The 144,179-nt window shown below is 40.6% G+C and overlaps 4 protein-coding genes across 8 annotated transcripts in view; 2 read left to right on the top strand and 2 right to left on the bottom strand.

Annotated features, from left to right (window-relative positions):
• Positions 1–1,343, bottom strand: part of AAAS (aladin WD repeat nucleoporin) — an 8,515-nt gene extending 7,172 nt beyond the window's left edge. Inside the window, exon 1 of one of the 2 annotated variants that reach the window (XM_074225801.1) lies at positions 1,101–1,343. In XM_074225801.1, the coding sequence (XP_074081902.1) occupies positions 1,101–1,223 (123 nt within the window). In that variant the 5' untranslated portion in view covers positions 1,224–1,343. The remainder of the gene's footprint in view (positions 1–1,100) is intronic. The other variant, XM_074225802.1, reaches the window with a different exon arrangement.
• An 8,137-nt stretch (positions 1,344–9,480) lies between these two features.
• On the bottom strand, positions 9,481–16,568 carry SP7 (Sp7 transcription factor). The gene is made up of 2 exons (XM_074220733.1): positions 16,548–16,568; positions 9,481–10,755 (listed from the first exon to the last, which is right to left on the bottom strand). Exons 1-2 carry the CDS (start codon positions 16,566–16,568, stop codon positions 9,481–9,483), a joined length of 1,296 nt encoding a protein of 431 aa, XP_074076834.1.
• Positions 16,569–81,560: 64,992 nt separating this feature from the next.
• SP1 (Sp1 transcription factor) lies at positions 81,561–117,302 on the top strand. Its single transcript, XM_074225798.1, has 6 exons — positions 81,561–81,641; positions 82,330–82,475; positions 82,747–84,262; positions 109,913–110,081; positions 110,680–110,879; positions 111,647–117,302. The coding sequence occupies exons 1-6, from the start codon at positions 81,635–81,637 to the stop codon at positions 111,958–111,960; spliced, it is 2,352 nt and encodes a 783-aa protein (XP_074081899.1). The 5' UTR covers positions 81,561–81,634; the 3' UTR covers positions 111,961–117,302.
• A 13,772-nt stretch (positions 117,303–131,074) lies between these two features.
• AMHR2 (anti-Mullerian hormone receptor type 2) lies at positions 131,075–143,840 on the top strand. Of its 4 annotated transcripts, none has more exons than XM_074225794.1 (11): positions 131,075–131,264; positions 133,474–133,536; positions 133,853–134,035; positions 134,249–134,440; positions 134,784–134,855; positions 135,238–135,350; positions 135,549–135,779; positions 136,794–136,908; positions 137,385–137,555; positions 138,236–138,372; positions 139,773–143,840. In XM_074225794.1, exons 2-11 carry the CDS (start codon positions 133,488–133,490, stop codon positions 139,992–139,994), a joined length of 1,485 nt encoding a protein of 494 aa, XP_074081895.1. In that variant the 5' UTR covers positions 131,075–131,264; positions 133,474–133,487; the 3' UTR covers positions 139,995–143,840. The 4 variants fall into 4 exon arrangements, with proteins under 4 accessions (XP_074081895.1, XP_074081896.1, XP_074081898.1 ...); XM_074225797.1 differs by lacking the exon at positions 131,075–131,264 and adding an exon at positions 137,029–137,201 and having other exon boundaries at positions 133,283–133,536; positions 137,408–137,555; XM_074225796.1 differs by lacking the exon at positions 131,075–131,264 and having other exon boundaries at positions 133,283–133,536.
• The last annotated feature ends 339 nt before the right edge of the window (positions 143,841–144,179 follow it).

The following is a 144,179-nucleotide window of genomic DNA, read 5'->3' as shown; positions in this document are numbered from 1 at the left end:
CATGAACTTCCAAACTCCGGTAAAATACCCACCCCTTCTTCCTTAACCTCCCTCAAAAAAGGTATAGCACAGGAGAGTGGAAAGGGACTCTTCACACAAATAAAGACAGATCTAAATAACTGGAGAAATATTAATTGCCCATAAAAAGACCAAATCAATATGATAAAATACCTAAATTAATCTAATCAGTGCCACAATGAATCAAACAACCACAGAATTCCTTTATAAAGCAAGAAAAAGTCTTAATAAAAATGAGTTGAAGGGTGGAAATATCAAGTGCCTTGTTAAAATATATGTGGTGGGAGGCTAGGTGACACAGTAGATAGAGCACCGGCCCTGGAGTCAGGAGTATCTGAGTTCAAATCCAGCCTCAGACACTTAATAACTTAACCCCACTGCCTTGTAAAAAAATAAATAAAATAAAATATATGTGGTGAAGTGGGGAGTTTCCTAACTTTGGAGTAAAACTTGATTTACTTTCTATTTACTCTTATCTCTGGACCTCAGTTTCCTCATTTGTAAAATGCAAGGATCAGAATAGATCAAAGGTTTCTTAACCTGGCATCTGTGAACTTGGGTGTGTTTTAATATTTTGATAAAATTTCTATATAATCCATTTATTTTATAATGCTATGTAATTTATTCTTTGCATTTAAGAACATGCCTGAGGGGTCCGTGGGCTTCACCAGGCTGTGACACAAGGGTCCAGGGCGCAGAAGAGGTTAGAAAGCTCAGGATTTAATAAATCAATAAGCATAAATGAAGCACCTGGCCAGGTAGATAACCCCTTAACTCAGGAGTCTGGGCTTGTTATCATTAACCTGATGTAACTTGTCCGCAGAGTTGGTTTTAGTTGGGTGTGCCTATGGTGCTACACTTCTTTGAGTCATAGGTGAGAGCTGGCCAGGTAGTTCTGGCCAAGTCTGAAGAGTCACAGCCATCAAATGCTTAGCCCCGCCCTCTTGGTCTAACCCCGCCCACGCCCAGCCCTTATCCTCCAATCCCGACTCTTCCCTCTCATTTGGTCTCCGCTTCGCTCCGCCCCCTGGCTAGCCCCACCCCCTCGCTTCTCTCCAGGCCCAGGGTACCGGGAGAGTTACCTGACCCCGGAAGTCGGGGGGCGGGCTTTCGTAGCTATCACCAGTCACCAACTCGTTGTTGTATTCGTAAAGCGTCACTTGGTTCCAGGGCGGTGACGGGGGGAACAATGAAAGGGAGCACATCCTCCCAGGCGGTCCGCGGCTCCCACCTCCTCGAGGCCCCACGCGCGCGCGGTCGGCGGCCGAGGCGCGGACGGGAAGCCGCGCGGGACAAACTCCGTCGCCTCCGGGCCGGACGGAAGCAGAGGGCCCTGAGCGCGAAGTGGCGAGGCGGGATTTCCGGTTACTTAGCGCCCTCCGCTTCCTGCGGAGGAAGCTGCGTGAACACGTCAGCAGGGAGGGGCCGCTTGGCCTTCAGAGCCTCCTTGCAGGCTGGGGCTTTAAATGAGGCCTATTCAGGTATGGATGGAGCACTGCCCTCAGACACTTAAAAATTGCCTAGCTGTGTGGCCTTGGGCAAGCCACTTAACCCCATTGCCTTAAATAAATTTTTAAAATTTTTTTAAAAATTTAAAAAGAAGCTATTCCTAATGAAGGACACCCAGCAATCAAGAAGGGACTTCAGAGAAGGCCCAGGGCTTGCAGACACCCTTCCCACCTCTTACCAAACCCCATTCCTAGTGATTTCAGCCCTCAGTTGTCTCCTCTTACCCTCACCACTCTTCTCTCCAACGACCAAAGGTTAAAACCTCATTATTTGACAAAAACCGCTAGTAGGAAAACTAGAAAGCAGTTTGGCAGGTTTAGGTTTTTGTTCAGCATCTCATAACATAGATCAAGCTGAACTACAAATGGTCATTTGATTTTGGAATGTATGAAGAGTTCAGGGAGAACTAACTCTCCCCCCCACCCCAAGAGAGGAGCCCTTGTCAGAGCTGCTGGGTTTACCTTTGGAGTCCACCTATCACCCAGCTCTCACCTATGGCTCCATAGCCACACCCAACTAAAACCAACTCTGCAGACAAGTTACATCAGGTTAATGATAACAAGCCCAGACTCCTGAGTTAAGGGGTTATCTACCCCAAGCAGGTGGAGGGCCTCCTCCAGATAGATGAGAACAATTTGTTCCAACAGCCCTGAAGGCGGCTGAAATTTGGTCAGACATGGACTATGTCAAGATCATCCACTTCATCCCAGGGCATCACTGGTCCTCTTGATTTTTGTTTTGCCAGTGACTGAAAGAGAGAGTGAGGCTGAAGACTGTGCAAAATCTGCCTCACTTAAATCCAATTCAAGACCAAGTAAAGATATCATGATGTTAGGGGCGGCTAGGCGGTGCTGTGGTAGAGCACTAGCCCTGGGTTCAAATCCAGTCTCAGACACTTAATAATTACCTAGCTGTGTGGCCTTGGGCAAGTCACTTAACCCCATTTGCCTTGCAAAATCCTAAAAAAAAAAGGATATCAAGATGTCATTGGTCTTCTAAAAGAAAGAACAATAATAACAACAAAAAATATCATATCATATGCAAATTAGAATAACAAGGAAGAAATATCCTTTTGGATCTACAAAGAGACAGTCCATGACCAAACACAGGATAAGAGAGGCTCACAGAAATAAAATGGACAACTTTCATTCCATAAAATTGAAGTTTTTACACAAAGCCTATGCAGTTAAAATTGAAAGATAATAAGATAACTGGGGAGAATCTTTTCAGTAATTTTTTCTGATGAAGGTTTAATTTTGAAAATATAAGAGTCAGATTTTTGTAAGAACATTCCCGAATAGAAAAAATATTCCCTTACACCCTCAATCCAATCAGTTGACAAGTCTTGTCAATTCTGTGTAATATTTCTTCAATCTGTTCTCTTCTCAACACTCACAACCAATACTACAGTTCAAGATCTTGTCAGTAAGTGCTCTTACGGATTAATGTAATGGTCTCATTTTAAATTTTTCTTATTTAAAAGTTTATTTATTAATATCTTTATTTTCAAATGATCTAAATGCAATTCAGCAAAAAATATCCAATACCTTAAAAAAAATTTGAAAAGCAAAGTTCCACACCTACAAATGCTCACTTGAAAATAAAATAGTGGGGAAGTTTCTTCACCTATCTCTTCTTTGGGGCCATGCTTTTTTCTTCTTTATTTGGCAATTTTCATTTTCAGTTGTTTTGGGGTGCTTGTACTTTCCATTTACATTTCTGTAGTTATTATATATTTTTTCTTGACTTTTCTTACTTTACTTTGCATTTAATCATATAATTCCTTCAATGCTTCTCTTATTCCTCATATTATTGCAATAATAGTCTTCTAATCCATCTCCATAACACCACACTCTTCCCTCTCCAATCCATCCCCCATACAACTATCCCAAAGTATTGTTCTGATTTTGACCCATCACTAATGCCCTTCCCCTAAAAAACTTTAACATATTTTGTATTCACTTATTGTTCTCATGCACACTATGAACACAGTGGTGTAGTATCTAGTGTCTTTAAAAGAAAACAAACCAAACCCTATTATTTATGTATTTGATACTTATAAGTGTTCATGTATTCTGGATGACAGGGTGGCACATTGGAAGAAGCAGTGGATTTGGAGACAGAACTTGCTTCCCATACCTCCTTTGAGATTATCTGGGATATTGGGCAAATCAGATGCTTCTGAAGGATTCTCTAAAATGAGGAGATTAGACTAGACAAGAGGATCTCTGGGGTCCTCTCCAACTTTAGATCTGTGATCCTTTGTTGTTCCTTCATCTCCAGACCTATAAGGCAGGGCCTGTTTCCTTTTTGTCTAAGAACTCACTGGCATCTAATAGCAACTTCATAAATGCTTCTAATGGACAAAGGAATGAATGACAGGGTACTGAGGAAGCTGAACTACCAGGGGTCTAATCTGAGGGACTTTCTGCTTCAAAAATGTCACCTTCCTCTTAGGGCATCACGTACTCTGACACTTTAAATTAGATAACCCAAGGGAAGAGTGAGGTTCTGGATGTGACCAGAAGGCAGACCAGTGTTAATGGGAAAAGAACCAGATTAGATATTAATAGAGGATAAAACACCGGCCTTGGAATCAGAAGTACCTGGGTTCAAATCCGCCCTCAGACACTTAATAATTGTCTAGCTGTGTGGCCTTGGGCAAGCTACTTAACCCCATTTGCCTTGAAAAAAAAACCAAAAAAAAAACAAAAAAAGAAATTAATAGAGTCAGGTGCCTACTCTAACACCAATGAGTTTTGTGACCTTGTGCTAATCACTTGACCTTCACAGGATTTAGGGCTCAAAGGAATTTTGGAGCTAATCTAATTCAATGCATTCATTTTATAATCTAGAATAAATAATCTTAGAGAGGTAAATTGACTTAAGTACCCTTACCTACCAATCCAGTGTTCTTTTCCAGTGGCCAGTTTCTTTGCATAAAATGAGGGGGATTAGAAGATTTTAAGATACCCCTTCAGGTTAGGCTCTGGGATTTTCCTCTAGATTTCTACAAATAGCATGATTGGTTTATTACCATAAACTGAAATCATTACTTTGTCCACTGTAAGCAGGACATTGACAAGCTGGAGCCCTTTAAGGAAAGGACAATTAGAGTGGTGACAGGACATCATACTGCACCACAAAAACTAGGGATGTTTGGTCTGGAGAAGGAAGAGATCATGAAAATAGCTTCAATTATCTGAAAAACTGTTATGTGAGAGACTAACTTTGTTTTACTTAGCCACTTCAAGAAGAAATAAGGAGCAATGAATGCAACACACAGAGAGGCCATTTCTCTTTCAAAAAGGGAAAAAACCCTTAATAGTAGAGCTGTCTCCAGAGATCTGCTCACCTCACTTCCCAACACTTCCCTCATGGATAGAGGTATTCATACATTGACAAGATGACCATTTCAGGGGCAGCTAGGTGGTGCAGTGGATAGAGCACCTGCCCTGGAGTCAGGAATATCTGAATTCAAATCCGCATCAGACACATAATAATTACCTAGCTGTGTGGCCTTGGGCAAGCCACTTAACCCCATTTGCCTTGCAAAATCCTAAAAAAAAAAAAAAAAAAAAATGACCATTTCAGATAGGAGTTTGAGTAGCTGTCACCTAAGGTCATTTCCTACTAAGATTCTATGAAGACACATCATGTTAAGTGATGATACCCAGAACAAGAAATTCCAGGAAAACCTAGCCAAGAGCAAGTCCTAATGAGAGTATGGGCCATTCTGAGCCCTTTTAACACCAATCTCAATTTCAGTTTTCAAAGGAAGAAACCCAGTCTATCAATAGTCACATAAAAAAAATACTCCAAATCACAAATAATGTGAGGAAATGAAAACTAAAACAATTGAACTTTATTAAAGCACTATACACTCTTCAGGTTGGCAAACTGACAAAAAAAAAGAAAAAATGACAAATACTGGAGGGACCATGGGAAAACAGGTTACATTAATGCACTGTTGGGTCAAAATGTAAATTTTCACTTTGGAATTGTTTGATAAAAACTATTAAACTATGGATACCATTTGATTTAGTGATAACTCTACTAGGCCTATCCATATGTTCAAAAATATTTACCAATTGTGGAAAGGAACTAAAGAGATACTCATCAATTGAGGAATGATAATAAATTATGGTATATAAATGGAAGGGAACTCTAGTGTGCCATAAGAAATGGTGAATAGTTTCAGAGAAACCTGAGAAGATTACATGAATTAGTAATATAACAACACTATAACGACAACAATTTTGAAAGACTTAAGAATATTGATCCATGAAGTGACTAACCACAGGGACTTGGGCTTGAAGAGTTCACCTCCTGACAGAGGTCAGTTTAGAGGTGAACAGACCTTGAGGCAGAGTGAGACAGATTTCTGGACATGATCAATGTAGGAATTTGTTTTGTTTGACTATGCCTATTTGTTTAGTCAAACCTTTCAAGAGTTTTGTCTTCCTTTTTTGGGGGGATGGTAAGGAAAGGAAACAAGTTAATTGAAAAAAAAATATTTTTTTAATTTGCCTAGGCCCAGGGAGGCCTAATGCTTTGCCCAGTCCATTCCACGAGGGGGCGAGGTTGTCCAGGCTAAATCGCTGGACTACTAGATAAAAACACAAAGCGTCCAATGCTATCTCCACTCCAGCCTCCCTGGGGAATTCAAGGGGAAACTGAGGCAGCGAGGGGGGACATCTTTCCAAAGGGTGTTGGGGTGTGTATAGGAAACCCCACGCGCCCTGGGTCTGTTCCATGAGTCAGTCCACGGCCGCAGGCTGCAGGCTCCTGGCCCCGGACCATCCCCCCCACCCCACCCTGGTCCGATTTGTCCTTGCTTGGCGTCCTCTATTTTTGATGAGGCTTTCTATCCCCAAGAAACCAGAAACAAAAGCCCAAACAGAATCGTGGACGAAGGCTGGGCTAGGGAGGCAAGGGAAGGAAAACCTGCGACCAGCGGGGCCGGGCACTGAAGAAATCGGGGGTCTCGGCAACCTGCCCGGTCGGGGGGGGAAGCAGTGGGGGGCTGGGAACCTTACCAGACCCTTACCTCGACTTGAGGGCTGGTAGCGCCGCTCAGATCACTGCGCCATGGTCCCCCAAGTCCCCTGGACGGAGGACGCCCGGGCCCGGGTTCGGGTTCGGGAGGCGCAGGGCCTGGGATGCCCGGAGGGAGAGTGACCCAGGGGGGGTGGGAGAGGCGCCCGATCCGGACCTCCTCCTCCCCCAGCAAGGGGACCCCAAGCTGCCGACCTGGAGAGCTGCGCGCCGAAGCGGGGGGGGTGGGGGGCTCACAAAGCCCCTTTGCTGCTCGGGAACCGCTGGGCCGCAGGCCGGCTTTTGTTCTGGGTCCGGGTGGCCTGAGGCCGGCCTGGGCGGACCGGGCCCGCGCAGCCCCGCACCCCAAGCTCCCTACCTCTCTCGGCTTCTCTCCGGGGGCCTAGTCACAAAGGCAGGCCCCGGCTAGAGTCTCGGAAAACAGAGAAAGCACCCAGTGCCTCAGATCCACGGACTAGAAAAGCAAGGCAAAATTAAAAGAAAAATCTGATCCCCCAGGACCTGCTGCTGGATGGCGTATTTGTGATGCAAATAAATGCAGAGTAGGATGCAATTATAGGTGTTTCTGTGAGGAGAGTATCTGTAGTCGCCTTTCCTTACCCCTTCTCCTTTGTTCCACACTTTACCTCCCCCCCACCCCACCCCCTTTCTGCCAGCCCAGATCTTCCCCTTTTCAACTGGACACCGTATCAAATCAGATATTTATTAAATTAGAAAAAAAAACACGAGACAAAAAAAAACAACCCAACTTCACTAGGGCATGACCCTTTCCTCCTATATTCCCTTTCCCTGTCCCTAGGTGAGGTCACCCTCATTTCACCGGGAACTCACAAGAAGCTGGAGGGTGGGGTAAGGAGAAGAGAAGGGGTCCAAAGGCACTGATTGGCATCGAAAGTCATTGAAGGTGTAAGTCCCAGGGTGGGATGGGGTTGACCACAAAAGTCAGGTTAATTAGAGGCATCTAATGTCAAATTTGGGACTTTACCTTTCTATATTTCCCCCCCATATCCTCTCTCCTTGGTATTTCCCTTTTCCCTGTTTTCCAAATGCCTTAAATATATAGGATTTGTTTATTCATTTCTTGGATTTTATTCTAGTCCTAGAGAAAACCTCTCATTCACATAAACAGCTCCCAGCCCCCATCTACCCTCTGGATTTATCAGATTAGGCTGCCTCAAGGAAATATCTCTCAAATGACCTATGAGGTTTCCTAGGTTGAGACCACAGAGCCTAGGATGGGAGGAGTGGGGAGTGAAAGGGAGCAGCGAGACCCTTGATCTGGGATTTAAAGGAGCTGGAGGATAAGCATTGGTGAATTCACACAAATACTTCCACCTCCCCCCCTACACACACACATACACACACACACACACACACACACACACACACACATGCGCACACACACACACACACACACACACACACACACACACACACAGACACCCAGAGGACTTGATGTTTCACAGTTTCTGGCTGGGGCTAGGAAAACTCTGGTGTTGGGAAAAACCCCTTTAACCAGTGAAACCCCAATAACATCGTCCCTGATATCAGAGAAACCCCAATTGACAAAGACCCCATCAAACTCTTTTGAATATGAAGATTCAGCTAACTTACCCACCCTGTTAGCACAAATCCCATAAAAAGAGAAATCCCACTCATTAAAAAGAGACCACAATTACAGAGAAACCTCATAAATTGAGACTAAGGGAGATGTCATTAGCAAAATCCCCACTGATTGAGACTTTGTTAGTAGAAAGATCTAGCTAACCCATCTGAAAGCAAGGACTTGCTACTGGGACCTCCCTTAGCAGAGACAGACCCCTACTTATCCCTATTCTAGCTCTGCCTGACCCGTCATCATAACTTAGATAAATAGAATTATTATTAATTATCACTATTCATTATTCTCCATTCACAGGGTGGGTTTAATATGCAAAGGCCTGGCAGCAGCCTTCCTCATCTTAGAGGTCACCCCACCACTGGGATTGGTCCCCATCTTACTCCCTTATTAGATCATTAACCCCACCTCTCTCAGGTTCTGGCTCCTGAAGAGGGGCACCCAGGGGACAATAAATTATCGTTACTATTATTATTGTGTTTATAAAAGGGGGAAAAACTGTGAAAACGAAGAAACAGAGCAAAAGGTTGAGAGAAAACAGAGAATGGAAGATGGAGCTAGGGAGAAATAAGAAAAAGAGGAGGAACTTGATTTGATTAAGGTCAAGGGGTTTTGGAGAAGGAAAGACTTTAGAAATCTAGGCAAATCAAAGGTTACAGGGCCAAGTGGAAGCACTTAACACAATACCACACTCATAGTAGAGGCTCAATAGACATTAGCTGAATGAATAAATGAGAGGTGAGATGAATGAATGACTGAATGAATCCCTGATCAACCCCCTAGGAAACTCCATTGATCATAGGTCCCCTGATCAGTCTCCCACTATAAAGGAATGTATGAAAATTCAGGCTGGAAACTAAAGGAAATTAGGGTTAGAAAAATTAGAAAATTAGAGTTTGGGAAGCTAGGATGAAGAAAATGGTGGAGATGATGTAGGGGAAAGAATGGAGCAATACTGGAAGGGAGGATTAGAGAGAGAACAGTGGACAGTCAGAATGATCTAAGATAGTGAGTTTAGAGAAATAATAGAAAATCAGGGTTAAAATGAGAAGAGGAAGAATAGGAAGACTACTTAGGGAGTATGTCAAAACTTAGATGGGCTAGAATGAGAATAAGTGTAGGGCAAATCAAGGATTTGGGAACAAGGAGCAGTGAGACTGGGGTTGAGGTTGAGGAGTGTGGTGAACAAATAAACAGAAAAGGTGGCAAGGGAAGTTATAAGGAAAGGGACTAAGGCAAGCTACAGAGAATGGGCAGCTGGTGATAGCCCTCTTGATTCAAATCTCCAATAGGCTGCTTTGCTCTGGGCTGCCTCCTGGGGCTTTCTCAGGTGGAATGGGTGAAGCTGTTGATCTGGGGGCTTGGCTACCCTCCTCCTCTGCTCCCCGAACCTCCCCCAGTTCCTTGGGGCCAGAAGAAGGAGGCCCAGGGCCAGGCTCTCCATGAGTGCGCTGATGCTTGCTCAGGTGATCGCTTCGGGTAAATCTCTTTGAGCAAAGCAGGCAGGTGAATTTCTTCTCTCGGGTGTGAGTGCGGACATGCCGTTCTAACTCATCTGAGCGGGTGAACCTTTTGCCACAAAAAAGCCAGTTGCAGACAAAGGGCCTCTCTCCTGTGTGCCAGCGAAGGTGGGCCTTCAGATGCGAAGCTTTCCCATACACTTTGCCGCAGCCAGGGATGTGGCAGCTATGGATGGGTTTCTTCCTCAGCCCAGCAGCTGCTGCCCCCAGTCGCTCTAGCTCTTGGCAGTTAGGACAATCACAGGTGGAACGCCCAGCCCCTCCGCCCCCATAGGCACCATTGCCTCCTGTGCCTGCACCCCGAGGAGGCTTGTTCCCACCACCTCCCTCAATCTGGCTCCCATTACCCATAGCCTTGGGTTTGTAGACATCCTGGGGCAGGACATGCTGGGGCCCAGGAGGGAGAAGGTGGGGAGCTGGGTAAGGGGCAGGGTTGAGTGGAGCAAATTCAGAAGGGTAGGTGGGTAACTGGGGGTTGAGTGGAGTTTGAGTTGGGCCAGTGGACAAGGTCCCTTGTAACCCATCACTCTGGCTTTGCCCACCACCTAGCCAGTTGCCCCCTGCTGGATGCATGTCCCACCATGGGGCAGGAGTGTTGCCAGGGCCAGGGGAGATGCCTGCATGAATTCCTGCCTTATACCATGAGCCATAGGGGTGTGTCATGTCCAAAGAAGTATAAACACTTGGCAGGCAGTCAGGAGAGCCATGCCCCTTGGGCACCAGGAGCCCAGGATCCTGGGTGCTTGTGGGTCCAGGGAAAGAGTGAGAGAAAGGGGTATAGTCATTGGTATAACCTGAAGCTGGCGCTGGAGGGCTGGCTGTAGAGGAAAGGAGGCCATTGGTGCCTGCAAATGGAGCTGGGTAGGTATCACCCATGGCTTTGGGGGCAGAGAATTCACTGCCTAGAGGGTACAGTTTCTTTGCACTTGCTTTGCTTGCAGTAGCAGAGTCTGGGAGAGGACTGGAGCTGCCAAACTTGCTACAGGCTGCAGTCAGCATTGCCAGTGGGCTGGAGCCATAGTGTGCTTCCTCCTGTAGAGAGGGAAAATGGCCATGAGTCAATGGGCAAAAGATGGAGTCAAGAGCAATGGAATGTACTTGAGTTGAAAGGGACAAAGCACACAGGCTTCACCCTGACTCTTCTCTTTCTACTCAAATCTATCCTCCACTCAGTTGCCAAAAGTGCCAGTCAAACTATGTCACCCCCCCATCAATTTTATTGCCTCCCCATGTACCTCCAGGCTAAAATACAAATTCTTTTGGCTTCTAAAGACCTTCCCAAAGTGTCCTTTTCTAGTCTTTTTCCGATTTACTACTTTCCACAAGTAATCCAACCACCCTGGCCTTCTTGCCTCACACATAGCATTCCTCTGCTCACTCTGTGTCTTTTCCCTAGCTGTGCCCATGTAGGGTCTGGTCTCCTTCTCTAGGCTTCTCTGGCCCTTTTCCAGAATCAACTCAAAACCCACCTGCTTCAGGAGGTCTTTCCTAATCATTTCTCTTCTCCAAAGTGCTAGTGCTTTCTCCCTTTTACTGTGTATATCTTGAATATGTAGAGTTATTTGCATGTTTTTCCCTGATTTGAAAAGTGAAACCCTTTCAGGTAAAGACATTTTTGCCTTTTTGTATCTGCAGCATTTAACATAGTATCTACTACATAGACACTTAATAAACTCTGTTTTCCCAGAGTTCAATATACCATTGTTGTTACTATTTTTCACACATTGCCTCCAAGAAAACACCTTACTTTCCTGGGGTTAGAACCATGCATGAGCTATCTCTTGGCAGAGTGTTAGGCCAAAGAATAAGGAGGAAAAAAAAGAGGGGAGAGTGGAGACACTGAGACATTGAGAGTGAACAGAGGTTACCATTGAGCCAAGGCTGTGGCTGGAGCAAGAATTTCTTTGTAGTGAACGCCCCCAGCTCCACAATACTAGTTTAAAAAACTGGTGCTCCAACTTTGAATGGCTAAAAGGAGTAAGGCAGACTGGGATGGCCATCTCAGAGGCCCTCTCTAAGTTCAGAGAAAGCTTTACTTTGTCTCAGTGCTCCCCCACTCATATGTGGCTCCCTGGTTATGGGCCCCAGAAACCCCCCAGTCCATCTCAGTATCTAGCCTGGCAGAATTTGAGTTGCAAGGTTATGCTTCCTTTACTGAAGATCTTTAAGTATCCAGTGACCATTTGGGAACCACAAAGAGAAATTTTTGAAGCATGCTTCTCTAAGATCCCCCCCCCAACACCCAGAAGGCAGTTATTACTATTCTCCCATCTTTAGCATTCCACCAAGAAAGAGATTCTCAAATGTTATTATCTTTGACCCTTGTGTCCTGGGGAGATGTCATCTAAGCTCCCTCCTTATTAGATTGGGAGGTCCAGCAGTCCTGTGTATGCATAATGCACTCTGAGTGAAGTTCCCCAGGAACCCAGTTCAGCACTCCTAAGCCCCTTACCAGTTAGCTTATAGTAGTAGGTGTATATGGGCAAGGGAATGTGGAAGAGGCAGCCCTAGAGACAGCCCTAGGATCCTAGAATTTAGAGTAGTACAAGGGGTTAGTCACCTGCTCCCTTCTACTGGTCCCCCTTCAGCCCACTCTATTTGAAAGACAAAACTGACCACCTCCTTTTAGCCTGGCTGAAGGTTCTGCTGACCCTTCAGGAAGCTTCATTACAAAAACCCTCATCTCCCCTCTCAGCCTGGCTGCAATAGTAACTCAAACCCCACCCCCATCGCCTCAAACCTACTAACTTTCTAAAGCTAGGGAGAGTATTTTAAATCAGGGCAGGGCAGACTCTGGAAAGGGAAAAAGAAAGGAAAGGTATTGAATACTGGAGCAAGCCTGGAGGAAAAGGGAGGAAAAGAACAGAGTAAACCTTGAGGCAGAAACGAAGAAAGATAGAGACACTACAAGAAATAGGGAGAGACTCCAGGGACCAGGAGAATACAAGCTTAAGGAAGTGAGAAAAAGAAGTAAAGAGAAAAGAGAAGAGGCAGAAAGAAAAAAGATCACTAGAGAGAGAGGAAAGAGAGTTCAGGGTGGAAGAAGAGGAAGAGATAAGGAAATACAGACAGGCAATGATATATATATATATATATATATATATATATATATATATATATATCAGACAGGTAAAAAGACAAAGAAAGAGATTGAAGGAATAAAGAAGACAGTTAAGAAAAGGGCTGAAAAGAGAAAAAATAAGAAAGAGGAAAGAAGGAAAAAAGGTGGAGTGGGTTCCCAGAAAACGAGAGAAGGAAAAGTGGAAGGCAAACTTCCCACCTAAGAGAAAACTAACCCTGGTTCTGGGCCCCAGAAACCCCCCAGACCAGCCTCCCCCCCCAAACCCTGCCCGGCTCCGTTGGTTTCTCTGCGGTCGGTTTATTTTTAAAAACGCCGACGCCGTCCCCCCCGCCCGGCCCTCTCACTGTGGCCACAGGGGCCTCAGCCAAGCCCTGGGACCCCACCCAGCTGTGGGGAGAGAGGGAGGAAACAGGGAGAGGGGGGATGATCTAGGGCTTCTCATGGACCCCAGACTCAGAGAGAGATGATCCCTAAGGAGACAGTGGAATGGGGAGGTAAAGACAGGCAAGACCCTGGGGTCCATTCCAGAGTCTATCTGGAGGCTGGAAAATTGGGGGGAAGGCGGGGCAGGATGCCTAAGTTTCCATCCCTTTGTACCTGAGTTTCCGTCTACAAAAATAGGCAATTTCTTCTCTCATTCATTTTATGTCCTAAGCTTTGTTAAAACTTAGAAGAGCTCCTTAACTCAGATATACTGTGCTCAACTCCAATGTCTCCTCTTACCTCTTCCTAGGACTGTCCAAATCCCAAATCAAATGTGATTTCTTCCTGGGACCCAGGAGTACAATCTTCTCCATTTAATTCCTCACCCCCCCCCAAGTAGTTCCCCGGCCCCCAAAGCCTTTAATGGATCATCCAGAAGTCTGAGAGGGGAGTTGGGGGGGAGGAGAAGATTTATCAAAAATTGCTTCCTTTCCCTTTCCATTTCCCTTTCTTTTCCTTTCCTTTTCCTTTTCCTATTCTTTTCTCTTTCCTTTCTTTTGCTTTCCTTCCTTTCCCTTTTCTTTGCTTCCTTCATAACTTGCTTTATTTTGACTTATGTTAGTTGAATTTGGGGATTTCATAAGATCTCTAGATTTAGAAATGGAAGGCACCTTAGAGATTATCTGGTTCAAACTTCTCATTTTACAGATGAGGAAACTAAGACCTAGAGCATTGTACATGGAGTCAGGAGGACCTGGGTTCAATCCTGCCTCTAATACTTATCAGTTTAATGAACCTAGGCAAATCATTTAACTTCTTCCACTCTCAGTTTCTTCCTCTCCAAAATAGAAGAGGAAAGAGAGATTTGTGTTCAGTAGTTCTGTGATTCTAAGTTGTGTAACTGGGCCCAACACAGAATGTGTGCCAGAGCTGAGATTCAAACCCAGATCCTCTGATTCCAAATATAGCAGTCTTTGACCTTTTGACGAGAGAGAAGTAAAAAGAGTGTGTCATATGATCTATTTCTCCAGATCCTCACCTCCCTGTCTCTAACCTACTTTATACATGATACCTTAATAAATATTGACTGGATAGATTACTAATTACTAATATCCAGCTTTCAGTTCCAAGCTCCTCATTTTTTCTAAGCCTCCCCTAGCTCTAGTTCCAGTTTCTTCCAGTTCCCAATTTTTCAAAGCCCCATTTCTTTCTTTTTTCTGCCCATCTTTTAGATGGTATAAGTATTAGAAGTAGGATTAGAAAGAATGAGGATCAATATCCATTCTTTGGGTCTCAGTTTTCTTCTGCTACCCTGGGCATCTGAAGAGCTAGTCCAGCCAAAAGTTGCCATGGGGAGTTCACAACTTCCTTCAACTTTACTCCCCCAACCCAAAATAAACAAACAAACAAACAAATAAATAAATCAGTTCCTTAGGCAAAAGAAATAAAGAAGATATTTGGGAAATATTCCAACTTATAAAAAAATAAAGAGATAGAAAAGAGGGTCAGTTTTTCATACATGTAACTCTATTTGCATCTCTGCTCATAATGGTCCACAGGGCCCTTCCCTATGGGGGCCCTTCCTTCAGGCACCTCCGCCACGTCAACAGCCCTGATACCCAATGGTACTATCATATCTTGGGCAAAGACATCTGAGCATCTTCCTCCTCTATATACAAACCCTTCCATAGCCCATGTGGTGGAAGACCAGAAGATGAAGAGAGGATCTGATCATCTTTTTCCTTTTTTCAGACTGGAATAAGAGTATAAAGACCTAGGTCCCATATGAGGAAATCAGATATATCTGTGTTCTGTGGCACAGTACCCCCTCTACAACAAATAGACCTATGTGCAATGATAATCCCCATCTTTGCTCCCCAGACTCACAAACCATCATATAGCCACAGATGATATTCTTATACACCTACATACCAAACTTGTGCACATTTATCCTTTTACACTCCAACATACAAGTGAATGAATGAGCAGTTGTACATCCATTCGTATGGACACACAGACATACAGACACACAGACACAAATACACACACACACACACACACAGGCAAAGTCTGTCATTTAGCATGCAAAATGACTATGGTGCTTATTTAGGCTTTTCCACCCCTGTGTCTAGAGAGCAGGGAGGAGTGTTTGAAACTGGCCCAGATCCAAGAGACCAATGAGAACTGAAGACCCAGGAAATCAGGCCAGGTGATCCCTAAAGTACCTTCCAGTTCTAAATGCTAGGATTCTCTGATTCTCAAAATGGAGAAAGATATGTGGAAATAGAAAGACAGAGAAAATGAGACACAGTGGAACAAGGAACTAGGCCCTGAATCTGAACTCTGGTATCTCACTGCCCCTCCCCACTCCCAGCCTTTTTCTGCATCATCTCTAGTTTGGGATTTCAGTCCTACCCCCACCCCATCCTCTGGTCCTAAACCCAGACTTCAGAATGCCCTTGCTGCCTTCAGTTACAGAAGCTAGGGATGCTGGGGTCTTAGCCCAGAGGGGAAGTGGCAACCCATTCAGGAGCCACCCACTCCCAAAATAGAGCTAAGTTTGTCTTTGGCTGAAAGCTAAATATTTGCAAGCCGGGCAGGCAGCCCTAGACCCCATCCCTCCCCTTGAGTTCCCTCTCTGCCCTGGGCTCAGGGTCCCTTCTACAACAACACCCCCAACTCTCACCCCCCCATCACTTCTGAAACACACATGGGCTAGGACTGTCCCCATCCCTCTTAAACTCTTTACGCTCTCCCAACCCCCCCACCCCCAGGCTACTATCTCAATATTCCAGCCCCCTCCCAGTCAGCCCCCTCCCCAACACAAACCAGACCCAGATGACGCTTGGGGCCAGGAGTCCCTGGAGATGGCGTCTCTTCAGCCCCATCCCCAGCTGTCCACTCCCTGCCTCCTTGGGCTACTATTTTTTTTTATTCCTTGTAACTCACCTCCTGTAACCATAAGCATGTCATCCTCTCTGCCTGTCCTTTCCTTTGCTCATCTGCATCCTTGTTCTCTGACCCTTCATCTCTTCCTTCCATCTCCTTTGAACTGACCCCTTCCCCTCTCTCTGCTCACAGATCTTGAGCTCTTTTTCTACCCCCTAGTATACCTTTCCTTCTTACATGTTCCTAACTTGCTTTTAGCCTGCCTTATACTCTCTTTTCCTACCCACCCTCTCTATCCATCAGAGGAACTCTTAGCCCTGACTCCAGAACCTTGGTCACTGGATTGTGTACAACATGGGGAGACTGAGGCCCACTAAACCCTAGGACAGCTGTCTCTTCATCTGGAGGGGTGGGAAAAAGAATCAATTACCTCTAACAGGGAAGACGCCATCCTGGGGCCAGGGAGTGGGTCCCAAGGAGTCAGGCAGATAAAGAGACTGAGATGGAGCCGGGGGATAGAGATCCAGAGAGAGAGAGGGAGAGAGAGAGAGAGAGAGAGAGAGAGAGAGAGAGAGAGAGAGAGAGAGAGAGGGAGGGAGAGGGAGGGAGAGAGGTTGACTGGGAGAGAAGAGATCTAAAGTTAGAAGGAACTGGGGGGGGTTGGAGTGGGGGGGGCTGCTCTCTGTCTGTAGGGATCCACCCTCTAATTACAGCTTTCCCTTCGGAGAAGGCTCCCGATCCAATGAGGAGGGCGACAGAGGGAGGCAGAGGGTCCAAATTTCCTGCTCCATTTGCTGAGCTCCCCAAAGAAGGGATCTAGGGGGAGAATGAAAAAGAGGATCCTGGGGGAAAAGGAGCAAAGGAGAGGAGGACTCAGGGACAAAGTGATAATAGGATCTTTTTAGTGGAGGAGAACAGGGGGGTGAAGGGAAGGGACTTAGGTGTCCTACCCTGACCTCCCAACTTCAAAGGTAACAACAGTAGGAATCTTTTCCCAAGGCCCTCTAGTCTAGGTACCTGAGGTATCCTGGGTTGGCTGTCCTGGGTCCCTCCTTTCCAGAGGTCTAGGATTGGGAATGGGTGGGATGGGGTGGCCTGTGGACCTGGGGCAGGTCCCAGCTCTTCCTTGGCTTCCACGCCTGTGCTCACTCTGGATCTAGCCCCCGACCACTCCTGCTCTGATCCCAACTCCAGTGTCCTGCTGCTGCTGCTGCTGCTGCTGCTGCTGCTGCTGCTGCTGCTGCTGCTACTGCTGCTGCTGCTGCTGCTGCTGCTGCTACTGAGAGAAGAAACAGGAGGGAGAAGGAACAAACCCCAAACCACTAATTAGAGATCCAGGGTGGGGGGGGATGGGGAATTGGGGACGACACTCACACAGAGACTGGAACACACTGACACACACTGACAAATACAGGGAGGTCACATCCACACACAGACAGACAGACAGACGCACACACACACACATACGCACATACACACACACACAAACACACACACACAACACACACGCACAGACAAGGCGCACAGTTATACATACCCATACATACATAAAGAAAGACAAATATACACACTGACAAACACAGCCCAAATGTGCTTGGTGACACAATACACAAAACACATACCACCCAAATCTCCACTCTGACCAGTACAATCTATCTCCAGTCACACACAGACTCCCACACACTCTTCAGCCTCTTTTCCCCTAAATGAATCAGGGGAGAGTGTGTGTGAGTCGTCTGTGTGTGAGTGCCCATGGTGTGTTGTGGGGAGGACCTGGAGCGGTGGAGGTTTTTGCTGTCCAGGTTCCAGGAGTCCCTGTCTGGAAAGGGGCCTGAATGGAAGGAAGAGGATGGAATAGAAGGAAGATCAGGGAAGCTTGTCAGACCCCAGTGCTCCTCCCCAAATCTTTATTTCTTTGCTAGGAAAACCATTCATTCAGTTAATCAGTCATTCATTCACTCGTTCAATAAATGTTTACTGAGTATCCAAGAATATGTGTAGGATACTAGTGAGATACAAGATGGAATAAAATACAGCCCCTGCTCTCAAGGACCAGTCTAAAAGACAGTCTAAAAAGAGAGGGAAGATGCATGCACAAAATAAAAATACAAAGGAAACTGTATGAGAGAGTGCAAATACACCACGAATTGAAGCTAGTCATTTCATCTGCTTGGGGCTCAGTTTCTTCATCTGTAAAATGAGGGTGTTGGAGTAGATGAATGGTGAACATGTCTTTCTATTCTAAAATCTATGAGCCTCTAATCTATGGCCATGATATTAGAGTTCAGAGAAGAGAGAGAGAGAGAGAGAGAGAGAGAGAGAGAGAGAGAGAGATAGACAGAGATCAAGGGGGAAAAAGGAGAAATAAATAGAGAGTGGTAGAGACAACTAGAAGAGACAGACAGAGATAGCTAGAAGAGAGACAGAGACAGAAGAGAAATAGAGACAGCTAGAAGAGATAGAGACAGACAGAGACAGCTAGAAGAGAGAGATATAGACACAGAGACAGAGAACGCCTGAAGAGAGATAGATAGTCACAGAGAGAGACAGAAGCAGGAGAGATAGATATAGACAGAGAGATAGATAGCTAGAAGAAACAGATAAATATAGAGAGACAGAGACAGAGGAAGCATTTCTGACTTCAAGGAAACTTCATGGAGGAAACTTCATAGCCTTAGGTCTTTAAGGATAGGTGGAATTTCAAAAGTCAGATATGGGAAAGGAAGGCAGAAGAAGGGTGAAGCAAAGCCCATTCCACTTTGGACAATAATAAAAATAATGTTTGTCCTTCATTTTTTAAGAAGGCCATGACATCAGGGAGGTGATGCCATGGTAAACACATGAATTGGATTTGAGTTGAGTGGATGCTGTGCTAAGGTCAGCACCCTCACTTTCTCCTCTGGAGCCATCTAGATATGAATCAGGATGACCAACCTGGAGACAGCCCTGGATTCTCAAGGCAACCACAGTTAGATAACTTACACAGCTGGTAAATGCCTGAGGTCACATTTGAACTCAGGTCCTCCTGATTACAGGGCTGGCACTCTACCCACTGCACCATCTAGCTGCCCCACTTTGGACAGTGGAACCCAGACAGCTGACCAGCTAGTCTCCAGAGTAGCTTCATCAGTAAGATTTGAAAATTCCTAGGGAGGAGGGACAAGATGGCCAGAGGATCATTCTCATCCACTTTCCAGGTTCCATTCCAACTGTCCATTTTTCCTCTTCATGAAGCCTTCCTAAGAGTCCCCCTAGCAAGGAGTTGAAGTGGACAGAATGAAACACCTGAAATCGAGAAGACCTGAGTTCAAATTCCCACACCACCAATCCCCAGACACTTATTAGCTATGTGACCCTGAGTAAGTCATTTAATGCTATCTCTCTCAGTTTACACATATGTACAATGGGAATAAAAATAGCATCTGCCTCCAGAGGGAGAAAATAAGATATTATTTGTATAGCACTTAGCAAACTTTAAAGCTAGCTGCTGCTGAAGCACAACTTCAATCATCCCTTGATATTCTAGCCCACCCAGACAGAAATGTGATTCTGATTGATCCCTTGCACCATGCATTCTCTATGTGGGACATCGCTGCCCAGAGGGAGTTAACATTTACTTTATCATTGCCATGCCTCAATTCATTCTGTACTGAAAGGATGGAGGGTAGATCTCAGGAAAGGCTTCCAACCAGGAGAGATAGGAAAGTGGGGGAGGGGAGGGAGAGGTCTCAGACAGGTACTGGGAAAGTAAACCCAAAGAGTGTAGGACCTGAAAGCTGGGGCCTGGGGATGCTGGTGGGGCAGGAGGAGTGGGCCTGGTATTTGAGTGGTGGAACCGGCATCTCTCCCACAGAGGGGCCCAGCCGGCTCAGGTTGTTTCGTAAGATATTTCCCCCCCCTCCCACCCCACCCCAGCCCCACCCCTAGGAGGAATGATACCCTGTCCCTTTTCCTTTTCTCTCCTCACATCTCTCCCCTTCCTCATTCCCTTTCCATATCAATGCTCTTTTCTTCTTTGTTCAGTTTCTCTCCAGGGTCCAAAGCGTGAGGAGAAAGGATAAGAAGTTATAGTAATTAGCATTGGGGTTGGGGAGGCAGAGGAAACAAAAGGACTTGAACCTCCATCTCTCAAAATTTTGAGATTCCAAGAAATGCTGAGAAAGCTATTTAGAGCAGGAAAGACAGAAAAAAATGCAAAGACACACTAAAAAATTCCTAGGAAAAGGAGTCAGAAATGCAGAGAGATAGGAGGAGTAAATAAATGACCAGAGGAAATGACCTGGTTTGTTGAGTAGGCAGAGTTAAGTGGGCCTGGGCAGGTGGAGGGGGGGCTGGAATCCTGGTATAAATAGCTTATAATTGTGTCTGGTGATTACATGGGCCTCCTCCACCGTCTACCCAAGAGGAAGTACCCATGATGGGGTGTCCCGATGACCTTTTGACCCCAGAGTCTGAGGTGCTGGACATCAGAGTCCCTGCCTCTCAGTGGGTGGCAAGGAAACATATTATCCCAAATGCAACCTAGGATGCAGGGGTTTAATTCCAAAAAAGTCATAGTGGAAACTGAGGCAAGGAGGTAAAATGAAATAGAGAGAACCATGGAAAAAGAGGAGGATATTAAAAACAAAAAGATATGTGAAAGAAAGGCTGAAAAGGAGAGGTAGAGAAAGAAGGGGGGGGGGGATGACCAAAGAAGGGAAAAAATGAGATAGGACAGTTAGGTAGTATAGTAAATAGAGGACTAGACCTGGAGTCAGGAAGACCTGAGTTCAAATTTAACCTCAGACATTTATTAATTGTAAATTAGCACTTCTGGGGAAGTGCTTTAACCTCAGTTTCCTCATCTGTAAAAATGGGGATAATAAGGATAGTACCTACCTCCCAGGGTTGTTGTGTGGATCAAAAGAGATAATACTGTAAAGTACAATTAGTATTATTACTATTATTGGATTGAAAGAGAAAATTGGACACAAGAAAAAGGACATCTATTTCCTTTCCCCATGTCCAACAATTTAAGAAGGGTAGATTATGAAAAAGGCATCTTCCCTAGCTACTACCAAGACCTAAGCCTCGAGAAATTGGATTTTGTTCTAATCTTATTTGGAAAATAAAGAAGACAAAGATCCAACCTCAGGAAGTAACAGGTTCATGTTCTTCCTCAGACACCTACTAGCTGATTATGTGTCTTTGGGTCAATCACTTAATCTCTCCATGCTCAGCAAATTTTCTAATTGCAGAAAGATACCACCTGCATTGGTAGATCAAGGTTTCTTATCAATGAAATGAAAAGTCAGGTCACTATTCCTTTTTGGAAAAGAGTTTGGTAGCTTCAGAGAGAAATGGGCAGCGGGTGCCCAGCTCTGGAAAGTTTGGTCTAAAGCTCAGTTTTCTGGATCCCCTCTGCCTATCTAGTCACACTATCTGTCCAGTGCACCAGCCCTAGGACACCAGATTCAGACTATCATACTTCTTAGTTCTGCCTCCCCATACCTAGCTCCAGGTCTGCAGTTTATATGATGAACAGACTGGGCTCAGTCATCCTCCAGACCCCTGACAGAAGGAAGGACCCCCCTCCTCTTCTCCCACCCCTCTGCCTCCCTCCCTCCCTCTTCAACCCTGCAGGAGGTGGAGGAGGCACAGGAGAAGGCGCCATGTGGCAAGGGGCGGGTGGAGGCTGCGGCTCTGGTCCTTCCAGTATAAACCCCCCAGGCATCTGGTTTCCATCCACCCCACCACCACCACCCCCGGGGGCCCCTCGGCCTCCACCCACGGCCACCCAGATGCTGGTTTTGGATGTCCCATAAGAGACAGAGTGGGCCAGTACCATCCTTCTTCCATTTACTGCCCCCCTCCTGCCTGGGCAGGACCACAAAGAGACCCCCACATATATACCATCACCCCCTATCTCCTCATTCTCCCTAAAACAAAACAAACAAACAAAAAAAAAAACCTTGAGCAAATGAAATTTGGTTCTAGGTGGGATGACTGAAATTTTTCTTTATTTTAGGTGTGATAAGCTTTGGAAAGATCACTGGAGACTTTTGCCAGATCCCAAGAATCCTCTATTCCTTTGAGAAATCTTTCTACCTCTGTCTTTTGGACCTTTCAATGTATCAAATTGTCCTTTCCATTAACTCTTCCCTCTTTTGGTCTTAGATTGGCAAAGGATCCAGGAAAATCCAGAAAAAACTTTCTTGGACAGGATGACCTGAAGATACCCACCTTATGACAGAGAGAGCCTTACCACCCTATTATATACCGGACACAGGCACACAGGCATAATCATAGACATGCAGCACACAGAGAGAAACCCACCCAGACATGGCCATATCACATGGACAAACATATTCTTAGTGACCTGAATATGATGAATAGAGAGAGAAAATAAACATTTCTGATGGACTTACAGACTCACAAGAAAATAGACAAACAAGATAAAATAATAACCCATTAATTCATTCAACAAATATTCTTTTTTTTAGTTTTTTTTTTTTTGCAAGGCAAATAGAGTTAAGTGGCTTGTCCAAGGCCACACAGCAAGGTAGTTGTTAAGTGTCTGAGGCCAGATTTGAACTCAAGTACTCCTGATTCCAGGACCAGTGCTCATTCCACTGCTCTACCTAGGCACCCCCATTCAACAAATATTCTTAAGCAGCTATTAGTTGAGAGGACATAGGAACAGAATGGACTGAGATCTGGGTTCAAGTTCTGCTGCTAACATATACTGACTAAGTGATCCTGAGCAAAGTCATTTAGCCTCTCTGTGCTTCCCAGGAAACAAGCTCCAGAACAGGTGCTGAACTACTTTGGGGGAGTGAGATTTCCCTAGACCAAATGGTGTCAGATACATCTGACCTGAAGCACTGCAGCCTATAACATTCAAAGGATAGCCCAAGTTGGATTAAATGCAATTGGGAAATATTTAACAAAATAAAGAAAAATACAATAGAATATAAATAAACTAATTAATAGGCAATTTTCTAAGTCAGTCTGAGGCAGCAAGGATTCTTATGCATATACAAATCTATTGACATATATATTCCACATGTGAATTGTTGAGGAATGTTAAGGAGTCTCTTGAACTGTCTTTGACAATCTAAAACATATCCTTTATATACATATACAGCTTTAAAGGCTTCACTCTGAACTAAGACTTTTGGAATACCCTGAATATAGAAATCATATATATGATTATATAAGGAATAATAATGAATAGTCACTTCCCTTGCAACATAAATCTTAGATTTTCTGACAGATGACCTTCTTCTGAATCTAGATTCTGACATTAATTACTATTTGATCTTGGGTAAAGTTGTTAATCTCTTTGAATCTCATCAGTCTGCTCATCTGTAAAAATAAGAGGCCTGACCTAGGGTAGGGGTTCTTAAATTTTTGTATGTTTTGCAGTCCCTTTGGGAGTCCTTTATCACTGCATAAAATAGAATATATTAGGTTATAGAGAATAATGCTATTGAAAAATAGTTATCAAACTATTTTAAAAGAAAGTTCACAGTCTCCAGACTGAAAACCCTTGGACTAGATTATCTCTAAGATTCTCTGCAAAATATATGATTATGAACATAATAATGCATAATATTTTTCCCTGTGCCACAAGTCCTGGCTTTGTAGTCAGAAGACATTGGTTTGAATTCCAGCTCTGATACTGATGACCTATGTGACCACAAGCAAGTTCATTCATCTCTTTGGACCTCAGTTTCTTCTTCTGTAAGGGGCTTGGACTGAATGCTATCTAAGGTGCCTCCCAGTACTAAATCTATTGTCTTGTTTTCTGGTGAGTCAGTTGCCTTTTCTCACACATAATGAATGACAAGCAGCCAGAGATGTTCACCTTGATACACACAGACTCATTGCAGCACACCCTGAAGCCCTCTTTTTCCTAGTTCTAGTCTTGCCCCATGACCCCTTGGGAGGAGGGGATCTAGGGATTAATGCTGCTTTAAGGACTAGTTCTTATGTCTCAGCCCACAGGGAAAGGGAGCATCTCTCCATTCCCAGGGGAGGAGAGGAACTGTAGCCCTTTCCAAGGGTACAAGAACTTTGCCTCCAAATCTGGAAAACTTCTTGCCTCTTTTCTCTTTCCCCAAATTCTCCCTGGGACTTGTTCTTCTTACTCTCTGGGGAACCCCGGCATCCCCCTCATCTCATGCTCCCCCTTCTCTCACCCTGGCTCTGTGGCCCAGCTGACTCATCACTCCCTCCATGGAGCTCCCCAACCACAGGGGCCTGGAAGAGAGGCTCGGAAAGTTATGCTCATGTCCCGGGCCCCTGGGCCGGCCACTACTCACTCCTCCCACACACACACACTGCCCCAGCCCCCACCCCACACTGCCACTTTGAGAACAAAGCCACAGCAGGAATTCTGGGGACACAGAGAAGTTGTGTGAGGGACACAACAGGATTACCAGACCAAGGGGAGACAAAGAAACAAGGACTGACAGGCAGGGAAACAGAAGAAACAGAGAAATAGAGATGGTTGCGAAGACAAGGAAGCAGAAATGTCCTGACACATGGACAGAAAGGGACAGTTGTGAGGATGGTGTAATTCTTCTAGGGGACATGAGACCACACCCAAGTCTGGAAGGAAGGAGATAAATCAACTCTCTCCAAGTCCATAATGTGGGTCTTAACACTACTAGCTCTGTTAATCCTTGAACCTCAACTTACTTTTAAGCTATTGGGTCTGGCATTCTGGGGATAGGATACAAGCCAGTTTGGAACAATGACTGAATCTTAATTCTATGTTTAAATTCAGCAAACTTCTAATAAGTTCTATATATATTATATATTATATATCCTATATTATATTATATGTTAATTATATATTATATATACAAGAAGCTCACTCTGCTAGACAATAGCAATGCGATGATTAAAAAAAAACTTCTCCTGCTCTCAAAGAGTTTACTCTCAAGAGTTCAGTGAAATCCTATGATAACAGAATTAAAACTAGGCAAGACCTCACTGGTCAAGAGTCTAAACCCTTCCCCCTTAGCATATGGAGGTCTGAGAGGATAAATAAATGATTGACCCAGAATCACAGAGCTGGTAAGAATCCGAAGCAAGATTACAACTCAGGACTTCCTGATTCTATGTCCAGTTATCCATAGGTTAATCAGGTTGCCTCTCTTATATAACGGATAGATATACATTAATATATAAAAATGTAAAAGCTAAAAGTTAAATGCCAACTATTGGAGAGAATCTATGTTATCTTTTAGTTATATATGAACAGGAGAGGTCCAGGCAAAGTACTCTGAAGAAAGGAAATACCATGTGACCTAATTTTTATAAATTTTTATAAATATTATTTCATTAATATTCACACCAACCCTAGGAGGTAGGTACTATGACTGTCCTCATTTTCCACTTGAAGAAATTGAGGCAGCAGAGGTTAAATGACTTGCCCAGGGACATACAACTAGATTCTGAGATTAGATTTGAACTAAAATCTTCCTGATTTATGGTACAGAAACTCTCCCCATTATACCACCAGCTGCCTGTGAGAAATGGAAGTATGATTTGGGATTGGGATGGGAAAAGCTGAGCCTTGGTGGATTTGAGGTGGAGGGAAGAAGGTAAATAGAGATTATATTCCAAACTTGGGGGACAGCCAGTACAAAGGGACAGAGATGGAAAATAGAATGTTGTGAACAGGCAACAACAGCAAGATGACCAATTTGGTTGGAATGTAGACCGTATGAATGAAAGTGATGAGCAATAGATACTCTTAAAGAGCTGTATACTCTTAAAATACCAAGCAGAGAATTATATTTTATCTGAAAGACAATAGAGAGCTATTGAAGCTTCTTGAGAAGGGGAGTACCACCATTAAATCTGTGCTTGGGAGCAGCTAGGTGGCGCAGTGGCTAGAGCACCAGCCCTGGAGTCAGGAATACCTGAGTTCAAATCCGACCTCAGACACTTAATAATTGCCTAGCTGTGTAACCTTGGGAAAGTCACTTAACCCTGCTGCCTTAAATAAATAAAAGTTTTTTTTAAAAATCTGTGCTTGGGAATATTAATTTATCAATTTCCAGGTAATTTTGAAAGAGAGAGAAAATGGAGGCAGTGAGATCAATTAGAAGTTTATTACGGTAGATCCTATGATCAGAAATGAAAATCTAAATTAGGGTAACAGAGAATAGAACTGATTAGTGGTAGAATTAACAAGGAATGATATCTGGTTGAATATAATAATAATTACTATTATTATTATTATCATTAATATTTAGTGATTAAGGGAGTGAAAATGAGAGGGAAGATCTGAGGATGATTTTGGTGTTTCAAACTTGGTTAGGATGAAAATATAGTGGTACCTTCAACAGACACAGGGAAGTTAGGAGAAATGGAGTATTGGGGACAAAAGTCATTGAGTTTTCTTTTAGATGTGTGGAAGGGAAAATGCTTTTGTGGACCTTCATCTAGTTTAAATATCCATTAGGTAGTTGATGATACAGGAATGAAGTGCATGTGAATGTTAAAGGTCAGAGATAGGGATTTGGGAATCATTTGAATGACTAAAACCCAAAGGGGAGCTGAAGAAATCTCTAAAGGCGGAGGTACAAAGAGATAGAAGAGAAAACGGCCCTGAAGAGAGTCTTAGGGAAAGCCCACACCCAGGGATCCAACAAAGCATACTAAGCAAGAGCAATCCTACAGGGAGGATGAGAACCAGTGGAGAGCAATATCTCAGAAACTAAGAGGCAATAGAATCCAAGAGCAATAATCATTCTAACAATAACAGCTAGCATTTATACAATGCCTATTGGGCACTTTGTTAAGTCCATTTGCAAATATTATTTCATGTCTTCTCACTTCAACCTCATGAGGAAAACATTATTATTATACTCATTTTACAGTTGAAGAAACTGAGACAAACAGATGTTAAGTGGCTTATGGTCGTATTGTACCACGCCCCCTGGAAGATTGGTAATGAACAATAAGAAGTCAAAGACAAACAGCACTGAAATCAAATTTTGGAGGAGTAGGGGAAGGATGGAAACAGTATTCAAAAGAGTTACAAATTCAATTCAAGAAGCATTTATTAAAGCATTGTGCTAAGCACTAAGGGAGTACAAATAAGAAAGAAAAAGCTAATTCCTGTCGTCAAGGAGTTTATAATCTAATGGGGGAAGACAATACACCAAAGGAAGCTGGAAGTATGGGGGTAGGAAGGCATGTACAAAATTATCTCAAACTTGGGTGATTGGTTCATTATTATCCTCATTTTACAGTTTAGAAAGTTTAGTTTAGAAAGCAGAGATTAGATCACACAACTAGTATCTGAGGTCAGATGCAAACTCAGGTCTTCTGAACTTTTGACTTGGTTTTATTTATTATGTCACTTAACTGTCCAAGAAAAGGAGGCCAGCTAGAAGGTTGTAGTAAAATGTCATTATTAATAACTATTAAAGAATTAACATTAACAGAAAAGGAAATTCCAAATCACCAATAACAATAGGAATGTCAGTCAAACCAACCCTACGAGTCCACCTCACATTCTCAAACTAGGCAAAGAAGACATTATGGAAGGATTAGCATACTAATACATTGTTGGTGGAGTTATGAATTGGCTCAATCATTTTGGAAAGTAACTTGAAGTTATGCAAAGAAAGTGATTAAAATGCTCATACCCTTTTCCCCAGAGATTACACTGTTCATAGATTGAAGCCTCATTTAGCCTAGTCCCAAAAGATTTAATAGCAAAGAATTCAAAGTAGATGCCCAGTGATTGAGGGATTGCTAAGTAAATTGTAGTACAAAAAGAATATGGAATATCACTGCCTGATAAGAAACAATGAATACAAAGAAAATGGAAGATTCAGTTCATACTGATGCAAAATGAGCCACTCAGAACCAGAAAAAGAACAGACACAATACTTCAGCAATATAAATGGAAAGAACAAAAAGACAAAACAAAATTGAATATTGTGTAAATTATGAGAATCAAGTCAAGACAACCTCTTCCTTCTTTGCTAAAGAGGAAGACCATGGCTGTAGGGTTCATCTAATGGATGCATTGGACTGATGATGGTTAGTTTTGCTGTACTGCTCCTGTTCTCTCCCCCCAACCCCCTTCTCCCATTGTCTTTCTGAGTCTTTGCTAGGGAAGGACCCTCTGAATTAGAGAGGGGGTGGAAGAGGGAACATACATGGAAATGGAGGTGATGGAAACACAAAAGACAGCAATACTGATTGTTGAGAAGAGAGAGATCATTGGGAATCTTGGAGAACAGTTGCTTTGGGTGGTGGGCATGGGAGCCAGACAGACTTTGAAGGGTAAAAGAGGGAGTGGGTAGTGAGAAAATAGAAGCCACAAGTGTCCATGGTTTCTTCCTTTTTTTTTTTCCCTAGGAGATTGACAGTGAAGAGGATTAGAGCTGTAGTATGATAGTTTGAAGTGATAGAAAAATCAAGTGAGGGGTAGTTAAAGACCTGGTAAACTTGGATATATTTATGGGTCACCAGGGAAAGTTAATTGTCCTTCATTCTCAAAGAAGACCACAACATTAGGGAGGTGATACCATGACAAACACATTCATTAGATTTGAGTGAGGGGGGTGCTGTGCTATGTCCCCAGCTTCACTTTCTCCTCCAAAGTTATCTAACTCCAGTTGCCAGATATGAATCAGGATGACTGGAGATGGTCCTGGATGTGAGGCAGTCAGGATTAAATGACTTGCCCAGTATCACACAGCTAGTAAGTATCAAGTGCCTGAGGCCGAATTTGAACTTAGGTCCTCCTGATTTCAAAGCTGGTGCTCTATCTACTACATCGCCAGAGGGGCCAGTTTTGAAGAAAAATGAAGATTTCAGTTTTTTACATATTCAGATCAACCAGAAAGTATTTACTAAGAGTCTACAATGTGCTGGGCATAGAGCTAGGCTCCAAGTATACAAAAACAAGTTAAAAGCAGTCCCTGCCCTCAAGGAGCTTCCATTCTTTTGGGTGAGACAATAGACAACTTCCTAATATTTATCCATATTAAATAGGTTATAAACTAGATAAAGGGTAATCAAGGGAAGTTACTGATATTTGAAAGAATCAGAAAAGACTATGGAGGAAGTGGTACTTGAGCAATCTATTAAAAATTGTCATTTATTAATCATTTATTTTTCCATCATTTACATTTCCTGATATATCACACTTCCCTCCTCTTCCTCTCAGAGAGGAATCCCTTATAAGAATAAACAAGAGGGGGGAAATTTAAATGAGCTAAATCTGGAAGGAAACTAGAAATTCTATGAGGTATAATATCCAGGGACTGCCTTCCTTGAAGAAAGGAAATGTGGAGTTGTATATGAGGTTGTGAAGAGGGGAGTTTTTTGAGTAAGGGAGTGATAGGGTTGTACTTGAGGAAGATTATTTGACAACTTCAGATAGGATGGAAGGGGGAAGAGACTTGAGGCAGTGAGAGATGATGAGAAGATAAACCAGGCAGATGAAGCTAGAAGCACTGTTACAGAAGATAGAAGGTTATCTCGGACTCAGACAGCATTATAATTATATTAGTCATATTTTCCCTCTCATTTTTCCCATCCTCGATTTCCCTCTTCCCTCTTTTTGTCTTTCTTCCTTTCTTTTCTTCCTTCCTCTCTTCTTCCCTTCCTTTCTCCCTTCTTTCTTTTCTTTCTTTCTTTCTTCCCTTCCTTTCCTCTCTCCCTCTTCTCCTTCCTTCTCTTTTCATCCTTTCTTCCTTTTTTTCCCATTATTTCTGCCTGATCTTACCCCTATCATAATTATCCAGCACCAGGGGTTCTGCATCTCTTTTTCTCTACCTCAGTAGATACCAGTTGGGATGTTAATTACCACTCAGATGTCCCTCAGGAAAAAGAAAGAATGGTGGAGAGGAGGAAGGGGTGAAGTGAAAGCACCAAGAAGTGCCTGGCACATACTTTGATAATTATATGAACTCCTTGAATCTGGACATTCCCTTTACAGATGTGAGTCACAAACTACCCAGGTCTTACAGTGTGTGCTTCTTGCCTATGTTTTTTCAGAAATTCTCCACAAAGGATCTTACAGTGGGGTTGAAGTCTCCCTTTGGGTCTTTTAATATTTTGTAGGCACTGGTGTAGCCTTCAATCTGTCCATTTGTGATCACTCACTCCAGGTATATAACCTTTCCCAGTCATTTTACACTACTTTTCACCAACAAGTTTCTTTTGTAATGTACCAAAGCTGACTCTCAGCCACCATGAGTTTTTCCTACTGGTTTTTAGGTCACCTGGAATTTTGATTCTTTGAGGATCATCTTGGTCTGTGCTTTATAGCACCTAGGAGACTCAGTGGATCGAATATGGCCTGAAGTCATGAAGATCTGACCTCTTACACTTACTATGTGTCACTAGACAAGTCACTTAACCTTGATTTTTTCCATCTATAATATGGGGATAATAAGAATACCTACCCAAAGGATTAGTGTGAGGATCAAATGAAACAATATTTATAAATAACATGGTGCCTGGTACATAGAAGGTGATATATAATTGCTTATTTCCTTCCTCTTCCTTTCCCCTCTTCATAGCCAAATGGCATTAGTCACAGAGTATTGGTGTATTTTTTAATGGGCTTTTTCCGTGGGGAATAGCTTGGGATCCCTTAAAGCATGATGTTATTTCCCCCATGCAGTCCTGCCAGGTCTTCTCTTATTCAGTTCTGGGCCCAGCTCAAAATCATCCATCTGCAACGCCTTCCAAAATATGGCACTCACAGACTTACTCAATGGGATGCCCATTCAACTTCATGGCACAATCTGGGCAACAGTCACGTTTTTGGTCCATTAGGTTTTTTGTTGTTGTTTTTCTTGTGTGGATGGTTAGGCCTGGCTCAGCCTGAAGCAGGAACTTAAATATTCTTTGTGGCATGACCAGAGTTACAAACAGATGACTAGATATAGGTCAACTAGTGAAGGGAAAGAGTTCAAATGTAGACTTCTGCCCCCTCCCCCCCAAACTCAGCTGCTCTGGGATGTGAGTATATACAGAATGTCCCAAGAGCCTTCCTGAAGTTTTAAGCTCAGTAATTTCAAGTGGCAACCAGGTAGTTCAGTCCATAGAGAAATGGACCTGGAGTCAGTAAGACTTCAGTTCAAATTTGACCTCAGATACTTATTAGCTGTGGGAGACCCTGGTCAAATCACTAATCTTCAATTTCTTCAACTGAAAAATGGGGATAGAATCTTAGCTCTGAGTTGAGGATGAAATACTGGCACCTTCGAAGGTCAGTTGTTTCCTTTCTCCGTACACAAGAATAGAAGTGGTTAATCCCTAAATCCAAAATTCTTAATCTAGAGTCTATAAACCGAATCTTTCAAAAAATATTTTGATAACTGTATTTCAATATATTTGACTTCTTTTGTAATCCTAGATGTTTTATTTTATGCATTAAAATATCATTCTATTAAAGGACACAAAAGAACTCCTGTCCCGAAGATTCAGATGAAGACGAGTCAACTGGGGCATAGAGAGAGAATTTTCCCAGCCTGGGGCTGAGATGGAGCTTACATTTACATCACCTGCCTTACAGGGTATTGGGAGAGAAGTTCTCTCTAGACCAGAAAGCCACACCCACATTTATTTTGATAGTCTAGACCCCCCCAGATTTCATCTACATTTCGAACTCCCAAGAAGACCTCATTTTGCTGAGTTCAAATCTGCCATCAGACGCATACTGGCTGTGTGACCCAGAGCAAGTCACTTCACCCTGTTGTCTCAGTTTCTTCACCTGTAAAATGAGCCAGAGAAATAAATAGCAAAACCATCCCCAGTATCTTTGTGAAGAAAACTCCAAGTGGGTCCCGAAGAGCCGGACACGACTGAGCAACAACAACAACAACAAAAGTGAACCCCTCCAGTATGGAAACTCCCTCCACCAATGCACTTAATGTAATTTAGGATCCTGGCTGCCTGAGGGCACCCAGGCATTAAGGAATGGCTCGTCTGTAGGCCACAGAAAGGTGAGTTGCTCTAATTAAGGGGATGCTTGGGTTGGGCTGCTCCGGCTCGGACCCGGGCCCCTCTGCACAGGCTCTGCCAGTCGGGGCTGGGACCAGAGGGGAGGGGCGGGGCGGTGCCAGGCTGGCGGAGGCGGGCCGGGGGCCGGCCGGGGGCGGGGCTCGGCCGGGCCGGGCGCCCGGGAAGGAGGCGGCTGCATTTCTGCGGTCCCGACCACAATTGCTGGGAGTCGCGTCCCGGAGACTGGCGGCGCTGACTCTGCCCGCTGCGGCCGCGCCGATTAGAGCCCGAGAGAGAGCGCCAGCCCGGGGAGGGGGGGCTCCGCACGTCCTAGCCCCCCACCCGGCACCCAGGAGCCCTAGCCAGCCTCCGTTTGAACCCCCAAAGTCCTTGAAACCTTGCAGCTTCCTAACCTCGGAGCTCTGCCCCCCTCCCAGCCAGTCAGACTCTCCCTTGATCCCTCCCCCCCCCACCCCCAGCCTCAGGCTAAGGATTGCCCCCCACTTTCCCCTCCTTAGCCCCTCTAATCTGGGCAGGGCGCTATAGGCTGGAATGGGGTGTGTCCGGGACTTAAAAGGACGGGAGCCCAGAGCATCCCCCGCCGCTGTCCAGTAGCCGCCCCGCGCCCCTCCCCCAGCAGTGACCTCCAGCTGCGGCGGCTGGGCAGAGGCTGGCCCCTTTGATCTAGGAGCGTGGCCACTCCCCCCAGGCGCCCTATTAACCTCCATTATCCCAATTAGGCAGCCCTCCCAGGCCTGGATGCCTGCTTCAAAGCCCCCTCGGTTAGCTGGGGGGGGGGGGCGGGAGGCTGGCACAGCCTGGGCCAAGGAGGGGGATTCAGGAAAAGGGACCCCACCCCACCGAACCACCCTCGGGGCCCGATCCAGGTGTCCCTGCCTTAGGGCTCGGAGCCCCCAGCCAGGGACCTCAGGATCCCGGGCCCCCCCTCTTCCCAAGAGGAGACTGGCTTTCTGGCCCTGGGTGAGCCGAGCTGACTGTGAAGCCTATGGGATTCCCTTGCTTTATTTCTGGGGAGGGGGATTGGGAACCACCCCTTCCCCCCAATCCTATCTCAGGTCCCTTCTTACCCCCCCACCTCCCTCATGGAACAGTTTCCGCTGAGGGAGCCAGAGCCAGGCCTAGCGCAGTGGCCGCTTCCTGGAACATTTTCCTGTATCCGAAACCGCGGCTCCCTCCCCAAGGACTGGTTGATCAAGGCCAGATGGGAGCAGGGATTGGGGGAGGGGAGAGGAGGGAACCGATTGCTCACCACCCTTCCACCCCCCCCATACACCTCCCATACCCCCCCCACCCCACACACACACACATCCACACCGGGGGAGTCCCTGTGCAGACACAAGCATCCAAAGGCACACTATGGTCCCACGCAGGGACACCCACAGGAACATGCCTGCATTCCTCAACACCCAAAAAGGCAAATAACCCCCCCAATCTCACGTGTGCATAAATACAATCGCAGGACCTATGCAGACACACACCAGCTTACCAACCATAGAGAGCTGGTCCTGGGTCCAAGTCCCAGACTCTCATCCCTCTCTGATCCCTGACCACCCCTGCACTTTGCTTTCTTATTTAGAAGAGGAAGGATTCCAGAGTGCAAGGATGAAGACATTAGGAACCCAGCTCCTCTCCTGAAGAAAACACCTCAATCAATCAATATCAATTAATCAATCAATGAACAAGCATTTATTAATGCTTGCTAAGGCCTGGAGAATGAAGTAGTCCCTATTGGAAAAATTCTAGGGGTGGCTAGATGGATCAGTGGATAGAATACCTGCCCTGGAGTCAGGAGTACCTGAGTTCAAATCAGACCTCAGACACTTAATAATTACCTATCTGTGTGGTCTTGGGCAAGCTACTTAACCCCATTTGCCTTGCAAAAACCTAAAAAAAAAAAATTCTAACAAGGAAGACAATAGAAAAACATATACAGCAGAAATTTAAAATATATAAATATATACAAAAGTAGTTAAATACAAGGTATTTTGGGAGGAAGGGCACTAAATTGTAGAGCTTAGGAAACACTTCATGCAGCAGATGGTGCCTGAGCTGTCTTTTTAAAAATTCATTTTAAAAATAAATTTTATTGACATCTTTTTTAAACATCACCATAATTTTCCCCAGTATCCTTTCCTGTTCCCTTCCCAGAGTCAACCAAAATAACAAATAATATTTTTAAAAGACAGAAAAAGGGAAAAGAAGAAAATATTTCAATGTAATTGATTAATACAATCAAAAAAGTCTGAAAATATTTGCAAGCTACAATTCTTGTGGGTCTTCTATCTCTGCAAAGATGTTGCAAAGAGATATCTCTTCTTTCTATCCATACTTGTTCTTTATAAGTTTGCAACATTCACTTTGATTTTTTTGTGGTTGTTTTTCTATTTACATTGTTGTAATTATTGTATATATTGTTTATGTTGGTCCTGCTTTCTTCACTCTGTATCAGTTCATGTAGATCTTTCCATGCTTCTCTGTAATCATCTCATTATCCTTTCCTTACTATACAATCATTCCCCAATCAATGGACATCTACTTTGTTTCCAAGCCCATCACAAAAAGTAAGACCATTTATATTTTGGTGTGTATGGGAACTTTCATTTTATTAATGGTCCCTTTGGGATTTAAGCATAGGAGTGGAATTTCTGAGTCAAAAGGAACTGACTTAGTCACTTTATTTACATAATTCCAATTTGTTTTCCAAAATGGTTGTGTTTGAACAGTATTAAAGGAAGAGAGGAAATCATGAAGTAGAGGTAAGGAAAGGGAGCATTCCAAGCTCACAGCTGCCAACCTAGTTCAGGCCCTCATCACCTGGATTATTCTGAGTCGCCTGTTTGATCTCCCTGCCTCAAGTCTCTTTCCATTCCAATCTATGGTTCTCACAGCTGCCAAAAAGTGATTTCCCTAAAGCACTGCTTTAACTATGCCACTTCCTCTACTCTGTAAATGTTAATCCTTCCTTTCCTTCCACCTCCTATAACCTCTAGGAGTCTCAAATATCTTTTACTCCAGTTAGTAATTTAAAGCTTATTACTACTTGGCCCATTCCTACCTTTCAAGTTTTCTTATATATGTATCACACCCCTCCACTCATTCTGTACTCCAAAAATCTGGCCTACCTGTTCTGGTTTACATTTATAACAAACCATCTTCCATCTCCATGTCTTTTTACTACTCTGCTCCATGCCTAGAATCCACCACTTCCTCATCTTTGCCTTTAAGAATCCATTACTTTCTTCAAGAATCAGCTCAAGTGAACTTAAATGCACAAAGATGAATGTTAAAATTTATCTATGCATATAACTGAAAAAAATAAAAGAATCAGCTCAAAAACAACTTTCTGGATTCCTTTCCCCTCCCCCTAATAACCTATTAGTGCCCTCTCATGATTACCTGATATTTATAGTGTACAAATTATGTCTATACATCTATAGCATCTCATAGGTTGGATCTTCAAAGAGGTTTCCTCTCAGGGTCTAGAGTATATTCCCAAGATAAAGAAAACTATAGTTCCCAGAATGTCTTGTGCACTTCTATCTCCATGCCCTTGCTTACATTGTATCCCAGCTTGGCCCACCCAGACTAAAATCCTACTAAAGTAATATCTCTTCCATGGTGTTCATCTCTCAAATTGTTAACAACTTTCTCACTTAAAACTCACATAGCCCTTTTTGCAATGCTAATATACTTGTCATGTAAATTTTTTTTTGGGGGGGGGAATAGAAATAGGTTCAGATCTGTGATTTCATTAATATATGGAGTTTGCTGTATGGGCTTTCCCCCCACTGGATGTACTTCTACCACTGTATGCAATTCATAGTCTTCAAGGATTGTCTATAACAGAGGTTGAGTGAATTTTCCACAGTAACACATGTCAGAAGTAGAACCTAATGGGGCAGCTAGTTGGTGCAGTGGATAGAGCACCAACCCTGGAGTCAGGAATACCTGGGTTCAAATCCAGTCTCAAAACACTTGATAATTACCTAGCTGTGTGGCCTTGGGCAAGCCACTTAACCCCATTGCCTTGCAAAAATAAAATAAATAAATAAATAGGTTTTGTCTTTCTCCCTGCCTCTAGAGAGAGATCTGATGGAGAATGGAAAAAAAAAAAGACCTAAGCTTGCCTGCTTCCTTTCTTTTCCTAACTTCTTTTCTCTTTTTTCTTTCCTTTCTTCCTTCTTTCCTTCCTGCTTCATTTGGAAATTAAAATAAAAAAATTAACATTTAAATTGTTTTTACATAGAACTGGGGATAAAACCAAAATATTATTTTAAAAATAAAATAAATTTTGCCTTTCTCCCAGAGCCTAACAATGGCATGCATACATGCGATAAGCACCTAATAAAAGCTTATTGAACAAATGAGAAATAAATAAGGAATATAAGCTGCTATGAGATCAGATAAGGGAGAAATAACTTCCATCTGGAGAAACAGAGGGGAAACTTCACCAAAGAAGTGGTTTGAGGAATTAAAGCAAGTTGATGAAAGATGAGTAGGGTGTTAATAGACAGACGTGAGGCTGGGAACAAGGCAGTTCAGATGAAGCCAGATGCATAAGAAATGTAACTATTGATACTGTACAATTATATTGAGCAATTGATATTGTGCAATTATATAAAGATCCTGAAGGACCTGGAGAGGAGTTTTAGCTTTGATAAGAGGAGGAAGCATTTATATAGTATTTACTATGTGCCAGTCACTGACTATGAGCTTTTTACATATATCTCACTTAATTCTCACAATTCTTCAGATACTATAATTATCCCCATTTTACAGTGAGAAAACTAGGGAGACAAAGGTTAAGTAACTTGCCCAGGGTCACACAGTAAGTATCTAAGGTCACATCTGAACTCCAGGCCCAGAATTCTCTCTACTGAGACCAGCTGTTTGATAAATTAGGTAACAAGAGATACCTATTGGAAATTCTTTGATGATGATTGTTTCTCCTTTCTTCTAGAAGAACACCATGACATCAGGGAGGTGGTCATGACAAGCTCATAAATTGGATTTGAATGAGGGGATGCTGTGCTAAGTCATCGGTCTCTCTCTTCTGGAGCCATCTGAGTCTAGTCCCCAAATATCAATTAGGTCTACTAGAGATGGCCCTGGATGCATGACCATCAGAGTTAAATGACTTGCCCAAGGTCATACAACTAGTAAGTATCAAGTATATGAGACTGGATTTGAATTCAGGTCTTACTGACTCCAGGGCTGGTGCCCTATCCACTGCTCACCCAACTACTCTAAAATCTAATATATTCAAGAGCTTGTGGTAAATGCTAGGCTTACAAAGAAACATGGGTCTCTACCCTGCTGTCAAGGAGCTGCTATCCCTCCTGTATGTCTTCTGCCCTTTGTAGCTAAATTCCTTTAAGAGGTCATCCCTTGGAGCAGCTAGGTGGTGCAGTGGATAGAACACTGCCCCTTAGTAGGGAGGACTTGAGTTCAAATGTGACCTCAGACAATTAATACTTACTTAGCTGTAAGACCTTGGGCAAGTCTCTTAATTCCATTGCCTAGAAAAGTAAATAAATAAAACAAATTCCTTCATTTTCTTTCTTCCCCTTTTCTTAACCCTTTATAATCCAATTTAGACATGATTATGCCACTGAAATTGCTGTCTCCAAAGTTACCAGTGATTTTTTTCATTGCCAAATCTAATGACGTTTTCTCAATTCTCTTCCTCCTTGACTTTTCTGAGACTTTGATCCAGTGGATCACCCTCTACTCCTTGATCCTCTCTTCTTTCTAGGTTTACAGGACACCCCTCTTTTTCCTGGTTCTCCTCCTGACTGGGAGAATCCTGCTTCTCAGTCTCCTTTGCTAGATCCTCATCCTCATCTAATTATCTCACAGACCTCAGTCTGGGGTCCTCTTCTGCCTCTATTTTATTTTATTTAGTGATGTTATCAGCTCCCATGAATTGAATAACTTTATGTTAAAGGTTCTCAAGTCTATCATCCTGATTCAGCCTCTCTGCTGATTTCAGTTTTCTATCTTCATCTACCTTTCAGATATCTCAAAATGGTTGTCCAACAGACATCTATACCCAAGATAGAACTCATTATATTTTCCCCTAAACCATCCCCTCTCCTGATTTCCCTATTGCTGTAGAGGGGCAATGACATCTTTCTATCCCTCAGTCTCCTAGCCTAGGAGTCATCCTGGCCTCCTCATTATCTCTCACCCCCCATTTCAAGTTGTTACTAAGGCCTGTTGATTTCCCCTTTGCAACATCTCTTGAATATGTCACCTTCTCTTTTCTGACACTGCCACCACTTTGGTGCAAGCCAAACCTCATACCCGGACTATTGCAATAATCTGCTTGTGTCTACCTGCTTCAAGCTCTTCATCACTCCAATTCATCTTTGATTTGGTCACTAAAGTGATTTTCCTAAACCACAGATCTGATCATTTACTCAATAAACTATAGTAATTTTCTTTAGTATTAAATACAAGATGGAAATCTTCTGCTTGGATTTCAAAGTCCTTCATAACCCAGACCCCTCCTACGTTTCCAGACTCCTTACCATCCCCCCCCATTCCCTTCAATGCAGTAATAGTGATGTTCCTGATGTTCCATAAAGAAGACATCCCGTCTTTTGATTCTGGATATTTTCTCCCAGTATCTCACATTCATGGAATGCTCTCCCTCCTCATCTCCACCTCCTGGCTTCCCTGGCTTCCTTCACATCCCAACTCAAATCCCAGGCTTTTCCAGACTCTTAATTCTAGTACCTCTAGTACCTCCCCTCTGCAATTATTTCCTATTTATCCTATACATATACATATAGTATATGTTTGCTTGTTGTCTCCTTCATTAGGTTGTGAGCTGCTTGGGTGTAAGGACCCTCTTTTGGCTCCTGTCCAGGAGCCACTATCCTCCTATATCTCTTCTGCCCTTTGTAGGTAAACTCCTTGAAGAGGTCATCTAAAATAGGTGCCTCCCCTTTCTCTCTTCTCAATCCCTTTTATTTTTTATTTTTTGCAAGGCAATGGGGTTAAGTGGCTTGCCCAAGGCCACACAGCTAGGTAATTATTAAGTGTCTGAGGTCACATTTGAATTCAGGTACTCCTGACTCCAGGGCCAGTGCTCTATCCACTGCGCCATCTAGCCACCCCTGTTCTCAATGCCTTCCTAACCCTACTCTTAGTATAGTGCCTCACATCTAGTAGATGCTTAACAAAGGTTTCTTGACTAATGGAAAAAATATATATAATGATCACTCATATAGAGGAAAGTGTTATCAATAGAAATGAGAGAGAGGTCCAAGCAATCTGGTCTGAACAGTCACTGTGCCCACTACTTCTCTACCTTTATCCCTCTGGCCTGGATGGCCATATTCAAGAAGCCATAGATTATACCCCATTGGTGACAGAGGCTAAAAAAAGACTATTGAAGTAGAGATTCCTGGGGAATTCCTGGGGAGGAGGTGAAAGCTAGGGAGGAGGAGCCTCAGAAGCAAGAAAGACGGGGCAGGGGGGGGGGTGGCTAGGTGGCGCAGTGGATAGAGCACTGGCCCTGGAGTCAGGAGTACCTGGGTTCAAATCCCGTCTCAGACACTTAATAATTACCTAACTGTGTGGCCTTGGGCAAGCCACTTAACCCCATCTGCCTTACAAAAAAAACCTAAAAAAAAAAGCAAGAAAGATGCTAAGGTCATAAGGCTCCACAAGATGGCAGCAAAAAACTATTCTGTGACCTTGAGTTGATTTACTTCTCGCCATTTGCTCCATTGTGGGAAGGGGGACAGAGGATTGACCGACTCTGTCCTGAGTAGAGTAAGCTTGTTAATTGTAGACATATACTTTTAGAGTTGAGGTCAAGGTTAAGTTGGAAAAAATGAATGCTCTTGTATCTTACTACTTCTTATCCTTCAGGTTATATAAGTACTGTTTATCCTAGAAATATCAATATTTTTAAATTATAGGATTTAACATCTGCAGAGAGCTCAAGCATCCTCTAGTCTTCAGGTTCTCAACTTTTTAAAGTCTGTATTCTCAGACTTTCAGTAAATCTTCTTGTACTTTCTATTCAGATTGGAAGAAACTAAAATCTAACATTTACTATGCACCTAAGAAAGAAAATAGTATCATTTCAAAAAGACAAATAATGAATAATGTAATTTATTTACCAAACAAACTTCTTTGGAAATATAGTTATATAATCACAATTATTTATCATATATTCCCCATTTTCCATATTTGCTGATATTTACTGTAACTCAGGTTGGAAAAATATTGATCCAAGGCAACCTATTCATTTTACAGATGAGAAAAATCAAAATTAAAAAGATAAACTAATGAAAGTAACTAAACTTTCTATAACACTTTCTCCAGTTTTTCACATGTATTGTCATTTGAGCTTCACAATTTTGTGAAGTAGGCTCTCCAAATAATATCTAGATAATATTCCTATTTTGCTCATGAAAAAACAGACTCGAACTAATAAATGTTAAGGTTGGTATCAATAGACAGGAGTACTGATTCCAATTCCATCCCTCCCTCTACTATGTTACAGGAAGCCTAAAGCTTTCCTTGGTTAACTAGCATTGAAGCATAGAGTATCAGAACTGGAAGGAACTTTAGAAGTTATCTGATCCTTCCATTTTATTGGATCTAGTCCATTTTACAGATGAGCAAACTGAGGTCCAGAGAAATAAATTGACCTGCTCCAGGTTACTTATGCAGAAAGCTAGTAGCATAGAAAAGGCCAGAAACCCACTCTCTCCTGCTCTAACTCTAAAACAAATAATCTTTACGAACTGAACATCTTCCCCAACTCTCAAGCCCAAAGGAACCAGCAAAAACAAAAATGGCTTACTCTTCCTCATCAGATGCCAGAGCAGCACAAACTTTCTAATTATGGCATTGTGCAAAGAGTCTTGGAGATTATCGATCCAAAACTATTTATTAAGTGCATAAGACATATAAGGTGCTATAAGATCAGATAAGAAAGAAATCATTTCCAGCTAGGGGAACAGGAAAAGCTTTAGGAAGCTTGTGGTTTTGAGAATTTGGGCAGAATAGCTGTAGATAGCTGGCCTTGAAGTCAAGATGACTTGGACCCAACTCCCATCTCTTATATGTACCAGCAAATCTCTTACTCTCAGCTTATTCCAGATATTTCTCTAAAATGATCAATTTCTGAGAAATTATCATAGTTGAGAGTCTCCTATAATAACAAAATCAGAGGGACAGTTCCTGGGTCTATTTACTGAGGCAGTAGTATAAGTTAGAAATAGCTCTGGACTTTTGGTATGAAAATGGACTCTATCTACTGGATAAGGTGTCTCTTATTGAGCAAGAAGTTTCACTGTTGGAGGGAGGAAAAGAAAAGGTGGTGAAATGATGAAATGCTCCTCTATTTTCAAGATGCATTTGAATGAGCATTCTCTTATGTAAAAAGAAAGTCACTCCAGAGAAGTGACTTAGGGAAATGAGATCTTTGCTAGAAAAGAGAGCCAACCATGACTCTAACAGGGAACCAGGTCTGGCAATAAAAATTGAACTATAGAAAAGGATCAGATTCTGGAAATCCTGGTGAACCACCTACCTAGAAGTGATGCCACAGGAATATTGAGAGAACCCTACTAGGGGAGAAAGAACATTATGGTACTCTGGAGGTGTGAGTGGCCTAAGTCACATGTGTTCCCTATAAATGCACCTCATTCCCAATTGTATTTTAAATTTGTGTTCACTTTTCTCAAGGTTTTCAGAAAACTACTGCAATTTTTTTTTTGAATTATAAAGATTTTATTTATTTTGAGTTTTACAGGGTAGCTAGGTGGTTCAGTAGATAGAGCACTGGCCCTAGAGTCAGGAGTACCTGACTACAAATCTGACCTCAGACACTTAATAGTTACCTAGGTGTGTGACCCCATTGCCATAAGATACATATATATATATATATTGAGTTTTACAATTTTTCCCCTAATCTTACTTCCCTCCCCCACCCCCCACAGAAGGCAATTTCCCAGTCTTTACATTGTTTCCATGGTATACATTGATCCAAATTGAATGTGATGAGAGAGAAATTATATCCTTAAGGAAGAAACCTAAAGTATAAGAGATATCAAGATCAGACAATAAGATATCAGGGTTTATTTTTTTTTCCTAAATAAAAGGTAATAGTCTTTGGTCTTTGTTCAAACTCCACAGTTCTTTCTCTGGATATAGATGGTATTCTCCATTGCAGAGAACTCCAAATTGTCCCTGATTGTTGCACTGATGGAATGAGCGAGTCCATCAAGGTTGATTATCACCCCTATGTTGCTCTTAGGGTGTATAATGTTTTTCTGGTTCTGCTCCTCTCACTCAGCATCAGCTCATGCAAATCCTTCTAGACTTCCCTGAGTTCCCATCCTTCCTGTTTTCTAATAGAACAACAGTGTTCCATGGCATACATATACCACAGTTTGCTAAGCCATTTCCCAAATGAAGGACATTTACTTAATTTCCAATTCTTTACCACCACAAACAGGGCTGCTATGAATATTTTTGTACAAGTGATGGGAAACTACTATAATTAAGCAGTTAAGTTGGATTTGGTGTCAGGAAGATCTGAGTTCTTAAAAATTCTGCCTTAGACTCTAGCTAAATGACCCTGGGCAAGACACTTAACTTCCTCAGTTTTAGTCTCAACCTCAGTTTTCCTAGAAATAAAATGAATATAATAAATAGCAGTTATCTTACAGATTTGTTGTGAAGACCATATGAAATAATGTATGTGAAGCATTTTGTAATGCTGTGTGATAGAAATTCTAGATATTGTTATTATTATTTATTTTATTTTTTCTAATTGCATACAAAAATAGCTTTCAACATTTATCTTTTTGTAAGCTTTTGAGTTCCATATTTTTCTACCACTATCCCTTCCCTCCTCCTTTTCCATGGTAGCAAACAATGTATACATGTACAATTGTACTATTAGTCATGTTGTGAAAGAAGAATCAGAACTAAAGGGGAAAAAAATGAGAAAAGAAAGAAGAAACATTAAAAAAAAGTTTAAGAAAGTGAACAAAGTTTGCTCTACATTCAGATGCCATAGTTTTTTCTCTGAACATGCATGGCATTTTCCATCACAAGTCTTTTAGGAGTGCCCTTGATCACTGAACTGCTGAGAGGAACTAAGTTCATCATAGTTGATCATCTCATAATGGTGCTTTTAATGTGTTCAATTTTCTCTGGGTCTGTTCATTTCACTCATTATCAGTCCATGTAACTCTTTTCAGACTTTTTCAAAGTCCAACTACTCAAGATTTCTTACAGAAAAATCTAGATATTGTTGAAAATTATTGAAATAATTGAATAATTATTATTAGTGAAAAATACTGTTGTTTTAAGCTAATTGTGTCTACTAGCTGATTGTTAATGGGAAGAACCCAGGCAAAAGCTTAGTTAGAATTTTAAGAATTAAGACCCATAGAGAACTCTATAACATGGAAATAGCAGTTGCCCTCTGAGGAACTTTCCTGGGATTACAAGTAAAAGTTGGATGAGTATCTCAGAAAAGATAGAGATAGGAAAGAGTTGACCCATCCCATGCATGGGGTAACATTCCCGATAAGTAGCTTAGAATATAGTTGGATGAAAAAAAAAGAATATAGTTGGATGTCTATGCCAAAGTCAAGTCATCAAGGTTCCTTTTCTGAATTTTGTTCTTTTGATATCTCAAAACTATTTTATTTAGTATTTTGAGTAGTGCAAATTTCCCTCTTGTGCCATTTTTATTCAGCTGAAATTGCATGCAATTGAATTCAAGGACAATCTTGGAGAGAAATGAACAATAGCCTTCCCAGATACAGTCTCCTCTTCCTAGGACTTCATGGAACATTCTTCCATGCTTTGTTGTTGTGATCTACTGACCAGTACTGTCTGTGCTGCTGGATAACCTCCCTAAGGGTAGAGACTTCCTTCTTTTATGGACTCTATATCCTTCCCAGGCAGAGTACCATGCTTAAGGGAACAAGTATTTAAGGACTTAATTTACTGTATCTAATATTGTGCCAGGTTATTGGATATAAATGTAGCTAAGTGGATAGTGGTTGGTAGAGTAACCAGAGCTGGCCGGTAGAGCAGAGGATAAAGGAGATTTGGAGTTAGGAATAATTGAGTTCCATATCTTCTCTCTGACTTAGTTGTGTGACACCAGGTAAAGTTACTTGACCTTTATTTATTCTTATTTTCCTATCTTTAAAATGTGATAAGGGCAGCTAGGTGGCACAGTGGATAGAGCAACAGCCTTGGAGTCAGGAGGACCTGAGTTCAAATCTAGCCTCAGATACTTAATAATTACCTAGCTGTGTGACCTTGGGCAAGTCACTTAACTCCATTGCCTTGCCAAAAAACAACCAAAAAAAACCCCTAAAAAAATGGGATCAAGGGGCAGCTAGGTGGTGAAGTGGATAGAGCAACAGCCTTGGAGTCAGGAGGACCTGAGTTCAAATCTAGCCTCAGACACTTAATAATTACCTAGCTGTGTGGCCTTGGGCAAGCCACTTAACCCCATTTGCCTTGCAAAAACCTAAAAAAAAATGGGATCAATAATAACACTTATATCACAACAAAAACTTTTTTGTAAACCTTAAAGTACAACATAAGTTAGCTTCTTCTTTCTTGTTCCTATTTTGATTCTTTTTTTCCTATTATTATTATGATGATGATATCATCATCATTATAAGACCAAAATAACAATGCTGACCAAAGTCACACAACTTGTAAATATCTGAAACCAAAATCCAACTAAAATTCTTCCTGACTACCAGACAAGTGCTCATCTTGTCAGTCACTTTCCATTAACCTGGTCTGGACCAGAAGGAAGGTATTTGGGGTTTTTTTTTTTAGTTTCTTTTCAAGGCAATGGGGTTAAGTGACTTGCTCAAGGCCACACAGCTAGGTAATTAGTAAGTGTCTGATTTGAACTAAGGTCCTCCTGACTCCAAGACCGGTGCTCTTTCCACTGCGCCACCTAGCTGCCTAGGTATTTGGGAAGGAGTCTGGCTTTTTGAGAAGACCGGAGTTGAAATTCTAGGTCTTCCACTTAGAATGTGTGTTCCCTTAGGTGAGTCACTTCTCTCAGATCTCATTTTCCTCTTCTTTAGAATAAAGGTTGCAAGGGAGAGTAGACTTTTCCAACTCAATAGAATGGTCTCATGATGAAACATGCCATCCACCTCCTGACTGAAAGGTGATGATGGATTCAAGGTACAGATATATTTTTTGAATATGGTTAATGTAGTCATTTGTTTTGCTTGTCTAGGCAGATTTATTATAAGGATTTTCTTTCTTTTTTTTTTTTTAGTTAGAGGAAAGATGTAGGAGGGGATTAAGATAGAGTTTTATTCATTGAAAAGAATTTTAATTTAATATTTAAAAAGTGCCAAGGTCTATGAAAGCAAGGTCCAGAGGGAACTGTCCCATTTGTCATCCAAAGCATATGGTACAATTCCCTCTTTCCAGGCAAAGCAAACACATCCCAGAGCAAAAGCAGTGAGATGGAAGTTGATCTAAGCCTCCTGGTTCCTGGATCCCAACTCTATGGACACCAGCCGGACTCGGGGCCCAGAGCCATGAAGCAGCTGCAAGAAGTTTCCTCTCTTTCTCTGTAGCCAGTGCAACCACTGGAGGGAATATTCCCAACTCCAATCTACCAAGCCTGGAGACAGATGGGAAGGTAAATAATTAAGTATGTATCATTGAAATCTAGGGACACAGAGACCTCAGGACCATTCCCCTCCTAAGCCCCCTTTGGCAGGAGGACAAGAGCAGATGGGTGAGAGTTAGTTTGCTCATAACCTGCCAAAGAATTGATAGTGGTGCCAGACTGCAGGAAAGATTTAAGGGATTGCAGAGAAGACTACGCATGAGGTTAGGTGATGGGGAGAGGCTAGTGGTTTTCAGCCATTTGATGGAAGGGGAGGACCCCACATGAAAGCTAGACTCTTCTCTAGAGACTGCCTGGGGAAATAGAAGAATGCTTCACCATTGAAGGGCTAAGATGGCAGCCCAGGTTGCTGGGCACTACGGAAGGACAGTGTCTAGGAGGGATGAGATAACAAAAAATATAAGGTAATGTTTGTTGTATCTACAAGATAAAGGCATTATGTAAGAAATAATAGAGGGGATGGTTCTAGAAAATCCTTGTGCAAACTGATATGAAGGGAAGTGGGCAGAACCAGAACAATTTAGACAATGACAACAGTATACAATTATCCCTTCCCCTTCACAACATTCCCCATCAAGATTTGAATATATACATATATATATATATATATATATATATATATATATTTATAGTAGGTCAGCATAAGAAATTTAATATGAATTTTTGGAGGAACTTTGCAGAAGTTGCAGACACGCAAAGGACAATAGATGACAGAGAAAAGTTGAGAAACTCAGAAATGCATAAAATATATGTTAAATATTATATAATATCAACCCAAATTTTATAAGGTATGTAGATATCCCATAAAAGAAAAAAGAAAAAACTTCAGATTTCTTCTCTGGTATGAAGGAAGGGCCAAAAAGTTTTACTCAAATTTTCCAGATTCAGTGTACTCTTAACCTCTGAGATGTGAAAGGGATAACTATAAAGATAAGCAACTTTGAAAAAAACCTAATAGCTTTGACCAACACAATGACCAAACCAAATTCCAAAAGACTCACGATGAAACATGTTGATCACCTCCTGAAACATATTTACTTCCTTTTTAAAAAAAATTTTTTTGGATATAACTTATGAAAGAATTTGTTTTGCATAACTGTACATATTTGTAATAGGTTTTGTTTTTCTTGTCAATGGGTGGATGAGGGAGAGGAGAGAATTCAGAACTAAAAATAAAATTGAATTAAAAAAAAAAAGGGATTTCTCATGTAGTATCTCTTCTGAGATGATAAAACAGAGTAATGCAGGATTGATATTTTTATCTTCATTTTCTATATGAAAATAGAGGTCATTGGGCATGTTGGATGTGGGTTGTTTTCCTTGATTCTGGAAAAGTACCAAAATCCCATCACTATGTTGGGGTCAAGGTTTGGTATGTCTGACTGTAATGGATCAGGCCAGCATGAGCTCAAGCAGACTCTACCACAGGTTGGGCACAGGTGGTCCACATGAACATTTGAAGTGAAGATGGATGATACCTGAAGACAGGAACCTTAAGTTAAAACCCAAGAGCCTCTGACATTGGTTTTGTGACCCCCAGCAATTCCTCTTAACCTTCATGTGGTTTAGGCAACTATTTAGGAAGTTTATGATGGTACAGACAAGTGGCAACCTAACTTGATAGAGACACTCTGCACATTCTGGGAGTTTCCTTTGGTGAAGAAATCACAGATACTTAGAAAATTTACAGATGAGAGAAATCAAACTCAGAGATTTTAAGTAACCTGATTAAAGTCGCAAGGTGAGTGGTCTAGGGATGTATTTAACTATACAGGTAGCAAACCCTCTTGGGGTTATGGAGTCATTATGAGGGGTCTTGAAATTCATAAGGAAGTCCATAAATAAGCAAACATACTTTCTGGAAGAGACTGGACTGTGATTCAAATGATGATACTGTTGGTAACCATACAAGCTGACACCTTTTCTGCAATGTTGTTTAGAGTAGTGAAAGGCTGAGTGACATATTGAGGTGTAGGTCACATAGCCAGAATGTTTCACAGGGAGGTAATCCTGGCTTTAAAGCCAGAGGTCTATCCACCATGTGTCTCCCTGTTTCTATTGTATCTTCAATATTAGAGAATGAGTAAATGTTGTACACAAAGGAATAGGTATTACAAATGTATGAAAATGCTGCTTTTAAATTTAAATGTTTTTTAAATGGTAAATAATAATAATGATGAATTTTATATAACACCTGCTATATGCTATGTACTGTGCTGCTTTTTAAAAATTTAATAATTTTTTTATTTACATGAAAAGACATTTTTCAATATTCATTTTTTGAAAGATTTTGAGTTCCAAATTTTTCTCCTTCCTCTCTTCTCTTTATTTATTTACTTATTTTCATCCATATGCACATATATATTTTTAAGTTACAAAATTTTCTTCCACCCTCCCTTCCCATCCCCTTCCCTTCAGAGGTAAACAGTCAGGTTAGCATTTGTATATACATATACATTATATGTATATATATATATATATATATATATACATATATATATACATATACATTGTATATACATATTTTTGATAAACATGTTTACAGATTAGTTATTTTCAGTATGAGGAATTAGAATTAAGGGAAAAGAGATACATAAGATAAAATTTTTATAAAGTGTTCATCAGATTTTGAAGGGTTGCTTTTTTGAGTGTGTTTTGTTTTGTTTTGTTTTTCTTCTTCTGGATAGAGATAACATTGTCCATAGCTAGTCTAATACAGTTGTCCTAGCTCTCTGAACTATTGAGAGGCCTTCCTCCCTTCTTAGTCCCCTCCCCAAGACATCAAAAAATCTGGTATAGATGATCAGATTAAAACATATTTCCACATTAGTTATATTGTGAAAGAAGAAAAAGAACAAAAGGAAAAAGCCACTCCTCTCCAAAAGTGAAAGTGGTATGCTTTATTCTGCATTCAGACTCCATTAGTTCTTTCTCTGTAGGTGAATAGCATTTTCCATCATAAATATTTTGGAATTCTCTTGGATCATTGTACTAACTGAGAAGAACTAAATCAATCATTGTTGATCAACATATAATATTGCTGTTACTGTGTACAATGTTCTCCTGGTTCTGCTTACTTTACTCAGCATCAGTTCATGGGCATCTTTCCAAGTTTTTCTGAAATTATTTGTTCATTTCTTTAAAAAAATTTTTTTAATTTAAGTTAATGGAGTTAAGTGACTTGCCCAAGGTCACACAGTCAGGCCATTATTAAGTGTCTGAGGTCAGATTTGAACTCAGGTCCTCCTGACTCCTGGGGTCAGTGCCCTATCCACTGTGCCACCTAGCTGCCTCTTGATAATAGTAAATAGTAATAATAGCTAATAGTTAAGCATTTTACATATATTATTTCAATTGATTACCCCACCAACTCTGGGAGCTAGTTATTATTATCTCCATTTTACAAATGAGATACCTAAAGCAAACAAGTATTAAATGATTGCCTGGTGTCCAAAACTGGACTTGAAGTTCAATCTTCCATGATTCAAACATTTACTAGCGTGTAACCCTGGGAGAGTCACTTACTCCTGTTTGCTTCAGTTTCCTCATCTATAAAGTGAACTGGATAACAGAATAGTAAAATACTCCAGTATCTCTGCCAAGAAAATCTTAAATGGGTCATGAAGGGTCAGATACTACAGAAATGACAGAAAAATAACAATAAACAACTTCTTCACTCTAGGCCCAAAGCTCTATCTACTGCGTCACTATTAAAAGTGACTAAATATCAGTATAACCAATTATAACTGCTTAATAATGATTTTCATTCAAATAAATATTAAAATACAAAGTTTGTCACTCTTTTTAAGTCTTTTTTTTTAGTTCTTTTCCTAGGCAATGGGGTTAAGTGGTTTGCCCAAGGCAACACAGCTAGGTGATTATTAAGTGTCTGAGACCAGATTTGAACCCAGGTACTCCTGACTCCAGGGCCAGTGCTTTATCCACTGTGCCACCTAGAAGCCCCCCTTTCCAAGTCTTTATTAGCATTCTCTGTCCATTCTTATTTGCCCTCCCTTTTACATGGACTGACTTTATTCTTCTGGTTCTGCTTATTTCCAGAGATAGGATTTCATAAAAACCTTTCCAGATTTCTTTATATTCCTTGTACTTGACAGTCTTCCTAGAATTAAAGTATTTTATCACATCAGCATAAAACAATTTATTTAATCTTTCTCTTATTGTTGGACATTCAAGTTATTGCCACTGTGTGTATCTGTGTGTGTGTGTGTGTGTGTGTGTGTGTGTGTGTGTGTAGCATATATGATGCTGCTGTGAAAATTATTGGGTATAAACTTTTTGTTGTTTTTGATTTCTCAAAAAATGGAATTATTGAGAATTTTTTTTTTGGTAATTCTTGCCAAGTACCAACATGCTCCTCATAGCTCCATTGCGAGTTAATAAAATACAAATGCATTTAAAATTAATTCATATATATTAACTCTACTGAGGGAAGATATTTTCCCAATTTACATTTTCACTTCTAATAAGCTGGGTTCACAGAGGGTGGCTTCAATCTTGGTTTTGGTGGTAATACTGTGACTCATACTACTATAGCTCATGAGCCCCCATTGCTGTGCTAGTAGACTCAATTAGATGTTAGCTAAGTCATTTATTAATGTGATACAGAAAGAATAGTTACTATAAACATTACCTCCATGAAACTAGGATATACTCTCTTACAAATACACACTGAATTCATAAGAAGAGTTGATTCAAACTTAAAGTATAACAGTTCTACTGTTCCATTATGGCCAACTCTTTCTGATTCATTTGGAGCTTTCTTAGCAGAGATACTGCAATAGTTTGTCATTTCCTTTTCCAGCTCATTTTACATATAAAGAAACTGAGGCAAACAGGGTTAAATGACTTGCCCAAGGTCACACAACTAATAAATGTCTGAGGTCAGATTTGTACTCTTAAAAATGAGTCTTCCTAATTCCAAGCCCAGTGCTCTATCCCACGGTCCCATCTAGCATAAAATTAGTGAGGTGTATTTGTAGGATTTACATGTGGCAAAGGCTACTCAGAATTCTTGGTATTTTAGAACCTTGAAGTCCTTTCTTTCTTTAGTATCACATCTCTTCTGGGTAGGTCGTACAACTTGCCACCTTTGTTTTTCTCCTTTCTTGAGTCCATAGTTATCTCTTTTATCTGTTTTGAAGTATCTTGTTCTTTAAAGCTATTTCCTCTTTTGAGTAATTGTTTTTCTTTAACTCAGTCAATAAGCACTTATTAAGCACCTACTAAGTACCTGAATACATGCTAAGGGCTGGAGACACAAATACAAGCAATGAGAAAGACAATTCTGCCAAAAAGGAACTTATATTAGAAATATAGGGAAGGCAATACAAAAAAGAAGATTGAAAAGGAAGCAAGGTAAGAGAAACAGGGGGGTAAAGTACATAGAATGAGACACTTCTTCCTCAAAATGGAGGTTCCAAGATGACTTCATCAATGGAAGAAGGGACAGAGGGAGAAAACAATGGAAACATGGTAGGAAAAGAATTTGTGCCTTTTTGCTTGCATGTCTGCTCAATGCTCACATACTATTCTGTGCTGGTGCATTATTCCAAAGGCATGACTGATGGGAAAAGGGAGATGAACACCAATACCTCTCTTTTTACATCCACTGGCATAGGTATTGAATGACTTGATATATTAATTATTAAATCACTATAATTAATATTCTTATTATCTTATTGTAATTGATATATATTATTATGATTATGTACATGATTATGGTTATGTAAAATTATAATAATACATAAATATCAACCCTAATATGTTTTCTTCATCTTATCAGTTGTCTTCCTACAATGATCAAGGTTCTGGAATCCTTTCAAGATAATTAAACAACTAATTCACTCATTGTTGTAGCAAAACTTCTTAATGATTTTTTTCATTTTTTTTCCATTCTGGGACTATTAGCAATAAGAGGGCAAGGGAAATTTCCTGCCTTACACATAATACCATTAGGTTATTTTCTTGATTCAGGAACACTGTTTTATGATTATCAGGACAGAGTTCACGTTTTAATTGGATAAGACAGAGAACAATTGAAAGATGGAAAACACATAGACTTGCAATCAGAAGATCCAGGTTGTACCAAAAGGGTAGCATTTAATCTGCATCATTAACATTTCCTCCATCATTTTCCTAAGTTGGCAATGGACAAAACAATAAATCAAGTCTAGATTTTTAGTTTTCTAATTTCACAGGTGCTCACAATGAAAATTTAACAATCAGTTTAGGAGATTGTATTTGAGTTGGCTCCTTCACATCCCTCATAACTACTGACTTCTGAGGTTACCTTTTGTGGTCTTTATTCATTATGGAAGGAAACACTAAATTTCAGTTAGAGATTAGTAAAAATAAAAAGATGTCATTTTTCTCCCATCTGAGTTCACAGATCTCTTAAAATTTACCAGGGTCCATGAACACTAGACTAGGAACCTATAAACTAGATCAAATGAGATTATGTTTATAAAGATCTCTAGGGTCCTTTCCTTTCTAGCATAATACTATAGTCATCTATAAACCTCTTTTGGTGAGGAGGAACCATAATTCTATGGAAAAGAGTGAGTACAGGAGGGTTTCTTAGCTGTCTACCTGTATTCCCCCTGCTCCCTTTGGGAACTTGGGACTTGGAAAGTATCTGACTACTGTGATTCTTTGGAGTCCCCCCCAGCCCGGGCTTGTGAGACTCAAAGTTGTGGGTGGACTATGCTGCTAAGCAAGCAGTTGAATGACCAGCACTGTCCTGGAACCTAGGAGTCTGTGGCCTTGAGGATGAGGGGGCAAGGAGAGAGGTCTTGGTCATGTGGTCCATCAGAGAAGGGTAGGGCATGAGCAGACGTGGGAACCTTATTCTGATCCCCCCAGAAGCCTTGGGGCTCAGTAAAATTTGTTGATAAATGTATTTTCTTCATCCTGTCACCCATTCTCATCCCATGGTCCCATCTTGGGGGAGGGGGGCATTGAAAACAGCCTCCATTCTGACTTAAAATAGCCTCTTCTTCCTAACCTTCAGCAACCCCAGAAGAAGGGCCCTTTCCAGACCTAGTCAGCTAACTTAAGCCAAGTTCCACTCTTGGAAATGAAAGAGAAATGGTGTCCATGCTCTCTCTTTGATATCCTCCTGGTAAGTCCCTGGGCCCTTGGCTCAAACTCCCTTCCTGACCTAGCCCTAGAAGTTAGTGCAAAAAAACAGGGGCAAGGAGAAAGGAAAGCTGCTTCATTTTCTGTTGAAACAGGAAATAGCTTTTTGAAAGTTAAAAAAAAAACCAAACCCTATATTCCCAAGAGTATGGTGAGAGAGACACACACACAGAAACAGAAAGAGAGGCAGACAGACAGACAGAGACAGAGAACAGAGAGACAGAGACAGACAGAGAGAAAGAGAGAGAGAGAGAGAGAGAGAGAGAGAGAGAGAGAGAGAGAGAGAGAGAGAGAGAGAGAGAGAGAGTCTTTAAAAAGCTGAAGTATGGGTGGCTAGGTGGCTCAGTGGATAAAGCACCAGCTCTGGAGTCAGGAGTACCTGGTTTCAAATCCAGTCTCAGACACTTAATAATTACCTAGCTGTGTGGCCTTGGGCAAGCCACTTAACCCCATTGCCTAGCAAAAACCTAAAAAAAAAAAAAAGAAAAAAAAAAGAAGCTGAAGTATTAGACATCAACAGATACTTTCGATTGACTTGGGGGCAGAGGTAGACCACTTGAGTAGCAGGATACCTGGGTTCTTCTGTTGGTTCAGCGGTATTCATTGTGGTGATTTTGGTCTCTCCTCAGGGATTTGGCTAGGGGAAGGAAGAAGGGCAGAAGTGATCATGTTTTGGATGAATTGAAATAGAAAAAAATTACATCTAGTATTATTTTGTTTTATTGTATTTTGTATGAGGCAGTCAGGTAGAGGGAAGACTAGAAGATCAGGAAAACTCAGGTCAAACGCGGTCTCAGGAACTTAAATATATGACTATAGACAAAGTTTGCTAGCCTCTATCTATTCTTGGTTTTCTCTTCTGTAAAATGGAAATGAGAATAGCACCTGCCCTCAGGATGGTTGTGAAGATCAAATGAAATCATAGGTTATCCCCAAAGTATTTATAGTTTAAAATAGTAGTAAAATTTTGGGGAAATCCTGTATTTTATAAAACTTTATGATAACCATATAGCTCTATATACATGCTAGCAATTACTAATTATTTTTTATATTGTTCATTCATTTCAGTCATGTCCTACTCTTTGTGACCCCATCTAGTGTTCCCTTGGCAATGACACTGGAGTGGTTTGCTATTTCCTTCTCCAATTCATTTTAAGATGGGAAAATTAAGGCAAACAGGGTTAAGAAACTTGCCCAGGGTCACACAACCAGTAAATGTCTGAAGCTGGATTTGAACTCCAAAAAAGTTAGTCTTCCTGATTTTAAACCCAGAAATTCTATTCACTGCAGCATGTAGCTATTTATTATCATTATCAATATTATCATTATCATATCATCAATATGATATTATTATTTGATAGCTATTATTACAGTTTAATAAATGCTTTTAGAATGTTTGTGTGTCCTAATGTGACCTGTCCCTTTTCTATACAAGGTCTTGACTTGGGGCCTGTGAGCTTGTTTATAAAAAAGATTTTGATAACTTAATTTCAACATAATTGGCTTCCTTTGTAAATCTATGTATTTAATTTTGTGCAACTAAAAATATGATTCTGGAAAAAAAGGTGCCTTTGCTTCTGTAAAACTCCCCAGGGGCGGCTAGGTGGTGCAGTGGATAGAGCACTGGCCCTGGAGTCAGGAGTACTGAGTTCAAATACGACCTCAAACACTTAGTAATTACCTTGCAAAAAAAAAAAAACTGCCCAAAGAATATAGAACAGAAAAAATATTAAGAAGTTCTAGGGGCAGATAGGTGGCTGGGGGAATAGAGCACTGGCCCTGGAGTCACAAGGGTCTGGGTTCAAATCCAACCTCAGACACTTACTAGTTGTGTGACTACTACTAGTGACTTGGACAAGTCACTTAACCTTGATTGCCTCAAAAGAAAAAAAATCCAGTTCTACTTAAGGGATACTTCTCCAAGTAGATTCTTCATATATGGATTGCATTTAATAAATATTTATTTAATTTAACTATAATTTATCAAATGATTAACTAGGTTCTAGGGTAAAAGTTACCAAAAAATAATCCCTGTCCTTAAGGTAGTTTATAAATAGTTAAGTAAGAGAGAGAGAAAATTAACAATGTAGGGGCTTGAACTGAGCTTGGAAGTAAACTAAAGATACAAAGAGACAGAAATAAGGAAGGAATGAGTAGCAAACCTTAAAGAGATATATAAATGCCAATAGTAGTAATTGTTATTCCAGATTGTGCAAAGGCCAGGAGATAGGAGATGAGGATGTTTGGAGAATAGTAAACCAGTTTGTCTGGAATAGAGAGTATTTTTTTTTAGGTTTTTGCAAGGCAAATGGGGTTAAGTGGCTTGCTCAAGGCCATACAGCTAGGTAATTAAGTGTCTGAGATCAAATTTGAACCCAGGTACTCCTGACTCCAAGACTGGAGCTTTATCCACTACACCACCTAGCGGCTCTCATCCAATTTCAAATGAAGGACCAGAATTGCCTTTTCTGCTGAGCTCAGAGGATGACTGGGAAAAGCTGGGCTAGGCTGCAGCTCCAACCTTAACTAGCCTGTATTCTATCTAGTCTAAGGACGTTAATCACTTGTAATTAAGTAGCCAGATAGATAACAAAGTAAGATAGCACAAAAGATAGAGCCCTGAAGTCAGAAGGACCTGAGGTCAAATCCAGCCTCAAACAATTACTAGCTGAGTGACCTTGGGCAAGTACTTAATCCTGATTGTCTCATATCCAGGGACAACCCCAGTCCTGATCCCTATCTGGCCAGTAGACTCAGATGGCTCTGGAGGAAAAAGTGTGGCACAGCACCCCTTCACTCAAATCCAATTTACTAGCATGTCACAGTATACCTTCCTTGATATCATGGTCTTCTTCAAAAATGAAATGAATGACAAAAACATCATCAGATAACAAAGAATCAAGTGATGGATGCTTGAATTCCAATCTGACATCAGGCATTTACTTACTAACTAGGTGACCCAGGGTAAATCACTTAATCTCCATTTCAGTTTCCTCACTTCACTAAAATGGGAATATTAATAACACTTACCTCCCAAAGTTGTTGTGAGGGTTAAATGAGATAGCAGTAATAAATAAAGTATATATCACTGTGCTTACTATTGTAGTTAAGTCCTATGTAAATGGGACTATTAATAGCAGTTACATGCTTTGCAGACCTTAAAGAGATGTAGAAATTCTGCATTTATATTTATACACATACATATATAGTTATAAACATATATACACATATATATGTGTTTATATACAAATATATATGTATTTATCTATGTGTGTTGATGTATGGGCTTACACAAATATGTGTAAATATATATACAAATATATTTTTCAAATGAAGAAACAGACACAGGAAAGAATAGTGAGAAAAGAATCAACCTGGAATCTACTTAGCACCTGCAATTTTAAAACATGTTGAAGACTATAATAAACAAGAAAATCAGCAGTCAAAAATGCCTCAATATAGTTGAGGTCTAGAATAACCTTTACTAAACTTTTTAGATACAAGTACTCAAATATAGCCATGTCCCCAGCCCCATCAGTGATTGCAAATTAATTAGCATTGAGAAAATACGAGATGAAAAAAGTTCCTAAATTTGAATTTGTGTTTTACTAGTTAATCATAATTATTGTTACTGCATCTGCATGTATTTGAAAAAAGAATGTGGCTGATAGTAGGAGGTTTCAGTTTGGTGATTTTTTCCCCCTGGGGGAAGACTTGGGAACTCCCTCCAATATGCAAATTGCCAAATCTGCTGAAATTGCATTTTAGATTCTAAATTGCCTTTATGAGGCTCTGTGCAACTTACCCATGATTGATTGGTCATATAGTTTGTCAATCAGTCAACATGCATTTATTACCTACCTACTATTTGTCTGGCTCTGTGGGAAACTGTGGAAGGGAGGACTTGAATCCATGTCTTTCTGATTAGGTCTCTGGCTGATTCCTGTCTACACACTGCCCCCCTCTCTCTCTCTCTTTTTTTTTTTGCAAGGCAATAGGGTTAAGTGGCTTGCCCAAGGCCACACAGGTAGGTAATTACTAAGTGTCTGAGGCCAGATTTGAACTCAGGTACTCCTGACTCCAGGGCCTGTGATCTATCCACTGCACCACCTAGCTGCCCCCCACACTGCCTCTCTTTTGAAAAATACTAATCCATGTATGGTAGCCATTGTTGACATAGTTTCCAGAAATTTATTATTGCTTATTTATCACAATGAGTCATTCTATTTGATTGGAGCCAAGCAAAGGTCAGAATTCTTGCTATGTCTGTGAGTACCTCCTGCAGTAATTCTCCTGACTATGGATAGTTTTCTAGGATCAGGGATTTAGAGGTTGAAGGATCCCTGGAGATAAGTCTTCTAGTGAAGTCCCCTTATTTTACAGCTGAGGAAGCTGAGGGCCAGAGATGTCATTTGTTCAAGGTCACATAGCTATTAAATACCAGAACTGGGATGATCAGCTCAAATGTCACCTGTAGGAAATTTTCTCTCATTCTTACCACCTAAAGGGATGCCCTCCCATGTACTCAGGAGGGATGGTGGGAAGACTCATAAAGGGGCCAATAAAGTTAACCTTAATAGGTTTAGAGACTTGCCTAAGTAGGAAATTAATTAGCAGATCTGGGATTTGAACTCAATACCTCTAACTCTCAATTCGGTCTAGCAAATGGAAACTAGATCAGTTTATTTCAAATCCTTTCTGGATACATCCGATGTTTTTCTTGAAGTTTTAAAAGACAGAACATCTATCTATATAATTGGCGTTTCTATAAAACTCACTGCCTTCTCTATTCATGCCCAGGCACCATAAGAACCAAGTCTTTCTAGAACAAAGAATTCATTTCAACAAGCTTTCACAAAAGCAGTATCCACATTTTTTTTAGCCAGGATTCTCAGTGTCTGTATGATATATACCCAGAACATGTATCTTGACTGTTTCTGGTGGACCCCAGCTCTTGAATCTTTTGATTGACTGGCCACTGATCCAGAAAACTCTTCTTCCTCCTCCTCCTCCTCTTCTTCTGCTTCTGCTTCTTCTCCTCTCTCTCTCTCTCTCTCTCTCTCTCTCTCTCTTGTTTTTGTCTATGGAGTGGGCCAGATCTTCAATCTTGATGACTTTATCCAGATCTGAGGAGATGATTTTCATTAATTTCAGTGCTCACTCCATTTTGGAGATTTCTACATGTGTTTGGAGTTCATCTGAGTTTGCTTTTCAGGTCACTTTGTTTGCCCTCTCTTTGACTGACTTTGGATTTCCTCCTGGAGTCCTAATATTTCAGACACCAAGAAAAAGATTGACCCTTCATTTAAGATTGGCCCAGGCATTAGCAGAAAACTTTCTTAGGAAAGGATGTGGGTTGTCGTATATGCGAAAGGGACCCATGAAGAAACAAAACAACTTACTTTCTCACTTGAAGTTGAAGGGGCCATTTCCAATGGACCCACAGTTCCCAGATTCTATGTGGAGAGGCCCAAGTGGTTTTTTTTGTTATTTTTTTTAGGTTTTTGCAAGGCAAACGGGGTTAAGTGGCTTGCCCAAGGCCACACAGCTAGGTAATTATTAAGTGTCTGAGGCTGGATTTGAACCCAGGTACTCCTGACTCCAGGGCCGGTGCTTTATCCACTATGCCACCTAGCCACCCCAGCCCAAGGGTTTTCTGAGAAGTCATTTGTAAACAGCTTCTTGTAAGGAAGGTCTTTTTTTTCCTTTTCATTTTCTTTATTTTTTTTTCTTTTTTAGTTTAACTTTAATTGTAATTTTGTTCTGTCCTAGTGGTTTTGGGTTGGGATAAGCCCTTAAAAGCAAGAGGCAAGTAATTATCTATAATAACTTGGTAAAATGTTGTTTGCTTATTGAGTTTGTATAATTTTGTATTGAGTGGGGAAGGGGTGATTGTAAGCTACAAGGTAATTAATTATGATAGTTCTAAGTTCCTACAAAAGACTACTAATTATTAAATTGACTACTAAATGTACTGAGTGCATCTCGGGGAGTGGAGGAAGTGGAGGAGGGAGAGAGAAAATTTGGAAATCAAATTTTAAAAAATATTATGATTGTGCATGTATAACCTATTTCAGATTGTTGTCTTGGGAAGGGCAAGGGAAGGGAGAAAAATCTGGAACTCAAAATTTCAAAGAAGGAATGTTGAAAACTATCTTTACATGTAATTGGGGGAAAAATACAATTAAGATAAAAAGAATGCTAAAAATTGTCTTTACATGTCATTGGGGAAAATAATCTTTTTTTTAAAGAAATATACTGGCAGCGGCGGGGGGCATGCAGCTAGGTGGCATAGTGGATAAAGCACTGGCTGGAGTCAGAAGGACCTGAGTTTATACCCAGCCTCAGACACTTAATAATTACTTACCTGTGTGACCCTGGGCAAGTCACTTAACCACATTGCCTTGCAAAAAACAAACACAAAAAAAAAGAAACCTATGGAGTTGACTGAATGGCATTCTTTGCATATTATTTAAGTGGTCAATAAGCACTGAGGGAAGACACTTGAAGGGACTATATTTGAGCTTCTCAAGATCCATAGAGAATTCCAAAATTGAGGGTATGAACAAACCATGATGCACTATGCTATGAACAGCAAGTATTTAATTAAGGGAAGAGTGGCAGTGAAAAGTGAAAAATAGTGAAAAGAAATAAAGAGTATGGAGCTGAATATGTCTAATGGGCCAAGAATGCTCTGGTTTAACACTGAAGGGTTTATGCAATATTTTGTATTGTATAATACTTTGGCATTATACAACCAACCTGGGGTGATTCTTTGGTTCTTGTGTTCATGGGATGAAAGGCTGAGTCAAAAAGAGTCACATACTTCCTTTAAAAGAGAATCAAACTCCAATATTGACTTTTTTTCTTCCCATTTGCTGAATGTGTCCAGGCTCTCAGCTGGTCACTTGAACTTCCATAGAGAGGAGCATCTGCAACTGAAAAACTATGGCAACCAATGCATGAGAACCTGGAATTGGATCTCAGGTCCATAGCTGTCTCTTCTTTAAATTTCTTTCCTTAAACAAAGGATACAGAACAATAAAGCAGCAAAGTAGTACAGTGGCTAGGAGCCTCCCATGAAATCAGGAAGACTGGAGTTCAAATTTAGCCTCAGATACTTATTAGCTGTATGACCCTCAGCAAATCATTTAATTCCTGTTTGTTTCAGGCTCCCCACCTGTAAAATGGGAATAATAAAAGCACTTTCTAATAGCGTTGTTGTGAGGATTAAATAAAATATTTGTAACATGCACAGTATAGGCATTGATACTTAGTAGGTATTGCATAAAAGCTCATTTTCTCTTTCCATCTCACCAATTCTGAGGAGGTTATTTTGACATTTTTAATGGACTACCTTGTATATTGGAAAGTTCAGAAATGCCATCAGGAGGGTACTTCCTGCTACTATAAAGTTTTTCAGAGAAGAGAACTGATAAAGTGATAAACCATAATCCATCCTGGCCATCCAGAAGAGGTAGATCTATCTTAAGCTGCTTGGGCCATACATTTCTGAAATAAAAATGAAATAATTGGTTGGTCATCCCTCAAAGCGTTTTATGTTTTAAGTATAAACTCTCTGGGAAAGTATTTGTCATATTGTTTTGTGTGTTTGTCAATGCTTCTCTCTTAGTACAAGTACAACCTCTATCAGATTAGTTGCTGCCATGGGGTGGAGGGAGGTGGTAGAAAAATGTGGAACTCAAAAACTTGCATAAGGATGAATGTTGAAAACTATTTTTGCATGTTACTAGAAAAAGCTAAAGAAAGAAATAAGGAATCCTCACCCCCCAGTCCCTTCCTTCTTCCTCCCCAGAATATGTGAATGAGGACAAAATGAGGTACAGAATTTGAGAAGAACATTCAGATTTTCTCCTTTCAGGAATGTATGGTACCAGCTTAAATCTGTTTGTAAGAACCAGCTAGTCAACTTCAAACCTGAGCATTTATATTTCAAATATCAGAAACACAACAAATCAGGGCTTAATTTATCATCTTGATGGTCTAGGCCAGGGGTCTGCAAACTACAGCCCTATGTGTCCAATCTAGGTTGTCCTGTTTTCATAAACCCTTAAGCTAAAATCTGATCAGTCTTATTTAGGATGAATAAAAACAAGCTTTAGACTGGATTTGCTCCACAGGCTGTAGTTTGCTGATTCCTAATCTAGACTCTAGAATTATGGAGAAAATGTTTATTACATATTAAACTTAAAATTATGACCTGAGTCCAAGTTTATGCAAGCCCAAAGGTGTTGGAAGGAAGACAATTAGCCACCCATCCCTCCCATTTCTGTGTCCACCAAGTCCTAGTGACCTTGAAAAACCCAGGTTAGATATTGAATCTTGTAGGTCAATTCTGGAATCTAAGGGAAAATATTTTCAAAAGGAAGTGAGGAAGAAACCAAATCTATTATCAATTTCTATAATCCCTTTTGTTTCTATTATTTTTCCTTTCTGATCTCTTAATATCTCAGAGGAGTGTAGCATGAATTGAGAGGATTAAAGCAAATTAAATTTAAATCAGGGTCTATTTTGTTACTCAGCAGCTTCCTTTGAAGGCTAGGGGATTAAATAGGAATGAACTCATAGTGAAAAGAAATAGAATTTTATTGTAAATTCCTTGACAGTTTATTAATTAAAAAAAAATCTTTGCAATCAGTAGCCACTGAATAGTATAGGTACCTTCTCATCATTTCCTAGACTTTACTCCTGGATTTCATCAGGATCTCCATAAATTCATTCTGAAAGATCCCATCAATCAATCAATAAAACATTAAGTGCCTACTAAGTGATAAGCTCTATGAGTGCTAAATTGTGGAGATACCAAAAAAGAGGGGAAAAATTGCTCCTGTCCTCAAGTTTATAATCTAATGGGGCAGGCAAACAAACCAATAATATACAGTATGAATAAGAAAGAATTAACAGAGGGAAGGCACTGTTATTAAGGAGGAAGGAGATTGAAAAAGGCTTCCTGTAGAAGGTGGGATTTTTATTGGGACTTAAAGGAAACCTGAGAGGCCAGTAGATGAATTTGAAGAGTCATTCTAGATATGGGTAGACAACTAAAGAAAATCTCCAGAGTTGAGAGGTGGAGTGTCTTACTTATAGAATAGCCAGGAGGCCAGTGTCACTGGATTGAAGAGAGTGTGTGTTGGGGAGTTAAGAGTAAGAAGACTGGGAAGATCAGAGGAGGATAGATTATGAAGGGCTTTGAAAGATAAACAAGAACATTTTGCTTTTGTTGTAGTGGAGGCAATAGGGAGCCACTGGCTTTTGTAGAATAAGGGATGAGATTCAACTGCAATCAATGTATAACATGGAACCAAAGTAAAGACTAACAGAATGCCTTCTGTGGGTGGGGTGGGGGGAGGGAAGCAAGAATGGGGGGGATCATAAAACTCAAAATAAATAAAATTTTTCTAAAAAAAAAAAAAGAATAACAGGTGAGGTGGGGTATATGTGACCTGTTTAGTATCCCAGACTCCCTCCCTCTGACTGGTGAAGATAGAGGGTGGGCATTGGAAATCTTCTAGATTTTCCATTTTAGTTTCCCAGGGTGACCACTTCAACGTTTCTTAAGAGCTGCATTCCTCCTGCCCTCAGAGAGTCTGGCCACCCTTCCCCTCCTCCCCTGCCTCTTTTCAGAACTCTTTTAATGTGTTGCCTTCCCCCCCATTAGATTATAAGCTTCTTGAGGGCAAATACTGTCTTTGACTTTTCTTTGTATCCCTAATGTTTAAACTAGTGCTAGTCTCTAGGTGCTAAATAGATGTTTATTGAATATCTAAATATATGTCTGTTGAACTGAAATGAATTAAAATCCAGTTTGAGGCAGTTCCTTGGGAAATGTTTTAGGAACTGGAGATGGTTCCAAAAATTTCCAAATCTAATGGCCTTTTCTCAATCCTCATCCTCCTTGACCTTCCTGCTACCTTTGACATTGTTGATTACCCTGTCCTGGATGCTCCCTTCTCTCTATGTGTTTCAGGATACCCCTTACCTCGTTCTCCTTCTCCCTATCTAACCACTCCTTCTCAATCTCCTTTGCTAGATCCACATTTAGGTCATGCCCTCTGACCATAAGTGTCTTCCATGGTGTTTTCTGTTTTTCTGGCTCCTTCTGGCTCCCTTCACTTCCCAGCTGATCTCATCAAGCTTCCATGGATTTAATTACCGTCTCTATACTGATAGGTAATAAACTATCTACCCAACCTAAACCTCTTATGACCTCTAGTCTCCTATCTTCAAATTAAATGTTCAGTAGACATCTTTAAAGGGAAAGACATCTCCAAAAGGGAATTTGTTATCTTTCCCTAACCTTTCTCACCCCCCTATTACTGAGATGGCAGAACCATACTTCCTATCCCTCAGATTCATAGCCTCCTCACTATCTCTCACCCCACCATATTCAAACTATTGTTAAGGCAGCCAATTTCACCTTCAAAACATTTCTCAAATATATCCCCTTCTCTCCTCTGACATTACCAGCATTCTAGAATAGACCCTCATCAACTCATGTCTGGACTATGCATCCTGGTGGGTCTGCTTGCCTCAAGTTTCTTCACTCTGCTTCATCCTCCATCCAGTCAGTAAAATGATTTCCCTAAAAATGCAGATTTTACCACCTCATTCCTCTACTCAACAAACTCCAGTGGCTCCCTATTGCCTACAAGAACAAATACAAAATGCCCTGGCATTCAAAGCCCTTCAAAACCTAGGCCTCTTCTACTTTCCAATCTTTTTTTAATCTGCTCCCTAACCCACACTCTTCAGTCTAGTAACACTGGCCCCCTGGTTATTCCATGAGAAAGACACTCCATTTTTCAGCTCTGGGGATTTTCTCTGGTGGTCCCCCCATGCCTAGTATATTCTCCCTCCTCCACTCAGACCACTGACCACTTAAAGGCTTCCTTCACAAAAATTCCACCTTCTACAGGAAACCTTCTCCAACATCTCTTAATTTAATTAGCACCTCTTTATCTTTTATGTAGTTTAAGTGTACATCTTAAGTTGTCTCCTTCATTTCAATGTGAGCTTCTGTGAACAAAGGTTGTCTGTAACTTGTTAAAGGAGAACCTAAAAATATTTATTGACTAATTGACTCAACTGGTACAATGGTCCCAATAAAATATATTTCGATAAAGTTGCCTGCAAAGAACAAGGCAACTCATAAAATAAAAGTCATAAAATTTAACAATGATCTTTAGTCCTAACCTAGGGCTTCATTAGATGAGTTATTTTTTAGGCCTGAATCTGTGGTTTCGGTGACAAAGGGAATTCTGGTAAGGAAACTTGCTCTATTCAGGAGACTGACCAGTAGATGTTTTGTCTTTAACAAATTAACTTATCTAGGGTCACATCCTAATGTCAGAGATGGCTCTTAAACCTAGGTCTTCAAAGTTGTCACTCTAGCCACCTTTCTGTCTTGCTTTAGGTAAATAATATGAGTGGACAGCTAGGTGATGCAATGGATAGAGCACAGGGCCTGGTGTCTAAAGGACCTGGGCTCAAATCCAATCTTAGACAGCTGGGTGACTGGGAAAAGTCACTTATCCCCACTTGCTTTCCCCTACTTCCCCCAAAGAAATTGATGCAAGTAGTTGAAAAGAACACTCCAATAGACAAGATTTTTAATGCCTTTTTGCAGGCAGCATTGCTTGCATATTTCTGAGTGCAGAGATAATTTTCAATATTCACTTTTGTAAAATTTTCTCTCTTCCAACCTTCCCTCCTCTGACTCTGATATAGGTTATATATGTACAATTGTGTTACACATATTTTCATATATTTTTAAAATTTTTTTAAATTTTAGGCAATGGGGTTAAGTGACTTACACAAAGTCACACAGCTAGGCAATTAAGTGTATGAGGACACATTTGAACTCAGGTCCACCTGACTCCAGGGTTGGTGCTCTAGCTGCCCCTCATATTTTCTTATATTTTTAAAAATATATCTATTTATTTTCTCAATTATGTGTAAAAGATAATTTTTGACATTCATTTTTATAAAGTTTGCATATTTCTGAGTGTTGGTTATATTGATAAACATAGTAAATAATTCAGTTGAACCCATTTCCCAAGTAATTTCTATGTAGAAGACACTGTTTCAAATACATAGATGAAAGAAGACAGTTCCTGTTTAAGAGTTACATACAGTTCAAAGTCCTTTTCTTTTTACTATTTGGTTCATTCCTATCTAATCCTGTGACCTTCTAAGGAAGAGCTGATGAGAGGCAGAATTGACTGATTTTAATCTACTCAGCTTTAATGTCCCCATACTCCAAGCATGAAATCCTATTGAAGGCTAGGTTTCAGGTCAGATGGATTAGATTCAAATGCTGTGGAAGATATGAAATAACTGAGGGTGGGGCAAAAAAAGAAGGGAAAAGATACTGTTAAATTCATGGGATTATTTTGGTAGTTTGTTTGGGTTATCCAGGCTTAATCCCCCCCCAAAAAAAAACATCTGAGAAAAGGGAAAAGGTAGACTAGGAATGGCAAAGGAAAGAGAAGTCAGGATTATGAACAATACATAAATGCATGGAAACTATTGGATTCCTGGCCAAGTATTCCCAAATTACAATTCCAGTACTTTCTTTTCCTTTTTTTTTTCCTCCTTAGGATACAAATCCAGTCTTAGTTGCTCTTTGGGTGTAGACCAGTCCCAGCAAGCACAGGTGTGTGTTATGTTGATCACAATAGGCAGCTGACCCAGTCCAGCTGGTGTGCCTCTGCCCAATAATCTCCTCTCCTAATGTGTAGAATTGCCTTTCCATGTACTTGGGGGAGAAATGAAACTGGGACTGGAAAAACTGCAATAAGCTGATAGTCCTTGAAAAAGATTGGAAAAGAGCCAAGAACCCTTTTTACATTCTTTGTAAGAGGTTTTGAGATGAGGGGAGTACTGATTTAATTCCAGAGCAAGGGTCCTTAACGTTTCTTATATGTCATGGAGCCTTGGTCTCCCAAGCTTTTAATTACCTAAAAGTGTGAACTCTTTTTTGAGGAGTGGGGGTGGGGAAGAAGGAAGACCCTTTTTTTGGAATAATGTTTTTCAATAGTAGGATTACAAAGGAAACCAATCATATCAAGATGTAATTTTCAAAATATATTTTTAAAAAAACTAGTTCATGGGTCTCAGGTTTAGAATCCCTACTGCAGAGGAATCCCTGCTCCTGTATGATTTTGGAAAATCAAAACCTTCTTTTGAGTTTTGACTTTCCTTGTGTTCTTCCTGAAGTCCTCAATTTTTTTTTTAAGTTTTTGCAAGGCAAACAGGGTTAAGTGGCTTGCCCAAGGCCACACAGCTAGGTAATTATTAAGTGTCTAAGACCGGATTTGAACCCAGGTACTCCTGACTCCAGGGCCGGTGCTTTATCCACTATGCCACCTAGCCACCCCCCTCAATTTCCTTTCTTGAAATATCAACGAGACAGTGCTAGAGGAGAAGAAATAAGTCATGACCCCACATTCAAATTCCAACACCAGACATTAGTTATATATAATCTTAGGTAAATCACTTTAACCCTCAAATCTAGTTTTCTCATCTGTGAAACCTGGGGATGATAATCTTGTGTAAATTCCACTCCCTTTCCTCAGGTCTTAGAGACTTTGGAAAACCAAAGTGTCTAGAGACTTGGCGAATTGCAGTAGATATTGGGACACATTAATCAGAATCAGTGTTTCTAGCTTCATCATCCTTGAAGGTTTTTCTACTGTGACTTAGGGAGAATACTTGAAGGGTCGGAGAAGGAGGTAGCAACAGCAGGACCATATGCCTAATTGCCCCGCCATGGGGTGAGTATCATAAGTGTGGATGTACTACAGTGGGGGGTGGGGGTGGGAAGGGAGGAATACAGGAAGCCTAGGTGAGGTACTAACCATACTAGGAATAGGTTGAACACAATCAGAGAAGGTGAAAGTGGCTATTTACCCAGGAATGAAAGTGGAAGGAAGGAAAACTAGTAGACCCTGGTTAGGGAGAGCAAATAAGTCCAGCCCATAGTTCCTTTTTTTTTTTTTTTAGGTTTTTGCAAGGCAAATGTGGTTAATTGGCTTGCCCAAGGGCACATGGCTAGGTAATTATTAAGTGTCTGAGACCGAATTTGAACCCAGGTACTCCTGATTTCAGGGCCAGTGCTCTATCCACTTCACCGCCTAGCCGCCCTTAGCCCATAGTTTCTTTCTCCCTCTACTTCCCCAGAATACAAAGTGGGGGGAAATTTCCACCCAGGATAGAAGTCTTGTTTCCTTTCAGACTAGCTAGAAAATAATGATGGGGAGAAAAGAGAAAATTCCATCCTGCTTTTATTGCATTATTGCAACTTATATCTGTAAACTTAGCTTTCTAAAATTATTATGAACTTGACAGAAATGAACAAACCTGATCTTTTTCATATACAAAGAACAGAAACAGAGAATTGCATTCAGATTGTGAATTTCAAATACGTATGGCTTAGAATTTGCTTCATATATATATATATATATTAAATTTAACATTGCATTATTCCCAGTCTTCTCCAGTATTTCTTTCTGCTCTTTTCTATATATTTTATGTTTCATTAAAGTTCTTTTCTTTCTGTCCCACTTTATTATTTTTATTCTTTCCTCTTCAATATATACCACCAAATCACACAAAAATCCTCTCTCTCTTGAATCATGTATAGTCAAGCAAAATAGGCCCACACACTGATCACATCAGAAAGTGTATCTCATTCTTCACATCTAGACCATTCCCTCTTTATCAAGAGGTTAGAAGTATGATTCATTATGAGTCTCTTGGAATTTTGATTGCTCATCTAATTGATCAGAGTACTTAGTCCTTCAAAGTTTGTTTTCTTTTACAGTGTTGTAGTTATTATATAAATTGTCCTGTTCTGTTTATTTTTAGCTATGAATAAATTCATAAAGTTATTGGGATTTCTCCAAATCCATCTCTTATAATTTCTTATAGAGCAATAACATTTCATTACATTAATATCATAATTGGTCCATTTTGATAAGTACCTCTTTTGTTTTCTTTTTTCTTTTTGCTACAATAAAAAGTGTTACTATAAATTTATGACTCCTTCTCCCTTCGAACCCTTTGGAGAATCAGTGTAATAGCTCAGTGGATAGAGTGCTGAGCCTGGTGTCAGGAAGACTTGAGTGACCTCAGATACTTATCAACTGTGTGATCTTGGGCAAGTCATTTAACCTCTGTTTGCCTTAATCCATTAGAGAAGGAAATGGCAAACTACTCCAGTATCTTTGCCAAGAAATGGACAGTATTGGCATGTTATGGTCCATGGAGTCCTGATGAGTCAGACATTCTGAACAATTACAAGTAGCTTCAGTGGATTAAAGGATATGCATAATTTAGTGAATTTGGGAGCATAGTTCTAGTGAAGAAAAAGATATTAATATGGCACTCTGTAATAAGCACAAGTTTTCCACAACACTACTTAAAAAACATTATTCTATAACCAAGCCATTTTTGTCTTTGTGATATATTCAAAAGGCATAATTCCCTATGTCCTCTGAGATGCCTCTCTACAAGATGGTTTGAGGTAACATTAATAGGAAACTTGAATAAGGAAAAGATCATAATGCCTTAAATAGTTTGAGGTTATGATTATATAAATAGTCACTACACAATCCCTCCTTTGATTACTCTAAAGAATTTAGGGTAATCAATATCTTTCTTTCTTTAGGTTTTTTTTTTTGGTAAGGCAAACGGGGTTAAGTGGCTTGCCCAAGGCCACACAGCTAGGTAATCATTATGTGTCTGAGGTCATATTTGAACCCAGGTACTCCTGACTCCAAGGCCGCTGCTCTATCCACTATTCACTTTCTTTAAAGAAAAAGTCTAGTAAGATTTATATTCTGAGGGGCGGCTAGGTGGCGCAGTGGATAGAGCACCGGCCCTGGAGTCAGGTAGTACCTGAGTTCAAATTTGACCTCAGACACATAATGATTACCTAGCTGTGTGGCCTTGGGCAAGCCACTTAACCCCCACTGCCTTGTAAAAAAAAAAAAAGACTAATATTCTGGGAAAAATTTTTTTTATAACTTTTCTAAGGAAACTGAAAAGAGGATATTTAATATACTTCTACAAGTCCAACTTATAAGACAAGGTTAGGGAAGAAGAGTGTATTCTAAGAATGCAAATATAAGCAAAAAGAATGAGAATCCCTACCTCAAGGGGTTTACATTTTCATGGAGGGAGACTATCCAAAAATAAGTTGCTAAAGATACCTGTACTGGAACTGAAATCCTGAAAGTCATAAGACTGGCTAGCCACAGCTTTCCCCCAAAATGGAGATTCTGAGAGGAACTCAGGATGAGAAGGCAACCAGGGATATGCATTAGCAAACTTGTGTTCCCTAACCACTTCAATAATTGTCATATTCCATTTTTGTCATATAGATATAGATATATGGAACCTCAGAATTGCTTTGATCTGAATTTCTTTTAGTGATTTGGAGAATTTTTCCATATGATTATCTATAGTTTGCATCTTCTCCCTTGAGAACTACCATCTTGTATCTTTTGGTCATTTATTTGTCTTTTGGGAATAGTTCTTGTACTTATATATTTTAATAAGTTCCCTTCATGGCTTGAAAACAGACTTTCTTTTTCATCCCAAAGGTGTCCAAATGCCATCTGGGAGTTTAAGTCATTATCACCACTATTGCTTGATATCAATATGTCTATATTTATTTAATTATTAAACTGCGCAGTCAATGTGCTAAGTACTAAGGATACAATAAGAGGCAGGAGATAGTCCCTGCCATCAGGAAACATACAATCAAATGATATAATTCTAGAAATACTGACTTTATCAATAAGACAAAATAAATTTGGGGAAAGAAGCATAAGCAAAAAGGAAACAAAATGATCACTTATTATAGATGACATGATGGTTTACTTAGAGAATCCCAGGGAGACAATTAAAAATTAATTTAGCAATTAATATCCTCAGCAAAGTATTAGGACATAAAATAAACCACATGATTCCAAGTCTTTCTATAAATAATCAATAAAACCCAGCAAGAAGAGCTAGAAACAGAAATTCTGAATAACTTCTAAGAAACAGGAAATAAAAGACTACAATTGTAAAACAATCTTCACAAAATAAAGACAGATAATTGCTCATGGTTGTACTGTTCCAATATAAGAATGACAAATTAATTTATTTATTCTGTACCAAACCAAACTACCAAGGCTTTCTTTCATAGAACAAGGAAAATAAAATTTATCTAGAATTAAAAACTCAATTAAAAAAGTGGGAAGGGGATCAAGCATTTTCAAATCCCACATTATATTTCAAAGCAGTAATTTTGAAAAAAATATTGGTGATTAGTGATGGGGTATAACTAGGTGATATACTAGAGAACAGATCCCTAACAGAGTTAGGAGGACCTGAATTCCAATTTAATTTTAGAGACTAATTGTTTAAGCCTGGGCAAGTCACTTAACTCTATTTGCTTTCCTCCAAAAAAAAAAAAAGATAGAAAGAAAAGAAAATAAGAAGGTAAACAACATGATACTGACTAAATAAATAGATAAATAGGAGCAGCTAGGTGGCCTAGTGGATAAAGCACCTGCCCTGGAGTCAGGAACACCTGGGTTCAAATCCGGTCTCAGACACTTAATAATTACTTAGCTGTGTGGCCTTGGGCAAGCCACTTAACCCCGTTTGCCTTGCAAAAACCTAAAAAAAAAATAGATAAATAAACTTCAAATGGAAAAATGACCTTGAGATAAAATATCATATAATAAATTAGAGTATCAGGGACTAGTCCAACTTTCCCTCCCACAACTAGGGATAGGGGAAGAATTTCCAACTAAACAAAGTTTGATGATGAATCATCGCTTTCTTCTGATAGAGAGATGATAAAGTAGGGATATACAATCAGATATTTGAATATTAAATATATTAATGATATTTTTTAAAATTTAATTGTAATGTCTCCCCCTCTATTAATCATTTCCTCTGTATATAGTTTATTTGTATATGTTTGTTTGTTGCCTTCCCCGTTACATTGTGAACTTCTTGAGGGCAAGGTTCTCTTTAGCCAATTTTGAATCTCCAAAGCTTAGCCTGGCATGTGGGCACTTAAGGAATGTCTATTGATTAAATGATTCAAGACTCAGTTGAAGCTCTGACCTATTATATGAAGCCTTTCCTGAATCAGCCCAGCCTCATTCCTATGCCAGACTTGTTATCCCTTCCTAATCTACATTGTATTTCATTTGTTATTCAAAGTATATAAAATATATATACATACATAGATATACAGACAGGTAGTGCATGCATACACAGAATATAACTTCCTTTAGAGCAGAGACTTTAACATTTTTGTCTTTCCAGGCTCAGTACTTAGTAGATGTTTATTTAATAAATGCTTCTGGATTGATTGATTGGCTGAGAGAACAAAGGTCATGATAGTTTGATGCAAGATCATTAACTAGCTGAGAACCAGTCTTCTATTTTAATTGTCAAATGAATGGACTGATGAAGAACCAGCATCAGGAAATGAGGATGGGACTGGGGTTGGAAGTTGGCCTGGACTCATCATCAGTTGTTTGGGAGTCCATCCCACCCAGATTCATAGGAACTTGCACAGATGTGTCAGATTAAGTTGAAATGCACAACTAGTGGACAATGGATTTTAAAAGATCATGTTATTTCATCATTCTATGAGAAATTCTGAGGAAAATACCTTAACAATTTTGAAACAATTACAGTTTGGTGAACTGGATTATAAGATCATAAAAAGACTTCAGTGTCCATACAGACATTTTATTTTATTTTACAGATGAAGAAAGTTGAGGTCTAGGAAAGTAAGGTCACCCAAGCATATAAGACTGACACCCACAAAGGGACCGTACTTTGTACTGATAAAATTAGGTTCAATTGTGAGGAAGCATGATGCTAAAGAAAGAAGATCAGACTTTTTTTTCCTACATACTCTCTCAAACATTATCAAAGGCACTTAAGGTGGCATAGACGACGATGATGATGATGATTATAACCATAACCACAAAAAAGTAATATCTAGTATTTATAGGGTGCTCTAAGGTTTGCAAAATACTTTGCAAGTATTATCTCTTTTGATCTTCACAATAATGCTGGATGGTGGTTGCTGTTATAATTCCCATTTTATAGATGAGGTTGGTAAAGGTTAAATGACTTGCTCAGAACCACACATATAGTAAATATCTGAAGTCGGATTTGAATTTTTCTTTCTAACTCCAGGTATAACCCTTTTTTTCCATTGCCCCACCTAGAATCAAGAAGAGTTCAGGAATTAAACCTTAGTTTGAATTCTATTTCAGATACTACCATGTAGGACTACTGGTAAGTTACTTAACCTCTCTGTTTTCTCATCTATAAAATCAGGACAAGAATAGCATTTATCAACCAGGGTTGTGAAGATCAAATGAAATAATAAAAGTGCTTAGACATAGTAAAGATTATACACAAATCATATATATATATATATATATATATAAAACAAAATGAAAAATTATATATATTAGCCATTATTATTACTACTTTCTAGGGGTTTTTGACAAAATGAAATAATATTTGTAAAGGGCTTTGTAACTTTAACACACTCTATAAACACCAGCTATTAGGATGATGATGATGATAATGATACTAGAGTCTCAGGGAATATCTTTTCAAGCTTAAGTCTGGTTTATATATCGGGTTTTCCCAGTAGGGTTCCTTTCAGAAATGGTATCAAAGAACAGATGTCAGTTATAGGACAATTTTGTTTTCCTCCTACTATAAAAGCTTTAAAACACAAGAAAAGCATAAACCAAAAAAATCCTTAAAACATGAAACAGTAATCCATCACAAAGGACTCACTGGAACCCATAAACATACACAGGAAACAGAAAAGGAATTCAAAGGACTAAGAGAAGCCCATAGCAAGCCACAGAAACACATGTTACCTATTTTCTTTATTATGCTCTCCCAGGGGCAAAATCTCCTAAAAGACTTGTGGGGCTGCTGAATAGAAAGACAGATGGATAGACAGACAGACAAAGCATTTATTAAGCACCTATATGTAAGGCACTGTACTAATGGCTGGGAATCCAAATGCAAGAAGACAAGATGTGGTCCCCACCCCCAAGCAGTTTATATTATAATATCAGAAAACAAAACATAAAGGGGAGTTAGAGAGTGTTATAAGGGAAACAAGTCCCTCATTAGAGCCCCATCCTGGGCCAACTAACCTTTTGCATTTTACTTTTGCATTTTACTTGCTGACTGACTTGGATGAAAAACTTCTGGGACTTTTCCCAGTTTTCTTGGAAACCTCAGATTTCTTTCCCTTTCTTTTGGGTTGGGCTTTAGAGAAGGAGATGGGAAGGATGAAGCCTAGTTCAAATAATAGAATTTATTTTCATCTCAGTTTTTTCTGTCAAAGCAGCAACTCAAGCCAAGGTTTCTAGATTCTCAGAAAGTCTTTTGGGTCTTGGATGACTCCATCATTGGTAGTTCATCTCCAGGGAGGTGAAGGAAGTAGTAATTCCTACTGTTAGTCAGCACTGGACTTTGGAACTTCTAGACTCTTGAACCCATAAGGTAGCCTTCAAGGTTAGAAACATTCTTGTCAGAATCTCTCTGCTCAGAGGAAAAAACCATGTAAAACCACAAAGCAGAAGGAGCCAGGGTTAGTTTCAGGCTGATCTAGATAAGCACAGATGTCGGCTGCCAATTGTACATAACCACCATGGCTGCAGCTATGTTTGGAATAGAGGAACAGAGAGAATGGCAGGCTTTGTCCTCTTTTAAGGGCTACAGAGTGGCCTGCTCTTCTTGACTTAATTGCCAATCATTAGATGGTTCAGTGGAATCAGTGCTGGATCTGAATTTTGCTTCAGTTACTTATTATCTTTGTGACTCTGGTCAAGTCACCCACCAGTCTCATTTGTAAAATGAGGATAATAATAGTACCTGTCTTCTAAGGTAGTTTTGAAGATCAAAGGAGATAGTATTTATGAAGTACTGTACAAAATGTAAAGAGCCATTCTTCTTAGTATTTCTTTTTTCTTTTTCTTCTACTTCTTTGTTCTTGTTCTTCTCCTCCTTTTTCTTCCCCTTCTCCTCCTCCTTCTCTTTTTCTTTTTTGGCACAGCACACCTGCTACATGAAGTGGGCCAGGTGGTCTAGTACCTCAGGTTTGGTCCTGGAACAAAATGGAACTGAGAGTCCACCTAGCATTTATTTAACTATGGCAGAAGTATATGTGGTGAGAGGATGGTTTTGATTCAGCAGAACTCAATTTTCCTGTGACCTGGGTTGGTCATGCTGTTGTCCTACCAGTCAGAGGTCAGAGAAATGAGGGAGGAGCTGGAGCTCCTTGCGTCTCTGGATCCCTATGTACTAGGGCAACAGGAAGTCAAGAAACTATGTAACTGGTTGAACTTTGTCCCTAGAGTCAATTAAGTCTCCAGAACACAAGGCCTTTAAGGAAAAAGAACTAATCCAACACACAAGGCAAGGGACTGGGATAGATATTCAACCAATCAATCCATAAGTATTAATTATGCATGCACTTGACTATTGGAATATTCTCATTACCACATCTTTCCTCTTGATGGTAAGGTTCTTCTAGAGAGTTCTCTATCACTTAAATAGCTTCAAGGATGTTATTATTGGACACCCCTAATCTCAGGGCTGTAAGAAATTTGTCATAGGTAGCAGCACTGAAAAAAAAAAGAAAAGGAAAAAAAGAAACCAGGATGATTTCAAAACAAAAGACAACAAACACTGCAATGAATCCTTGAACAGGTGATCTGATATGGGAGAAGACCAGAAATCCTAGGCCTTGCCCCACCCTCCTAGGATATGATCAAATCCCAGATCCAAATTACAGATCACAGTGGTATATGTTTTGATATAAAGATGATATAAAAAGCATACCAAGAGCAGGAGGGGCACAAGGAATGCCAGGGTCATGATGAAAGTAATGATATCATTTTCAGGTCTTCCTATGGGACTCTCCTCAGTTGTTGAGTGGATGGATACAGTGGTAGCCCCAACTCAAATATTCTGCTCAGACATGCTTGTAGAGATAATGGTCCTCCTCATTTTCTTTGTACTGTGTCTTGGTTCCTACCATCTTCTTTTTCTTCTTTTAGTAGTTGTGGGCTGTAGAGTCTGGACTGTGCTCTGTGCTGTGAACTATTTGATTCTGGACCATACTGGCCATGTCTTCCTTTTTTTTACTTTTGGTTCTGAGATATTTCCTTCCATTTATACAAATCCCTTTGAATGTGATCAAGTCATTCAAGAAATGTTATTAATGGTTCCTGACCACAATGAGCTCACATTCTAATGAGAGAGAGACATGTAAGCAACTTTGTATATATTTACAGGTTAAAATCTCAGCTAGGTAGTAAAGTAGATTAAATAGCAAATTTGAAGACAGGAAGACTCAACTTCTTGAGTTCAAACAAGGCATCAGACCTTTAGTATAGTAATGTGACCTTGGGTAAGTCAGTTAATCCTATTTGCCTCAGTTTCCTCATTTGTAAAATGAGCTGGAGAAGAAAATGGCAAAGCATTCCAATATCTCTGTGGAGAAAACTCTCAATGGGATCATGAAGGGTCTGACAAGACTGAAATAATTGAACAACAAAAATCTCATTGGGAGGTGGCTAGGTGGTGCAGTGGATAGAGCACTGGCCCTGGAGTCAGGAGTACTTGAGTTCAAATCTGGCCTCAAACACTTAATAATTACCTAGCTGTGTGGCCTTGGGCAAGTCACTTAACCTCCTTGCCTTGCAAAAAAAACAACTAAAAAATATCTCATTGGGAAGGTCCTAGCTGGAAAAGTCCAAGGGAAGCACCTCATTTTGTTTTGCATGACGTTTTATTTATATTCAATTTCTTCCCTTTTTAAGGAGGTGGGAGGAAAGGGAGAGAGGGAAAAATTAAAATTAAAATTAAAAAAAATTAAAAAAAAGTTTTGTTTACATGCAATTGAAGAAAAACATTTAAATCCAATCTCCTCATCTTATTTTGTCCTCACCACAATGCTTGTATTATCTCCATTTTACAGTTGAAGAAACTGAAGCAAGTAGAAGTGACTTGTTCAGGGTCATACAACTAATAAATAGCTGGGATTGAATTTGAATTCTAATCTTCTTGATTCCAGGTCCATTGCTCTATCCACTATGCTAACTAGTCATTGGAGAATGGCAGGGTACCTTAGGAATATTACTATAATTTGGGATTGTGCATAAAAGGACTAAAATGTTTACAAACTTTAACCTAGAAATCCCACCGCTTAACTGACCACTAGCTTTCATTCTGCTCTATTTTGTTTGGTGTTTTTGTAGAGCAATGGGGTTAAGTGACTTTTGCCCAAGGTCCCACAGCTATAGGCATATATTCTAAGTAGGTCAAAGGCGAAAGAAAGGTAGCATATACACTAAATATTCTTACTCAGTTCCTTAGTATGTGTCTAGCAAGATACTAAGAAGGACAAAACCATGAGGCTTACCCTCAAGGGGGTCGAATTCTAATGGGGAGACAGGCAAACCACAGGGAGTATATAAGACAGTTTAGTGGGAGATGATCTTGTAGGCAAGATACTTACTGGTCTGGGGGTGAGGGTGGTGGGTAGGACTAGGAAAGCCTCCAGCAGGAGGAAGTTGGATTTTAGTTGAAACTTGTGGGAAGTCAGAAGCCAAGGTAAGGAGGAAGGGCATTCCAGGAATCCGAGACAGCCAATGAACAGGCATTGAGTCAGAACAGAGGAGGCCTGAGTCACTAAAGGTAGGAAGCTTTAAATGCCAAAAAAAATTTTATATTTGGTTGTGGAGCTAACAGGGAGTCACTCCATTTTATTGAGGAGAGTGGTGGCAGGACCTCAGCTACACTTTTGGAAGATCTATTTGGCCCTTAAACAGTTGGGTTGAATCAGCTGACCAGACTTGGGCCCCTGGTCACCTAATCTACCTACCTTCAGGCTTCCACCTCCCTGGTCCTTCAACCCCACCCTCCTCCCCAGTGTCCCCACCCACCTCCCCACCCACTACTACTCCACCCACCTCCCCATCTCTCTACCCTCTGAGATACTTGGAGGCAGGTACACCACCCTGAAGGGTGGTACCATACTCCTGGTATGAGGTGATGTGAACCTGCACCAGGGTGAGAGCTTTTAAGTTACCTTGGTGATTGATTAGACTTGGGGGAGGCTCAGATGAGAGTGAGTGAGAAGGGAAGTATCTACATTATAAAAGCTAGGTGACTGGGAGGATCTTGGTGCCCAAACTGCAATAGGGAAGTTAGGAAGCCCAGGCCCCCCTTCCACCCCAGAAGATAATTCCTTGAGTTTTGGATGTATTGTGTTTAAAGTGCTTGCTGAGACTGAGCTGCCCTGTAGGCGTTTATGGGTTGGGTCTGTATAGATAGATGTTGGGAGCCAGGGTCTCTAAGTTGTTTGACACAGTCACAGCAAGAAGACTCAAGGCAGTCACACGGCCTGATGGAACAACATTTCCTTCTTCAATATATATAGGGATAAAAAAATATATACATATATAGGGATTTCATGCATACCAATATTTATAGGTTTATTATTGATTGCAATATTTACTCACCCTAATAGTGGAATGACTTTAAAGGAAGGATTTCAGAAAAATTCCTTGAATAAAGCAGATTGTAAACTCTGTCCAAATTTAACAGGACTGCCTCTCCCTGAGGCATACAAAAGGCTTCAACATTATGAAATCTCTGGAAAACCCTGTCAGAATATATACAGGGAATACAGATACAAGATGGGTCAGATAGAATTCCAGGGAAATTAATAGTTTTGCTCTCCTTATCATACACAGGAATATATGAAAAAGATGGTGAGAAAATAGTACAGGTGACTGACATGTGAACTCCAGCAGCCTTAGTTTCAGAAAGAATAAAAAAGTCACAGAAACTGTGGTTTCTACCAACAAGGCCTGAAAGAAAAATTGGTTACTGTAAGAGTTAACGGATGGGTGGACAAGCATAAAGACCCTCACTATGGATTGTTAAGGAAGTGTATCGAAAAACATTACTTACACAAAAAATTTAAAAAACTTTCCATTAAAAGAATTGCTTAATTAATAACTTTAAATAAATTAACAATTATACAATGTAGTAATAAATAAGGTAACAGGTTGAGGTCATCATGGTCTGAGTAGGGATAAGAAATCAATTAACTATATGATTATTAATTAAACTTGTAATCACATGATTAAAACTTGTAACCACATGAATTATACGATTGATAATGAAAATTGTACACTTTTGTAACCAAGGAAATGATCTTAGCTTGCTTGCTTGAAACATACACGATTCTGAGACTATAAAAATAAATCCAAGCAGCTGACAGTCAACCTGCTTCTGCCTTTACCCCCTTGTTGACTCAACTCATTTTGCCAACTCTATCCCTCCTGTCAGGTTCCAAGGACCCCTAGGAGGCTGGACCCCCACAGACTGGTACCACAAACAGGGACTTGACAGGTAATATAACCCCCCTTTTTTCTTAGCAGGATAGATAGGTTTCTGCTTGGGGAATCTGCAGGCCTCCTGATGAGAGTTATTATCAGGCAAGAAAAGGCAGTAATCTTAAGAACATCATGGGTAATAATAAAAATAGGCAGAGTTCTTTTTATTGAAATTCTGACTCATTTATGACATAAAAGAAGAATCAAGGTTTCTAAGGTCCGAGTCACTGGATTCATTTCATTCCTGCATAATTGCTGTCCTTGGTTTCCTGAAAGTGGGTCTATAGATCTTGATATTTGGCAAAAAGCAGGAGAAAATATCATAAAAATTATACAGAACAAGGACCAGAGAAAGTTCCTACAGATGTGTACCAAAAAAGCTACTATATTTTTGTCTAGGGAGATCCTTTTCCTCTTGTATTTCTTTGGACCTAGGCTGGTATAACTGGATTTAAAAAAAAGTTTGGTAATCTTGAGCATAATTCTCAATTTCTGTCCAGAATGGAGACCAGTTCAGTGATACTAAAAATGCTCTAACATTAACCTGTTGTCCAGAAGCTCTCCAGTGTTGGTCATTGCCAATTTGAAGAACCCCCCCTTTTTTAAATTTATGTTTCTCTAATTATTAGTGATTTGGAGCATTTTTATAAGGCCATTGATAGAATTGGATTTCTTCCTTTAAAAACCTTCTGTTCCTATTCTTTGTCCATTTTTTTCAACTAAGGAATGGCTCTTAAATATCAATCAGCTCCTTATGTTTCTTGGAGAGTGATAACAACAATTTTCCCCAGTTACCCATTTCTCTCCTTTAACTCCATTAGATTTGTCTGAAAACTTTGAAATTTCATATAATCAGATGTTTCCATTTTTTTTTTTTTGCAAGGCCACACAGCTAGGTCATTATTAAATGTCTGAGGTCAAATTTGAACTCAGGTCCTCCTGACTCCAGGGTTGGTGCTCTATCCACTGCGCCACCTAGCCCTAGCCAGCCCAAATCTTTCCATTTTATCTATTGTGTATTCCCTCTATTATTTAATGATGAACTCTTTCGCTGTCCATATAGTTGCTCTCCTTATAGTTGAGAGGCAATTTCTTCTGTGTACTTTTAATTGACTTCTGATTACATCTCTTATTTCTTAGAATTTAATCTGGGTTTATATGAGGACACATTCTATTCCTAATTTCTGCCTTCCAGTTTTCCCAGTAGCTTTGGTCTACTGGTGACTTTTTCTTGCTCCTTTCAGCAGCACGTGGCTGGGGTGGGGGTGGGGGAGGTGTGTGGCTCCTTCTTACCTGGTTGTGTTTGATCCTATCTAGAGCGTTCTTACTTAATCAAAGGAGCCCCGCCCTTAGAAGGTATTAATTCTGGCCCGGGTGAAGTACCTGCCCAGCGCCAGCTGGATCCTGGAGCCCAGCCGGGCACTTCAGGGCTCACTCCCTGCGGTGTGCAGTCTTCAGGCCCAGGCTGCCCTATGGCTGTAGCCCTGCAGGAAGGCGCTCTCAGTCCCCCCGAGTTCCGGACTTCCAATCTAAGGGCTCCCCCTGCTCGCCACGCTTTGCAGGCCTAGCCATGGCCTCTCCTGCCCCAAGGCCTCCAGTGTCTCCCTGCTGACCCCTCCTGAGGCCTACAATGTCCCCTCTCCTCGGGGGCCTCATCCCTAAGTTCTGAAGCTCCTTCTCAGCTCCTGCAACCCCTCCCCAGGCAGCCAGACTGCATCTTTCTAATCTTTCTTCTCCAGAGGGTTTGGGGATAAGATACTTAATGCTTTTTTTCTTTTTTCCCCTCCCTTTCACTAATTATTGTGTATTTCACTCATCTGAGTAAATCTGGGCCTCCCTCATTCAGCTTTATTTGCAAGTTCATAAATTCCAGTATTTAGTGGCGGTGGGCCATCCCGAGGGCCTGATTTTTTGCATTAGATTAGATTAGATTAGAATTTGCTTGGGAGGGCGCAGCCCCCCCCCCCCCCCAGGTGTCTGTGACCTCCGAGTCTGGTTCAAGGACCGGCTGAGGAGGAAGGCCGTCCAGTCCCGGGGTAACCAGGGGTAAAGCTGGGGTAGGCAGAAGGGAGGACTGAACTTGGCGCGCCCGGCGCGCCCGCCGGCTGCCCCTCCCCCCTCTGCCCGCCCCGGGAAGGCGAGGCGTAGGCCGGGGGGGGGGGGGGGGGGGGAGGCGGTTTCCCGCAGCTCCAGTGCCAACTCCTACTCTGCACCGGCCGAGGCGGGGCAGGAGGGCAAGAGGGACGGCGCGGGGAGGAGGAAGGGGGCGGTGGGTTCCCCACACTCCGCCCCCGGAGGCCAGGGCCCCGCCGCCGGCTTCGCTGAAGGCTCGTGAAGACGCCTGGGTTAAAAAACAACATGGCGGCAGCGCACTATTGGCACGGCCCCCATTCCCTCCCTAGAGCGAGGCGCCGCTGACCAACGCCCATTGGCCAATTTAGGGCGGTGCCCGGCTCACTCCGTTCCCTCATTGGCGGATGGGAGTCAGAGGGAGGCCGATTCCGCTCTCTCCAGCTCCGACTTCCCTCACAAAACTTATTTGGTGGTTAATTGGTTGTCCCGTCACGTCAATGTAAATTTAGTCCCGTCTGCTTCTAGGAATCTTCCAATGATGATGTGCCCAGGCGCCTGTCTGAATCGCGATTGGTTGAGTGCATTTAGACCCGCCTTCTGTTCGCAAACCTGTACTGTCCCCGAGCCGTGTCCTGAACTCTGATTGGCTCTCCCTCTCGTCATTTCTGCAAAAGTAGTCCTATCCGTGCCGCGTAGAGAGCCCGCCTGGTTCTTGATTAGCGTGTTCTCAAGTCGGTCTTCACAAGGTCCCGCCCCCACCTTCGAACCCTATTTCTTATTGGACTTTCGAACTGGAGGGCGGACCCCAGGAGGCGAACGCCAGGCACGCAACGCCCTTCGGCGCGGCAGGTACCGCCCAAGCGACCCAGTGGCCCTTCCCATTGGCCGATCGATCCGCTCCTCTTCCGAAAGGCCCTCTCGTCCCCCTCCCTCATTGGGCGGGGCAGCGGCGGAGAGGCGGGGCCTAGGCCGGGCTTGTGGCGCGCTGTTCCCTCCTCCTCACCCCCCCCTCCCTGTCCGGTCCAGGTTCGCTTGCCTCGTCAGCGTCCGCGTTCTCCCCGGGCCCCCCCACCCCCCCCCCGCTGCAGGACCCCCCCTCCCAGAGCTCGTGCCCGCGCTGCCACCATGAGCGGTAAGGACCCGCGCCCGCCACGCCGGGGGCTTGGAAGCGGGTGAGGGGGCGCGCGCGCGGGCCAACCGGGCGGTCCCCGCCGAGAGGGGGGGCGGGCGGGAGGCGGCGGCGGCGGCCTTGGTCCCGCCCGGGGCGGAGGGAAGGGGAAGGGACGAGGGAGGGAGCGAGCGAGAGCCGGGGCAGTGGCGGGGCCTCCGAGGGGGAGGGGGGATGGGCTGCCCGCCCCGGGGGAGGGGGCAGCGCGGCCTCGCCCGCCCCCTGCCCGCCCCGGCCGCGGGGAGGGGGGGGGGCCGGGCCTCCCCCGGCCGCCGCCCGCCGCCCGCCGCCCCGGGCTCCTCGGGCGGGGGCGCCGCGCCCCGCCGGGCCCGCCGCCCGCCGCCCCGGGGCCCCCGCCGCCGCGGCCCCCGCCGCCGCCTCCCCCACCCCGCCGCCGCTGCTCCGGGCCCCCCCCCCCCCGCCCCGCGGGCCCGCCCCCGCCCCGCCCCGCCCCTGCCTGCGCGCCCCGGCCCCCCTCAGCCCGCCTCCTCCCCGCCCCCGAAGCCGCCTCCTGCGCGCCCGCCCGCCGGGACCCCCGCCCGCTCCCCGCCGCCATGGCCCGCGGCCCCGCGGCCCGCCGCGCCCGCCGGGGCCCCCGGGCCCCCGCCCCCGCCGGCCCCCGGAGGGTCCTGACGCGCTTCGTCCCCCGCAGACCAAGAGCACCCCGTGGAGGAGATGCCCGTCGTGGTGAAGATCGAGAAGGGAGTCGGCAGCAATGGTGGCGGCGGCTTTTCCCAGACTCGCAGCAGCAGCACGGGCAGCAGCGGCAGCAGCAGCGGCGGCGGCGGCGGCGGCCAGGTGAGTCCGGGGCCCGCCCCCGGGGCCCAGGTGCGCCGAGAGGACCTCCTGGGCGGGGCCCCCGGCCAGCGCTCCGGCCCACGGCCTGGCCCAGGGGAAGGGGCGATGCCCGCCCGGCGGGGTCGGGCCGAGGGTGCCCCAGGGATGCCTCGGGCCGCCCGGGCCTCCCTCTCGCACGCGCCTCTGTCTCCTGCCTCTTGCTGTGCGCTTGGCTAAAGGCTGGCGCCGGACCCACGAGTAACTCTCCTCCCTTTCCTCCCTCTCTGACCAGGAGTCCCAGCCATCCCCACTGGCCTTGCTAGCGGCCACTTGCAGCAGAATTGAGTCACCCAACGAAAACAGCAACAACTCCCAGGGCCCCAGTCAGTCGGGGGGCTCGGGTGAGCTGGATCTCACGGCCGCCACGCAACTCACCCAAGGTGCCAATGGTTGGCAGATCATCTCCTCCTCTGGGGCTACCCCTACCTCAAAGGATCAGGGTGGTAGCAGTAGCAATGGTAGCAGTAGTAGCGAATCCTCCAAAAATCGTCCAGTCTCCGGTGGCCAATATGTGGTTACCACCACCCCTAATATACAGAACCAGCAAGTTCTGACAGGACTTCCTGGAGTGATGCCCAATATTCAGTACCAAGTGATCCCCCAGTTCCAGACTGTGGATGGGCAACAGCTGCAGTTTGCCACCACCGGGGCCCAAGTGCAGCAGGATGGTTCTGGTCAAATTCAGATAATACCGGGGTCAAACCAGCAGATTATTACAAATAGAGGGAGCGGGGGTAATATCATTGCTGCTATGCCAAACTTACTCCAGCAAGCGGTCCCCCTCCAGGGCTTGGCCAATAACGTCCTCTCTGGACAGACTCAGTATGTGGCCAACGTCCCAGTGGCCCTGAACGGGAATATCACTCTGCTGCCTGTCAATAGCGTCGCTGCGGCCACCCTGACTCCCAGTTCCCAGGCAGTCACAATCAGTAGCTCGGGTTCTCAGGAGAGCGGCTCGCAGCCCGCAACCTCAGGGACAACTATTAGCTCTGCTAGCCTGGCGACCTCACAAGCCAGTTCCGGATCCTTTTTCACTAATGCCAGCAGTTACTCGTCCACAACCACCACCAGCAACATGGGCATTATGAATTTCTCCACCAGCGGAACGACCGGGACCAATACTCAAGTCCAGACGCCGCAGAGGGTCAGTGGGCTTCAGGGATCCGACTCTCTGAACGTCCAGCAGAACCAGACACCTGGGGGTACGCTCCAGCCCAGCCAACAGAAGGAGGGGGAACAGACCCAGCAGTCACAGCAGCAGCAACAGATCCTCATCCAGCCCCAGTTAGTTCAAGGAGGACAAGCTCTTCAGGCCCTCCAGGCTGCACCATTGTCGGGCCAGACCTTCACAACCCAAGCTATTTCTCAAGATGGTCTCCAGAACCTCCAGCTTCAGGCTGTTCCAAACTCAGGCCCCATCATCATCCGGACACCGACAGTGGGGCCTAATGGGCAAGTCAGTTGGCAGACTATTCAGCTGCAGAATCTTCAAGTCCAGAACCCACAGGCCCAAACGATCACCCTGGCACCGATGCAGGGTGTTTCTTTGGGACAGACTGGCAACAGCAACACCACCCTCACACCTATTGCCTCAGCTGCCTCCATCCCTGCTGGCACGGTCACTGTGAATGCTGCTCAACTCTCCTCGATGCCTGGCCTCCAGACCATCAACCTCAGTGCTCTAGGTGCTTCAGGAATCCAGGTGCACCAGCTACCAGGCCTGCCACTGACTATAGCAAATGCCACAGGTAAGGACTGTTCAGGACGGGAAGGAGATGTTTATGATGTAGAACTGACCTTGGCACAGCAGTGGAGGACCTCCAGCCTAAGGATAGGACTATTTTCCAGCTGCTTGTAGAAACCTGTCTGGCTAACACTTCTGTCTAGGCAGGTCTATACTAGAGAATTTACAATGATGTCTCCTAATCAGTTGAAATTTAAGGATTAACAATCATTCTCCACTCCTTCCAGTGAGTATAGATGCATATTATTTATTGGTTGTCATGCTTTTTATTAGAATAAAACTTCAGTTATCTGGAAACCCCTGAAATTATAGCCTCTCAAAAGAAGATTTTTAGAACTGAAAGAGACCTCAGATCATTTAAGTCCAGTCTTAGTTGCAGAAACTGAGGCAAGAATTAAGTGCACTCAAATCACAAGACTGGAAGAAGCCAGGACCAGAACAAAAGTCTCCTGACTCAATTTTTAATAGTGCATTTTCCTTGGTTAATTGATTTCTTCCCCCCCCCCCACCAGCATTTAATGAGGGTTGCATATCACAAGAAAGATTATGCATATAAGAAGTTTTAAAAAAACTTGCAGGGAATTTCTGGAGTCAGTAGAGGTTGAGCCCATTTTTTCATTCCTTCTGCATTTGAAATGGAGTGTCACTGTATATAATGATTATGCCCCTGATGATACTGCAGTTGTAAGTCATCAGAAACATTAAATAACATTTGGTATACTATATACTAAGGGAGAAAAAAAAGTTTACCTTTTGGGAGTATTTTCAATAGAATGTAACTTGAATAACTAGGATATCTAGTTTAAAATTTCCCACATAGATGGCATGTTATCTTTGAGTACAGGACATTGTCAGGTGTCCTGGTTAATGAAGAATTAACTAGTGAAGTTTTCATCAAGGTTTCTTTAACAGTTTTCACCTATGAGAAGGGGTGGGGTGCTCCAAGGGGCTTTCTTCATCTAAATATTTAGGTTAATGATTTGGTAGAAATCCCTCCTAGGTACATCTGTGCTGCCCAGGAGAAAGAGGGCTTAAGTGGGTGCAGGGCAAGGTGAAATTGTGGAGATAAGTTGTGCTGTTCACTAGAACTTGATCAATATAAAGTTCAATTGTTTCTCTTTCTTACTGTCCACAATGAACATATCTTAGGAGTTAACAGCAAATGAGAACATCGGTCTGTTTAGAATTCATTAACTTGTATTCAGTTGTAGTGGTGGTGTTTTCTTTAATAGAGAAAAAAATGGTTTCACCCTCCTATTGTATATCATTGGAAATGGCTATTTTTAAAATTATGGATGAAAAATATCAAAATTCCACCAAATCATTGCATTTCAAAGGCTCTAGTTGGAATATAATTAGGTGTTGTATGCCTTACATGGTTTACTTTAGAAGAGGAAAGGTGCCACAGGGGGATGGAAAGCTGGCCTTGGTTTCAAGAACTCTCTCTGACACATCCTAGCCACATGATTCTAGAGAGCTCTCTACCACTCGAAGTTATGTATCGGTTGCTGATCCACATCAAAAGAAAGAAGAGGGAATTTCCATGTGAGGAAGTTTCCTCGCCAATATCAGATCTGTATCTCTTGAAATTAGTTACTTAGTTTTTATTGTGGACCACCATATTTCTTTTTACAATTTGAGAAAGTCTCAGGAGAGAGCTATTACATTTTCCTAATTTAAGTAAACCTATATTGTTTGTTTAAAATAAGCACACTTTAGAGCCTTAAGATGTATTTAGTTTTTTAATTAATTGAATTGGATTTATGAAGACTCATTTTCTTTTTAAAAAAATAATTGAATCCTAGGGCTGTTCCTGCTCTTAAAATTATTTGAAAGCCCATTTAATTTCTCTTGCTAATGCTTCTTCCTTCAACCCCATTTTACAGATAAGAAAGTTAAGACCTAGAAAGGTCACACTCAAAAGAAGTGGGGTTAGAATCCTATAGTCTTGCCTCTTTCTCCAGTGGAAGAAAACTGATTTCAACCACTTTTACCTCAAAATCAAAGTATTACTTCAAATAAGGTGTTCAGATATCAAAATGAATTTGGTTTATTGTTGTTCAATTGTTTCAGCTGTGTTGACTCATTGTGACCCCATTGATATTTTTTTGGCAAAGATTTTGGAGTGATTTGCCATATCCTTCTCCAGCTTATTTTACAGATGAGGAAACTGAGGCAGATGGTTACGTGACTTGCCCAGGGTCACACAGCTAGTAAGTGTCTGAAACAGGATTTGAACTCACAAAGAGGAGTCTTCTTGTCGCAATCTATCCACTGCGCCACCTAGCTGAAGTTTAGTGTACTAGTTGTCTTCGTACTCTTTACAAGTAAGAGAATATGGAAGTATAAATATGGAATAGATGAACTGTTTTATTTTTAATTTTTGATTCTTAGGACTTCTGTCTGATGTCTTCAGTGAAAAAAAATCATGATTATTTTTCAGCTTGACCTCTGGATAACAATTTTGAAGATTTTTTTTTTTTTTTTTTTTTTTTTTGCTTAATCCTTCTCTAGAGAAATCTGCTGTTCCCTTTGCCACAGGACAAAGCTACTGTTATTGATGATTTCTGAGCTAAAGATAGATTTCCCTATTGGAAGAATGGAGTGTCCAAAGGCCATTTTGTTAGTGTTGAGATTTAGTTTGCTTTATTAATGGTTGTTCTCCAAAGATATTAGTTTCCTCCCCCTTCCCTTCTAGTTAGTCATAATTATGCAACATTCTCGTTACCTCTAATTCATATGACTTTATCCCCCCGCGAAGGATAGTAAAGTCACTTCCTGGAAGCCTAGTATTGTTCAGATGTTGCCTGGCTGCTATGAGCTAGGTTATTTTATCCTTCTTTCTAGGGTATCTGTTAATTTTACTGGAAAATCAAGCTGTGCTAGCTCCCTTGTGGTGTACTGCCTACCTTGTTGGTGGGTTGTAGCTTTGTAGCTGTTTTCCTTGGTCCGTTTACAGTCTCCTTGTGAAATCACCCAAAAGTCGAAGCATTCCTGTTAACTGTTGAGTTTGCTTGTGTGTGTGTGTGTGTGTGTGTGTGTGTGTGTGTGTGTGTGTGTGTGTGTGTGTGTGTAGCTGAAGAGCAGGAGAGACAGGACACCGACCAGAGCACTCCTGTCCTTGTGGTTGCTCTGCCTCTGGGGGGGGGGGGGGGCGTGGTGAGGAAGGAAACGCCTCAGATGCATCACCCACTAAATTGGGGTTAGTTTCCAGACAGTGATGTGATCTGTGGGGCCCTCTCCTGTACTTTTTTTTTTCCATTCAGAGACAATGGTATTTTAGCTAGCACTCCATCTCTTATGTAGAATCTGTCATCTGTTCTTTTCAGCTTGAAACCTGGTCTTTTCTCCCCTCTTTGCTAAGTCTTAAAACTCTTGTTTGGCTCCAGATTGGAAAGATTTACTTCGTAAACCTGTAGTTTTGTACAGCAGTTTGGATGACTTTCCTGGGAGTTCTCCCTGATTAACGAGTTCTAGGACTAGATGCTGGCAGCAGAAGGGAACATATTTCATTAATGGTTATTAAAAAAACAAATTTCAGATGACAAAAAAATACAATTTTCACATTTACTTAATTTTATCAGGGGCAAGAGAAGGTCCTGAGACAAGTTAAAGAATGTGATACCAGAAGCTGGTTTGCCAATGGTATCGATTGACTGGGGGTCATATTGCTGAGACTTAATTTAAAAAATAGTTGTATTTTAGCATTCAGTCCCATGTTATTTTTAGATACCAAAAATATAGTCTATATGATTAATTTACCTTAAAAAAAGGTTACACTCAGAAATTTTTCATATTAAGATTTTTGTGGTATTGATTTATTTTTTGACATTTGGCTTTATTTCAACATATGCCTTTTTCATTCCCCATATCAAAATATAAAAAAGGTGTTTGTTGGGGAGGGGGGATTGATGAAATAAAATTAGTAAAATTAATTCAACTTCTTTGAATGTGCTGAATTTTTATGGTGTCAGTTTAGTTCCCAACAACCTAAGATTTGATCATTTTGATAAAACTTCTTTAAACTACTTAAGTGCCCTAATTCAGATTGAAAATGTGTAGAATAGATTAGAATTCAGTCTGTAAACCCTTTTTTTTATTGGCCCTGTTTACTCCTAGTGACTTTCCGGTAAATGACATCATCTTTAAAGCATATTGCATTGTGTAATGTGACCATTTTAGTTCCTCATTAAGTGACAAGAGCGGAGTTATGCAAAGAGTGCACTGTGCTCAGGATATAGTTCACATCTAGAACTCTCTTTGCTTGTATCAATTAGGTTCTGTTTTGTAGAGTTTGCTTATAGTATATAGACTGCATGGGAGTACGCCAGTCTAATTCCTTCTTTCTCCCATTAAACATGTTTTTAAATAGTAAAATTGATACTAGAGAATTGTCTTTGCCATTGTACTATCATTTGATCTGAGAAAATATCTGTTTTCTTTATGGGAATGTTTGTTTTTAATCCTCTAGGGCCACCATTTCAGATACCTTTTCTCTCCATATGAAACAAGTTTGTCATGTTAGGGTTTTTATTTCTCTCTTGAGCATTCTGGAAAAATTCCATAAATAATTAGCAACAGCTTAAAGGACTTGGCTTTGTTATTTTGAAAATGTCTACTTTGTAACTTGTCTCTGCTGTCCCAGCCTTGGAGAGATTTTTTTGCCTTAATAATAATGGAGTAGGAGTATGACAATGACATTGACATTGAGGATAACAAAGACTATCACTTAGGGCTTTAAGGTTTGCAAAGAGCTTTATTTCTATGTCTTTTAAGCTATATTATACAACAACTCTGCGAGTGAGGTAGGCTTCACATTTATTATTCTCATTTTCAGATGATAATAGACTAAAAAATATGTTTAAAGAAACTGATTGAATTTCTCTGGTAAATGGGTCTTTTTGGCATTAGTTGTAATTCTGGACTGCATTTAAAATTTGTTTTTTTGCTCCACTGTTTTGAAGAAACTCAGATTGTGTGGTTTGTATGGCTTGAGCAGTATTACTTGTTCAACAGGTTTTGATGTCCCCTTCAAATAGGCTGTATTATTTATGAATTTTATTCTCCCCCCCAACAAAATGAACCAAAAAACCCTTCCTGTAAAGAGCAAACAATACTAATTAGTTTATTAATATGAAATACCTCATTCATTAAGCCCAAATTAACACTTGCCCTTTATTAATTGGGAAACTGGCTTAAAGTTTAGAAATTGATACAGAAAGTAAATAAGCTGATTTCTCTGGGAAATCACAGATGCATATTCACTGCAAATAATCTGTGGGATAAAGAATTTTTGAAAACTTTTGAGATAAAAAAAAGTTGCAAATTGCTTAGCATGAACTTTAAGGAATAACTTGCTCAGTGTGTGTGTGTGTGTGTGTTTATGGCTTCAAAACTTGATAAAGTAGGCAGGCATAATGGAAAAAAAAATTGGTTTTGGGTTAAAAAAAACCAACTTGAGTTTGAGCCCTGGGTGACTTTAGGCAAGTTACTTCACATTTTTTTCACTTAGTTTCTACAAAATGATTGAGGAGGTAGAGTTACAACTCTAAAATCTCTGATCTGATGAGTGACTGTTCAGAGAACTTGAATGCTTGTCAGTAGTTCTTATGTACAATGTCAGAAATATACCACAGCCTAAAACGGAATAAAAGAGGCTCATTGGATTTGGAAGAAACCTTAGAGATTATCCTGTTCAACTCCCTAATTTTTTTTTTTTTTGTTACAGATCAGTAAACAAACTCAAAAAGGTTGTCTTGCCCAAGGTCATACGTTTTGTGGCAGAGCCAGGATTAATCTTTAGGTCTCCTGACTACTCGTGGTGTTTCAAATAATGGAAGTGATCATTTTATTTCCCTTGCTTAACCTAACACTGTAGATACTAATAAACAGTCTGATGATGATAATAATAATAGCTGATATTTATATAGTACCTTAAAGTTTGTAGAGCAGTTTATGTTTGGATCATTTGTTCCAAAGGCAAGAGCAGACAGAAAGAAATGCAGAGTAAGGATACTCTGCATTGTTGGATTATCTCACCAACTTAAAAAAAATGGACTAATTTTAATTTTATCTGTGGTTATACACACTCATCTCCTTAGGTAATTATTTTATCATCAAAATGACCCAAACATAAGGAGTGAAGGATTATACAGAATGAAATATAAATCTGGGGCTTAGATAAAATAAACTTTTGCAGAATTAAATTTGAGTTAGCTACATTTTATATAAAACTTTTTAGCTTTTTGCATTTCAGAAGAATGTCCTCTATTATTAATATGGGTTATTTTTTAGATACTCTTGAGACAGCCAAAGCAGGCTTTGTCTGCATTGCGCATGTTGTGTTTTATGAGATTCTGGAATGACCTTTTGAGATTTTTTTCCTTTTTTTCCCTCCTTCTTTAGAACTGCTTTCTTCCCTTACTAATGAAATGATTGGAACAGGGTTTAACTACCACAACAGAATTGTACATAAAACTATGAAGTGTATTGCTTGTGGTAAATAGTGGTGGATCTAAAAATATCAAACTTAGTCCTTTGGCAGTTTATTTTGCCCAGCATTTTGCCCAGACCAGCAGCAGTCTTTGGAAGGTGTAAAGAGTTTTTTTCTGAATAGTAGGGAATGTTTTTCAAATTTATAGACCCTTATAATTTGTTGCTTTTCAGACATTTCTTTTGGTTTTGTCATTTCTAACTCTTGAGTTTAGGGTACTCATGGTTCTATTAAGCACTTTTTTTTTTTTTTTTTTTTTTAGATTTTGGTAAGGCAAATGGGGTTAAGTGGCTTACCCAAGGCCACACAGCTAGGTAATTATTAAATATCTGAGACCGGATTTGAACCCAGGTACTCCTGACTCCAGGGCCAGTGCTCTATCCACTTCGCCACCTTAGCTGCCCCTAATTTTGATTAATTCCTTTTTTTAAAAAATCACATTCATTTTCTTTTTCTAAGTCAGAGTAGTCTTCTCTTAAAAGAAACATTTTTAAAGGGGGGAGAGAAAAAGCAGTTCAGCATATTTGTTTATTTGTGTATTTATTTTTGGAGGTAATTGGGATTAAGTGATTTGTCCAGGGCCACACAGCTAATAATTGTCTGAGCTTTATTTGGACTCATGGCCAGGTTGGTGATCTGTCCACCCAATCACCTGGCTGCCCTCATGTAAGCAAATTTACCAACACATTAATGACTAGCATTTATATAATGTTTACTCTGTACTCTGGGCATTGTCTTATTTGATCTTCACTAACAACCTTGTGCTATAAGGGTTGTATTTTTTTTTTGCAAGGCAATGGGGTTAAGTGACATGCTCAAGGTCCCACAGCTAGGTAATTATTAAATGTCTGAGGCTGAATTTGAACTCGGGTCCTCCTGACTCTAGGGCCTCCTAGCCTCTAGCACTCTATGTGCTATGGGTTTAAAAAAAAACTTTAAAATTTTAATATTGTTTATATTATCCCCATTTTATTGATGAAGGAAATGGGGCAAACAGATGTCTGAGCATGGAATTTGAACTCGGGTCTTCCTGATGTCACCTGACTGCTCACTGTAAACAGTATTCCATGCCTAGAGTCCCCTACCTCTGCAGTCTTAGACCAAATGGCAGAAAGTTCTTTAGACCTGGAGTTTCTACTCCTAAGGGTCATGGTCATATTTGTGAAGTAATTGAGATTTACATTTCTTTCTACATTTTCTCAGTTCTCTAGTTAAAAATATTTTTTCCCTCAAAGTTGAATATTCCTGGGATTTCTTCCCTTCCTATTCATACACAAATTCAAGTCAAATCTAACACCAGAGTAGTCCCATGGGAGGACAAAGGGAAATATGGTAAGTAGAAACTGAGGGATGCCAGTTTAAAGTTGCAATTTAAAAAACAATTCTTTTCTACTTAATGATATCAGGACAAGTAAAAGGATTTGATTATTTCAGGGTCATTGGATCCGAAGCTTTAGATCTGGAAGGAAACAGTCCAGCTATTTCATTTGATGATTAGGAATTTGAGGCTTAGAGGGTAAATGACTTGTCTGTAGTCACACAGCTAGTAAGTATAGGAGTCATTACTATAATCCAAGTCTCCTTGATTCCTGATCCATTATTCTATACCTCTTCTGTAGTTTTACTGATATCTTTTTTTCAGTTTATCATTTTTATTTTTTATTTTTTCAAGTATAGTTGAAAACTATAGTTTTTTAAAAAAAATTTCCCTACCACTACTTCTTCTGCTGATCAAATAAAAATCTACATTATCTGACGAATTCTTTTATTAGCTGTGTGAAAATACATATCTTTGTGCATTTTAAGTTCATCACCTCTTGACAAAGGGTGAGTGAAGTGTTTCCTCTTCATTCTTTTGAACTCTAAAGTCTTTTAAAGTTGTTTTTCTTCATAATGTGGGTATTGTATAAGTTCTCCTATTTTTGCTCACTCTGTGTTACTTTATAAAGGTATTGGCAGTTTTCTGAAACTATCTTCTCTTAAAGTACAATCATTCTGCTATATTCATACATTTTATTCAATCATTTTTCAGTACCTTCTTAGTCTCTGATTTTTCAGATATTCCAGAAATAACTACTGTAAATATTTCTGTATACAGATTTTTTTCCACTTTCTTTGATTTCTTTGTGGTATAAGCCTAGTAGTAGTAGTAGTATAGCAGAGTCAAAGGGTATGAACAGTTTGTTAACATTCTCTAAGGCATATTTCCAGTTGCTGTCCAGAATGGCCAGAGCACTTCACAGCTTTACCAACAGTGAGCTAATATACTGATTTTGCCATGTCTTTTTTGGCTTCTCATTTTCTCTTTTGTCATCTGATGTTCGGTGGAACTTCAAAGTTAATTTTGCATTTCTCTAATTTATTACTATTTTGGAGCATTTTGTTTTTTTGTTTTTTAGGTTTTTGCAAGGCAAAATGGGGTTAAGTGGCTTGCCCAAGGCCACACAGCTAGGTAATTATTAAGTGTCTGAGAGCTGATTTGAGCCCAGGTACTCCTGCCTCCAAGGCTGGTGCTTTATCCACTATGCCCCCTAGCTGCCCCCTACTTTGGAGCATTATTTTTGTTGTTTGTTTTTTTTTTAATTTTTTTAAATTAAAGATATTTGAGTTTTACAGCCCCCCCATCTTACCCCCACCCCCACCCCCACGGAAAGCAATCTGTCAGTCTTTACTTTGTTTCCATGTTGTACATTGATCCAAATTGAGTGTGATGAGAGAGAAATCATATCTTTAAGGAAGAGATAAGAAGTCTTAAGAGGTAACAAGATCAGACAGTAAGATATCAGTTTTTGTGGGGTATTTTTTTTTCAAAATTAAAGGGAATAGTCCTTGAACTTTGTTCAAATTCCACTGCTCTTTATCTGGATACAGATGGTACTCTCCTTTGCAGACAGCCCAAAATTATTCCCGATTGTTGCACTGATGGAATGAGCAAATCCTTCAGGGTTGACATTTACTCCCATGTGGAGCATTTTTTTTTTTTTTTTGCTGACTGAAAACTGCCTATCCCTGTCCTTTAATCAGTTTTTGGAGAATGACAAACTTCTAAAATTGAATCAGTTCCTTTATATATCTTCAAAATGGTATCTTTTTCAGAGAAACCTGTTGCAAAAAAATCATTTTTCCCCAGGTACCTGTTTTCCTTCTAATTTTTACTACATTAATTTTGTTTTAATACTTTTTAATCAAAATTGCGATTTTTATCTTATCTGATCCTCTTTTATCAATTGTGTAGTTATGTTCTTTTCTTCCAGCCATAGTTTTGAAAGTTAATAATTTCTTCCTTGCTCCTTTTAATTTATCATGTAATCTTTTCTATTTATGTCATTTATTAATTTGGTTTATCTTAGTACATGATTTGAAGTTTTGGTCTAAATCTAATTTTTATCAGACTTGCTATCCAAATTTCCTAGTTGTTTTTGACAAATAGGAGTTTCCCTCTCCAGTAACGGTGGTCTTTGAGGTTTGCCAAACATTGTACTCCTCCTGAATTTGTTTTATTACCTTGAGTGTACCTTTGACCTCTTTTTTTTCTTTTTTAAATTATCTATACAATATCATTTTAATGACTACTGTTTTATGTAGTTTGTGTTCTGGTACCGATAGGACACTTATTTTAATTATTATACTTGAGATTCATGTTCTTTTTGTTCATCTATGTGAATTAAAAAATTTTTTTCTAACTTCTAAATATTCTTTGGGAAGTTAAATCAGTAGTAGGTAGTATTACAGTTAGGGAGTACTATAATTTTTATTATATTAGCTCAACCTACCCTTGAATAATCAAATGTTTCTCTAATTATTTAGGTCTTTATTTTTCAAAGTGAAATTAAATTTCAAAGAGATTTACCTAATAGTCTCTGGTGGATCTTGGCAGATACCTCTCTTGAATCTTTAATGCTTTTAAAAACAATTTTGTGTTGACCAAAATTGCAATTTAGGCTTGTCTAATATATTGAGGAGGGGGATATGTATATTTTTTAACCTGATTAAGGAAGATGGGTACTGGTGAAATCTGGCATATAGCTTTTAAAAATTATTTTTTAATTTTTAATATAAGTAAAATGTTTAATAAAACACAGAGTTCGGGATAAGGATTGTTGAAGGCCTGAATTATACAAGAATACTTGTGATAGATGATGTGTGTTCAGCATGCTTTCAAAGTAAATCATTTTTCCACAACTGGTAATTGCTTTTAGCCTTGTTTTAATTACTGAGGCATAAAACAACTAAAGAAAGCAAAGATGGATTGTTCTTGGAAAGCATTTCCCCTTGGTGAGATTTATTCAATGACCCCCTGAGGCCTAGAGAATTTCATCCTCCTGTCATCCCAGACAATGGCTATCTCTCAACTCTAGATTGTTTAGATGCTTAGGGAGCTACATTGTGGCCTTGCATCTTGGCACTGATGGTGAAGCTTTTACTCAAATGTAGGCAGGTCATATCCATCTTAATGAAATCATTAATGTGCTCACACAATATTTTGAAACAAGATTTTTTCATTATCCTTAGTTGTCTTACCTTTTTCTGATTTTGTTGGTTTGTGGGCTAGTTTTAAAAATATAAAAAATGAAAAGACATTAATCTCATAGTATTAAGTTGTAGATTGCTTGTATTAACTTAAAACTCAAGCATAACTCCATTGCTTTGCTCACAGAAGACAATCATTTCTGTAAAAATAATATTCAGCCTCCCATTATACTTTAGTTACTATGGTTTATTGTGCTTCTTTGAGAACTCCTAAACTCAAAACTTTTTTTGTTTCCTAGACCCTTTTTTGGTAGTCTGTTGAAACCAATGAATGCTTTCTTATGTTTGTAAACGTATACTATAACACATGGGGTTACACAGGAAATTTTATTGAAATATAGCTCTCAAACTTTTGAGTATAAAAAATTCAGGGATCCCAGATTAAGAACCTCTATACAAAAGCTGTAAGTAGTAAAAGGTGGGACTAATACAGTCTTTTCCAGTAAAGTTATTTGGATGACTGGCTGTTGATGTTATTAATTTCCATCATGCTCCCCCCCCCCCCCAAGTATCTAGGATCTAAAAGCAAGTCAGTGAAGGAAATGTGGAGAATTCAAGTTTTGATATGTGCTGTTCAGAACTTTTTACAAACATGAAGATATAAAAGTTCTACTTGAAAAGAAAAACTTGCTGTTTAGTCAGGAAGTCAACAGTTCAGAGGCTTTTCTGGCCCTATTTGTGCAAACCTCCACCAGGCCCATCCGTGCAGCTGTTTTCTAAAGGCTGAGATGGGAGCAGATGATGAAACCTAGAAACTGTATGAACAGTTCTATTTATAAATGAATCAAAACTGTTTCTGTCTAATCCCCTCTACCAATTTCCATCCTGTTATGGTAAGACATTATTAACCAACAGAATCAAGAATTGGCAAAAATTTTCTGGACCTCTCCCACTGCTAACCTGACAGTAGTGAAGAGAAATCATTCTGTGAGCTTGTAATATGGAACCAATAAAAACTGCTGTTTTTGATTTCTTATTTGTTTTCGAAATGGCTATTCCCCACTTGTTTGGCATTGTTCTAGATGTGTGAAATCACGTGAACATAAATTGAATCTTATACTCACTTCTTTTTTGCATACTATTCTCAATTATTTCTATTTCTATCTATTTCTGTCTGTTATTTCTATCTCATAACTTCTATCCTTTCAATGAGTTGCTGAGCTAAGAATATGGTATTTTCTCTGATGAAATCAAAAAATGAGATAACTGAGGCCCAGAGCCTGAGAGTGACTGGTAGACAAACCTCTATGAAACCTCTATGAGGAGAAGACCTTGTCATGGGGAAGTTTTATTTGGTGTCTGGCAAGGGAAGTTTTTCATTCTAATGGAGAAATGTTCAATTCTTCTTGATTTAGGCCTGATGTTCCCATTTGTAAATTCTGTACTGCATCCCTTTTCTCCTCCTCCTTGCCTGCCTCTCCTCCTTCTCCTTTCCTGGAACTCTTCTCCCCTCATCCCTCAATAGAAGGGATGTAGAAGGAGGGGTTTTGAATGTTGAATTCACAGTTGATTAGAAGAGATTGAATAGGTAATATAGTCTATTTGATTCTCATTCAAGAGATTGGTGACTTTGCTTGGACATGTTTCTGGGTTTTAGTTTTTCTCTATAAGTAATATAAGAATAATGATACTTGCCCTATTACTCATGGAGACATTTTAGAAGAAAGATTTGATGCTTATCCATGGGGCTTTAAATAATTGCAAAGTAGGACTACAACATGAGAGAGGAGATAATCTCATGTGTTGGAAGTTCCTTCATGTGTGTCACTGACCTATAGAAAAATTCAGTATTATGTTTAAAAAACAAAACTTTATTTAAATTTCTCTTCATTTTTTAATAGGGAGAAATTTCAAATGTTTTCTTCATCTGATCTTTTGGAAAAGTAGATTCATAAAATATTTCCCCTTGGGAGGAAATTAAGGAAAATAATACTAAATAAGTTATTTTATAATCTTGAATTTTTCTAGGGAGCAGTGCTCCTTAAAGTTTGTCCACCCCAAATTGGGAACTTTAAATTCTAATCTGAATGGCAACATGTTATATTTCAGCTCTCTATTATGGTCAGATAAGAAATGAACAAAGAAAATAGATAACACAAACATGAGACACTAAAAAAAGTCAAAAAGCAGGTAGGACAGATAACTTAGAATTCTTTGACTTCTAATGATTTTGTAGCCTAAGCCACTCCTTGATTTCTCTATTGTCTTTTTGTAACTCTAGGCATAAGTTATCATTTAGTTCTCTTGCCACAAACTTGGATGATAAACCAAGATCCTGACTGTAACTAGGAGTAGAAGAGTACCTGCCTCTATCCTCGAGGAACTTCTGCTGCTCTGTTCTAAAGTTCCCTTTAGATGGCTGATGCCATTCTGGTATCTTTAATGTCTGGTGCATTTGATGTCTTGGGGGAGATTGTTAGAGCCCATTAGGGATTGGTCAGAATTGAATTTAGGAAAATCAGTCCACTATATACAATGTGTCTTGGAATGGCAATTGCATCATGCTGAGCAAGAATAAGAACAGGAGGGAGCTATGGATCCAGATGCAAGGTAGTTTAGTGTAAAATCAAGACCTGATTTCAGATTTGGTTTCTGCTGTTTATTGCCTGAGTGACCTTGGGCTAGTTGTTTCATCTTTGTGCTTCAGTTTCCTCATCTGTAAAATGAGGGTTGAATATTATTGTACTGTGAGAAGCAGAAGTTATGAATAATTTAGTGAAATTTGGGAACACTTGCATAAACTGATGCAGAGCATAGTAAGCAGAACCAAAATAAAGTGAACAGTGATCACATAAAGGAAAAAAGGCACTGAAAAACATTAGAACTTGGCTCAACACAGTGACACCTTGTGACTTGAGGATTGAAATGAAGCATAGCTCCTTGGTAGAGAAGTTGTGGATTATAGGTTCAGAATGAGCCCATAATCTCAGATATGGCTAATAGATTGACTTTGTTTTGCATAATTGTAATTTTTTTTTTGTTACAAGAGAAGGTTCTGTTTGGGTGATAGTCATTGAGAAAGAATAGTAAGATTAAAAGATGGATGAAATATTTATTTAAGAAATAAGAAAACAAAAACAAAGAGGTTGGACTAGCTGACATGGCTCCTTCCAACAGTGTAGAATAGTGGAAAGAGCTCTGATTTTGAAGTTCAGAACATGATAAGGATTCAAATGAACCAATTCAGTCAATAGGCAATTTACTTTTTGGGTTTCACTTTCCTTATTTGTAAAATGAGAGGCTGGTCTAGTTGACCTATAAAGTTTTTTTCCAACTCTAAATGCATACATTCTTTTGACTTTCTAAGGATCTTCTAGTTAGAAATTCTATGATCTTGTGAATTCTTTATCTGAACTAGAGTGGTAAAAGTTGGAATGGAAAGGAGTTGGGAAGGTGGGATTCAAAGCATTTAGATTTGGTTGGGGGTAGGGTGGGACAAGAAGGGAGTAATCAAAAATGGCTCTATAGTTTTTAGCATAACTGAATGAATGGTGCCATTAATAGAAATGGGGAGGGGTCAGGTGGAGGATAGTAGAAGATAATGAGTTATAGAATGACTGACAGGGATCTAAGAATTGAGAGTTCTGTTGCACTTATTGCATCTTTTGTGATTAGATAATTTGATAATACACATTTGTTGAAATCATGGAAATGGGTGAAGAGTTCAAGGAAATGGACATAGAAAGATGCTGATAACAGAACCTTTATGGGACTTCCAAGTTTAGGGAACAGGAAGTAAGAACAGAGAACACAGGTAGAGAACAAGGATAATGCAGTGTCAGGGAAACCAATTGTGTAGAATTTCAAGAAGAGATAAATTCGAACTTTTAGTAGGTGCAAACAACTCAACCTAAAGTGGTATCTCTCATTTCTCTTCCCTCTTTCCAACTTTGCTGAACCTATTTTATCAAGATGGTTGAGTATCAACAAAAATTGAGAGAAAAATAGTAGAATAGGAATTTATTGCATCCTGTGTGACAGCGAAGTGATCTGATTTGTTAATTACACATTAAATATTTTAGTTAAATGTTTTGTAGTTCTATGCTTTTATTTCTTCAAGATGATATGGAAGGAACTTTAGCAATAGTTTAGTCCTTTTGCTTATTACTAATTACATTCATTTCCCTCTAAGCCAGAATGCTGAGGAAACTCAGAAGAAGCCTCTCCCCTTCATTTTGGCTATATAACATGAAAAAAAAACTGAATTTTAAATAGATCCAGTAGTCTTTATTTTTTCAGCTGAATGAGTTTTCCTTTCTTCCTGACTCCAGGGCTGGTGCACAATCCACTGCCCTATTTAGATACCCCTTTTTTAAAGCTATTACTACTTTGACCATTGTGTAGATTCTATTGTGCCCTCTAGTTATAGAATGTTAATACCAGTTATACTAGTTAATACTAATTATTTTATAATTTAGGAAACTGAGGCCCAGGAAGAAAGAATCAATTACCCATTTATAAGGCTCTCATGACATAGCACTGGGACTCAGATCCCTGGTTTCCTGACTCCCAAGTACCATATTTATATCACTAGATACCTTTACTGTAATGTGCAAACTTTCTAGCTTATACCCTGAAAATATTCCTCTTTTTTTCTTTCTTTTTTTTTTTTTGCAAGGCAATGGGGTTAAGTGGCTTGCCCAAGACCACACCGCTAGGTAATTATTAAGTGTCTGAGGCTGGGTTTGAACTCAGGTACTCCTGACTCCAGGGCCGGTGCTCTATTCACTGCGCCACCTAGCCGCCCCCTAAATATTCCTCTCCTAATGTGCAAGTATAAGTAGAAATTATCTCACCACATTGGACTTTCTTTTTTCTATTGTAATTTTTTTCTATTTTCCTTTTTTTCCTATTGTAATGTTTCTGCTTTAAAGATGTTAACCAAATAATTTTTTTGTTTTTGTTTTTGCAAAAACACACAGCTAGGTAATTAGTATCTGAGGCTGAACTTGAACTCGGGTCCTCCTAACTCTAGGGCTGGTGTTCTATCTACTGCATCATCTCGATGCCCCTAAGTAATTTATAATTATTGAAGCTAAATTAATGTGAATGTTAAATTATAATTTAGGAATCCTGAATAGCAGACCCCTCTCTCAAGTTCCCTAGGAAGAAATTGAGGTGTTTCACACTTTTATAGCTTGGTAAGTAATGAAAATATGAATACAAAATTAAAGATGAATTTGGTTTTTTTTTCCTCCCAAAGATAGTCAGCAAGTCAGACTATACTATCCTCTAGTGTATGGGTGTTTAATGTAAATAATTTAAACACCAATAATTATAGCTAGTTTGAAGAAATATTACACCTTAAAGGATTTTTCTTCATACAATATGGTTAATAAGGAAAGAAAGGACTAGAATGTGGGAAATGAATTTTCAGGGTGAAGGAAAGGGAGGAAACTGAAAATCTTGGTATTATTTGATTTTTTTTTGAATATTAAAGTTAATGTTCAAATCTTAACAAGTTAAAATGGAAGAAATAGTTTCTTTTTTGGCTTATGATTCAACAAGACACAGTGTTGGCTAAATTAGTTCTGGTATTTTCCAAAACATAGTTTAAGTATAACTTAGACTCTTTAGGTTTTTTTTTTTGTTTATAGCCACTTTTCAAACATTTTGTTGGAATGAACTTTTTAAACATTCTCAAACTTTCTGTTAAAAAAATTTAGCTGATCATTCCAAAACCTGTATTCATTTATCCCTTGGTGATACTGACACCTGCTGGAGAAAACCAGTACCAACTCACTGGCAGTTCTGATTCTTAATAAAAACTTGACATTCTATGAGTAGATGTAATCACTTTTAGATCTAAGAGGTGAAAAGGGATACATGGTTATTTCTCTTTCTGAATGTTACTTTTTCTCCCATATATACATACATATATATTTTTTTTAATTTATGGCAATGGGGTTGACTTGCCCAGGGTCACACAGCTAGGTAATTAGGTTTCTGAGGCTGGGTTTGAGCTTAAGTACTCCTGATTCCAGGGCCAGTGCTCTATCCAGTGCTCTATCCACCTAGCTGCCCCTTTTTATCTCTTTTATGTATTTAAAAACATTTCATTAATATTTTTTTTGTTTTCACTGTACCTCTCTTTTGTAAATGGTACTTTATTTTTTAATTATATGTAAAGATAGTTTTCAGCAACTTTTTTTGGCAAAGGAATGGGGGGGTTTGTTAAAGGCTTTTGCAAGGCAATGGGTTAAGTGACTTGCTCAAGGTCACACAACTCAGTAATTATTAAATGTCTGAGGTCAGATTTGAACTTAGATCTTTCTGACTCCAGGGCTGGTACTCTATTCACTGTGATACCTAGCTGCCCCTCAACATTTCTCTCTCTTTCCCTTCTTTCTATCTCCTTTCCCCAAAATGTCAAGCAGTCTCTGATATAGCTATAAATATATAATCATATTTCCACATTTTTCATGTTGTAAAAGAAGAAATAGAACAAAAAGGGAAAAGCAATAAGAAACAAAAAAGAGTGATGTGTAACGTGCTTTGATCTTTATTCAGACTCCATAGTTCTTTCTCTGGATGTGGATAGCATTTTCATGAGTCTTTTGGAATTGTCTTAAATCATTGTAATACTAAGAAGAGCTAAGGTAATCATAGTTGATCATTAATCAATGTCATTGTTACTATGTACAAAGAGAGCTCAAGTTCTCTTGACTCCAGGGGCCAGTGCTTATCCACTGCCCCACCTAACTGCCCCATTTTTGCAAGTTTTGGGAATCCCTTACATTCTAATACCACAACTTGTTCAATCATTCCCCAAGGTATTCCCTCAATTTCTAATTCTTTGCCAGCACAAAAAGAACTGCTGTAAATGTTTTTGCACTTGTGGGACCTTTTCTCTTTTTTTTTTTTATGATCTCTTAGAGATATAGATATACTGGTGATATTTGCTGGATCAAAGGGTTTGCACACTTCTGGAAGCAGTTCAAAATTGCTTCAACTACCTCTCTTAATTCAACATCATTCCCACTCTCAATGTTAGCAAAAAAAAAAAATAAAAGCCCCCCCTTAACATTTACTTTTCCTAAAACAAACTAAACAACTTACCAACTTGAACCACAGCCAGCCAGTCTTTGTGTTTATATGGTTCTAACTCTTTGTGTCCCTTGAAGATAGTGGAAAGAGACCCTAGTCTCATTGGAACCAAGGAACTTCATCTTTTTTTTTTTTGCTTTTCATTTAGTTACATCTCTAGGGTTCTCTTTATTCCTGTTTTTCTTTTCAAAATTTCCACTCAATCCTGATTTTTTTAAAATCAGGAATACTTACAGTCTTGTACATAAAGTTCATTTGTTTTCTGTACAGAGGGTAAATTGATTGTAAGTTATTATCATTTTTTTTTAAGTTTTTGCAAGGCAAATGGGGTTTAAGTGGCTTGCCCAAGGCCACACAGCTAGGTAATTATTAAGTATCTGAGACTGGATTTGAACCCAGGTACTCCTGACTCCCAAGGCCTGTGCTTTATCCACTACGCCACCTAGCCGCCCCTATTATCCTTTTCTTAAGAGAATATTGTATATCTAGATTTTCCTAGCTTTTTAGTAGTTGACTGCTGTCTTTATATAACCCAAATTCCTAGGTGCTTGGCATTTTTTTCTGGTGCTTATGGTATCTCCCCCCCCCCCCCCTACTTTGAAGCTCTGGACATTGGCTCTGATAATCATAGGTGTTTTCATTTTGGAGTTTCTTTCAGAAGGTAATTGATGGGTTTTTCCTTTTAAGAATAGTGCTGGTAGGGGTGGCTAGGTGGCGCAGTGGATAAAGCACCGCCCCTGGAGTCAGGAGTGTCTGGGTTCAAATCCTGTCTCAGACACTTAATAATTACCTAGCTGTGTGGCCTTGGGCAAGCCACTTAATACCATTTGCCTTGCAAAAAAAAAAAAACCTTAAAAAAAATAGTGCTGGGCAGTTTTCTTTCATGATTTCTTGAAATATATTATCTAAGTCTTTGGGTAATGGTTTTTCAGGGGCTCTAGTGATTCTTGAATGTATCTCCTTAATCTTTTTTTATATAGTTTGATAGTTCTTTTTGATGACATTTTCTTCCCCCCCTCCATTCTTTTAGTTATAATATTTCTTATGGTCTCCTGTAATCACTGAGTTGTGATTGGTTCAGTTTATCCATCACTTGGATATGCTTTTTCACCTCTTTTCTAACTGATTTTTTTCTCTGTCCTCACATTGAGTTTTTAAAAAATCTTTTTTTTTAGATTTTTGCTAGGCAATGGGGTTAAGTGGCTTGCCCAAGGCCACACAGCTAGGTAATTATTAAGTGTCTGAGACGGGATTTGAACCCAGGTACTCCTGACTCCAGGGCCGGTGCTTTATCCACTGCGTCACCTAGCCGCCCCCGTTGGACTATTATTATTTCATAATTATTCTGGGGTTTCTTCTGTTACTTATAATTTCCCAGGTCTTGTCCCTCTAGCACTTTGAGTTTTCAGGTCTGATCACTGGGGCATACCATGGCACCAGCCTCTCTTATCCTACTTCTGGCTGTCCTTTGGTGCAATTCTGGACTCTATGGTGGAACTTAAGCTCAGTTTCCTTTATCATTTTTTTCTAGCTGGGGTCCATAGTTGCTGGAGTATGTGTGGGAAAGCTAGACTCTTAGTTTTTCTAGATGCCATTTTAACTGAAAACGTGGGATGAGTTTTATTGTTCGATATTTTCACTGTCTGATACTGTAATGGCAAAGAGGGCCATGCTGAGCCTTGGTCACCTGACACCCCCCAGGGGTTGTCCTGGGGCTGGCTGGGTGGAGGGAGAGCAGGCACTTTCCAAGCAGCCACTCTAGCATGTTCAGCTTGTTTTAACGTACTTGGGCTTTGGGGGAGTTGCTTTTTTACTAAACATCTCTATTCTGCTAGGTCTTTTTGTGTTTTCTCTCTTACACTGAATTGTTTTATGATGTCTGTGACCTTGCCTTTGACAGTTAGACACAGTTCCTATGTGGTTCTCTTACCAATTCCTGCCCCACAGTCCTTTTTCTAACTAGAGCTATTGAGAAACATTGTTAGCTGACATTAAGCCTAGAGGTCTAAAACTTCACTTAGAGCTTCTGTGATTAGATGCTGGGACTATGTGACATCTATTTTGGGTTTTTACTTCTTTTTGCCTTTGTTTTTGACTATATTTTTGGTGGGGATGGGGTTAAGCAGGTTGCATTCAGTGAATGACTGCTACTTCACATGAGTCCTTCTGTAAAATGAGATACAATACGTACAATATGCTAGTGCAGTGCCATGTGTGTTTATGAATATGGCACATGATTTAATAGTAGTCTTTATTTTACATTCATAGTGTTCCTGATGATATTGCCTCTGAATAGTGGTAATGGGCTGATGGGTAGGAAGTTAGGATGCTCAGCTCTGCCAATGACTTTGAGAGGCATATTGGAGTGATTGGGATCTTCACCAAACTTTGCAGCTATTCTGCTGTTTTTCCTGTAGTCCTTTCCTTATCTGCACTGTTTTTTTTTTGCAAAAGCCTTCTCAGAGAACAATGTATGTTTGGTTCTGCCTAGCCCAGCCTTGGAAGTTCATGGCTTTTATTCTTGTCATTTCAAATAAACTGAGAATTATGGGTAATGTCTATAGCCTGATGCTAGAGGTGGACCAGTGGACTGAGTGAAGCTGTCATTAAATTGTGCTTTTGATTTACTAGCTTTTTTCATCATGGAAAGGAAAAATCTTTTTCTGTCTTTAACCAATACCACATTTAAAGATATGACTATTCTCTTTCTGAAATAGTTATTAAAAGGAGTTGGAAGCCATTCATTTGATACTTTGTTGGCATTTCACCTATTTGTTTTAAATTAATGACAAGTTAGTGCTCTCCTTAAACAAAAAAAAAATTGAAATTATTGTGAGGGCATTTAATTGACATAATGATCTGACTGCTTGTCTATCTGTGAAAAAGAAAGGGGAAAGGAATAGAGAAAGGTGTAAATTGTATTTTTCCCCCTTGATTCAGAAGTCCATAATTACATGTAAGTTTAACAAGGGAAGATTATTTCCTATTAAATTATAAAGATTGGGCATAAAGTATTGGAAACTGAGGGAAAGGAATTATTTGCCGAGCTTCTCAGATTGAAGGTATTGGTACTTTGGAATGATTTGTGGAAGTTGATTTGTGTTCTTAGTTCTGCAACAACTGGAAAATTTTCTCTTCCAAAGTTAACTTTTTGCTAGTTTTTTCATGACTTGTGCTAGCAATTCTCTTGAGCCACGTATGCTTATTTCAAGGACAAACTCTGTATCACCACAAGAGGGAGCCATTATTCATTAGCAAAGCAATCACTTGAGCTATTTTAGAATAATTAATAACATGTTATTTATCTGGTACATTACTTCTTAACCCTGTTTTCTAATGCCTGGAGGTGTGTTTTCCATTTATTCAAAGGTAAAGTATTAAGTTTTCGATTCTAAAAACAAAATTTATTAAAATTCATCTTTTAAAAAATCTATCCTGCAGCACTTTTTAAAAGTGGTGATTGTTGGGCTTAGTGGCAATTTGATCAGTAAATCAAACAAACATTAGGTATTACATCTCAAGAGTTTGAGATGGTATGGTAAATAGGGAAAATTTCAAGATACTGATTGTGTTAGTTTTGAAAGGGACTCAGATTCAGTTACAGAACTAAAATAGGCCTCCCCTTTCTATAGTTTCATCTTTAAGAGAGCAGGTCAGAAAAGTAGTCATTGTTGTGTTCCTTATAGAATTATCATTGTGGATCCCTGATTTGTCCCTAAGCCATTTTATGGATGAATAGAACCTAATTTAAAAGGAAAGAACACTGAATTGAATAACAAGGTCTACGCTCTAGTCCTCCTCCTGCCAGAAACTCATTGAGTAATCTTGGAGCAAGTTACTTAGTTATAGAATTCTAATGCTAGAAAAAAACTCACAGATCATCTAGTGTAACCTCTTTCTGAAGCATGAATTCCTTCTGATGAATTCTCTTCAAGTTCTGATCTAGTCTCTATAATGTGCCAAAAGTAAATCAGCTGTATTTGTTTCACTTTGAGTTATTCATAACATGCTAGGTAGGCACTGTGCTGAACAACATGAAGTGACTCTATACCCCTCAAACCTACATGAACAGACCAGACCTTTTCTGCGCCTCATATTCTGTGTCTGTAAAATGAGTTGTTGGACCAAAGGATCTCTTAGATTCTTTTTAGTCTCAACATTTTGTGATTTTTTTTCTATAAGTAAAATATTATTCAGCCTCAGAATATGCCAGATATTTCCAATTGTTTTAGAGCACCATGACCTCTTAAGTTTTTGTTGAACTGATCTGAATTTCCATACTGTCAACAAATTGTAATCTCCTAGATATTTACAGCTCTAGGGTATTGTTACAAAAACTACCTCTTTTTCCTTTCCTTTATTTTTTTCTAAACACGTAGTATTGCTTACCTTCTGAGAGCATAGCATAGTGGCGAAATTTCTTCTTAACATCTCTCAACTCTAAATGCTTCTTTGGCATATGAGGTTTCTTGTTAAAAAGTCCCTGGAAATTTCATTTTAGTAATTCCAGATACCATAGCTTCTGTTGGAACTCAGCCCTGAAGAAGCATTAGAGGTATCTATATATGGTCCCTGTGTCTTTAAAGATGAAAGACAAATTTAAATTAAAAGAAGTATTTGAAGAGGAACTATGGTTCTTAGAATGAAATTTCATTCTCTTTCTGTAAGAAAGCTTTTTTTTCTGTTTTTGATGAGATAAATCATTCTGTCATTTTCAGTTCCTTCCTTGGTAGTATCAGCTGACTCTGTTTTAAGAGAACAGAGTTTGGGGGATACAGAGATAAATAATAAATGTCATAATAATTGAGCTTGCAAGTTTTTAAAGCCTTTTGGGCATATAGAATAACCCAGAAGTGAAAAAGTATCATTAGAGGAATTTATTCTGGTGTATTTCCCACCATCATCAGTCATGTTGTACATGTTCTTGGGACTTGGAGAACATGATGTGTTTTCTTAAGCAATTTCTCCAGTAGCCATAACTATAGAATTTTAACAGGAGGTATGTGTGTAGCTGTTATTTGAGTAGCCTTTGTAGTGTTTTGGAGCTTTATGAAAGGAAGGCTTTAAGATAACTGTGGCTAGAATTACAGTATTGTTATTAAAAACCTGGAGTTTTTAACCTTTTCTGTATGTGATTCCCCGGCTGGTCAGTCTGGTTGAAGCCTATGAAATCTACCCTCAGAATTATGTTTTTAAATACATACAATCTAATACACATGATTGCAAGGAAAAAAGTAATATGGAGATAACACAGTTACCAAAATACTAAAAGAGGAAGTGAAACAAGTTCAAAGATACCAGATTAAGGACATCTAGTATTGATGATACTTGGGTGCCAACTTTTGAGTTTCTGTGAATTACGAAGGGAGGGATAAGTTGCTCAGGGCTGATATTGTGATATTATCAGATGACATTTAAGTAGGCCTTTTTTAGAAGGATAACGCAAACAGAACAGGGAAGAATAAACATTTGAGAGTCAGTTTAAACCCAGAATGAATGAGGGTAGTAAGAACAGTCATTTTAGATTAGTTCAAATTCTAAACCAACTAAATAAAAAGATCCAAAAAAGAGTGTGAGAGGTCAGTGAGTCACCTGAAATTAACAAGATAATATTTAGTAAGAGTAAATGTAAAGTTTTAAATTCAGATTTAAAAAATTAGCTGGGGTTAGACAAGATTTGTCTAAGCATCCGTTCAGGTGAAGAAACACCTTTGAGATCCAAAGTGAAGATAGGGGTCTCAGGCCTTAAAAGTCTCCTTTAATAGAAGTTCCTGGTCAGGAACCAGCTCCAGTGAAGAAGCATTCAATAAAGTGTCAACTACGTGCCATTACTGTCAGACATTTGTAACCTTGAGCAAGTCACTTTGTTTGCCTCAGTTTTCTCAGTTGTCAAATGGGGATAGTAATAGCATCTACCTCAGGGTTGTTGTGAGGATCAAATAGCACGCAGTCTGGCCTATAAGCATTATACAAATGCTAACTTTTAGCCTTTAAGTAAAGATTTGCAAACTATATCTTCCCCCCTACCCCCCTCTCCTCCCCACACACAGAAGAAAGAAATTTGGGAGGAGGTCCTGGCAGATGGGGTGGGGGTGGGGGAATTGTGAAAGGTTTTATGAAGGAAGTTAAAATTTGGAAACGGAGAGGTAGGAGGAAGGGAATGCATTCTAGGCTGGTATAAAAAGAACCTATGTAAAGGCATTGAGAAGGAAAGGAGTGTAGTAATGGAGGAACCATAAGGTCAGTTTGACTAGATTGTAGAGGGTCCAGGGGAGACTTCAGGGTGATAAACTCGAAAAGTAGACTTGGATGTAAAGTGCTCATATGAGGAAGAAATACAATCCTGGAGACAATAGGCAATCATGGAATGACATGGTCAGATCTGTACCATTTTTTGACGTAAAGGATGGGTTGAAGAGGGGAGAGACTAGAGACAGAGAGACCAGTAAGGAATCTGTGATAGTCTAGGTTAGAGTTGAGGGGGGCTCCTCAGCTCATGGTAGCTGTGTCAGTGGAGAGATGAGAATGAATGCAAGAGATTGAGTGGAGGTAGAATCAATGATCTGACAACTGATTGGGGATGTGGGTGGAAGAGTGAGGAATCAAAGGTAATTGATGCCCTTGACAGAAATTAGAGAAGTTAGGAAGAAGGGTGGATTTAGGGAGGAAGCTAATAAGTTCTATTTTGAAGAAGTTTGAAGTATCCATTAGGCAGTTGGTGACATGGGACTTCATTTTAGACCAGAGAGGCTGCATATTTGGTCTATAAATCTTTTGTATAGAGAGGACAGTTGAACCTAAAGTACCTAAATAAATCCAACAAGAGAGATAGGGAGACACTGACTATAAAGAGAAAAGAGAGCTCAGAACAGCCTTGGCATGGTCCAACAGAGGAGTGGTCATACAGGTAAACTGAGAGTATAATGAGGGTTCTTGGCTCATTTGAGGAACATAGGGAAAGGAGGTATAGTTATCTTTGAAAAGAAAAAGATTAGATTAATGTAACTAACTTTTTGAAGGGTTGTTATATGACTGGTTAGGCATTCTTCAAAATATTTTTGCTGTCTTTTTTTTACATCATCTAATTTTTCTAATATAGCCCTCCCATATTTAATCTTTACAATGGATAGTCATTTTTAATGTGTAAAGCTCAGTTTAATTTTATTTATTTTTTGTAAGGTAATGGGATTAAGTGACTTGCTCAAGGTCACCCAGCTAGGTCATAAGTGTCTGAGGTCAGATTTGAACTCAGGCCCTCCTGATTCCAGGGCCAGTTCTCTATTCACTACTCCCTAAAGCTCAGTTTAGTTTAAAGAAGATTTGAGATAATCCAAAAATTGAATGAATTGCTTGTGATATGGAACAAATATTTCTTCATTATCACCGAGCAGGGCTTGGACTACATTTCCATGCAACTTTAAGATTCTGTTTGATAACTGAGGTTTCAGATTTGGGTAACTGGGAGAATTTTGAATAAGATTGAGAATTTTGAAGCAGGGGATGTCATGCAGGGAGTTTAAATGTTGCTAAAGGTGGGAACTAATGTGGTAAAAAGATTAAGAGTTATTTTTCTTTCTCTTCTAGGAGACCATGGGGCTCAACTTGGCCTTCATGGGGCTAGTGGTGATGGAATACATGATGATACGGCTGGTGGGGTGGAAGGAGAGTCCAGCTCAGACCCCCAACCCCAGCCTGGTCGGAGGACGCGAAGAGAGGCTTGCACCTGCCCCTATTGTAAAGACAGTGAAGGGAGGTGAGTTGTCATGCCAAAAGTTCTGAAAAAGTTGCATTTGTTTTGGAGGAGGAAAAAATAGGAAAGCAACTTTTAAAAAGTGTGTTATTGGAGACAGTAACATAGTGGGAAGAGGCTAAAATTAACACTGTGTCAAAAACTTGTCCATATATATCTAGAATGTGGTTCAAGGACTATGTTCTTTTCATCTTGTAATCTTTCTGAAAATCAGTTCTTTGGTTAAGTCCTTTCTTTAATCAATCCCTCCAGCTTTTCTATGTGTATTTATGCATGCATTGTGGAATATTCCAAAGATTTAAGAAGAGGAAAAATCCTTCTGTTGGTTTAAATAACCAGCCAGAAGTCCATGGACAAGTCATGAGTAATGTCTAGCATAATAACCAGATGACTGACAAATGATGCTTAAACTGCACAAATTATTTTTATCATTACAATGATTATCTACTGTTAAGGAAATGAAGCAGACAGTGGTTAAGTGACTTGGCCAGGATCTCTGGGTTGCATGACAGCACCTCCTAATGGGAGAAGTGGGGGTGTGGGTTACGTTGTTCAGATCTCAAAAGAGCATGACGGATGGTGGCTGTGTTCTCTCTGGTAGGGGCTCTGGGGACCCTGGTAAAAAGAAGCAGCACATCTGCCACATGCCAGGTTGTGGCAAAGTTTATGGCAAGACCTCCCACCTTCGGGCACATCTGCGATGGCATACAGGCGAGCGGCCCTTTGTCTGTTCCTGGATGTACTGTGGAAAGCGCTTTACCCGCTCAGATGAGCTCCAGCGGCACAAACGCACACACACAGGTGAGTGAGCACCAAGAGGCCCATGTCTTGGAGCAAACATGTACTGTTGGAAGACCCCTTCTGCCCCAGTGTTAGACAGGCCATAAGGTAGATTTATAGTCTAGTTGGAAAAAGAGAAAATGAGCTTATACTGACAAACCTGATGAATAACTTTTAATTTTAGTACAAATACTCTAGAATAAAGCATAATTGTACTTATTTTGATGGAGATTTAGAAAATTTTGAATTTTTAAAAAAGGGAATGCTTGGTGGGAAAAGGAGATAGAAGTATATTAGGAGAATAACAATATAAAAGCAAAAGGCATAACTATAGCTTCAAAATATTAACAGAGCAAATGAGTATAGGGATTAATTCATATAGAAGAGAAGTTAGACTTTTTATAATTGGTTTCAGAATAGAAAACTAGGACCAGTGGCTGAAAGGCTCTGCTTCTCCCTTCCCCTCCTAAAATAAATTAAAAAAGATATTTGTACTTTTTTCTTCTCATCTTCCCCAATAGTGCTTATTCTACTTGAATGATTTACTTGGGTAAGGGCTTAATGTCAGGGTGGCCTGGGTAGAAACACCAGGAATTTAAGAAGCACTTTGAGGGCTGGAGTAAAATAAAGATGCTTCCTGGAGAAAAATATAGGCCACGTTCTGGTATTGCCTTCCAGGGTACTTCTCCCATGACTTGAACAAGATCACTTTTTCCAGCCATCTCTCCCTCCATACCTTCTTTTCAAAATTAGATCTCCTCACCTTGCCCCTCTTTCTCTTTATCCAGGTGAGAAGAAGTTTGCTTGCCCTGAGTGCCCCAAACGCTTCATGAGGAGTGACCATTTGTCGAAGCACATCAAGACTCACCAGAATAAAAAAGGAGGCCCAGGAGTGGCCCTGAGCGTAGGCACCATGCCCCTGGACAGCGGGGCAGGCTCAGAGGGCAGTGGCACCCCCACTCCTTCTGCCCTCATTACCACCAACATGGTAGCTATGGAGGCTATCTGCCCAGAGGGTATTGCCCGACTTGCCAACAGTGGCATCAACGTCATGCAGGTAGCTGACCTGCAGTCTATCAATATCAGTGGCAATGGTTTCTGAGATCAGGTGCCCAGTGCCAGAGACACGGGCTGTACCCACAAACCCTGGGGTACAAGGTAGCATGGGTCCAAGAGACATGTGGGAGAGGGAGCCACAAGGCATTCAAGATGCACAGCAATGGGAAGTGGGGGGGGGCCCGGAGATGAGTTGGGGCCCTAAAATACCCCACTTGGAATGGGGCACGTGAGTGGAAGCTATTGATGTGACCCCGCTACCCTACATGGAGCATTTGACCCCAGACGGTTTCCTTTTAAATTTCTTTCCCCAATTTCTCCCTTTCTGCTTTACTTATCTTACCTCCCCCATGATGGATCCTTCCCTCTTCCCCCTTCCTTGAAGCCATCATGCCTTGATAAATATATATATGATCATTGAAATACTTTTTAACAAAAGACAGATTCTATATTATATATATGTGTATATATAAAGTATATAAAAGACATTCACAATGGGGAGTAGGCTCAAAGGGAGGAGGAGGAACATCCTGTGACCAAAATACCATGGTCAGTTTTATAATAATGCCTTATCTCCTTATGGCTGGGCCTTGGCCTGGCACACCAGGCCTCTTTGCAGATGCTGTCCTGACCTCCCATGAGATTAAGCATTCATATACTCTGCTTTTAGGTTTTATATATATATGGTTTTTTTCCTTCGTTTTGTCATTTTAATTGGGAGCAGCTTTCTGTATGATCTTTCTCAATCACACCCTTTCAGTCTCCTCCCTACCCCTGACGCCTTTTTTTCTCTTTCCACCTGATCATTTAGTGTTTGTCTTTTAGATGATATTCTTTGGACCAGGGCTCCCAGTATTTTTGAGTTATCTTTGGTCCTGATAGTGGAATGGGAAAAGAAGTCCTGATCCCTGGGCCAGTGCTTGAAGTGTCAGGGTCAGAGCCATTCAGAGAAACTACTGATGGAGGCATTCCTCCCTCCCTTCCTCCCACCCTGGAGCCAGAGTGTCAGAGGCAGGGCCTTTTTGTCATCTTCAAGCATCCAGGATCATGGGTGTTTCTAGGAAAAAGGACAGTAGGCTATGGAAAGGTGGTGGGGTTGGACATATTAAACCATATTGGACATATTAAAGCCATATTAAACATCAAAAGTTGGTGGTAGAGGAACGGGCATGCAGTGGAACCAGGGGGAGGAAGCCTAGGCTCAGACCAGGAGGGTATTCAGAATAACTGGCCTCGGGTTAGTTGGAGACTTAGTCACATTTGTTTCACCTGCTTCCAGATTAGTTTTAGATTGATTTTTCTTAAAGCCTAGACTTCATACTGAAAAGAGGCGCACTCTTTATTTAGAACATCCCTAGAAATTTTCCTCAGACTCCATTATTAAGGATTATCACAATTTGATGTTTCACCCCCATTTTCAATCCTTCAGAATTATCTGGGATTCAGTAAGTTAGTGGGAGGTCATAAGAACTCTTTCTCCTCATGTTGTTAATCTGCTTTGGGAGATTATAGGGATGACAACTCAGAGGAGAGCCTTCTGTGCTTCAGTAGAGGCACCAGTATCTTGAGAAACAGTTTCCTTTAGACCAAGATCTAGAGGAGAGTCCAAGAATGACAGCAACAGGAAGCTCTTGGTTCATTTGTCATTGAGAGATCCAAAAGCAACTAGAATTGGCCTCAAGGCCCAGCCACTAAAGCCTTGTTCTCTTGACTATTTGGTTTTTCATCAGGGAGCTTATCACTCACCATGAGTGAGGTGTAGAGATGGATGAGTCTGTGTGGATCTATTGGGTTGTGGGATAGGTTTCTGTTAGCCACCATTAAAGCAGACCTGCAATAAATGAAAATTACCCTGAGCTGATAGAAATAGTGAAGTGTGTATGTGTGCACGGGTGCGCGTGCCCGTATGTGTCTGTGTGTGTGTTCATGTCTACATACACGTAAAAGAAATTATATTTGAAATTGTTGAAAAGAATCAAAAAGCTCTAGAATTCAAAACACCTCAAGACCCCTTTCATAGAAATCCATTTTTATCTGTATAACTTGAGTGTCCCCAAGGTTACTGCTTAGCTTATAACAGTCACATTTTGAAACAAGGCTAGTTAAGGGGTCATAAAACATACTAAGCTTCTTCTGCACTTTTTGAGGGGAAATGATTTGAGGGGATATATGTGTGTGAAAGTGAAAACAGTGTCCCAGTCCATAAGCAGAGGCCTAGACCTTTTCATAAATTGTCTTTTTACTGTTGCTACAAATAGATGATGCTGTGATTCTGCCTTATATTTTATATAAAATCCAGCAAGATTAGGGTTTTGGTGTTTGTTTTTTTTTTAACCTGAAACTCAATGACTGTTAATATCTTAAAGATTAACTTGAAGCATGTTCAGCTCCAATCTGTGAGGACATATGCTGTTTTCAAAACTCAGGAATCATTTGCAAGGATCTTAGGTAATCTAAGATTGTTTCCCAGACCAAATCCTGTTAATGCTGAAACAAAGGAATTTGTGCCCCAGCCTATCATCCTATCATCCCATCCCATGCCCCCCACCCCCGCTCCAAGAGAGGACTCAACAGATTCTTTCGATTTAGATTTATAATCATGTACTTTTGGATCCGTTAAAGGAAGGGGACAGGATACCCCAATGAATATTTCAATATTTTATTGGTACAACTCAACAAGGCACAGTCTCCTCCCCTAGTAATGTGGAATTAGGGGGAAAACAGATTCAGTGCTGCTACTGGGGACAGTGGAGCTTTTGGGAAAGGTATTTAAGGTTGGTTCTTTATTGAGTGGAGGGCTATGGGTTTACTCCTTGAAAAAGAATATATTATCCTTGCTTTGGATCAATTTACAATAGACCCATATTTTCCTATTCTGCCTTCTCACCAAGGAAGTTCCAGGGCAGGGGGGTTGTTTGGCCTTTGAACTTTTGAGGGTGGACCTTAGGCAGCTTAAGTCCCTTGGACTCCACCTGGGAGGAAGGGCCTGGTGCCTCAGTGGGAGCTGAAGCTCCCTTTTCCCTCAGGTTTTAGCCATCAGAAGTTCATCTAGCTGTCAGGTAGACTGATCCTGAGGCTCATCTCCCCTTATGAGATGTATGATGACCAGTCCTGTTTTGGTGTGGGGGTTAGGATAGGAGAGGTGATGTTAAAACATTCATTCCCTTGCCTAGCCTTTGTACCTTTTGACTTCCTCCCTTGTTCCCCCGAAAAGTAAGATATTCCTATCTTTTCAGAAACTTTCTAGCTGTCCTATTCCACCCTGACCTGTGGGTTCTGAACAGAATGCAGTTTAATGGGTATTCCTGAGCCCAGCTCAAACCTGAATAAACATCTCCCCCACCCCCCTTTTAACTTCAGGAAATACAGAAGTAACGGACATGGGGCTTAGGAGTGGGGGAGGGTTGGGTACAAAAGCTGTAAATTAATATGGCTGATTTATTTCTACTATATATATATATTTTTTGCTTTTGTATATCTTATATAGGAAACTTTAAGCATTGTATTTTTTAACAAAATCTGAGAAAGCACTATAAACTGCAGGTATTTGACTTTCAGAATATATTTTGTATTGTTAATATCTTCACATTGTGAATACTGGAAGCTGCAGATCTTTGCTGAAATGCAATAAATTTATATACTTTTTGGTGGGGTACAGGTGTTGGAGGGACCTTGTTGGGGGTGCTATCCAGGTCCCTGTCATGCTCTGGGGAGCCTAGGTGCTACTTGATTAAAGTTTCCACCCAGCTACATTCATCCCTCATGCCTGTCAGGCCTTGGGATGAAGTCAAAAAGCACTTGGAGATGCAGGTGCCAAAAAAAAAAAAGAGGATGGTCTTAACTGCCTAGAGTGGAACTCCTTCAATTAGACCCCTACCCTACCCTGGGCTGGGAAGCCTCTGGTAATGGAAGATAGAAGGTGAAATCTGTTAAAGTCTCTCTTGGAAGAGAGGGTTTAGTTTGTCAGGGGATGAAAGGTAGCAGCAGTAGCCTTGGGAAGGGGGAGGAGGATGTGGCATTCATCCAACCCCGGAAAAGCTTGCTTTTGAAAACTGCTGATAAAATATGGGCAGGTTATTACTTTTTGTTTGGGAGCCCAAACTCTCCCTGGTGCCTCTTTTGGCTCTACTCCCAGGCCACAGACCTCTTCCAAGGAGGATGAGCAGACCAGCTTTGAGGTTGATTCACTTTCTTTTCTCTGTTCTCCTCTGAACACCAGCACCCAGGCACTAGCTAAGGTCACAGGGCAGAAGTAAGTTGCCTTAAGCTTAAATTCTTCCTGTTTCTTATTCTAGCTTTAATTCCCTTTCCTGAGGCCCTGGACTTTAGGACTCCTTAGCTTATTTCTCTCAATTTGGAGTGAGCATTGACCCAGTTTTTTAGCACCAAGTCAATTTCCCCAAACCCTCACTCTCCACAAAACTGGTTGGGAGATGATCTGGTTAGTCCAGGGAGAGGAGGGAAGGCATATTGCTTTGGTCCATTGCTAAAGTCTTGGTATTTTGCAGGGTAACCTAACACTTTTCTTTTTCCCTATCCTGAAAACAGCCTCAGCCTTCAACTGTTAGGGTATTCTAAAGATTATAGGATGTTGGCAGTCTGTTTGGCTTTCCCCCCACATTTTTTTGGTCTCACCTCAGGATTCGAGAGAAAGATCAGTCACAGGCAAGGCTGGGTCTAGGGTTGTGGTTACTGAGGAAGAGCAAAGAATTGAATTTATTTTACTGGTTCCCTTTGGTGCAAGGGGAAAAAGTTATGTTTGCCTGTGTTTGTCCTTCCAATGCTCAGAAATGCTACTGTGCCTTCTTCCTCCTGGGGAGCAGGAAGCAGGCTTCAGCTACCTAGCTCTTCTCTCCTGCAAAACCTGGTGTTCTCCCCAGGGAAGGGTTGGCATAGGTAAGCCTCTATCCTATTGCTTAGCCCCCTCTTCCTATGGCTTCCCCTGCCTTCACCAAGGACTGGGGAACGATGGGGGAGGACTTGCTGAGATAGGCTGGTGGTAGTTGTCCCAGGATGACCTGCTTCTTCATGAGTCTCAGCCATCCCCTGTGAAGGCTGTGACCCAACTTCTTGTGCCTAAAACTTTAGATGATATTTTTTTTAATCTCCTAACTGGTAATAACCAGTCACCACACAACTGCCTTTTAAAAAAAATCTCAATATCATGCTATTTCTGTTGGTTTACAACAGATTGCCACCAGAGCTCTATGGGGAAATATGGTTTTAAGTTCTCTCTCTGTATTTCATCTACAACTCCTGCCCTTTTTTTACTTGTTATTTCCTCTTCTCTTGCCTCTTATCTCTTGTCCATCCATCTTTTCTCCCCTTTACTCATATGTCTCTTTGTCTCATTTTCTTGTCTCTTTCCCTTGTTCTTGTCTGGGTTGGGTGGGGTGGGGGAGGGAACTTTTTTTTTTGCCTTTTTGTACAAAGATTAGTTTCAATGTAGTCTGTAGCTCCTTTGTAAACCAATTAAAATTTTTTAATAAAAAGCCATGTCTCTGTGTGTGGAGGAGTTAGTTGAATGGGATATTGAATGGATTTTTCTCATTCAAAGACTTATGGTTATGAACAACAGTTTAATGCACATTAACTAATCTTGTCTGTCTTGTCGTTTCTCAAATTTTATTTGGGCAAGCTTTAACTGTAATTACGTGCCTATTTCAGGATTCCATAACTTAATTGAAATAGGCAAAGGAAAAAAATCAGTTTTGGCCATGTAAGCAATGACATCAATTCTAAGGTAGTTGAGCCATTATAGATTTAGGCCAATGAGAGGGACCCCTTTTTCTTATCCTCAAAGGGAGGAAGTGATGTACAGTTTGTGTTTGGCTCAAAATAATTGGAAGTTTCCTGCCATGTGCCTACTTTCTGGGGTCAGAAAACTTGGATCCCTGTGGACTTTACATTAAGCTGGGTCCTAACCCTGACCATACCCAACTCCCTCATTTTAAACTCATTACTCCTCCACGCAACTCAGCTCTGAACTCCGACCCAGATAACCTGTTTGAAGAGGCTCAAGGCCATCGAAGGGAATGGATGAGTTAATTCTCAGCTTGATCCTGATCCTCACTATACATAGAGGTGCTAAGTTCCACCCCCCCCCAATCTATTTTCCATTCATCCTTCACAACCTTTTTATATATGACCTGGTCTCTTAGCTGGTTGAGAAAATGAGTGAATGTTCTTTACTCACTCCATTGGTGGGAGGGACCTCCTACACATTAGAAGGAACCAGAGAAGGATGGATAACCCTCTCCAACCTTGGTGATGATCCCCAACACAACCATAGCATTTGTCCTAGCTTCGCATCCAATGCCTTAATCTTCCCTTACCTACTTTCAGTATGTTTCACCATGCCCAGTCAATTCAAATTCATCTGAGAATAAGGAAGTTACCCATTTATGTGATGCTTATTAAGTAGGAGATAAACTCATGTCAGACCTCGTTTCCACACCGTAATAAGTGAACCATAGTGCAACCATATTATTCTATAACCAGTTTATAGAAATTGCCACACCTCATAATCTAATCATTAAGAAGTTTAAATTCGCCCTTTGGTGACTTCTACACACTAGAAACATCTGCTGATTGGACCTGTATCTCTGGGGCTAAGCAAAAATCTTTTCTACTTGACAGCCCTTCAAACCATCCATGTGCCAGACATCCCTAATTCCATCTTACATTTACTCATGGGGCTCTCTTGAAACCTCTCATGATCCTGGTTATTCTCTGGATACTAGATTCTTATTCCTGAGTCTTCCAGAATTGAAAATTCACCAGATGTATGAAGATACGAGAATATCGCCTGAGTTCTAGATGTTAAACATTAATTATTGCCTTAGTCACATTTGAGTTAGATCATCAGTAAAGGTCCCTTTTGTCTTTTATTTTTATAATTTTATTTTTGGATTTTACAATCCCCCCCCATTTCACTCCCCCACCCCAGAAGGCAGTCTGATAGTCTTTACATTGTTTCCATGCTATACATTGCTCAAAATTGAATGTGTTCAGAGAGAAGTCATATCCTTAAGGGGAAAAAAAAAAGATAAGAGCAAATTACATAAGTTTTTTAAAAAAAACTAAAGGTCATAATCTTTGGTCTTTGTTTAAACTCAATTATTTCTCTGGATACAGATAGCACTTTCCATCTCAGATATCCAAAAATTGTCCCTGATTGTTGGATTGATGGAATGAGCAAGTCCATTAAGACTGATTATCACCCCCATGTTGCTGTTAGGGTGTACAATGTTCTTTGGTTCTGCTCATCTTGCTCAGCATCAGTTCATGCAAATCCTTTTAGGCTTCTCTGAATTCCCATGCCTCCTGGTTTCTAATAGAAAAAGTGTTCATGACATACATATACCACAATTTGTTCAACCATCCCCCAACTGATGGACATTCACTCAATTTCCAATTCTTTGCTAAGTCCCTTTCATCTGTAAAACCATGAGTTGATTTACAAGTTTGAGTTGAATTCGCTATGATGAAGTTGATTTATAAATTTGTCTTGAGTTTGGTCCTAATAGCTTGAGATTTTTTTTGAATCCTGTTATCTAGAATGTTAGTTCTGTTGTTATTTGATATGCATGCTGTTATGGAGGGGACTTTGAGATTATTCAGTTCAATCCACTCCTTTTTATAGATTCAACAAATTTCAACTACTTACTATGGGAGGTTAAAATTTAACAAAATCCAAATTGGAGGAGAGGGGAGGAGGGTGGTATAAGACATAATCCAATGGGTATGACAAGAAGTAGAATGGAATAAAGGAGAGTTATAAACGTGTTAAGAAATACAAGGGAAAAGTTGCTTTCAGCTAGGGAATTTAGGGGATAAGCAGTAAGCTCCTCTAAGCCTTTATTTGGCAGCTAGGCTTGGAATCAGGAAGACTATCTTCATGAGTTCAAATCCAGTCTCAGATACTTCCTAGCTGTGTGACCCTGAGCATTTTGCATCAATTCCTCATCTGTAAAATGAGCTGGAGAAGGAAATGGCAAACTACTCCAGTGTCTTTGCCAAGAAAACCCTTAAATGTAGTCACAACAAAAACAATAGGAGCATCTTAGCCTCATTTTGCAGTTGGGAAAACTGAGGCAACAGGTTAAGTGACTTGCCCAGGGTCACATAGCTAGGAAGTGTTTATGGTTGAATTTGAACTATTCCAGAATCCAAGCCTAGGCTCTACTACACCACCTAGCTGCCTGAAGAAGGTGGCACTTGAGATAGAACTTTAATGAAGAGAAACATTTCAACAGGTATGTGTAAAGGTTATGGTGGATGGTATGTGGAAATGGAAAAATACCAGAATGAGATGGAGGAACAAGTGTAGTAATGAAATTGACTTCCACAATGATGAAGGGAAATAGTGAAATTAGGCTGAAAATGGTGAGTTGGAGTCAAATTATGAGACTACCATCTAAATGAGTTTGCATTTTTCTTCCAATGGACAATTAGAATATCAATGAAGTGTTTGGTTTTTTTTAATTAAGAAATAAATGTGGGGCAGCTAGGTGACCCAGTGGATAGGGCAGTGGCCCTGGAGTCAGAAGTACTGAGTTCAAATCCGGCCTCAGACAATTACCTACCCATGTGGCTTTGGGCAAACCATGCAAAAACCTAAAAAAATAAAAATAAATGCAGTCAGAGAGCTATACAGTAAGGATGTTCTGGCAGATATGTAAAAAAACTGGAGAAGGGGGAGACAAGCAGAAAGAAGGCTATTTCTGAGGTCTAGGGATGAGAAATCTGAATTAGGATTGTGGCAGGATGACTAGGAGGGGGAGGGAAGCAAGAGGTATTGGAGGGAAAAATCAATAAGAATCACCAACTGATTTAGTTTGAAATGCTGTGGGATGGCAAAATGAAGATGTCCAATAGTTGAAGATGTAGAACTGTAGTGATCATTGACACTATGGAAGTGGAGAGGACCAAGGGAAAACCTTAAGGAGAGAAGAGGACTGAGAATTGAACTTGAGATTTCACTTTGAACATCTTTGAGGAAGGAGACCACACAGTGAAAGAGATCTAGCAGTAGGCAGAACCAAATAATCATCTTTGAGGATCCTAAAGAGGATAATATACCCAGAAGATGATATTTCACTGTATCAAAAGCTGCAGAATGGTCAAGAAGAATTCTCACTTGAGTGGTAACCAGTAAAAGGCAAATTGTAGAAGAGTAAAGAGTGAGAGGGTAGTGATAAAATGAAGCAGAGCTAAATGTTGATAGAAATTTAGCATTGAAAGGAAGAAAAAAATCCTAAACACTAACCTGAAATGATAGAGGTGACAAAAGGTTTCTGATGATCCTGAAGATCTGAATATATTTGTCAGGTGGAGAGAGTTATTAAAAGAGGGACAGGTTGAGGAAAGAGTGATAAATGGAGTAAGGTCTCAGGAGGCAAAAGGGAAAGAGATTAAGGGCATAAATAGCTTCTCATATAGGAGGAGGAGTTTTCCTTCAATCTCAAGACCATGACATCAGGAAAATGGCATTATACAAAAACACCATTCTCCCTATCCCATGTGAGCCCAGCAGCCTGATATGGGCATATTAGGACAGTGGGTGATCAATGGGAAACCCTGATCTTTTAGAGTCAGCTCTTTCCCATGAGAAAAAGCTAGATGAAGAAAGCACTGGATCTGGAGTCAGGAAAATTCATTTTTCTGAGTTCAAATCTCTGCTTCAGACACTTAGCTGGTGATCTCAGGCACTTAACCCTGTTTGCCTTAGTTACCTCTCTAGAGAAAGAAATGAAAAAGCATTCCAAGAAAACCCCAAATGGAAGTCACAGAGTTGGAAACAACTGAACAAATGATTATTTCTAAGTTTCCTCATGAGCAGCTAAGAGGTACAGTGCTGGTGTTCATATCTGATCCAGACACTGAGCAAGTAATTTAATCTTGTTTGCCTCAGTTTACTCATTTGTCAAATGAGCTGGAGAAGGAAATAGCAAACCACTCCAGTATCTTTTTTTCCTCTTTTTTTTTTTTGCAAGGCAATGGGGTTAAGTAGCTTGCCCAAGGCCACACAGCTAGATAATTACTAAGTGTCTGAGGTCAGATTTGAACTCAGTACTCCTGACTCCAAGGCCAGTGTTTTATCCATTGTGCCACCTAGCCACCCCTTCGGTATCTTTTCCAAGAAAACCCCTAATGGGGTCATAAAGAATCAGACACAACAGAAACAACTGAACAACTTTAAAATTATACCATTATTAGGGAGATAAGACATGTTACTTGGAAGACCTCCTCTGGCCTCACTTGGTCAACTAGCCAGTTTGCTCTGGCAGTGAAGGGTTGGGTCCCCAGAAGGATGGCTGTTTCTAACACTAGTTCATGAACCCTCACTAGTGTGTTTTCCCTTAATCAATTAATAGACTCAGTTCTTTAGCAAAGATTAAAGCAAATGGCATAGTAAGAACAGTGCTTTTTCCCACAATTCAAGGACACAATCTCCCCTGAAATATACACAGAGCCCATGGGAGGAAGAAGGTATGTAAATCAATGATAATGAGGCATTTATGACTAAAACAATTCACCCCTGTATGACAGACCCTCCATGCTCTTTCTTTAGAGGGTCCTCATGTCTAATGGTTTGCTTTGGGGTATCAGGGCTGCTAGGAGGTGCTGGCTAGACTGCAGCCACTGGACAGTGATGGTTGCATGGGGCTAGTTGGTTAGTTTGCTGCTAAGCAGCTATTGCTGGACAGTTCTGAGGCATGCAGTGGACAGTGACTACTGGGTTTTGGAGGTAGATCTCAGCATTTGTTGGATTTACTTTTTGTGAGCATCTAATGTCTTTTCCATCTTCAACCACTTGCTTGCCTTCTTTAGCTTGGGTCTTGTAGGTAGGACAATGGCCCTTAGTTTTGGATCCCAAGGGATCTTTCCTCCTGTCCAAGGCTCTGAGGCATTTTATCACATCCAGATAGGAGATGGGATAGTTCCTTCTTAGCTTAAAAGCTCCTCTACAAAAGCCAATCCATCTTGGTCAGAGACCAAGATATCCCATGCAATCTATAAAGCTACTTCATGTCTCTTTTTTCCTCTTCATATACAGGAAGTGGCAAAACACTCCCTGTATCTTTGCCAAGAAAATCCCAAACAAGTTCACAGAGAGTGGGACACAGCTGAAATGACTTAACAACAAAAGATCAGGGAAGAATGCTTGGAGAAAGTGTCATTTAATTTGGACACTGAGAGGTAGGAATTGAACTAGTAGAATTTGGGGAAGAAAGTGGAATGGGATGAAAAAGGAAGTGGAGGGATGGAGCAAAAGTAGAGTTAGGAAACAACATTCCATGTCCTATCTTCATACATTGGCACTCAGCTCAGGGACTATCCCTCTCTGTCCTAATACTCCCTGGCTATTAGTGTTCTCTTTCCTTCCTCAAATTATCTTGCTTTTACATATAAGTATATATTTTCATCTCATGATGTTGCTTCTTATTTTACTGAAAAAGCTGAAATAGGTTGACATTATTTCCCTACTCTAGTCTCCTCTCTCCTCCCCTCCCCTAGGAAGTGGCACTTTTTTATCAAGGCTAACCCCTGAACAAAACAAACTTATCCTAGATGCCAACCTTTGTGATCATCCTCTCTCTCTAATCTTTGACTTCTCAGTCTAGTGGTTCCTTCTCTATTACCTTCAAGAATGTTCAGGTCTCCCTTACCTTTAAATAGCCATCACTAAAGTCTACTATCAATTATATAATATGATATGATATAATATTAGCATAGAATAGTATAGAATAATATAATGTAGTATAGCATAATATAATATTACCATAGAATAATAGTTTTGTATTGTATAATATATAGTATGACAATATAATATGAACATAGTTTAGTATAGCACAGCAAAACATTACACAACATAATATAAGATAATACAACATATTGTCATGTTATATTGTTATATTATGTTATGTTGTGTTATATTACTAAACTATTATAACTCACATTTTCAGCCAAACTCCTAGGAAAGGCTCTCTACACTCACTACCTTACCTCTGACCTACTCTTCAACCTTTTGCAGTCAGACTTCTCATCACTCAACTGAAATTCTCTCTCAGTCTCTTAAGTGCCAAATTGATGGTCTTTTCTAAATCCTTGTAGTTCATGATTTGATATTGTTGACCACACTCTCCTCCTAGATCTTTCTTTTCTGAGTTTTCATTACATGACTCTCTCTTGCTTCTCCTCCTACCTACCTAATGTTCCTTTCCTCTCCCTATCATGCCCCTTCTGAGTGTGGGTCTTCACTCTATTTGCTCTTTTGTGTTTCTTTTTGGTAGTGTCATCAACTTTAATTTTCATCCATGTAAATGAATCATAGATTCATATCTAGCCCCCTAAGTTTCAATTAGACTCATGAAATATCTACTGGACATTTTAAATTGGATGTCTTGGAGACCTCTCAAACTCAACATCCCTGAAATAGAACTCATTATACTCATTATCTTTTCCTCCAAATCCACCCCTCTTCCAATTTCCCTATTTCTGTCAAAGGCAACACCACTATCCCCAGTCTTTTGGGTTTATAATCTTGGCTTTTATCCTTAATTCCTTACTCTCTCTCATTCCATAAATATCCAGTCAAATGCCAAGTCCTATAATATCTAACTTGTATCTGACTCTTTCTCTCTGTTCACACAATTCTCACCTAGTTCAGTCACTCTTCACCTCTTATCTCATTGCAATGGTCTCCTAAAAGGTCTCCTTGCCTCAAATCACACCCTATTCCACATTACTGTCAGTGATTTTTCTTTTTTCTTTTTTTTTTAGGCTTTTTTTTTTTTTTGCTAGGCAATGGGGTTAAGTAGCTTGCCCAAGGCCACACAGCTAGATCATTATTAAGTGTCTGAGAACGAATTTGAACCCAGGTACTCCTGACTCCAGGGCCGGTGTTTTATCCACTGCGCCACCTAGCCGCCCCCAGTGATTTTTCTTAAGTGCAGATGTGTCCACTTCATTTCTCTTCACAAATTTCAGTGACTCTGTAGAAATAATAAAGTTTCTATGTATGTCATTTAGAGTTCCTTCCAGTTTGACTCCATTCATCTTCCCCCTCTGCAAACTGCTAACTGGCCATTTCTCTGTTCCTTAGAGGGGCAACTGGAGGAAGGAACTTGTTTATCAAGCACCTATTCTTTGCTGGTTGATATACTTTACAAATAATATCTCATTTGATCCTCATGACAATCTCAGGAGGTGGGTAGTATTATCATTTAGCCCATTTTACAGTTGAGGAAACTGAGACAAAGGTTGGAGTGATTTGCTCAGGGTAACACCTGAGTATATGTTCTGTCTCTATTTTCTTTTGGATTTGGTAATCTTTCCATGCCTATTATAGTGAGAATTGAGATGAAGCTCTTCAGAACTTGTATCAAGGCTATAATTCTAACTGTTCTGTTCTTTTCTGGCTCCTAATCTTTTTCATAATTCCTTAAAATAGATATTCCTCCATTTTCTATTATTGGTTTTCTCTCTCTCTTTCCCTCCCCCCTTTCCTTACAAACATCTCAGTTTGACATTTTAAGACTAACGATCTAGAACCTACATTGACAGACTAATATTTTACACTTGTTCTGGGCTGGACCTAACTCATATCACTCTGATGATTTGATATTGGAATGGAATGATATACTTGTAATTTATTCAGTAGTTAACAAAAGGATTTTTTACTTAGCCATAGAAGCTGAGTGAAACATTTTTGCCTGAGTTGTCCATCATACTCCACTAGCAAAGCTTCAGAGAATCCCTAGAGCTCCTTTGTCTGTTTGTACTTAGCAATGATGCTAATTGAGACAATAGATTCAGGCTACAAAATGAACCTTCAAAAATCAATTACATTTTTAAATAATAATAACATAATGCAAGAGACAATAAGAAAAAATAAAATTCCATTCCAAAAAAAAATTAGAAAGCTTATAAATAATTAAGACTTTCCCCCTCTCTTTGGACTTGAATTTTTCCCAAGGAATTTATCCACTCCACCTCCCTTCCAAGACAAAGCATTTAGGATCAATAGAAAGTCGACTCTGATAGCAGCTAGGTGGTGCAGTGGATAGAGCACCAGCCCTGGAGTCAGGAGGACCTGAGTTCAAATATAAACTCAGACACTTAATACTTCCTTAGCTGTGTGACCTTGGGCAGGTCACTTAACCTTGTTGCCTTACAAACCTTCCCCAACCCTCCCCACAAAAAAGTTGACTCTCAACCCTCCATTAGACCTACCTAAGCTGTAGTCTTTCTGGAATTTGGTTGAGGCACTATTGATTAGAGGAAAATACGTGGAAGCTCTCAACAGCCAATCCCTTCCCGTCTCTTAGTCTTGTCTTTCCTTTGGGTCCATATAATAATAATATTATCCAGCATTTATATAGTATCTATTATTGTGCCAGACACTGTGCTAAGCATTTTACCAAAATTAACTCATTTAATCACAAATAAATTTGTATAGATGCAATTACATAGTGCTCCTTTTTTTAGGTTTGTTTTTTTTTTTTTGCAAGGCAAGGGGGTTAAGTGGCTTGGCCAAGGCCACACAGCTACGTAATTATTAAGTGTCTGAGGTTGGATTTGAACTCTAGCACTCCTGACTCCAGAGCTGGTGCTCAATCCACTGCGCCACCTAGCCTCCCCCAATTATTTTTTTTAAAGATTGAATTTTTTTCTTAATTACATGTAAAAAAAAATTCTTAACATTCATTTTTTAAAATCTTGAATTCTAAATACTCTCCCTGTCCTAGATTATTTAAGAGATTATATATATAATCATACAAAACACATTTCCATACTGGTCATGTAAAAGAACACATAGACTAAAAAGAAAAAAAAAAGTAAAAAATTAGTATGCTTTGATGTGCCTTCAGACTATATCTGTTCTTTCTTTGGATATATGGATGGCATTTTTTATTCTGAGTCCTTTAGAATAGACTTGGATCATTCTATTGCTGAGGAAAGCTAAGTCATCACAGTTGATCATCATGCAATATTGCTGTTACAGCGTATAATATTCTCCTAGTTTTGCTCACTTCACTTCGCATCATTTTATATGTCTTTCCAGGTTTTTCTGAAAACATCCTATCTGTCATTTCTTGGAGCACACTAAAGTATACCATGGCAATCATACCCCATTTGTCCAACCGTTTCCTTTGAATTGAATGATAAGCATCCTTTCAATTTCCAATTCTTTACCACCACCCCCAAAAAAGAGAAAATATTCTAAATAGAAAAATGACCATCATTTTTAAGATAATATTAATAAAAAAAATAGAAGAGAAGCAGATCCTAAACCTCTCATCAGTATGGGTAGATGTTTTCTTAACCAAACAAGGGATAGAAGAAATTGTAAAGGATAAAAGAGATAATTTTAACAACATGAAATTGGAAAGGTTCTTCACAAACAACAAAAGCAATGTATCTGTGAGAAAAAGAGAAGAGGATCAATGGAGGGGGAAAAGTCTTTATATCAAATGTTTCTGATAAGGGTTTGATAACCAAGATATATAAAAAACTGATTTTATAATCTACATATATACATTCACTTATACAGACATATATGGGTATATGTCAAATATACTTATATATAGATATATAAATCTATATAGAGATTTATGGTTTCACATACATGCTGAAAGCTATTCTCCAACAGATAAATTGTTGAAGAATATGAACAAAGATCTCAAAAGAAAAATTACAAATTGTTCATAATCATATGGAAGGGGCAGCTAGATAGCTCATTGGATAGAGTACCCTATCAGAAAGACCTGAGTTTAAATTTGGCCTCTCACACTTAATAATTTCCTAGCTGTGTGACCTTCAGCAAGTCACTTAACCTCATTGCCTTGCAAAAACCAAAAACAAGAAATAGAAAAGAAAAAGGAAAAAATAACCATATGGAAGAATAATATGAGAAGAGGACCGATGACCGATGAACTGGATTTAAGTGAGACAGAGCTATCTCTCTGTTAGAGTCCAGTGGCAAGATATAAGTCAAGATGACTGGCATTGGCCTCTGAGTCACTAACTAGAAGAGAAATGTACATCAGAACTAGCCTGAGATTTTTGTCTCACACCTACAAAATGAGAAAGATGACAAAAGAAAGGAATGGTCACTGTGGGGGTGTCAAGGGAGAAGTCATTGGTGGTGGAGCTATGAATCAGTACAACCATTTGGTTTGGTTGTTGGAATTGGTTTATTGGGATTATGTATTTCAGAGCTGTCCAAAATCTATGGGTTTTAATTTTCATGAATGAAAAAATAAAATAATAATTTGCATGGAATGCGTATTAGTTTTTAAAATTCCATCACTAATAAATAATCTCGTTGATGTCAATTTTCTTTGGTGTTTTTAAGCAATATTACAGATGGAACATATCACATGGAATTTTCAATTGATTTGTGGGATGTGTTCCATCTGTAAGATGCAGACTAAACAGCATGCATTTACTTTTATACTCTTGTGTTGTCACTGTTGTTTTGTGTTTGCCTTTGCCTTCTCACCTTCATTTGTCATTGATGATGCACATTACCCCATAAGAAATTATGAGGCAACCTTTTATATCTAAAACCTTGGCCTGGGAGCCCTCATGTAGTGCTACATCCTTCCCCTGAACATGGACTGTATTTTTTATTCTGGGTGTGGCCTTTGAATGATTATTTTATTTTAATGTGACCCTGAGATAAACTAAGGTTGGACAGGTCTGATGTATATAAAATGACTAAAATGTCCAGACTCTTTGACCTAGAGATTCTATTACTAGGTTTACACATTGCAAAGAATTTATTGATAAGAAGAAAATTCCTATATATACTAAAATATTTATAGCAACATTTTTTGTGACATCAAAGAACTGGAAAAAAGGTAGAGCTCATCAACTAGGGAATGGCTAAATAAATTGTGGTATGTGAATGCAATGGAACAGTACTGTGCTATAAAAATTGATGAATGTGGCAAATTCACAGAAACATAGGAAGATCAACATGAACTGATACAGAATGGAGAACCAAGAAAACAATACACACACTGAATATAACAATGTAAGTTAAACAACTGCAAAAAAAAATCAAAAGTGATTATGTAAAATTAAAAATAACAAGCATGACTCAAAAAAGATATAAGAAAATACCATTTACCCCTTCCTTTTGCTGAGATGAGAGTTCCACAAGTGTTATCCATTGCATATATTTTCAGACTTTTCCCATTGTTGATTTTTATTTTTTTAAAAATCTCTAAAAAATGTAATACATTACATGGGATGGCTCTGAGAGGAGGAAGAAACCATGATGATATAAGAAAATAAAATACATTAATAAAAATTTACTTTAGGTCATGACCATCAACAATACAATGACATCTGGGTAGAGATAGAAGGCACTTTCAAATTTAATTTTGTTTGCAAGGCAGTGGGCTTAAGTGACTTACTTGAAGGCCTTAATCATTACACAGCTAGGTAATAATTAAGTGTCTGAGGCTGGATTTGAACTCAGATTCTCCTGACTCCAGGGCCGGTGCTCTATCCACTGCACCATTTAGCTTGCCTTTGAATTCAATTTCTTCTGGGTACTTTGAAGGGAAACTTTCTTTTGAGGATATACCCTACTAGAACTTAAAGAATACTTAAATGCCAGACTAGGAAAAACCCAGGGAAATATAGCTTTTTTCCATTTATCTTCAAGTTACAGATCTTAAGAACATCTACCATATTAACATTGGTATCTCTTTGCTGAATGGACACAGGCAATTTAGTCTCTAATCTCCTAGAGGCAGGAGCTATCTCAGTACACAGTGACCATCTCTTTCTTTTTTCTTTCTTTTTTTTTTTCCTTAGGCAATGGGGGTTAAGTGACTTGCCTGGGGTCACACAGGTCCATTCACTGTGCTACCTCATTGCCCCCAAAACACTATCCTCTAGAGGCAGTACCAAAACTACTCAAGAAACATGGAGGCAAGTACAAAGATAGGCCTACTTCAACAAAATCCCTCACTCCGGTCCTGTAAGACTGCCAAACTTAAGGAATGGGATTCACTCAGGTTGTTTATATTGCTTATTGGAATAAGACATTAGTAGGTCCTTCAGCAGTTAACAAGTTACTTAGCCATATTCAATAGAGAAGGATGATTTAGTCAAGTTGAGTTGCCCATGATGGTCAACCTGCCAAGCAATGAAGAATTATTGAGGTTCTTGGGCAGCTGTTTTGTATTTGAGTGACTAAAAGTGATGGCACTTCAGCCTTTAGTCCCTTAAGCCAATCAGATCTTAATTATCAAGGTTAATGCAATTTTAAAATTAACTTTTAAAAAATTATCAAACATTTATTCAGGTGTTAATGTCTTTGAAGGAAAAACTAATTTAACTTATATGGAGAGCCTAAATAAAGCTATTGCTCACAAATGTGAAAATGTTCCCCCCCCAAATGAGGAGGGGTCCTCATGGAATTTTGGCCCATGAGAATGAATGTGTTAACCTTCCCAGAGTTTATCCTAATCAGGGACAAAGAGCTACAGGTTTTGACCTTAAGAAAGAGCAAAACAGAATTAGGTTAGAATGCACATTTATAGATATTTCTCTAAGTTTAGAATTACATAGGTGTGCATGGGAAGGGGGGGAATCTATCTAGAAAGCCAGACCCTTCACCCCCTAAAATGGAATCCTATGCTGGGGTTTAAATAGTTTTGATTATTCATAAGCAGTATCTGAACCCTCATTTCTGGATTGTCCAATCAAAAGAAGGGTATAGCCCAGGGCTGGGGTGGGGCAACCCAGGAAGGGTAGGAGATGGAATATCAGACATTCCAATAAAAGAAATCCTTTATCATTTTTTTGATAACTTTTTTATTTTAAGATTTTTCAAGGCAAATTGGGTTAAGTGGCTTGCCCAAGGCCACAAGGCTAGGTAATTATTAAGTGTCTGATGTCGGATTTGAACTCGGATACTCCTGATTCCACTGCCTGTGCTCTATTCACTTCCCATCTAGCCGCCCTACTTTGTTATTCTTGCTAAAGACCTTCAAAGTATTGAGACAGCTGATAGGAATAAGAAGGCAAGACTTTTGTTTACAATTGGGGTTTCTCAAAGCACCCCCTTTCAACTGCTAAATTGATCTGATTAATGGTGACCCCATCCAACTTTGCTCTTAAAGATCCAGAAAAATAATTCATATATGTATATATAAAATATATAAATATATAATACATATATATGTAATATATATTTATACACACTAACTGTGTGACCTTGGGCAAGTTATTTATCTCTGATTGCCTTGCTTTTAGTGTCATCTCCAGTTGTTCTGATTCATATCTGGCCATTGGACCCAGATGACCCTTGAGGAGAAAGTGAGTACCTCTCACCCAAATCCCTATCTAGGATTTTCTTGGCAGAGCTTTTGGAGTGGTTTGCCATTTTCTTCTTCAGCTCATTTTATGGATGAGGAAATGGGAGCCAACATGGTTAGAAGTCTTTCCCAGGATCACACAGCTAGCATGTGTCTGAGGTTGGATTTGAACTCAGGTCTTTCTGACTCCAAGGCCAATGCTCTATCCACTGAACTACCTACCTGCCCCCCGCCCAAGTTTTTAATTAAGCACTTACTATGTCCCAGGTGCTATGGACTGGAGATACAAAAATTAGTAAAAGATAATCACTGGGGTGGCTAGGTGGCACAGTGGATAGAGCACTGGCCCTGGATTCAGGAGTACCTGAGTTGAAATCTGGCCTCAGACACTTAATAATTACCTAGCCATGTGGCCTTGGGCAAGACACTTAACCCCATTGCCTTGCAAAAACTAAAACTAAAAAAAAAAAAAAAAGATAATCACTGCCCTCAAGGAGCTCACTGTCTAAAGGGGAAACCACCATGTAAACAACCATAAACAAACAAGATATGTACAAGATAAATTTGAGATCATCAGTAGAAAGAAAGTACTAGAATTATGAGGGATGAGGAAAGACTTCTTGCAGAAGGTGGAAAAACTACCCTCTCTCTACTCTGCAGAGGTGAGAGATTATGTGTTTGGAACAGTTGGATTCATTTGATCACCAGTTTTACTGAACTGGTTTTTAGTTTTTAATCTCTGTGATAAGGGAAGGCTTCCTGAATAGAGGAGGGAGAAGGATATATTAGGAGATGAATGGTGAAGTAAAAACCAAAATTAATGCAATAAAAACAAGGGTAGTGACTTATTTTATCTCTTGTATTCCTGATCATAGTTACATGTATTAGGTACATATAATAAAATGCTTCTCCTATAGTTGGGGAAAGAAGCAAAGTTATGTCAGTAGTTAAGGTGAGAGAAAATGCAATGCTCCTTGGGAAAGTCACTTAATCTCTATTGCCTCAGTTTTCCTTTTTTGGGAAAATGAGGATAATAATATCACCTATCTCCTAGGGTTGCAAAGATATCAAATGAGATATCCAGATGAGTAACTGGACACAGTATGTTCTATATATAGGTTAACTATTATGATAATTATATATTCCCCCCAGGTCTTCTGATTTTCCGGCTAATGTCCAATAATTCGACAAGCATTTATTAAGTGCCTATTAGGTACCAAGTCAATTAGCATTTATTAAGCACCTGCTATATTCAATCATTATTTATTCTTCTGTCCTCTTAACATCCTGGTAACTCTCTTTGATATACATTCCAGCTTCTCAAAAACAGAATGCAAAGGATTATGGATAGAATAGGTAGTCAGGCAATGTAGATATTGAGTATAAATAACTTTCTAGAAATTTAAAGAATCAGGGAGAAAGGGGACAGTGAAAGTAGGTTACAGGAAGGGTTTTTTATTTCTGTCTTTTACAGCCTCTAGTTAATAGAGGATCGTAGGTGCCCAGTGAATGTTTATTAATTAATAGACAATTAATAAATATTTCATTGACTAATTGACTGGAGGTTTCCACCAAGATGACATCACCCCTTCTTCCCCCATGTGTGCTGACCTCTTGTGGTACTAGACTAAATTACAACCTAACCTCTAGATTTCTGTTTGTCCCCCAATTGAAACGAACTCCTCAAAGAAGCCAAATTTAGGTCCTCATTCTAATGGGTGTACCAAGGCCATGTCTTTGAACCGTAGGGGAAACTGAGGCCTAGTTGGGGAGAGCAGACATGGAGCCATTTGAGGGGGTCTTTGGAAGGAACACCTGGGATTTCCATCATCTAAAGGCTATACCTGGGCTGCCTCCCTTGAGGAAGGCCCACACCTTCTCCTCTTGCCACAAAAGGAGAAAATGTTATTAAAAAAACAGTAGTCTCTGAGCTCTCAGCTAAATATCCAGGCCCCCTACTCCTTCTGACTAGCGAAGGGGAGAGTGCATGAAGAAACTGGATTGGTCCTGCTCCTCCCTTCCTCTCCTTCCTCTCCCCCATCCCCACCACCCCCACAGCTGCTTTCTCCCCCACACAGGCTGGGGAAGGAGGGCAGGGGCGGGCAGAGAGGAGGAGTTGGGGACGGTGGGATCTGGGAGCCCCACAGTGCCAGGAGGCCAAAGAGAAGACGCCAACATTAGCTCAATCTCCCTGAAACCTTCTCTTTCAGCCCCCCCCCCCGTCATGTTGGGGACCCTAGGGTTTTGGATGCTCCTTCCTGCAGCTGTGCAGGGTAAGTGGCTTCAGGAATGGGGTTATTCTACTGGCTTTCTGTCTTTCAGGGCAGGGTCACCCCTGAGACAGATTGGGGATGGGGGTTGGGGGAAGCCAGTTGAGATCACTGAACTCTTGGCTCTTAGAGAGAGAGTTGGGTGCAATGCAAAGGGAGAGGGGACCTCATTTTAGACAGCTGTTGACTTTCTAGCTTTTCCACTTTGATCCTGAGGTGCAACATGAGTTTTCTCTCTGACTAGATAGCTGTCTCTCTGGGGTATCATCCCACTTTATTCTCTCTTCTTCCATCTTCCCTGCCCTTACCTTGTCCTCAGCCCCACCAGGTCCCCGGACTTGTGTTTTCTTTGAGGGTCCTGGGGTACAGGGCAGCACAAGGACCCTGGGGGAGCTACTAGATGCAGGGCCAGGGCCCCCCTGGGGCATCCGCTGCCTCTACAGCCACTGTTGCTTTGGAATATGGAACCTGACTGAGGATGGGGCTCAGCTGGAGATGCAGGGTGAGTGTCCAGGATGGGAAGGAAAGGGGGCAGGTACATCGGGGAGGGGAGGACTGCAATGGAGAGACAAGACCTGGGAGAGGGTGAAACTAGCTGCTCTGAGAGGAGTGATAGGGAAGAAAAGCCATTTCAGAAGTTGAAGGGACACCTCTAAAAAGGGGGGGGGAAGAAATCTCCTAAAAGAGGACCTCATTGTCCTCCCATCTCAATCAGGTTGCCGAGACAGTGATGAGCCAGACTGTGAATCCCCCAGATGTGAACCAGTCCGCCGTGCCCACCCAAGCCCTGGCTCCACTCTCTTCACCTGTTCCTGTGGTACTGATCTCTGCAATGCTAATTACAGCCACCTGCCACCTCCAGGGATCTCAAGGACCCCCAACTCTCAGGGTCCCCAGTCTCCACCTGGTACTCACTACTCTGGACCCCAAGTGTCTAGGACAGAAGGCCAGGCTAGGTTGTGTGGGCAAGGTGGGGGAGAGTGGGGGTTGCGTTGAACCTGGGAGGAGGGCCTGCGCAGTTTTCCCTCTGTACATACTCCTCCTGACTACTCCCTCCTCCTGACCTTGGCATGTTTTTTACCCTGGTGACAAAAAAAGATAAACGGAAGCAACAGGAAGGGAATCAAGAATCTAGAGTATGGGTTCTCAGAGTGGCCAGGATTCATGACTTCCTTCCCCAAGGGGTGAAGAGGTTGGGGAGATTCTAGACTATTCCCCTCCAGTCCTGAATTTATTCTCTATTTTTCCAGGGGACTCCTTTCTGGTGGTGGTGTCTCTGCTGGGGCTGTTTCTCCTTCTTATGATGGGCAGCAGCATCTTGGGTACAGACTTGACCCTTGCCACCCCTCTCCCCCCCAATGCCCTTTGGGCATCCTTCTGATGCTTCTCTGTGTCACCCCACACACAAACACCTCCCAGGTACTCTCTGGGCCCTTTCCCCCAGTTTCCCCCTTCCATGCCAATGCCCTCTCAAGGCATGGTGCCATGTCCTCTGATCTTTCTCCACCCCCCCAGTCTCCCCTAGATGTTAGTCCTTATCACCCCTCTGTCCTTAGTAATCCTCATGGTCATTTTATGTCTTGTTCCCATGACCTCCATTTCTTTCATCCCCATCCCACTGCCTGTACCTCCCAAGCCCCTGATCCTGTGCATGCTGGCCCCATTCCTCCCAACCCTATGGCCTCCCACCAACTTTATCTCCAGGCCTTCGACAGTGGAAGGCATTTAGGGCCTCAGGAGGTCAGGAACTAGAACCTGAGCCAGGCAGCAGTTGGAGCCAGGAATTGCCGGAACTACAAGAATTATGCTTCTCTCAGGTCTCCCTCCCTTATGTCATATTGGGGAATTTGTGGGTGGAGGATAAGAGTCCCAGTGCCCCAATTCCAATGATCTGGTGGTGAGGGGGAACCCGGTTGCTTCTTTGTTCTAATAGTTAGGAATGAGGGATGAGGGGCAGAGGCATTGAATAGGATGGAGACCTGAAAAAATGCAGTATATTATCCTCTTTTGCCTAGATCCTGCAAGAGGGAGGCCAAACAGTGGTTTGGGCAGGACATCTACAGGGGGAGCCAGTTGCCATAAAGGCCTTCCCCCCTTGGGCAGCACCCCAATTTCAGACAGAAAGGGCGCTCTATGAGTTATCTGGCCTGCAACATGATAACATAGTCCGATTTATTGCCGCTGGCAGAGGGGGCCCTGGCCCCCAGCCTCCTGGTCCTCTGTTGGTTCTTCAGCTCTACCCCAAGGTAAGAGAGTCTGGTGATGGTGGGGACATGGATGTCCATCTCAGGATTTCTGCTTCCCTTCCTTGTTCTTGTTCATTTCTCTATTCTGGTTGGGTGACTTTCCCTCTGTTCATTATCTTCTCTTTTTAATAATCTGGACATCTCTCTTTAATTCTTTCCTCTACCTCTCTATCCCTATGCCTACAGCTTTTTCCTCCCTATGGATAGTTAGCTGATGATCTATTAATCATTGACTCTTTGTCTGATTTTCTCTTTTTTTTTTCCTGCAGGCCCATACACTTTGTTGTTGTTGCTTTTCAGTTCTTTGTGTTCAATTCTTTGTGACCTCATGGACCATAGCATGCCAATACTGTCCATAGTTTGGTTTTTTTGGGGGGCGGGGAGCAAAGATACTTTGCCATTTCCTTCTCCAGTGGATTAAGGCAAAATAGAAATTAAGTGACTTTCCCAGAGTCACACTGCTAGTAAGGATTGGAGGGTAGATTTGAACTCAGGTCTTTCTGACTCTAGATCTAACATGCTCTCCACTGAGCCACCTTACTTGTCTCAAACATTAAAAAAAGGCATTAAATAATTGAATTTCGTTGAAGCTCTCTGTCATCTTCCAATGATCACACAGTTATCCCCTCTATATCACGACTTCCTCATCATGGTTTTGATATATCACAAATCAGCATAAAAAATAAATAGAAATTTTGGGGGAGTTTTACAGAAGCTACAAATGAAGAGAAACACAGAAAAAGTTTAGAAATTCAGAAATGCATAAAATATATGTATGGTATTGTAAAATATCAATACCCCACAAAAGAAAAAGAAAAAAATTCAGATTTCTCCTCTAATATGAGGGGAGGGCCCAAAGATTTTACATGGAGGGGTGGGGACTACATCCCTAACACCCTGTGATGTGGAAGAGATAACTGTAATGATGTTTCCCAAAGTGGTTGGGAGGGGAAATGTCTCTATTAACTGTTGTTTGCTCCCTCCTCCCAAGGCTCCAATGTTTTTCTCCTCTAGGGCTCCTTATGCCACTACTTGGCCCACCATACCTGTGACTGGGGCCACTCTTTAAAGCTCGCACTCTCTCTGACTAGGGGCCTGGCCTTCCTTCATGAGGAATCCTGGAAGGATGGTGAGCCCGGGGGAAGCTGGGATTCTGTCTCCTCCTGATTATGGAAAGGAGGAATGAGTACTTTGGGGGTTATGAAAAAGATGGTGAGGGATAACCTTTGATTTCTAATCCCATCCTCAGGTCAGTATAAACCAGGCATTGCCCATAGGGACCTGAGTAGCCACAATGTTCTTGTCCGGGATGATGGGTCTTGCGCCATTGGAGACCTGGGCCTTGCCTTGGCCCTTCCTGGTCTCACTCAACCCCCTACCTGGCTCCCCACTCAACCCCGGGGCCCAGCCACCATCATGGAGGTGGGGACTTTGGGAAGTGGGGAGGAGGGAAGAGGAATGTCCCAAGTTTGATGGCAAGGGTCTTGTTGGAAGTGATGGCATTGGAGGAAATTGTATTTCTGTGGAAGTGGGTGGGTGTTCTTTGGGTAGCTGCATGGGGTGGGGGAAGATGAGGATTTTGTTACTGTCAGATTGCCATGGTAGCCCAAGGTCCTCCTTCACCCAAGGCTGGAACTCAGAGGTACATGGCCCCGGAGATCCTGGACAAGACTCTGGACCTTCAAGACTGGGGGACGGCCCTTCGGCGGGCCGATATCTATTCTCTTTCATTGCTCTTGTGGGAGATGCTAAGTCGATGTCCTGACCTATGGCCTGGTGAGGGACTGGAGCATCCCTTAATAGCCTGCACATATTCCTCTCCCCAAGACATGCCTTTGTCTCCCAGGAATACCATCCTCTCTTTCCCTGATTCTTATTTTCTCTCCAACATACTCCCACTGCAGTTGCCAAAAAATTCATCTTTAATATTTGCCCTCCGAAATAGGTCAGTTTTATTTGTACCCACTTATTTTATTTATCCCCATTTCATAGAAAAGAAAATTTGGGCTTAGAGAAGATTGTCTAATATCATAATGGCTAGCTTGGGGAAAAGCTTGAGCTAGATTAGAACACAGGGCTTCTAACTTCTAACTCTTGCCTATATACCACTTTTTTTTTAGATTTTTTTTTCAAGGCAATGGGGTTAAGTGGCTTGCCCAAGGCCACACAGCTAGGTAATTATTAAATATCTGAGACTGGATTTGAACCCAGGTACTCCTGACTCTAAGGTCGGTGCTCTATCCACTGTGCCACCTAGCTGCCCCTATACCACTTTTCTTGATCTTGATTCCCAACCCCCCAGTTCCCACACTCTTTACACCTCTGCTCTCCTTGGGGTTCCTCTCCTAAGCTATTCCTAACCCCCTTACTTATTCTACTTCAGTTCTCCCCCTCCCCATCCTAAGGGAAGTGCCCTAGAGACTGACTCCTATTCCCCATGTACCTGACCTCCCCAGACCACAGGCCTCCACCATTCCAGCTAGCCTATGAGGCAGAACTAGGGATCAGCCCCACCACCTGTGAGCTCTGGGCCCTGGCAGTGGCAGAAAGAAGGCGACCCCACATTCCCTCCAGCTGGTATCATACTATCATGGTGAGCAACATGAAGATCAGGAGAGGAGAGGGAGGGAAGTGGCATTGGGGAGTGGGGGAAAGGGGGTTTACAGAGGGAGAGGCATTGTCCTAAAGGGGATTAATTTCCACATTTTACTTATACTTCTCAGTATAAACTTCCTTTAGGATAGTCCAACTATTCTCTTCATTTCTCATGATTTTGGCTCTGTGTGAAACTTCTTACTGTCCTTAACTCTCTATTTCCCTTTCCTGTGACCATACAGACCAATTTCCTCTCCCAGGAATGTTTGTTCTCTTCTCCACCTGGCCCTATTCCCCATCCCCCAATTCCATTTTTCAAGCCTTGTTCATTTCCCTTCTTCAGGAAAGTCTCCCTATCACACCCCCAGCTCCACCACTACTACTGGCATCTAGAGAAGAGTTCCCCTTTATGCCTCAGTTTCTCTTAATTGGGTTCTTTTTTCTGCCTCTATGTGGTCTGCATTTGTGTCTGAACCCTGACCAGGACCAGCCCTAAGTATAGGTGAAATAAATGATTGCCTATTCTGAATGGTAATGGGAAATTTTCTGTCTCTCAAAATATCTTCTAGTCATATTTCCACCATCTTCTTTCCCTCTACTCACTTGGAATATATCTGACCACTGGACCCATATGACTCTGGAAGAGAGAGTGAAGCTGTTGACTTTGCACAGCCTTCCCTCATTTAAATCCAATTCACTTGCAAGTCATATCTTCAAGGAAGGGCAAGCAACAATCCATACTACTAATTTCTATCAGACAACAGAGGAAGACCCCTCTTCCCCCATTAAAATATTCAAGTTATTTGGAAGGATAGAAGGTCTTTTCCCCTTTAATTCATCAGTCTAGGTTGGTTTAAGAAACAAAGTGATTGATAACCTTAGAAGATAGGAATAGCTTGTTCTGAAGAAAGAAAGATAATTTTCATTAACCTAAAAGGAATTTATGTGACATGAGACCATGCCAAGAACATTGTGCTAATGATTAGAATACCTCCCATTCCTATGGCACTTTACATATGCAATCTCATTAGATCATCAGAAGAGCCCTATGAAGGAGGTATCACATTCTGCAGAGGAGGAAACTGAAGATCAGAGAGGCAAATTTCTATAAGGTCACCCAACTAAAGTGATAGAACTGGAACTTGAACCAAGGTCTTTGATCTTTAAGTCTGGTCTACACCGACTCTGAAAAGAACTCCTCAGTTTACCTCATCTGTAAAATGGGGTGATTGGATTAGGTATCTTCTAAGATTCATTTAAACTCAAAAATTCTGGAAACCCATAAAAGATAATAGAGAAGAAAGTTGAGGTGGGGGAAACCACAAAGACAACCTGCATCAAGGCATGGGGGAAGAAGGGGCAGGAGGGAGGGTAGCCTAACACTGTCCTTTCTCCTAGGAGCCTGGTGGGTTGCCTGAGCTACTGGAAGATTGTTGGGATTCAGATCCTGAAGCTCGTCTTACTGCTGAGTGTGTACAACATAGATTAACAAGGCTGATGGAGATCCCAGAAGCCCCAGAATTGGGACAGCTGTCTCCCACTGGCCTTCCTTCCTTCTGCCCTCAAGCCTGTTCAGCAACCCCTCTGCCTTGGCAAGGAACTCCTTTAGACTCTAGCTGAGCATATAGACCCTAGCAACACCCCTTTACTATCAATCCTCTACCAAAATGGATCAATATCTCAATTTGCCCCTTACCAAGTATTGTCATGACTATGTAAATATGTAGATATGTCATTCACATGTAATCCAGGTACATATATACAGACCCATGTAGAGTGATTGTATGACTGGTTGTTTAGCTTCATAACCCTGCCCTTTCTACTGTACCAAGCTCCTGGGCTCCTCTATAGGTTTTCTGCTCCATAAATATCAGTGAATGAGTCTAGAAGATAGAAGACTTTGGCCAAATGATGGAGAAGTGATCTGCAGATGGGGAAGGGAAGAAAAAAGGGCAAAGAATAGACAGTAAAGAAATGTAAATAGATTTATAGTTTAATGAAAGAAAATTTTCTCAATTCTTGTATTTTTTTCCTTTTGGACCTTTTGTAGACTTCTCTCTCTTGCATCTCTAACATTGTACTCAATTACAGTTTGTCCAATCTTTCATTCATCCTGGTTAGAACAGGCCCTTTCACCAGTGAAGATATTTACATCTAATTGGAGTTATTGATAAATATCCAAGACTTAAACTGTTTACTACAAAGATGTTCTAGCAGCCCTGCTGTAGAGACCAGTAATATTGGGGAGTTAACTTGAACTCTACTTTCTCAGTACATTCCTTCTTCTTTCTCAAAGAGGACCAATGACATTGGAATGGTGGTGTCCTGACTTTAAAGTGAATTGGATTCAAGTGAGGCTGGGCTGCGTAAAGTCATCCACTTCACTCTCTCATCCAGAGTTATTAAGGTCCAGCGGCATTAGGTCAGGGCAAGTAGAGATGGTTCTGGATGCAGGGTAGACTTGGCCTTTTTAAACTAAGGCCTTTCCCAGGTCTTAGTTTTTCTGAGGCAACACCCATTCAATACTTAAAGACTGGGTTAGAATTCAGGAGATCTGTCCGTGTGTGTGTGTGTGTGTGTGTGTGTGTGTGTGTGTGTGTGTGTGATTTACCTTTCTTGAATGAATCCATTCACTCTTTTTTTTTCCATTTTTTAAATTTATTTAAGGCAATGGGTTTAAGTAAATTGCCCAAGGTCACATAGCTAGGCAATTGTCAAGCCTCTGAGTTTGGATTTGAACTCAGGTCCCCCAGACTCCAGGGCCAGAGTTCTATTTACTGCTCCACCTAGCTGCCTCCTCCATTCTCTCTTGTTTGTTACTGATAAACCCTAAAGGTAGATCAACTGATTGTGAGGTTTTATCTCTGTTCCTTGAAATCCCTGACCAGATTAGTACACTATCACAACCTTTCTTCTTTTTTTTTCCTTTTGTTTATTCTTTTCTTCCCACACTTTATTTAGTAAATATTTTGTAAGACTCAGTCCTGAAGATCAGGAATCAAAAGATTTAAGCCCCAACCCCTCCTCTGCCAACACCAAGTGGGGGAGACTGTGGTTCAGGAAACTCTCTGGCCTTCAGGTTGTTCATTTATAGAGTGACTACCAGTTTTCCAGATTACTATTGCCACCCCTTTCCCATTTTGCTTTATTTTTTTTCCCCTACTATTCTCTAATGTTCCTCAAGGTAGGGATCTTATCTTTATCATCCTGTGATGCCACTCTCTGTCCCACACAATCTCTTCCATATTGAATAGTTTAATAATAAATGTTTTTGAAGCAATGAGCAATCATGATTACAAAGAAAGAAGTGATGATGTTACCTGACCTCTTGGTGGTCATTGTGGGAATTTGTTTTTATTGACTGAATATTTATTGCAATTGCAAGTATTGAGTTTTTCTTTCTTTTTTTTTTTTCTCAGGGTACAGGGGCCAGTGAGAGGGAGGAAAATGTTCATTGAGAAAATAAAATAATAAATATTTTTGGAATGTATAACATTCCTTCTACTTCAGCTCAACGTAGGGGAAAATATATAGTCTGTGTCTCCATCCAACTTAGTCTCCAATATCAAAGCATTTAATTGACCGTAGTAAAACATAGCTAACAGGAAAACCTATGTGATAAAATCATTCTTAACTCCCCTAAACAAATGGTAAAGAACTTCAAAAAGTCCTTGTACCAGTGAGGAAAAAGAGCAAATTATTTTGGCAGGGTTCAGTGGGGCCTCCAGCTCCAAGGACATTGGAGGGAAGATTGCCTTGTATAACTGCAGGAACCCTTCTCTGGGGAACTGGGGGGGCTTCCTCAGCCTCCACCTGCTAAAGGGGTACCCTTCAAGGCTATTGTTCATTGAAACTCCACCTCCTTAGCTTTGCTATTCAAACTGAGGAGGAACCATTTCTACTTCAGGGTTCTCAGCTGACATCTGTGGAAGCTCTCCCCCTGAATTTCAGTTCAATGCTTCTTAGAGATTGTGAAAACTCTTTGAAGGTCAGCCCACCTGGGCTACAATCTACTGTTGTGATTGGGATTGTATGATTTGCCACTTGGACTGGGTATCACCAAGAGAGGTCAATCAGGGAGAGGTCAATCAATAAGATTTTTTCTTCTTTCTTCTTGTTTCCTTCTCTACCCTCTATCCCCCATTCTCACCCTCAGGTGAGTTAGGACAAGTAATTTTATTACCTTTTTTTCTGGACTGCAGGTAGTAGGGCCCTCCAAAGCCCCTTATATTTTCTGGTCTATTGCTCTTGCCCCCTTCAACTAGTGCCTGGATCTGTGGACATTTTCCAAGGATTTACTAGGCCTCAGGAAGGTGCAAATAAATCTGGGAGAGGTTGGGGCCTGAATACACTCTGGTTTCTCTGCATACATTCCTACCTACCCAGCCAAACCCTTGTTTTCCTCACAAGTTTATGAAACCCAGATCTCTAGCCATGACTGGATTCCTTCTCTTTTGACTATTTCCATATTTCTAGTTATCCATGACATCTTTCCTTGAATATTCATTCTGCTGTCAACACAAATCATCTTCCTTTTCTAAATCCAAGAAGATCTCTATCATCAAGTTCTCAACACTTTTCGAGGGTTCCATGATTGGTGTCCTCTCTGAAGCTCATAATAATCCTTTTTGACTTCTATTTAAGATTTCACCAATCAGCAAGTACTGTTGATTATTCCTCTGTAGTTTCTCAGATTTCCTCCTTCTTCCCAGGTCCAGTCTATCTATACTTTCAGCTTGGTTAAGTCCTCATAGCCTCCTTGACCTAATTCTAGCCTTCTGAAACAGTATATGACTGCTACTTCCTCCAACAGCAAATTCATCACATTTTCCTCCCCTAAATAAGAACTCAGAATGACTTCATCCTGCTTTTTTTACTAATTTAACATTCTCACTTCACTTTTCAAGATCTTTGGACCTTGGACCTGGTCTCCATTACCATCCAGTTCTCATTTCTTTCTGGTCATTGTTTTGATACTTCAGCAGATCTAAGATCTCTTAGATTTTGTAAATCCCTCTCCTGCACTTCCTATTTAGTGAGCATTTAATCCCAAGGATATACAGATCACACACAAATCAGTACAGAAATAATGACTGTAAATGAAGTCTTAGAGAAACTGGATTTTTTTTTAAATAAGTGACAAAACAGAAAGCAAACAGCATCTTAACAAACAAGGATTGGTAAAGGAAATCTGTCTCTCTCTCTCTCTCTCTCTCTCTCTCTCCAGCAAGAGACAATGAGACAGTGGGGGAAAAGAAGAAGATGGAGGTGTAGAATTCACTAAATTCTCTTTCCTCAGCACAATGGGTACAGGTCTTCCCTTCACTATGCCTGGCTGATACTGAGTTTGGCAAAAATAATCACAATATCAGAGTCATAGTAACCCCTCTTTTTGGTCCTCATTGTATCATGGCTGACATCATTTGTGTAGGAGTCAGTGGCAAGGGTAAAATGGTAGTCTTTGGAAGGAATGTAAAGACTAACAGAATGCCTTCTGTGGGGGGTGGGGGTAGGGAAGCAAGAATGGGGGAAAAATTGTAAAAGTCAAAATAAATAAAATCTTTTAAAAAACATGGTAGTCTATGCCTTCTTCACCACCATGGCTACATTCTTTCTTGTCTCTGTTGTAGTAGCCAGAGGAAACCTTGATATCCATCCCCCTTCACTCATTTCCTGTTGCTCATAAGTTCTCAGCTCTCTTTTCTTTAGGATGAGGGAGAAGGAAATAGTTCTTTTAAGACATAGTCAGGGGTGGCTAGGTGACTCAGTGGATAGATCACTAGCCTTGGAGTCAGGAGTACCTGA

Source organism: Macrotis lagotis, chromosome 2 (genome assembly GCF_037893015.1).
Source record: "Macrotis lagotis isolate mMagLag1 chromosome 2, bilby.v1.9.chrom.fasta, whole genome shotgun sequence".
Classification (NCBI taxonomy): Eukaryota; Metazoa; Chordata; class Mammalia; order Peramelemorphia; family Peramelidae; genus Macrotis; species Macrotis lagotis.
The sequence above is the reverse complement of the archived record's forward strand: the minus strand, read 5'-3'. Positions and strand labels throughout refer to the sequence as shown.

Bases quoted from the DNA above. Each gene is read 5' to 3' on its own strand.
- SP1 (XM_074225798.1), top strand. The intron at 110,082-110,679 runs GTGAGTTGTCAT...TCTCTCTGGTAG, and splicing joins TGTAAAGACAGTGAAGGGAG to GGGCTCTGGGGACCCTGGTA. The intron at 110,880-111,646 runs GTGAGTGAGCAC...CTCTTTATCCAG, and splicing joins GCACAAACGCACACACACAG to GTGAGAAGAAGTTTGCTTGC.
- SP7 (XM_074220733.1), bottom strand. From the start codon at position 16,568: ATGGCGTCTTCCCTGTTAGAG. The intron at 10,756-16,547 runs GTAATTGATTCT...CCCTCTCTACAG, and splicing joins TGGCGTCTTCCCTGTTAGAG to GAGGAAGCACACTATGGCTC.
- AMHR2 (XM_074225797.1), top strand. From the start codon at position 133,488: ATGTTGGGGACCCTAGGGTTTTGGATGCTCCTTCCTGCAGCTGTGCAG. The intron at 135,780-136,793 runs GTAAGAGAGTCT...TTTCTCCTCTAG, and splicing joins TTCTTCAGCTCTACCCCAAG to GGCTCCTTATGCCACTACTT. The intron at 138,373-139,772 runs GTGAGCAACATG...CCTTTCTCCTAG, and splicing joins GCTGGTATCATACTATCATG to GAGCCTGGTGGGTTGCCTGA.